Source organism: Varanus komodoensis, unplaced genomic scaffold (genome assembly GCF_004798865.1).
Source record: "Varanus komodoensis strain SLA01 unplaced genomic scaffold, ASM479886v1 scaffold37, whole genome shotgun sequence".
Lineage (NCBI taxonomy): Eukaryota > Metazoa > Chordata > Lepidosauria > Squamata > Varanidae > Varanus > Varanus komodoensis.
The window spans coordinates 3,474,813-3,610,478 of NW_025335889.1; the positions used below are offsets into that span (position 1 = coordinate 3,474,813).

Genomic DNA, 135,666 nt, shown 5'->3' on the forward strand with positions numbered 1-135,666 from the left:
CATGTTCATGATTGTGAACTGGATAGATTCAAATTATTTGTGAAATGGCACAAGGTTTTGTGCATCCCTAAGTACATTATGTTTTAATTGTTATCTTTATTTGGAATTATAATGAAACAAAACAAAAATTCAGGGCAAGTAATATGAGTACCAACAATACAAAATAAGAAAAAGTGTACCTATTCACAATCATTTTCAGAGGACCGTCAATGAGCAAGAGAAAGAAAACATCCAGATGAAAATGAAAGCAGTAGGATATACATTCAAATACAACAAGAACATTAAAATCTTCAGACTAGAGAATGAGAGGTGGTGTCTTTGGGTAATTATACTTCCAGGCTTGATGTAAGTTTTTCTTTGTGTTTGTCAGTCCCCACATCACAGCAATATAACTTTTTAAGTGCATGGATGCTGGCAATTATCACCGATTTTTCAGGAAATAAATGTATGCAGGCAGTAGCTTCCAACCAAACCAAACCAAACCAAACCAAAAATTACCAAGGGACACCCCCTCCTGTGCCTCAGTGATGCATCATTTGCATTACAATACCAAGGCTAGCTAACTTCTTGATTTGAGGATGGGGTGGATATTACAAATGGTCATTAACAAAGCCCTATGAGGAGAGATTGAAAGAACTGGGCGTATTTAGCCTTGAGAAGAGAAGACGGGGAGGGTGGGGAGAGAGATGATAGCACTGTACAAGTACTTGAATGGCTGTGGCAAAGAGGAAGGATAGGATGCACAACATGGAATAACGGGCTCAAGTTACAGGAAGCCAAATTCTGGCTAGATATCAGGAACAATTTCCTGTCTGTTGGAGCAGTACAACAAAGGAGCCAATTACCAAGGGAGATTATGGGCTCCTACAGTAGAGGAATTCAAGATGCAACTGGTCAGCCATCTGAGAGGGATGGTTTACCCTGGTGTCCTGCACTGAGCAGGGAGGTGGACCTGATGGTCCTCTGGTCCATTCCAACTCTACCATTCTATGATTCTGTGACTAACATTACCAAATTTCTTTACATTTGAGGAGGAGGAGGAGGAGGAGGAGGAGGAGGAGGAGGAGGAGGAGGAGAATAGTGCAAGCAAGAGGCAGATGCTGGCTGAAATCTAAGTTAGAGTAAACTCCAAGTTCAATGGGATGGAGAATGTGAGATTTTCAAGTGTAGAAACTGATACTATCAGTTATTTAAAAGAAATGTTTATCTCAAGTGGACAGCTCTAGAGATTTACTACACTTCTCAGCCTCAGAAATAGATCAGATTAATAAGACAGCTGCTCACAGTGTTGCACTCTCCTTACCGAATACCTCTGTGTACATTCCGGCCTGCAGCAAGGACATGGCCCTTTTATAGGAATTGATTTGTCAGCACCAGACATTGGTGAGGGGCTTTATTTTGTGTCTCAGAGATAGCATGCATCTCAAACACACACATACACAAGAACATCCATGTAGGCTATATACGAAGAGCAGAGCCACTTTTTACAAACAGCAGCTAGGAAGGGTTTGGTGTCTATCATAGCTAAAATGCTACACACACACACACACGTGCGCGCGCACAAGGAGAGAGAGAGAGAGAGAGAGAGAGAGAGAGCGAGAGAGAGCGAGAGAGAGCGAGCAAACTAAGAAGAGCTCTCTTATCTGATAGCTTCTAGTTCTGGAGGATGAAGGCTGGAAAAGCAAGCAGAGATTTAAGAATGCTATAGCTTCTGGTTATTAGAGCAGACAATCTTCAGCAAAAGGATCATAGTGCAGTAAAGTTGTGTGGGCTCAGTAATTCTCACCAGAATAGCTAAAGTTGAACTCTTTCTTCAAAGAGAGAGAGAGAGAGAGAGAGAGAGCAAATTTCTAGTTCTCAAGTGTAGAACTTATTTCAGCCCTAAAGCCAAAGGCCATTTCTGAAAACCTCTGGAAGGTGGTATTAAATCTGTGGGAGAAGCTGAAAGCAGAAGGGGGACAGGGCTCAAACCCCCAAAATTATTGCCAGTAACTAAAGCTTAGCAGAAGTGTATCAACTGTTTAGAATGGGAACAATATGCACAAAAGCCAGGAAGCCATCCAGTGATTCGTAATGAAAGGGTGTAGGGCCAAAGGAAGGCTTGCGGCCTTCTTAGTAACCCTGGAGGGACAGCTGGAGACCCCAGGAAGGCTAGATTCTTGTGCCTCAAGAATTCCTAGTAGATCTGTCTTCTTTGTAACTTACTATACCATCCTCTTTGTCCATTTGGGACCACCTCCAGGTGGGTCTCTGAAGAACACTTTCTTCTACAACATGTGCACAAACACAGAAGAGCTGCCTGGGGGATTCTGGGAGTTGTAGTCCCACACAGCTGGAAGAAATCGAGTTGGGGAAGGCTGGTGTGACAATTTCAATGCCTGTATAGGGCTCACATCTACCATTATTCTTATCCATCCATCCATCCTCCAAGCAACTCCATGAGGGAGGCTGCATTAATTTTGTTTTAAGGACAAAGAACTGAGGATGAGAGATTGTAACTTGTGCTGGGCCAAGCAGAAAGCCCACAAACAAGTAGAATAAACGCCTGGGATTTCAGGTCTCTGGTGTTTATTCTCCAGAACAGCAAAAGAAAGAACTATGACAGACTCGTGAGCCCTCTTTATGCTCCTCTCTAGCATAGCACATGAGCTCTGGATTCATATGGAACTAATGCCTTTCACTTCAGGGTGATATCCCAGGAATGGCAAAATTTCTGGAGATGGGAGAGTCCCTGATACTCATTGCTACTTGCATTTTAAACACCCTGCAGTATTGTGGTCTTGTGTGTTAGACTCCACTGATAAGAATATAACCCTTCAGTGAATTCGAGTCTGTTCTCCAGGACCAAATCAATGCATCCATTAAGCCATTTTGTGCTCTGTACCCTGGAACTGCAGATACAATCCATGACCCAAAGCAAACATAACACAGCTGTCTTCTGAGTAGATGTGCTTAGCTTGCACTGTTTATAAATTAATCAGTTATCTTAATTAAAAATCAAGATGTGCTTTCAATTAATCAGGCAGTAGCTTTCTTAAAATGGCTAATTTTTATAAGTTCCATTTTTTAAAATACACATTTTCAAAAACCTCTGCTACCCAATTAAATAAGGGCACATTTTTTACTTCATTAAACTAACTAGCTGATTAATTAACTGATAAATTTATAGTCACGTAGCCATGTTGCTTTGGGTCAAGTGCTTCTTCTGTGGAAGGTTGACATCATTTTAGAGAAGGCAGTACCCATTTTCTCACACATGCAAGATGGAGGGGAAATGGAGGCAGCACTAAATGGGGAGGGGAATGGCTATTTATTTCAGCTACACTTACCCAGTCCAGTTATTAAATACTACATCAGTGAATGCTAGAGAGATAATTCTCATGATCATGTAAATCTTTCATTTCTTTCATTTATTTATGTCCAAACATTTTCTCCTGTGATTATTATTATCACTCCTCTATGACTTGTATAAAATATCTCTCTCATCTAGTAACTGAACAGGGAAAAAAACCTCTAAAATATGAATGGAATCCCTATAATGAGAGAAAGGGCTCTCTAGGGCTCAGCTAGGAATCTTCACATCACATTAATTTGGTCTTAATGAAGTTTGAGTAAATGTTCTGAGATGGACAAAGCTGTCAGTTTCAATTTCTCCTACACTGATATTTTTGGGAAACTCCAAATAAATCCTCAAATGAAATGGTATGCTTTTGTGTGCCTTTTAATGTAAAATTTGGCAGCAGTGACCTTACTCCCCCTCTACAGGGTTTTTCCTTTCTCCTTCCTTCTCTGGAAAGAAAGAAAAAAGTCCCCAACCTATGCTAATGATCCACAGCTACACAGCTGCACTTCCTTTGATTGTAAAAACCAAAACATTGAAACTTGCTATATTTCTGTAACTCCTGATTGTTTTATTTATCTATTTAAGCCTTTGATAGATCATGATGTTTTTCCTGATGTTTATAATGATTTCTCTATGTTTCTGTATTATTACCCATTGTTCTTGCCTTCTCACCCATTCAGAATCTCATCACTGCCTTGAAACTGTGTATGTGATCCACAACTTATTTAAAAACTCTGTCTGTGCTCTGGAAGCTTGTAGCCAGTTTGATATATTGGCTCCCCAACAACACACTTTTACACTAAAAAAGATTTTCAATTCACCAACTTTTTTTGAAATAAAGAACTTATTTACCTTTTGCACATAGCCAGTCACTCTACTCATACATAAACATAATGGTCGCCGCCAGCAGTAAGCACTCAGCGCGCAACCACATGACCAATCCCAAGTCGAGCAGCGACCTCACAATCAGCGCGGACACACAAGCAGCCCACATGCACTATTTTAATGATTTTTGCCGCTGACCTGCTACGCCAGACGGCATTTTCACTTGGAAAAATCGGTTGGTAAAATCCGTCAAAAAAGGGTGCCGGAACGCTGTTCTGGTGCATTCTATGACAAAAAAAGCCTTGGTCCTGCCAATAAACTGCTTCAGCTGAATGTAGCGTCTTCCTCTGAATCCGAGAGTACCACCTTCTGGTTCTGCTAATCATGATTTCCTGACAATATATATCTCTAATTCTCAAGTCCTTTCTGTCCCACTTATGAAGATCTGCAAATTTTTGTAAGTTCTTCCAAATAACGCCCCCGTCCCAATCATTTTCATCCATCTGTATCAGCCAAATTTAACAGGCACCTCAGCATGGAGAAGGGAGATTTGTAGATGTGCATCATGTAGCTGTTAGAGATAAAGAAATTGAAGAAAAGAAGTGACAACTGTAATTGAGTACCGCAAACATGGCCAAACACACAAAGATTCAAACCCAGCCTTTTAAAAGTAACACATTCAAATTCCTCAGCCTGACTGGATGAATCTGTCAATTTCACTTTCTCACACATTCCTCTTTGTGTGTGTGTGTGTGTGTGTGCGCGCGCGCGCGTGCACATACGTGCGCATTCACAAACATGTGCTCTCAAACCAAACCAAACATGATTCTCTTGCATTCCTACTTCTAAGAAATTCTCCTGCTGTTTTTGGAGAACTGCCTACATGTTGTACACCAGTTTTAAGAAGCAGCCCTATACCCTTACAACTGCATCCTAACCATGAACAGTTATCATGCTTTGACTGTTGAAGGTACTCTTGGTACCTCGAGGATAAAGTTGCTGTTAGGCTAGGATTTCCATGGTGAGTAATTAGCCTGCATGAAGAAAATCTATGGTGTTGTCTGTCTCCTTTATCCAGTCTCTCCAGCCAAAATAGCTGAAGCAATGCCTACTGTGCTCTTATTCTCTGCTTATTGCTCTAAACAAATGTTCTCCTTTATTCCACTTGGAAGACTTGTAAGAATCTGGTGTATTTTCTTGTCCAGGAGTCCCTGTGATCTGATGCCAATTCAGCTCTACAGAGTATCCACACCAGGAGTTCTCTGTTGATTTCACTTTTGCTGTTGTTCAGATTTGCCTGCCTGAAGTCTTAGAACGTTTCTGCAGGGCTGGTTTGGAGATCAGACTACATGCTATATGAATTAGGTAGGGTGTAGCTGAGCTGTGGGATGCAGGTGGCGCAGTGGTTTAAACTGCTGTGCTGCTGGGCTGGTTGATCAAAAGGTCACCGGTTCGAATCTGCACAACGGGGTGAGTTCCCGTTGCTCCATCCCAGCTCCTGCCAACCTTGCAGTTTGAAAGCATGCAAATGCAAGTAGATAAAAAGGTACCATTTCGGTGGGAAGCTAACAGCGTTCTGTACACTTTGGTGTTTAGCTCAGGGAACCAAGGTTCCATTTAGATGCCAGGAAGTACTTCCTGACAGGGTATGGAATGGGCTTCTACGGGTGGTGGTTGAGGCTCCATTGGTGAGGGTGTTCAAAGATAGGCTGGACATGCACATGGTGGGCATGTCATGAGTGGAGCCGGCTGGAGCCGGGGGTCAGACTCAATGGCCCGGGAGGCCCCTTCTGACTTGCTCTGTTTCTATGTTTCTATGTGTTTAGTCATGCCAACCACATGACCACGGAGAATGTCTGTGGGCAAACACTGGCTCCCTTGGCTAGGAAACGGAGATGAGTGCTGCCCCCTAGAGTCAGACATGACTGGACTTTAATGTCAAGGGGAAACCTTTACCTTTTTACCTTTTTAGCTGAGCTGTATCTTCCTTACTACTCTTGATTGGGTGTGTACAGCCACTAAGAACCAGCAGACATTGTCAGGGAGTGGGAATTAAATAAGCCTTTTGTTTTTCAAAATTCCCCTCTCTCCATGGGGATTAAAGTGAACTGAAGACTGATTGACAGAGCAAGAAAATTATCCGAAGGCATAATAAGGGACATTGACTAGGTTTAGAGAACTTAGCCCATTCTCAAGTGCTGAACCAACAGTTTTCATTGAAATTTGTGTTCTCTTGTTGTCTAAATCCAATCAAGATAACAAATCGTGATGAATAACCCACAGCTCAACAAGAAACCATGTTGTTTGTGGTTAACATGGCTTATTAACATAGGTGGGTTCAGACAAGGTGATATAATTCATGGTTTAGGAACAATCCATAGTACAGAAGCAACCTACAATCAACTCTTGAATGATTTATTATTAGACCAGTCTACAAGGTTACAGGCAGGAGCTTTTCCTAGTCTTATTTGGAGATGCTGGAAACTGATTCTGGGGTCTTCTGCATGCTAAATAGCAGCTCCACCAGTGAGCTAGAGTTATCCATCAAAAGGATGGGGGTGGGGGGCTGACCCTGTAAATTGCTAAGATGAGAGACCATCTTAGAAGAAGCATATTCCACTTGCTCTAAGGGCACTGCAAGGAGAATAGAGTATAAATGTAGTGCCCCACCCCAAATGAAAACAGAAGGCAATGTATCGGACGCAGCATTTACCAGTAAATCTTGCCCCTGATAGGAATACAGACTAGTATATACTCTCTAGTTCTTTCCATGTCATTTATGAGGAAACTTGTGAAAACTATGAACCAAACAAGATTCTCAGGCATCCCTGCTTCTAAGCTTAATTCAGCTCTACATGCTAGAGCAGCTTAAGAAAGTGATGGCAAATCTTCTTTCCCAGTGCTGCATTATTACATTTGCTTTTGTGAAGGATCTCCTTTGCTCTGCTGAGGCTTTGCTTTTCCACAACTGGCTAGATATGAAATTAAAATGATGGTTTGACAATTCACTTACTCCAGTGCTCTGTCACTTCATAATGCCCTTCCTCATGACCAGGATCCTTCTGCAATGTCTACTTCCAAGTAAGTTGCAGTCAGCAAACCATCTACTGTCCATGGAGAACTTCCTTTTTTCAATTTCAGCCTACAGCATTTGTCCCTCCTCGGTGGGGCTAGGAGTGTTTTTTCCCATTCGGTTTGCTGTTGTACACTATAGGAGAGGCATTAAATTACTCTTTTCTTCTCTTTCCATTCTATTACAGAAAAACAGATAACAGAAAGAAAAAGAGGCAGGGGGAAATAAAGGGGAGAAATCAGTCATGCCACCCATGGAGAACATAGACTGGCTAAACGAGAGGAAAAGCTGTGTTAACTCCCCAGTTGCACTAACCAGTGAAACAATAAAACGGACTGAAGCTGCATACAAGAAATGTTCAGTTTAAAAGAAGGGAAGCAAAATGTCCTTCCATTCCTCAACTGCAAGATTGACTTGCTACCCTAACCCAGCAAAAAAGAAATCAGACACATACATTTTGTGTATGATTATTGCTCCTGGGTTATCATTAACAAGGCATAAGACCAGAGAAAAACTTGCTCCTCACTTTGCACTCCTTACAATACAATGGAGAAAAGAGAAGATTGTATAGATGGAACCAAAACAACACTCATTTGCTGGAAGTGCACCAAACAGATATGGGCACCGAGGATACAGACTCCCTAAACCATCACAGATGTTCTGGCTCCCAGCAGGTCTTATTAGTGCAAAACTCTAAACCATTTAGGTAACGATGATCCAGATACATACCCTCTCTGTGCCAGAGACATTAATATGGTCACTTACCAATCACAACAGGGAACCTAAGGAGCAAATGAGAGTGTACAAATAGTCCAAGGGATCGTGGTTAGGTCCAACTTGTTACACATCCTTCCTCCATTTTCAGAGGGCTTTGAGATCGTTCTCTCCCTTGGACATGTTTGCTGAGTTCCCTGATCAGTGCTCTCAGGATCAACAGCATAAAAGTCATTGTATAGCTATTGAGGCCATAATTGTTGATGAAATGCCAGGCCATTCCTCCAAGTAATATGAGCTTCACAGCCCTGAAGACATCCCAGAGCCTGTGGTCCTTGTGATCAAAGAACGATCACATCTGGATCTCCTCACCAAACTTTGTCCTCTCCAGAAGAAAACCAGGGCCAGAGTTCAGTTTTAGAATAGGGAATGTGCAGCAAATGAGTGGGGATCTTTTTTTAAAGGAAAAACTATTGACAACTCCTCCTGGCCGTTCACAAAGAAGGAGATGGAGAAGTGTGTGGGAAGAGGGGGCGTTATTGCTGCTGCAGAAAATGGGATGAATGGGGTAAAGCAAATTAGATCAGTGTGGCCATCTCCCCTCCATTCAAAAGCGATTCCTGAGAGCATGCACTGCAACTCCTGGTGCTGACTTTCCCAAGAATAAGTGCCATGGAGGCAACGCAATCACTTTTGAGTAATGGCATTTAAGGTTTACTTCTGAGTAGACACTGACACCCTTTGCACACCAAAAGAACAAAGATGACATTCGAAGCCATTCCAAATATTATTTTTTTCAAAGGAGAAGGGATAGGAGGGGGGAACAGCACTGTGTTTACTCTTTAGTTCACTGGGTAAGGCAGAGAGTGATACTCCCCCAATGGGGGCAGAGGAGGCAGGAAAACAACTGAAGGAGGTTTGCGTTTATCTCCTTTTCAGCATTGCTTCTATTTCATCAAAGCCCTCGTGGTGCAGCTTCACTTCCTGCCCGCCAGCTCATTGGAACCACTCCTGCCCTGCAAAACTGTATTGCAAATTTAGCACACACTGAAATATATACCACAGGGAAAATGCAATATATAAAAAGTCATTCTATAACTGGTCTGAAGAAATTCAGGGTGTAACAGCAGAAATAGCACAAGGCAAGCAGTCTGAGTGAGCATCATGTGCCAAGCCAGTGAGTCAGGCATTACAATGCTGGTAAACATCTCCAGGTATGAGACACATACTTGAAAGGTTTACGGTGCTGCTACATTAGAAGTGAATGGCAGTAAGCCTTCAACTTGAGGGCAGGGGGCATATGCAAAAGGGCAAGGTAGGGAATATGGAAATGAAAGAGTTTGGGATTATTGTTTCCTGGATTCTTGATAATACTGACTGAAGAAATAATGTCAGTTCTAAAGGGAAAGGTTAGTGTGGAATCAGCACCATTCAGCTTTCCATTCCAGAAGGAACAAATAGAAATAGAAATGTCCCCCATGCCTGCTGGCTTTGCGTAATTAAAGGTTATAATCTTCAGTTCATCTTTTCCAGGCATCATCTGCGGAACCCCACTCACTATGAAGATGCTCTTCTGCAGAATACCAAGTAGTAGAATGCACTCAGAATCTGGGAAAGGGTCCCAAGAAATCTACAGACTAAAATCCCAATTCCTCGGTGGCAAGTGTGTGTGCAAAAATTACTTGTCAAGAGTTATAATGTGCCAAATCCCCTTTAACACAGGTAGGCATTGCTTTTAATTTTGCAGACAGGAAATCGCAATAAGCAGGGGGAAATTGTGGGCTTGCATATATTATTATTCATTCCTGGAACAGCAGTTTTTAATGCCCAGTCCAGGTGTTTTTTAAAGATTTCTACATCTTGTTTTTCCTCACAGGCTTGCACCAGCCCTATGGAGAAAGTTGCTGTTCTTGTCTTCCAGGTAAGAAAACCAAGTCAAAAGAGAGCAAGCTGTCCTGGGGTGTCTGGTCCTGAGGCTGCTCCTGAAGCTAGAAGGGCTCATCAAGAGCAGAGTTTCATGTGGTGTGGCGTTTCCAGCACAGCGGCCACTTGGAGCTGGGGCAGAGCACAGGATACGTTCTCTCCAGCTGCGTTGCACATCCAATTCTCTCATGTATACCTTCCTTTCAGTTCTCTAATAGAGGCTCTCCTTTCAATTGTCTGTGACTGGGCAGTAGCTTTTCAGAGACTTAAAGCTCACATTCTGTACTTGCTTCTTTTTCCTGACCCAACTCTCAATGGTTTTGTATTGCTTCAAAAACATAACCAGTGACCCTAGTGGGGGATCTTAGCTTTGGATTTTGGGCTCTCTTGAATTAAATTGTCCAGTCAAAAAATACTGATTTTGGCAATAAATTCCCAGGAAACTAAGAATAATTGGGGGTGGGACACTTTGTAGCCCTGTTGGGCATAAGATGCCAAAATCCACTTCATGTAATATTTGTATTTTAAATTATTTTAAATATCTCATGGCTGTAGTTCAAGAAATATTTAAAATATTTCTTGGCTGTACAAGCCTTCCAAGGGCAGCATGTGGCCATAAAACCACATAAAATTGGGATGATAGGAGGAGCAGCCTAATACCTTGTTAGGCCACTGAACTGAGCCACCTATGTAGTTCTCTCAGCATGAAAGCAGTCTTAAAATACTTTCTTCTTCCCAGTACACCTAGGGCCACTGAAACCTGAAGCCATCACAAAATATGGCAAAGACCAGTTTAAGTGTCCACAAATCTTCCTCTTGCATATCAACTTGGTGCGATTCTATGAAAGTTTGGACAGATCCCCCCTTCACCCCAACAACTCCCAATACACCCCAGCCACCTTTCCTGGCTTGGGCATGCTGTAAGTTGTAGACCCCCTTCCCTCTGCCACATCTAGCCATGCATAGTATTATACCCTAAGATGCTGACTGTTCAAATATTGTGACTTCAACATCCATCAAAGATGGAGTCTGTACAAGATGTTTTTTTAACCTATCAGTTACATACAGTTTGGAGGTGGGATGGGGGATCAGGTGTGGGATCACAGAGGCAGTTGGCTAGAGACACATTAGAAGAAAACAAAAGGGATTGAATGGAGTTAGGATAACACAATATAGAAAGAACCTTCAGGAAAGGCAGGCATTAGCATGTCTAAGGTGTGCCTGGCAGGACATACCTTTCAGGATTTCTAAGGTGTAGTGGGAAGCAAGGCTTGTAACATGGATTCCTGATCAGATCAAGAACCCCACCTTAAGTCTAAAACTGTACTTGCAGTGTCAGGCTTTTAGCAGCCCTACTATGGCAGACCCTTTGCTCTTTTTGTCCTGACGATACCAAGGCAGACTAGATACCAGACTAGACAAGGCAATCTAGCTCAGCATTGTCTGCACTGATTGGTAGCATCTCTCCAGGGTTTCAGACAGGCGGTCTGGAGTACTTCCAGAAAGATGCCCCAGCAGAAGACACTGCACAGCTATTTCCAACTCTGCCTTCTTCATGGATATTCTGTGGCAAGAAAAGTGATGAGAAAATATAGGAAGCTCACAAATGAATGACATTTTCTGGATCTTCCATAAAAACCCGTGTCTCTTGCATTATACTTGCTTTATACAACTTGCATTATACAAGCCTTGTCTTGGAACACCCTGGGACCGAGCTCAGCAGCTTTGCATGCACAGCCTGTCCTCTACTGCCATAGCTTTTGGGTGCTGCAGGGCCAGGATTTAAAAGGTCTGCAGGGGGCAATTCAAAAGTTGGCTGATAGTCACAAGGAAACAGGCATTGATTGATTTAGGAGCAGGCAAGTCTTGCCTCAGGTGTTTTGCAGAAAATTGTTTACTTTGTTCCTTTCTTCTAATTCATCCCTTCTTGAAGATTTTAACTTCTACCACCAATTGTTCCTTTTTCTCTTTGTCACAATGGGAACTCAGGTACAAGTAAAAAGCAAAAAGAACCCTGAATTTGCCATTGGGTCAAACTTGTCACAGTGACCATCACACCCAGCGGCTTTTAAACCTTGAGTACTGTGAATTCATTTATGAGAATGTAATAGCTATGGACAGTGCTCTTCATCTAATGCAGCTGGTTAGTTTTCCTTGTAGAAAATGTGGATGGAAGAGCTTTCTGCTCATTAAAATGCTTTAGTTGTTGTAGATGCAGAAATAATTATTTTGTTGTGATAGCGCAGGAAATGCAAAACACTTTGAGCATCCCTAATCCTGCTGTGTTTTATCAGCTGAGGAAAAAGCAGGGGCTTGTACTAATACAGTTAAAGTCTTCTTCGTATTCTTACTGTAACCAATTCTTCCTTTGGTTCTGTCACCGTGTCTCTGATAGTATTCTTAACCAGAGAAACCAAGAATGTGAAGCTTTTCCCATCATGTTCCCTCCACATCAAGAAAAACCGGTGGCTTATTATTTGTCAAGGTGCTGCTACAGATGTGGAAGGCACATACCTGCACAGATGTTGACAATTCAGCTTAAGTAAAGTGAATGCAGCAGAAACAGCCCTTCACAATCCTTCACCTTAATCTTCATCCCTCCTCTGGATGTTACAATATGTGAATATTCTTTCTCACAGAGTTCCCATTCTGTGTCTGCCATTGTCAGTAACAATGACAAAGTCACGATGCCTTCCCTAAGATGTGGCTTGCCATAGGGAGCAGATCCTTTGTCTGGCATTTATCAGGATAACCCTTTTTGGTTGGAAGGAAGAAAGCTGTCCCTGGACAATGGTCTTTGCTTTGTCTCTAATTTCAAACCATGAGAAAGGAAGAGTGATTGAGAGGTAGGGGAATTGAGGGTTGTATAGTGTTAATACTGTGTATTCCACCATTCTTGCACATGTATTTGTTTATATAACACCATCTGTATGTGTAGCACAGATCCTTGCCTGAAGCAGCTTACAGTCTAAATTTGGTGCAAGAGAAAATAACAAATGAAGTGGAAGAATTGGCGGCAGGGAAAACTGGGAGGGAAATTGTTAACTTACATCAGTTGCATATGCTTTGACTTGGTTGTAAACTGAGTTACAGTAAGTCATGGGGACGCAAAAGACTTTACAGAAAGGCTGGGTGTTGAGGAGGGATGCGAAGGAAGTCAGGTGGAAGTTTTCTGGAAAATAGTACCTAGCATAAGAAGCAATGGAGTGTGTGACCAGGGATGTGAGATAATTCTGTTTGGAGCAGGCGGGGTGGGGTGGGGGGTAAAAATTCAACAATTTCTGGCACAGCCCTGGAGGATTATGTTCTATTTCACTCCACTTGCCTTAACTCCATATGCAAGTCAACCTGCTATGTGGGTTCTGCTGTTCCGGTTGCTTTCAATGGTGGCTCTTTTGTGCAAATAGCGTGCTTTTGTGCTTTGCTTTTTGCTGGATCTTGAAATGTATGCAAGTGGAGTTGTTTGGCATTTTGTTTTCTTAAGTTCCCCTGGTCTTTCAGAAGTGCACAAGAGCACAGGTTCAACTGTTTGGTTATATGTAGTCTCGTCTTCCCAATTGTCTTGTGCATTTCAGCTCTCAGTAAGAGCATTGAAGTGAAGTAGGCAACCCAGAAGGAAACTGACAGGATGAGATGGAATAGAGGCTGATTTGCACACAACTCAGAAGAATCAGAGGAAAAATAACAGCTAGACAAACGAGGAAGGCATTTTCTCATTTCAGAAGCACAGGGGGGAAATGAAATCAGTTCATCAAGTGTGTGCATGCGGGTGGGGTGCATTTCCCACTTGGCAATAGAATTATTCCACTATTAAATGTGGAACTGACACTTGTGACATCATCCTTCCTTTCAACATGTCTCCAAGTCACCAGCAAATCCAGAAAGGGAGTTATTATCTCCCCTCCCCATTTCACAGTTTCCTTGAAACAGTTACTGCTGTTGCACAATTTTCCCCTCTATTTACTGTCCAGACTTTACATTTGCACAAATTTCACTTCCATTTACTTCCTGGCTCTAAAGATAGCAGCGTTCTGTTGGACTCAAGCAGAATGGAGTCCCCACCACTGAAGATCCCGAAGACCGATGGAGTGCAGCAACACGCAAGGGCAAGACTGCATCAGGGTGCAAGAGAAAGGGAGGCCCTGGGGAGCAGGTGGGGTGAGGACAAGGAGCAGACTGTTCTCAGTCTGGGAGCAGACAGGGAGCCGGTTTAGAGATCTGATTGTGTGATCTGCATCACAGGGGTTTTAATCTTATAGCCATCCAAAGTCCCACTGGAATTAAGTATTGACAGGTAAAGTTACAACAGGTGAGGTTATTTAGAATTTACCTATGTAAGCTTTGATGAGAGTTCATTTTTAATGCAGACTCTTGGTGCATGTATACAGATTTTGCACAGGTGTAATATTGCAGTGCAACCTGGGACCTGTTTTTTGGAAATGGAAAGTGTAGCATTATATCATGCATGACTGTGCTATGTCCCCGTTCCTCACTGGTTGTTTTCATGGAACCCACCTGCATAATATAATGCTTACTCACCCACACTAATATATGGAGAAGAGAAGGAGGTAGACCTGAAGCGTCTATCCTCCATCCTCCTCCTCCTCCTCCCCCAGCCAAAACTGCCGTAGTGCTGACAGTGGGGCAAGCACCAAAGGACACCATGGTTCATCCATGTGTTAACCCAACCAACTGGGTGCATGTGCAGAAACGGCTGCATTAAGATGCAGACTGTGCGTGCGCCAAAGCTCATGAACAACTCTGAATGTAGCAGCAGATTTGTAATATATCAATTCAGGCTCACTACAAATGTAAGCATCATGAACAGATGAGCTTTGATCAACAAAGTATTTACGAGATTTAGTGGAATCAATAGAATTAACTGTTGCAAAATGCAGCCTGACATGGGATGGGGTTGGAAAGTTAAGCTATTGTGGGATATGTATATGTAAGACTGGAACAGACTGCATTGGACAGTTCGCTAGCGGTATTGCCGCAGTGCATGGAGATGATTTTATCCCATTTGGGCAGCTTCTGCCAGCCTAGGGGAAAAGCAAACTGATTTGAATTCCTGTTGTGCAAGGCAACAGGAACCCAGTGGCATTCCAAACAATAAAAGCAGGTGAAGAGAGTTTGCCCTGGTCCTTTCATTGAATTGGGAACAGAAGAAGGTTCCCTCTCATGCTGTATCTATTAAGGCTATGCTATTATCAGGTATTATCTGCGAACAATGACAGTCCTGTGTGAACAGAGGCACAAGTGCCTTCCTTAATGTCTGACTTGCCATGGGGAAAAATATCCTTTGTCTGGCGTTTATCAGGATAATGTTTTTGCCTTGGAGGAAGAACCTGTCTCTGAAAAATTACCTCCTCCCCTCCCCATCTCAAAGTTCAAGCTATTAAAAGTTCAAGAATGATTGAGAGGTAGGGCATCTCTTTGTCCTCTGCCATTTCAATGTGGCAAAAGTTTTTTTTATTTTTAAGAGAGTTGTTATGACAGAAGAAAAATTAGATGACCGAGCTAAGGTGGATTAAATGGGTTTTATTTGAACTTGTCTGGGCAGTCTGTGGCACAGTTCAGTGTGGGACCAAAGACTCCATTTCCACCTAAAAATAATGAATAGGTTGGATTCAGTAACTGCCTTCTCAGACACTGGTGACTGGGGAGGGATGCATCAGTGAGCAAAGAAGGTCATCTTTGCCACCTTCTGCCAGCAGAAAATTCTGAGCGAACACCACACAGGGAATTCTCTGGTTGGTGGAAAAAATGCTACAACCGGCCCAATAAGTTTCTAGTCCTCCTCCTCACCTTTTTCTTACAATGGTGGTGATGCAAATGCAGGCTAGATGAAGGAAATACTTTCTTTGGGTTACTTGAATGGCAATGTCGATCATTACTGTAAAATTAGAGAGCATTATAGCCCGTAACTTTAAGTCAGAGGGAAAATAAAATGCTATATACTAAACACTTTGCTGGAGTAAACCTTTAGAGATTGAGAGTAGGAACAAATGGACCTTTTGTTTCAGTGGGTTTTTTTATAAGACTGTACCCGAATTCACAAAGTTCTCCATATTTGAGACTAACTAGAGATTTTAAAATGTGGGAGACCCGGAAAAGACAGATTCATTCATTCAGGGCCAAAGCTTTAGATTCTTAACATTTAAAAGTCTCAGTTTGAATTCCCACATATTCCAGCGGTGTTTGTGCTTAATTTGGGTTGCTGCCTCTTTCTTTTAACAAGATACACACCCTTATAGCTGTACAACAAGCAGAAATAGTGTCTTCTACATGTTGGGCATAGTAGTCCCTATTGCATTTGCCTGGTATAGATAGGAGAACTTCCATTTTTTCTTACAAGACATTATCAAAATTTACAGAGTTCTTCACATTTGGGAAAGAAAGAGCCTAATAGTTTTGAACAACCAATTATCCGAGAGAGCAAAACAGACCCACCCAGCCAGTATGCATGCGTGCATTGCATGTGCAAACATGTGCATATAGATGGGTAGGGACCATGGCAGAGGAACCACCAGTTCCTAAGCCCTGCTTGAGCTTGCTCCAGTGGTGGCAGGTAATGGTGCTTCCCAGTTTCTCCCTTCCTGGTTCCCCACCCTACCTGGTGCTTTTTCTTTCTCTTAAAAGAAGCTTGCAGCACTCAAAGGAAACTTTGGGTATGTTCTTCTCTGCCACTGGAGAAGGAACATAACACATCCTATGGCCTCTGAGATGCCTCCCAGGTAGGGATGGAGGGAATCTTCATTCAATTTGCATTTTAATACAAGCCTACCTAATTTTGCACTTCCAAACAATATGAAAAAACTGAAACTGAGTCATCCTTAAAAATTCAGACTTCTGAAATTTTCAGTGAAGTTCTCCAACCAAAGAATGAAAACAAAAGAAGTGCATATTGGTGGATATAATCTTTTTTAAATGTGTTATATTAGGGAAACGGCTGGCAAAAAAATCAGGCAGTAGGCAATCCTGCATACAAAAATGCTTATGTTAGAAGAAATGGTAATGAATTTTCATACAAACTTTTAAAAAATCTCAGCATCTGGAATAAAACTGAACTTTAGACTGGAGAAACCTGCCAGGACTGAGATAGTTCATACCCAAGGCAGGAAAAAATGAGCTACTGGGAGAAGTATGAATGGTGTAAATTGATAGATTCATCCAATCTTACTTCCAGGTACCATGCAATGACACACTTACAAATGCAAGTTATTTGAAGGGCAATATTTGAGGGTGCTGTATGGTTTCCAAAGCACCAGCAGCAGCTGTATGCACTTCATAGGTAAATCCTCCACAAGACAGACCCTCTTAGTGCAGTTCGATGCTCTGAGCCTTGGTTTCCACAACCATTGTCCTTTGCCTTCTAGTTCAAAGTGTTCTCCTGCGTAGGCTGCATCATTTTTCTCTTTTTCTGCTGAATCCTTGGCTGTCCTGCTGCCTTTCTGGAAACCAGAGCATTAAAAAAAATTAAAAGCACAAACAATGCACACAAATAGATAGGTTGCCTTAGCAACAGTTCTATAAAGCTATATCCCTTCATGAAACCTCAGTTCCGGGATGACAGGCATCTTGTGTACAATGTAGACCACAGGCACTGGACCTCTTGCAGACTGAGGACTGAATTCCATTTTGGAAAAGCGCCTGGGGATCATTTTCCAGTGGTGGGCAATGCTAAAGGCAGAAAGGCCAAAAAATGACGGCACGCAGTAGCTTAAAGCTCTTGGTGCTGTTAACTTACCCATAGGAGAGGCATTTCAGCCTTCTAAATGGGGAAAGTACTGCACAAAATTTGGAAAACCGCCAACTGTGGCCATTAAAAGGGAAAGGAGGCATTGCCAGACCCAATGGCCAGAGTTCTGCCCCATGATGTAGCAGTTACCACTCCAGCAGCTACAACAGCAGCCTTCACTGTAGCCTGCAACATGAAATAGCAAAAGAACTGATGCAATTTACAGCCAGTTCCAAACTCGTTCATTGAAAAACACACTTAAGGCTTCCCAAAGGAACCCTTTATTAATGCTTGGAAGTGCAATCCAATAAGCATTCTCATGTACTTGAGTCAAATACTTTTGCATAAGTTGAAACTCAGCACAGTAAACTTTGGACTCACTCTCATAGTTTTATGTATGCTACAATTTATGCTGGGGAAATACTATAAAGTACAGCAAGTCTAAATAAATCTAGAGATCAGAGGGGAAATGCAGACTTCCCAAACCAAAATGTCAGCTAGAATTATTACTTTGCATTTATACCCACCTGTTTTTCCTCTTGTGAGGAACCCAGAGGTAGCTTCATTTTATCCTCATAACAGCAACCCTGTGAGGTAGGTTAGGTTGGGAGAGAGTGACTGGCTAAAAATCACCCAGTGAGCTTCATGGTCAGAACAAAACCTGGATCTCTCAGGTTCTCAATTCAACACTCTTACCACCACACCACACCAGCTCTTTCCTAAGAAATGTGGGCGTCTTTTTCTATTCCCACTTCCAAAAATTTACAATGAGATTTTCTGGTCAAAAGATCTGGTCAAAAGTACATCTACAAGGGAAAAGTGGGCATAAAAATGTGCATATTCAAGGAAAAAAAATGTTAGGAGAAATGGTTAGCAAATGTGTGTGTAAAATGCAAATATTTGGAAAAATGTGTACAAAGTTTTGTGAAGACTTAGAAACCTCTAAGTTCTGAGGTTTAAGGCAGAGCTGTGCGAAGAACCTGTTGTGGAGGTGGGAATCTGTCAGATTCCTTGGCTCACCTCCCCAGACTCAGGTCCACTTTGTTGCACTCCTGAGTCCAGTTTCCTGGCAAGCACATCCAGCAATCACAGGGTGCTCACCAGGAATCAAGCTCCACACCCTGCACAAGCAGCATCCCTCTTCTGTGCCCATGCAGGAGCCACTCTCTGTCTTGCTGCACCTGATGAGGAAGAAGGTAGTCAATTGCACCATTGTGGGTCCGTGAGCATTTGTGGAGTTCCTCTTGGCTCAGCTCACTTTCTAAGACCGGGCTGAGAACTAAAGGAACTCTGTGAGTATTAGAGCGATAGGTTCTGTTATGTTTCATCCCAGCCATAGTTACAAGTATCCTGAATGAATGACACCTTTAGTCTTGAAGCACCCAAGCCCTTGCTTATTATTCCATGGTAGACTTCAGGGACTATGTCCATTTATGCCATAAGAAATACAAGAGATCATTGGCTGTTTCAAGTGCCTGGGATGTCAGTTAACCCTCCTGCAGTTTTTGTCTATCAGATTGCATGAAGAAAGTGCTGAATAGCAGCAGTATTGATTTTTCCCCAGGGGATGCATGTTAATGAACACGTTAAAATTGCATTATATTCAGGGAAATACTTGCAAAATGCACAATAGGCAGAATTGCATAGAAAGGGCATATATTATGAAAACTGTGCACAAAAATGCATACAGATTGTCATGTAGACTAAGATAAGAAAGCAAAATAAAGAAATGAAATGGATAGATTCCTCCAGCCCCAGGGCCAAAATCTGTCATGGCATGTCCTTTCCAGCAGAGGGTTCCACAGGACAAATGTTCAGGCTGCTAAGGAAGATAAAGGGTGTCTTTGGCAAACTCCACTTTCTCGACAAGATTTATTTTACAGTCTCTCCTTGCGCCATTGCAGCTAGTATTTCTGGACTGGAATCTCTCTAGGGCATTAACCACAGAATTTTATCCCTGTCATATCATCTCGCAGAGATCAGATGAGTGGGAGTCTCTAGCCCATGATACTTCCTTGGCCACCACACAACCCACATTCCTCACCTTGTTTTCGGCTGAAGTCTTCACGCCAGGCATGGAAGGCTGCAGCTCTGCAATCCAGTTGCTCATGCTCTTGGACTGAGGCAGCTGCAAGGTCCTGCTTCCTCCTTCACCTCCTATGTACCACCTACTCAAAAGTTCTTGGCAGGAATTGCCGGCTCCCATTATATTCAAGTGCCCCTCATTGTAAAGAAAGTTTCCTTGAAGTTGCCATTCCCTAGCCAAATTCAAGCCAGCCTGGCAAGGTGTATTGATTATTCCAGCAGCTGCTTAACATTTATTTGAATTGAACCAACCTGCCACTGGCACTTTTTATCAGAATTAAAGGCAATCACAAGAACCTTCTGTGAAAGGAAGAGTTCTGCTCACAGAAAGTTCTTCTGCCAGTATTGGGGGCATCCTCCCTTCACACACACACACACACACACACACACACACACACAGAGAGAGAGAGAGAGAGAGAGAGAGAGAGAGAGAGAGAGCGAGAGCGAGAGCGAGAGCGCTAGCTCACCCTATTTACCAGGGTCTTGGAACTCTCTATGGCATTTTCAAAGGACTCAAGTTGCTACCACTGAAAGGAAGGGGTAGGGAATGCAGCTGATTCTGCATAAATATGGATGCCACCCAATATTTTGGGAAAATGCCTAAATATAGGCCTTCATGCTTTTATTTATTTATTAGATTTATATCCCACCTTATTTCTTAGAAATAACTCAGAGCTGCTTACATAATTCTCCTCCTGCTGCTCTCTCAATACAACAACAACCCTGTGAGGTAGGCTGGGCCGAGAGTCTGTGAGTGGCCCAAAGTCACCAGTTGGCTCTATGACCAAGCAGGGACTGGAACTGTTCACTGGGCACTGGACAGCTGTTAATCTCAGAATGAAATGATAAACCATGGGTTAGAACCAAGGTCTACTTTCCATGGACAAAAAGACTCTGCACACAGAGGGGTCCTTTGCCCACTTTTCTGGGCTCTCCCTCCCTTGCTGTCCTTTCATCACGGTCCCCTGCTCTGTTTCCAGAGATCTGGACTGGCTGCTGAGAAGAGGAAGGTGCAGAGAACGTCACTGCATATGCCCAGATGGGGTTCCAAGCCTGAATCTATCATGAATTCATTGCAGATGTTTGTAAATGTGTAACACTGTTCAGGTGCTCCTCTGCTTGTCTGAAGGGCACACATGATGTAGTGCATGTAAGTGCTCCCCCAGTATCCCTGCATGCCCAGCTCCAACTCTGATCCTCACACTTGGCCTGACTTTTGCTTAGCTGATTGCACTTAGAGAAATCCTGTGACTGGTGACACTGATAAGATGTACAGTCATGGAACAAATATGCTTAGAGAGCCCTCTGCAGACCTTCCCAATCAACAAGTGAAGGTCTGCACAGAGGAGGGAATGTTGGTGAGGGGGCTGACGTGCCCTGCACACTGATGCCCTGCATACAGGAGAGCACTTCCAAGCCATCGCTGAGAGATTTCACCACAGGGCCGAGGAGCTTCCATCCTGTGGGTCAGATTGGGCTTTCCAGCTTGGTCTTTGTGGCCCTTGGAGCCACCGGCAAAGCCCTGCCCCAGACCCTGCCCCCAAAGGAGAGTAGGGAAAGGAATACCTACTTTTATTTCCAATCAGTAATCACTCCCCCAGTCAGCAGCTTGGTCAGGGTGGCTCCAGTGTGCACGGGCCGCCAACAGCTGGGAGAGTTGATGTGCCATGGAGTTGGCATGACCAAAGTGCTGGAAGAGGAGCTCCGGCCAATGTTCTGGCTGCTGCCTGGGTGACCTCCCTGCCCGCTGACACTGTCTGGCCCACGGAGGGCCCAGGGGGTTCACCCAGCCACTGCCCACAAAACCTTCTCCACTGCTTTCAGAGCAGGCACCGTTGACTCCAGTCCTACTGAAATCTGTGAAGGCTAGGTTGCTCTCTGATGCCTCGCCACTCATAGCCTTCACCTTGTCAGATATCGCAAATCACTCTCCCACTTTCATCTAAGAATTCATAGCTGGTGATGTGAGCAAAATAACATTTTATTATTGCACATAATCCAGCAGAACAACTGATGGAAACATCTGGACATTACACAAAATTTTATATACTTTTGACTTCAAAACGTGTGACTGAGGTGTGCTGGTGGTGGCGATACTTTTGTAGTTTTGTAAGACCTGCAAAATGTAACAACAACATCCTATTTCTGAAGAGACGTGAAGATGAGGTAAACCTGTCCCTGCTTACCCTAGAAAACATAACCCCACAAGGCTTTTGCATGCATTGCCCTGCGCCAGTGGTTCCTGGGGGATGCAGGCACTATGACATGCATGTTCAGCTCCTGCACCTGACAGAGCTGCCCATTCACTGTAAAGGAGGAGTGAATGGACATGCATGTGCAAAGATGCCCTTTCCATGGAAATGAATGGAAAAGCTCTCACACACAGAAGCTTAACTCACATGGAGCTCTGGATGCGAGGTTTGGTGTCTGTGCACACCTTATTTCTGCTGCCATGTTCAAACACATCTTTGGAACTAGATGGGTTGGAAATTACCTTGAGGTTCTCAGGATTCTGGAGCAGAGATGACAGGGAACACAACCACAGACTGTATGTGAGTGGCACCTGCTCTGCTAAATTACTTACTGTTGCTTCTCAAAGCTTGTGGCTACCTGTATGTAAACACAGCAATTACTGCATGTTGTAGTGGCTGAAGGCTAACAATGTCTACAGAAAAGCCCTGGGGGTCTCTTTCTCATAAGAGACCCACACAGATCCTATATGGTTAGAATCTGAAACACTGGACACAAAACCAGGGCTTGGACTTACTGAAACTGTAATCACTGCACATTGGATGCATTTGACAGTGTCAAGTATTAAACACAGTTTGTGATCTGAGATGGGTTTCAGCTGTTCAAAGGAAATAAGTAAGAAATATATATAATTCACTGGATGCACACAAGCCTTTGGGTGCACACAAGTAGCCCTCTGGATCCTGGCCTATATATTCTGTAGATCACAAAGCAAATCTACCTAGTTTTCTCACCACATCGCAATAGAGTGGCCAGGTACACTTTACCAAAAGAGAGAGCAAAAGAAGGGACAGGGTTGCACAAAGATTATACATCCTAATATTTGTGCAAAACTGAATTTGTTCATTTAGTATTGCACAAGAAAGTTGGAAATAATTATTATAATTTAAATAGAAAACTATACATCTCACCACAGTGGGGAAAAACAGGTAACTGGTGTGTCTGCCCTGCCTGCTGCCCACATGCTAATTGTTGGTGGCCAGGCTATTCTCAGCCCTTTATCTCTAAACCTGCCCGGGACTGGGAAGGGTTTCAAGTAGTGGACAGAGATATAGGACTGTCATCTGTGAAGTGGGACACAAGGCCACTCTGCATTGCAAGGAACAAGGCAACACTACAGCGCAGCATGTTAGTATGGATTTTTTCTGAGTGGGAGGGGGCATGATCCCAGCACTTTTAAAAAGGATTGGAGTTGCTTCATGATAAGGACACTTTAGGTCTTAAAAAAAATCAGACACATCGTTTTAGGCTAAGCAACTGGTGAACTGTACACCTAATGTCTGGAGAGGAATCAGGCTGTCAAATTTCAGAAATGATTAACAACCAAAATGCATCTGCTCTCTTGTGCACTTTTGAAATACCTGGGAGATTTCATTTTAAAGATTCCATTTGCTTCCCCATTTGTGTCCCTATTTGTGACCTCAGAGCTCAGAAAAATTGTTTTAAAAAGGTGTTGAACTAGAGATGGTCCCTCCAAAGAGCAGTTGGGGCACTGGTGGAGGGGCAGTCACTGGCAGAGGGGGATGGAGGCAGCACAAGCAAGACGGCAAAGTATGAGAGGCTGTCCTGCTCTCAGTGGGCAGGAGTTCCTGGCAATCCATGATGAATTCACCCTGCTGGGTTTGGATGACACCACAAGCCACCACGGATATCAACAACCCTGAAACAAGTCATGGATTCTTTGATTGTTAGTGAAAAATAACAACGTTTGGTTACCCATAGCAGGTTGTTGTGTCAGGCAAACTGGGACCATATATCCCTACTCCTCCAAGTTACAATATAGTTTGATTATTATATGAAAATAAAGGTAAAAGGCATAAAACATCATCACTCCTGCTTTCCCAATTCATTTCCAGCAATTCATAAATAATCTGAACACACTATCCTTTGCATCTACCTGCTGTATTCCTGTGACACCACATTTATAAGCCATTTGTCTCTTGGCATCTACAACCAGAGCCCCACTAATTTTCTAGTCTCTTTCTTTCACTTTCTCATTTATAACAAGCTGCTGCTTTCCTACGGAGTGTCGGCATACATAAAAATTCACAGTCAGTTTTAAATAAGGCACTTGTTAGAAAGCTTTTGAAATTGACTCAAAAAGTTCATGCTTTGTTCAAAAAATGGGGGGAAGGGGATAAAAGCACATTTAGGGCATATTCACACATTATATTTTTAAGGCTTAAGCAGATGCCAAATCAAGTGTGCATCTGAATACCCAAAGAAAAGAATAATGTGCAAAGTGGATTTCACTGCTGGTCTAAACTTTGGGGAGTGGGCAATTCCCAGCAACAAAGGGCATGCTAAGGCACTGCTTCATTATTAAACGAGCACAGACATCACCTACTAGAATTGCAGTAGCACACATTCAAAAAGGCAGCCTCTAGTTTGCAGGTTCCTTAAGCTCTAAAAAAGATTCACTCCATCTAATTACTACTCAGCGATATTGCAAGGGGCCTACTTGTGGGGGTTGCTGGCAATCAGACCTCATTTAAGCACCTTTTCACTGAAATTCATGAGACGCTAGCTTAGGAGAAGACATACTTCACCATGGATTCATTTACATCCTAGAATGGGATCTATTATTCAAATAAAAGATTTTTGCCTGCTTTAGAATCTGGACTTCTAAATAGAATTATTTAGAATTATATAGCAGCAGGAAAACAACCTGACTTCTCCTATTGTTTGATTCAATACAATCTAAGTTTGGGTAGAGAAGTAAAATCCACAGCAATAACCATTATTCACTGCTGCTGCATGATTTAGAAACACAGTGTTTTTTAGGAGATCTGTAACAGTAAGTCTTCCAGCAAAGCTTCTATTTTCATGGAGGAAGAGAGTGCTTTGCTCCCCCCCACCCCACAATTATCCATGAATCCTTTGTTTCTTCAAACAGCAGCACAGTAGTTCACCAAAGTTATGAACCTTTAAGGCAATTCTTGTTCACAACAAAAGGAATAATGAGGAGAGGGTTGTAAAATTCAAGGGTTCTTCCTGCTAGGCATAAGAGACAGCCTACAGTTAGGGCTAATCAGCTCATCAGTCTATAAACACTGTATGAAAGTTTATGATCTCAGAGCAGCCACTGGGCTCTTCTAAAAGCCTTCCTCTTTAGACGGTTCTGAATGGATGATGTTATATTCCCTGACAAGGTCTCTTGCCTTCATCAGCAGAAATGTCTGTGAGGATCAAAGTCAGAGAGAAAAAATATTAGAGAGGTACAATGGCAAGAGATGTCATAATTACTGATACAGTAACATTTACTGGGGAATCCTAAGCAGGACGGCAGTGTCCTATGAAGTTCAGTCAGTCTTACTCCCAGTTAAATATCTGTGCAATTGTGATCATAGAAAGCTTTTGACAGGAAAAAGACCTTCCATTCTTCTATAAGGGATTAGAAGATTACAACCAGCACTGTGTGGCCTGTAAGGACTCAGGTATTCACTTGCCCCATGTCACTAGACTATGGGACCGTCTTCCCCTTCTTTCTCATCATTTCGCCACATTCTTGCTCATCTCTGCTTGGTCCATAATTTGGCAGCATCAACAGCGAGCATGTAGAAATGTTCACTGTTGTGGCCCTTGAGAAAAAGGGCCACATTTTTCTCCATCACAAACCCTGAAGATGATGCATGGAATGCAGTGTACCTGCTTCTGTGATTCTCAACACACACATACCGAAGGAGGAAAAAAAATACGTGAAGAGGGAATTCAGGTTTACTGGGTCTTTAGAAAAGATGGCAAAGGATGAGAAGCAGCTCTTCTCACACCAATATGTGAACTGGGGCAGTTCCATTCACCTCTCTTCACTGGCAAATGTACCCTCTCCCTTTGCAAGGTCTGTCAAGCAAGAACGTCCTGTGCCAAGGCTGCAGTCTTTACCTCCTCTTCCAGTTGTCAAAACAGGAGGGCACCCCAAGTTATTACATGGCTTGCGGCTACAACACCACAACCAACATCTGAGGCCTTCCTCTGAGTGCCACTTCTGAGGGAGGCTTGAAGGGTGACCACAAAGGGGAGAGTTTTCTCAGTGCGGGGCTTCAGCTGTGGAATGATCTCCCCGCTGAGGTTCTCCTGATCTCAACTCTCTTCCCTCAGAAAAGAGTACTCTTTTCTGCAAAGCATTCAATGGCATTTTATGTCATGGGAGGGTGTAACAGGGGAAAAACGGATTGAAAATTATTTTAGCTGTCTAAATTGTTTTACATTCTGCTTTCAAACTGGAAATTTTATGCTTTTTAATATAACGTTTTTTCCTGCTTTTTTACAAATGTATGTGAACTTCACAGAAGGCTTCAGCATTTGGGTCAACAGAAATGAAATAATACTTTATTATAATCATAATAATTTGGGAATAACATTTCATCACTCTTACCTTGTCTTAGTTTCACATCATGTCAGGAAATGCACAAACAAAATGGACAGGCCAATGTTCAACAGTATAACCATGCAGATGATGATTGTGTTAGGTCCCTGAGGGAAAAAAACCCAAGAGTATAATATTATCTACTGTTTTTAAGACAAAAATAAAAATTTCCTTAATGACATTTCCAAATGAAAACCACAGGCTATATTTTCATTTTACGCAGGCACTGCTACAGTCACTTATAATACTAAACTGCAGTTCTACATTATGGGGGTGTGGAGCAGCAAGACCTGGTTGCGCCCCCTTCCAGGGTAGCTACAAGGTTCAGATGTTTTTGCTTCCATCTTATGCTACCCACAGCTTGTCATGACATCTGTGACAAGCTGAAGTTAGGCTGGCATTCTGCTTCACACAGTGCTAACGAGATACAGAACGGAGGGCATGGAGACCACCTCTGGCTCATCCTTTTGCCCTCAACCACCAGTATTAAGCAGCATACTTTCTAGCCCACAACAATGGCTTAATGGTGGGATAGTGAATAATAACAATCAATAAGCTATCCTTCTTCATCAACATGTCTAATCCCCTTCCAAGTACTGAAGGCCAACAGCCAATTTTATGGCAACAAATTCCATAAAGTAGTTAAGCATTGTGTGAAGAAGTACATTCCTTTGGACCTCTCTACACAAAACAGTATCTACTTTCTTTTTTAGTGCAGCACCAAGATCTGAACACTACACAAAAGTTCTTGCTTTCCTGCTTTTTGAGTGCATGGCCTTTAGGTGGAGCTGTGCTATATCAGAATAACACAAATACACAAGGAGAAATAGCACATTTTCTGCATTCCAGTGTAATACTTCATTTTCCATATTCTAAAAGAAAACCCAAGAAACTGCTGAAAAAGCAAAAGCAAAATTGTGAGCTCCTGATTTTATCTAAAGAGCCTGTAAAAATCACAAGTAAGGAATCATAAGAGCACAATAAAAGTCTCAGGTAGAAAACCTCTTTGTCTTGCTTGTACTGATTGCCAATCAATTCTACTGGTACAAATGGTTCATATCCTAGCATTGTGAAATGGGAGGGGCAGACTCTGTCTGTCTTTCATTTCCCCCCTTTTTGCAAGGAATACACGGTGGCTTAAAAGGTCCTGCTCCTCTCTATTTTATCCTCACAAGAGCCCTGTGAAGAATGCTAGGCTGAGTCCAAAGTCACCCAGTGAACTTTATGCTGAATGGGCGCTACAACCTGGATCTCCCAGAGCCCAGTGCAACACTCTAACCACTCTGCTTCATTGAACTCTCTCTTTCCAAATTTCCCCCTCCACATGACTTGGGCTGTGACTCCCGTCATTCCCAGCCAGTTACAGTCCAAGCCTTCTCGAGGGCACAAGACGGGGCAGGTGCTCTATTCATTGACACCACACCATGTCTAATCATATAAACCTCTCTCATGTTCTCTTGCCCTTCAGCAGGCCTTTTTCAAAACCTGAAGTCCCCAGATGCTTTTCTCTTTTCCTTCTAAAGAAGTATTCTTTTGTTCACCTTTTCTGCAGGATTTCCTGGTCTGCAACGTGCATTCGGAGATGAGGCACACAGAACTGTGCACAGTTATCCAAATGCCACTGGACCAGAAATTTATGTAAGGGGTTTGGAACACCAACTGAACTGAGACCCATTATAGGAGCTGGGTGGGCATGACACCCTAAGGCCCCAGTGGCTGAGATACAATGTCATAAAACTAGCAACTGGTGGTGCTATGAAAAGCAAAACTTGCCTATGCTAGCCAACAGGTCTCAAAAGTTCACCAAAAGGCATATCAGTTAAACTGTTTTCCTTCTGCCTTCCCCCTATAAATGGGAATTCGAACCTAATCCATTTTAGCCTACATTAAAGCTGAACAGTAATTAGATTCTTTATTAGGGGGCAAGAGATTTACATAGCAACATGAAACAGTTAGAAGCTCTTAAAATTCTATCTGTGGAGCCTCAGCTTTTATAAATGTAGCATCCCCTTATACTCTTTCACTCATTTATCAAGCAATTAGTTCAGCCACAAATCTTCCTTGCAAGAGGCAGAAAGGTGGGCTAAAAATACAATAGAAGAGGAAAGGGAAGAGGAATTACAATACTTACACAAATTAGGGGCAATGTGCACAGCAATTATAAATCCCAAACGTGTTGGTGAATGGAGAAGGTCCCTAGTTAAACAAAGACATCTCAACAGGTGTAGGACAGAGATAGCATTGGATCTGCTTGGTCCAAATACCCTTTTCTCCCCTGATCCCTGGCTGTGGGTCAGAACCGTCAACTATGCAGGCTAAATGTAGTTAATGCACTAGGAGTAATGTGTTTAATCCCCACTACACATTCATTTCAAAAGGGAAGAGTTAACAAAACAACAAGAACAACAACACTTTGCTCTCACACAAACAATTTCTTTGACATTGGTCAGACTCTCCACATGCTCAGGCTATGGATATTGTGTGGATCGGACAAAAGTTAGCACTCAGGCACTGTCAATTGTCATAAGAAGCAGTTTGCATTGATGTGTGGAACTACTTGAGTATTGTCATGTGTGTAAATAAGGCACCACAGATAGTACTTTCATAATCACCTTGCATCATCAAAAAGAAGAGATCAATACTTGTGTAAACCAGCCCTAAGGTTTAAAGTGCCAGCAAGAAAGCGAAAACAAAATCTTTCGGGAAAAACAGTTCAGTTGGGTCAAAGTGATCAATGCTACATCAGGTGATGAATGACACTATCAGAAACCTTTTCTCCAACCCAGGAATGTTCATTCTGGCAATAAGTTGTGAATACAGTTAATATTTCAATGTCCTGGTGCTTTAAGTGCACAATGTTATAGATGTGTGAACAGAAAAAGTCCTACAACTTGTGGCATCCCCCAGCTAGTTCTGCAGCATTAGAGAACTTGTTTCTTTCTAAAATGCATAGCATCGCACCCTAAATAGCATACAGCTCCATTAAGGCAGTGGGGTGTGCGGGGAGGTGGACCAACAACATTTCCTGAACCAAGGTACATCTAGCACCTTTTTCTGAAGCTGCATCCAGAGGAGTTGTGGGGTAAGATATCAAACTGTTATGAAATGCATGTTTCTTAGGACTTCATATTAAGAATTGCCCAGCTGTGTCTGATGGCACTTGCTGATCTAAGGTAAAACACCAGCTCCACACTTTACAGCCTCATCTAGTGGCAGAATACATAAAACTCACTTTAGATTGAAATACTGTGGTTCTGGAGAGATATGTAGTCATATCAAGAGAGTATGCCAGCCTAGTCTGCCAGATCAGATGCACAAATGTTGTGAAGCAAACTCAGCTTTTCCACCTGAAAACTATGAAGCTCGACAGCCCTCAGAAAGGGAAATTAAGAACACTGCGATGTACTGTTGCCCCCCTGTCCTCCCACTCTCCATTCCACTGTCAAGACAGACCAACATCACCTCTTCTTGTTCTTCCACCTCCTTTGCTGCTGCTTCTGGAGAAGGAACTTTTTTCAGCACAGCCTTGGGCTCGATTTTGGCTACCACCTTTGTTTCAGCCTTCCGCTCAGGCTTGCCTTCAATTGCAGGCTCCACTTTTTCTTGCACTTTGTGTTCAGGAGGAGGGTGTTTCTTGGGCTCCTGCTTAGGTTCTGCTTTGAGTGCTTTTTTCTCTTCATGAGCTGGTTCGTGCTGAAGGACAGGTGTACCTCCCCTCTTTTGCAGCTCCAATTTCGGTTCAATGGCCTTCACATCAGCTTTTGGTTCTGGGGAACTTGGTTTGGCAGGCAATTTGGAATCAGGGAATGGTTCTTCCTCATAGTTCAGTGGGGGAGTAACTGGGGAGGTCCTCACAGCATAACTGTGATAGCCCTGAAATAATGCAACATCGCCTTCAGGTTCTATCCTCTGGAGAGGTTTGATCTCCATCTGCTCAGCAGCGATCCTCATGTGGCTAGGTCGGCTGGGGCTTCGGGAAGCAGGCCTGCTGGTGCCAGCCGACTTCTCGGCTGGTGCCAAAAATGCATTAGAAGGTGTGTTTGGCCTGCTTCCTGTATGGCTTCCATCCTTGGTGTGATCTCCATTCCAGCTTCCAGAGCCATGTAAACCATCCTTCTGGGAACTCTGCTTAGCACGCTTGGCCTCTGGTGGTGTTCCAGTGGGTGAAGGAGTTCGAGCTGGACTTTCTTTGGGTTTGGTAGACTCTTGCTCTTCAGCCTCAGGACTTTGAGAAGATGTTTTCTGAGGAGGCTCTTCCACAGGTGGTGCCTCTTCTTCCATGTTCTCTATATTCTCCTCATTCTCCATGAGTTCCTGGAGCAGCCTCCTCTTCATGTATTCAGGGCCTAGGAAAGGGGAAAAAGTGGTTTTGAGTAGTATCAGTAAGCAGGGCAGACATCAACTGGTTGCAAACATTTTTGGACTCGGACATGAAATATATGAGTTCAGTCCCAGTTCAGCACTGTTGGATGCATGGAAGTTTCTGAAGTGACATATTGCTGGGAGCACTTTTTACTCTGTAATATAGAATGTCTCACTGTTATATATGAAAAGTACATCAAATTCACTTCAAAAATTGAACATCAATATGAATTTCTCAGTTACAATGGTTTTGTCATTTGATTTGTAGAAGTTGGGATTTTATTTGTAGCCATACAGAAAACTATAAATTTAAAGGCACTCAAAGGGGGAATCTCATGCACTCACCATTCTGCATCTGTAAATAAGCACTCCACAGTGCTATTATTTACCTAAATCACACAAGGATATGGCAATCCTTGTTTAAAAGAGTATGTATCTAAATAAGGAAAATAAATAAATGGCTCTTTCCCCCTATTATCTTTGAGAGGAATGAAGCATTGAGTCATTAAGGTTACAGAAACAATTATTGAAAAGCTAAAAGGACAATTTATTATTTTTGCTAATTGCACTCATGTTGCTTTGATTTCAGGTTTCATTCCCCTCTTCTTTTCCTTCAGAAATGGTGCTACTGAGATATTAATACTCTCTGGCTTAGGTCCAAGAGACCCATTACTGATGGAAGAATAATGACTGGATCTCGCAACATTTTCCTTTTTAATGATCTGCAGCAGCGTGAGTCTGTCAGTGTGTTCAGCGGTGCGCTTTCCCCTTCCCTCTCATAATGGCTTGCTGATCACAACAGTTCTTTCCGCAGTTCTTTCTTTCTGTTCTACTAACAGCTGTTAGATTAGGAAACCATCAAAGAGGTGGGGAGGAAGGATTGAATGCCCTCCCCCCCAGCACTGAAAGAAGCAACTTAATAGCTCTCTGCCTTGAGCCAAAAGGAAAAGCTTGGGAGATTTAGACGCAGATCCTTCACCTAATAAGCAGTTTGTCACTTTAATTGTTGCTTTTGCCTGAAATGCATTTCAAATGCTTGTGTTATTGCAGGTAAAGCCCTTTATGTTCAGCCATAGCACAAACAATGTTGTACAAATGAAGAGTCCACCACCTGTTTCTTCCTTGCATTTAATAAGCCTATGGATCAGGGAACATGTTATCCTGGCCCTGTGGCATGGACATCACTGCACGCCGCGTTCCCTAGACCTCTGCATATCCACCAAATGCTGTATGCACGGGGTCCTAATCCATCCATGTTTGCCATTTATACTAATCCTTGAAAGCAACTAGATCCCCACTGGGTACTATAAATTTCAGAAAGGGAAGGCACAGTCCCAATAATGGAGTGTGGAATATGTAGGGGTGGGGGGATGACAACATTACGACCCCACATCAGGGTTGCTGACTATGTGCTCCCTGCTTTACCGGGGTGACATGCCTTCAAACACCAGTTGCTGAGGAGCTCGGGCAGGAGGAGGTCTTGCACCCATCCTGCTTGAGGGATCCTGTGGGCAGCTGGTTTGCCACCAGGTGTATGGAGTGCTGAGCTAGACAGACACTTTCTCTGATCCAGCATGGCTTTTCTTAAATTCTTAAATTCTTCGTAGGGTCCCAATCTGGACAGGAACTCTGAGTTCACACTAAAATAAAACCAGAACAAATACAGTGCTGGTTTATTTAGCATAACTGCTCTTTGGTCTTGTGGCAAAAACCTGGGGAGAAATCATTAGATGCTCTGGTTATTACAGCGCAATTGTTTTCTAATAGAATTTGTTTATTTATTTAGTTTAATACCATCATTCATTAAAAATCTCATGATGGCTTACACAACAAATTCCAAGTTAGAAAGAGCCAGTCCGTCATGTCAGTCTCCCAACAGCAAATTGAGGGATTGCAGGTGTCTTAGTCTATGCCTAACCAAATCTTTGTCCATCGGTGCGAGCCCAGTGCAAAGGTCTGGCTGAGAGGCAAATGGGGGAGGGGAGAGAGGCTGCAGGGGCCTGTCTTTGGCATGAGGAGAGCTGTCAGACTTGTGCATCGCCACTAATAAGGTCACCACCTGTGACACTAAGATCCTGTTGAAACGCCGGAGCATTTGACCTGTTTCCATTAAACAAGGTGACTCCTGGATTCAGATTTCACTCTGACCTCATCTGACTTGGTGGTCTCCTAGCAGCCATGCCATAGATGACATTATTATTTACATGTGTTGATAAATTTTAGTCTACAGCAAATTCCTGGGTGCCTCCCACTGCTCAGGCAAACCTACTTAGGAACTGCAACAGTCTTAATTAGCTACCATGGATTTGTGGGTGACACTGAAGAGGTGTCAGAATCTGGATTGCTCTGGTGCCTGGAACCAGAACCACCTGCTTGGTATTTGCAGGACTGGTCCCAGGCTCTGCTGGATGAGCACCTGCTGGGAGCCCTGGGGGTAAGAGCAAACTCTTCTCTCCAGAACTGGTCTCAGCACTGCAGGTCCTCCTGTTAGCTCTAGTGCCTGCTCCTGATTCCTGCTGTGTATCCTGCCTTGCCATGTTGCCTCAGCATCACAGGTCTCTCTGTTTTCTGTTGTACCTGTATCCTACCTTGCTGTTTGTATACTGCCTCTTGCCAGGTACCCTACCTTGCCAAGTTTCTTGTCTTGCTGCTGTTCCTGTCTCTTGCCTGACCCGTAGCCTGCCTCACTGTTTGTATACTGCCATGCTGTGCACCTTGCCTTGCTGTGTATTCTGCCCAGCCTTGTTGCCTCAACAATGTGGGTTTGCCGGCTTGCTGTGGTTCAGCTTCTGCATCTTGCCTGATGCTTGCTGTGACTCCTGTCCTGTTATCCTGTCCGAGATACCTGCACTTTCATTCTCCTGGCTGTCAGCCCTTGGCTTGTTCCTGACCACATCCTTGTTCTGCCTGGATATGTGCACAACTGGCTCCTGACCCTGGCTTGCTCCTTGGTTACTATGACTTGTACTTTGCTATTGGACTTGCAGTTAAACCTTATGTTGGAACTCTGTCCCACCTTGAGTTCTGTTGCCCTGGTCCCAGTGCCTCTGGCCACCCACATCTCAGCCCTGGGCCCTGACAAGAAGCAGGAAATGTGGCTCTGATAGAAGCAGAAAGCAAGTCCTCTAACACATAAAGCTGACTCAAAATTAACTGATGATCCAGACTGAGGCTGGCTTTCCCCAGTGCCCTGCTAGCAGCAGGCCAGTGCCTGGAAGAGGGATTTGACACATGAGTTGGGCACCCCTGTGGAACCATTCGGTCAACAGTCAGCATACAGGTGGCAAAAAACCCATGGGAAGCATAAACAAACACTACCTTACACTCACTCGAGAGCGGTGAAATCTTCTAAAAATCTTACTTCCCCGAACCAGCGTGTCTGCACAACAGCAATTCAGCAACGCTTTATCCAAGTGTGAAATGCCTGCTCTCCAAAGTGCTGGGAGATCAGACAGCACCTTCAATGGCTTGCTGTGATCAGTTTGCATTGCATTTTGCAGACAGAATCCCCCCACTTGCTGCAGTTTTGATGCTATTGTCTGGACAAAGATGGACATGGCCAGAGTCATGCTGTTTTGGACAAATCACCCAAAAATGAGAGCAAGGTTTTATTACTGCCACCAATTGCCACTTGGACCCATGCCCTTCTGGGTACTAAAATCTGGACCTCAGGAGTAGTTAATGACTCCACTGCACTTAGGAGGCATGGATAACCCGAAAGACACTCAAGGGCACATTTTATAGACATTATATAATACATATCTTCTATCTTATATAAGGTATTATCACATTGCATTATAATTCACCTTTCTTCCTCTTGCAAGGACCTCAAGGAGGCTGACAAGGTCCTCTCCCTTCTATTTTATCTTCACAACAACCCTGTGAGGTTGGTCATGCTAACAGTCTATGACTAGCCCAGACTCACCCAGTGACCTTCATGCTAAATGTGGACTGGAATCATAATCTCTCAAGTTCCAGCACAGCTCTGTAACAACTATGACACACTGGGTACTATCACAGTGCCACAAACTTGCACTGGGATAGTATTACTTAGTTGTTTTCTTTAGCAGTAAGACTTCATTGTGTTTCTTCTATTATACCCTGGGAAAATAGGCCCTGAGAAAATAAGTCGCACCATAAACCCGTTAGCATTCCAAGTCAAAGCACAGTTTTATAATGGGATAATAAAAAATAGAAATATTTTACTTATTATTATATGATGTCTTATGACTTGATTGCTGAAACACTAAACACATTTCCTGTTTAAAATATAGTTCAGCCCCTGTAATTATCCGAACTGAAAGATGTATAAGAGCTCCGATCAAAACCTTGCTTCATTTCTTATGACAGCTGCCGAAAACAGAATTGCTTCCTCCCTTCAAAATTCAAGTATGAGGCAGCATTTGAGAAACTGATTCCAAGTCATAATGAATTCAAAGTTCTGGAACGAAAGGAGCACCTCCAGCGTGATGTGTGCAGTCAGGGAACAGATAACATCACACCTCTTCCATTCCTGTGGGATTGGCTTGGGTTTCCTTTAATTGAGGCAAGCTGCTTCCACCGACTAATCTGCAAGGATAATTTTAACTCGTGAATGAATCTGAGAAAACCAATAAGTTGTCCTCCAGATGTTCCAGGAATGAAAACGGGCAGGGTCCGTCACTCTAGTGGCTGCAAATCTGGGCCATGTGACATCTGCCACTCCTGAAAGATTCTGCTGATGCTGAGAGGCATATTTCTGGCAGACAGATATATCTGGCGCAGCCTGGGATGTGTTAGGAGAGGCCATCAAGAGCCAATTGGGGCAATCAGTGATATCAATCAGTGAAACCCTTCCTGGTCCGTACTAAGTCAGGGCCAGGAGAAATATTATTTTAAATGTACCTGGCAGGAACATCTTTTTCCTTTCATTTTTGCTCTACAGCGGGTAGAAGAGGCCTGATCCATACTTGGGGCCCTGTGGCAGTGTCTGCTTTTGCAAAACAGTTATCCGAAAGGCAGAGTGATTACCACCCTGCAATAGGTACCTGAAGGTGTACAAAGAGAGCTAATTCTGAATGAGCCTATAGTGGGGAAGAGCTAAACCTCCATGCCTCCCTTGCTATGGTCCTGATCAAGACTGGTCCCCTTGCACCTATGCAAAGTAAACACGAGCAGCTCCATCTTTCACGTCATGCTGGTTTTGCCCTCAGCCTGCAGGCAGCAAACTTACAGATGTTTAAAAGAGAAATTTCCTACAACTCCCAGCATGCCTCAGCCAGCCATGCTAGAGCATGCTAGGAGCTGTGGGAGATCTTCCTTTCTAAGCTTGCATAGGATTGTGCCTTAAGTGAGGCTGCAAGTCTGAAAGCAACTCAGAAAGGGCTGGGCAGGGAGTGGTCCTCTCTGGGCACAGAAAACGCACGGGCAAGTTCAGGTAATACTTTAAGCCCAAAATAACAAGAAGTGACAGTGGTGCATTCAGCCAGACTTCTTCTCAAGGAGACCCAGCCAAACGTGCCACCACCCAGAATCAAAACCCAAAACCTTCTCCTGCTGTTGGCGCAGCACCTCCTGGTACCACACCAGCCAGGGCAGTGTGGAGAGCCAGGCTCTGCCAGATGCCCCTTCCCAAGCCCTGCCTGTGGGTTGCAAAGGCAACGTAGGCAGGACGCACGCCTCAGCAGCATGGCCACCTGCCTCGCGCACTTGCACCTTCCCAGGTCCTGCTCAGGATGTGGGAAGGGGGCCGCATGCAAGGCAGGACATAGGCTGCCAAGCCGCTCTGCTTGGCTCCCATTTGAGGAAGGCAAGCAAAGGAGGTGGGATCCAGCCACTCAGCCTCCCCTCCTGAAGAGGACGCTGGCACTGCTGCCTCAGCCCAAGAGGCTTGCGGTCACCCACCACTGCGGCCGCAGCAGTGGTGGAGGCCAGCGAGAGCCAGGCGCTCCGCCGCACTTCCTCAAAGCCAGCAAAGCTGTGTGTCTGGCTCCTCCCCACACGCCACCTCCCTCTGTCCCAAGCAAGGTTTCAGTGGGTTTCCCCCACACTCCTGCCAATGCTAGGGAAGAGTGGGATTGGGCCAAGTGCCAACAGCGTCAGCTGCAGCCCCCTGGCAACCTTTTTTGCTGCTCCAGCCAAGTGGCTTTCCAGCCTGTTGGGTTGACCATGTTGTAGCATGACATCTGGGTTCAGACAACACACTAAGCCACGGTGGGATTCCTAAACCCAACAGTAAGCCATGGCTACTTGGGCTGCTTTATAAACCACCCAGAGTGGCTTATAAAGCACCGGATGGTAAGTATGGTGCTTCAGACAACACACTAAGCTACCCTTTCCAGTGGCTCAGCATGTCACACAAACCCAGTCAATAGCCTTCAGTGTAGCCTTCTCCCTGACACCTGGAGCCCAAAGTAGACGTGGTGGTGAGAGAGATGTCTCCTGACCTGACCCATTCGGGCATAAAGCAGGGCTGATTGATAAGTAATCTTCCAGCAACATTCATCTTGACTTGTTAAGGGTGAAAAGGGTATGCAACCCTACAGTACCTTATTTTGCCTCCAGAGCAGACAGGCACTCGTCCTGCCAACTGCCAACTACCTTTCTCCACCCCATTCCCACTTTCCTTCCTCCAGGCAATGCTTCATCATGACCTAGGATCATTTGCAGGGAGGTTCCTGGGGGGAAATAGTGTCATTTGTTCATGGCTGCTCTGAATATTTTGCAGTGGAGGTTCTTCAGGCAAAAATGCATTCAAAAATGGATGTCTTGAGGGAAAGCACATGCAAAACTATGTGTGTCAGGAAAAATGGCAGCAAAATGCATTACGTTAAGAAAATTGCTTGCAAAAATGTATATATTAGGTAAAATAATGCATAAAATGTAAGCTTTCAAAGTAACATGCACAAAACTGGATATGGATTGTCACATAGACTTTTTAAAAAATCAGGATGAACTAACTTGAGATCTGAAAATTTCTTAAAATGCAGGTGAATTGCAAAAAGAGAAACAGAAAGTGACAGATTTGCCCATGCCTAGGTCCGACGCAGCAGAAGTCTTCTTCTGCTCTTTTGAAGTGTTCTTAGCTGTCTGCCAAAGTAATGAGAGCTAGCCAGGTTGAGTTGGCAGTTTCTCAACAGCTGGGAGCCTTACGTGTATACACCACCAAGCCCAGGGCCAACTGTGGCCCCCTGCAGTGTATGCATGCACACCGCATTCACGTGGTAAGGTCTCTCTCATGTTACAGAGTATACTGGGGTCCATAGCTGCTATTTCAGCAATATGAGAAGCACCTCCAAGGCAGGACTCATATGCTATGAATTTTTATTAGGCGTGCATCCATTTGAACCCATTGGAACTTATTGTATTGGGCTGCAAGTCCATTTACTCACTCTGACAGATCAATCATTTAATTTGGATGCTGCTCTCTCCTCTACATAGCTCTATACAAAAGGGCCCCAGAAAGAAGAAAGCCATTAGAAATTTATTTTAGCCACCCTGCCCTGCCTGCAGGCTCCTGTCAATCATAAAAAGACCCATTCAGGGCCATTTATTTCTGGCTGCAAGAGACTATTTGGAAGCTATTTCACCAGTTGCTCAGGCTCCTCAAAATAGCACTGTGCAGACTGATCAACTGTGGTCTCTTGCATCCCAGCTTGGGACTTGGGACTTCTTCCTCAGAATAAACCAGACAAATACATGCACAATCAAGGGTCTACTAAAACCATTTCCTGTATGGACTCTGTCGATTTCCATGACATCCTCCTGTCATCTCAGAAAACACACTATTCTCATGAACAATTCACCTTTGATTAGTCTACTAATTTGAGTTGCTTAATCTATGGATTACATCAGATAAAGGTTGCATGTATATTTGACTGTGGGCACAGACACATGCAAATATAATTCATATGCTTAAGACTATGTTTATGTTTATCACTTTGCATTTATATCCTACCTCTGTTCCTCCTGCAAGAAACCCAAGGCCCCTGCCAAGGTCTTCCTCCTTTCCATTTTAACCTCACAGCAACCAACCTGTGAGGTAGGTCAGGCTGGGAGTGAGTGACTGGCCCAAAGGCACCTCAGGCGCTTCATGGCTGAGTGGGGACTAGAACCGCATCTCCCAGGTTTCCAGTCCAACACTCAAACCAGCACACCACTTTCTCATTTTTTGTTTTTTACAGAAGGCTTATACTGATGCGATATATACATTTTAGTTGTCTCTATTTGCAGTTTTCTCATCAAATATTGATTTTGTCTGTTATATATGGATTTTTTAAAATGTTCTGGTGTTTGATGGGAACATTTTAATGTAAAAGTGAAAATCCAGCTTAGTCAATCATTCCTCCTTTCTTTCTGTGACCTGTGCATCTGATAACCAGACAGTACAGTATTTCCATAACAGAATATGTGGCACCTTTATTCAAAGAGCGGAACCATAACGAAGGCTGAGAGTCAAAAAATTGATGCTTTTGAACTGTGGTGTTGGAGAAGACTCCTGAGAGTCCCTTGGACTGCAAAGAGATCAGATCAGTCAATCCTAAAGGAAATCAACCCTGGCTGCTCTTTAGAAGGGCAAGTACTAAAGCTGAAGCTCAAATACTTTGGCCACCCAATGAGAAGGAAGGAATCATTAGAAAAGACGCTGATGCTGGGAACGGTTGAAGGCAAAAGGAGAAGGGGACGGCAGAGGTTGAGGTGGGTGGATGGGGTCACTGGAGAAGTGGCTGCGGGCTTGGGTGTTCTCCACCATCTCTGGGAGATGGTGGAGAACAGGGAAACTTGGAGGAATGTTGTCCATGGGATTGGAAAGACTTCGGCACAACTTTGCGACTGAACAACAATATCAAAGAAGACATGGTCAATATTCACATGTAACTATAAACTAGGAATCCTGGCTTATTAAACCACAATGTGAACAAGCTATGTTTCTGCATGCATCCCATTCATTCCTACCTCTCTTCTCCCTTTGCCTGAGTATTATGAGTACTCAGGGTCTTGCATTCCTACTTTATTTGGCCCTCTTGTGACTTCTGCATAAGTACTGTTTCTGTTTGGGTCTCCAAACTGCAAACTGATGTACACATGCATTAGAATTCTGCAATGTAACATTTCCTGGAAAACACTACTTCAGGTTACAGATGGGGGCCTGCTGTCAAGCAGGAACAACAACAGTACATTTTAAACCTAAAAATTGGCTATCTGCAATAGCATGCTAAAAAGTGATCTGTGGCCCCTGATGCTGGCCATATCAGGACAGATGACCTGACTGAAGGAAGTTCGGATAATGTTTCTTTTCTTTTAAACTGGACTTGGACTGATCAGCCTTTCAAAAAGAGGATGCTTTCAAAACAGAGAACTGTTTTCCAGCAGTCCTTCAAATAGAAGAGTGTCCTCTGTAAAGTTGGCATATTGGCCATTCTGCCTCTTTATTTCCTTCCCCACTTGAAATGGCTTGGCAATTTTCAATTACTTGTGTTATTCCTGAGGCAAAGTTTCGGCTGATAGCTGTTTTGTTTAACGAGTTGCTATTGTAGTTATTTTCATTGTCATAGCTTTATTGCTATTGTAGAATTGATCTTCATTTTCCTATTTTTTGGCAACAAGAGAATTTTTTGCAAAAGAATGGCAAGATACAACATACCAACATAAATCTATCATAGTGCTTTGCTGACACTGCAAGTATTGATTTCCACACAGGGAATTGTGGTATAAACATGGGCTTTAAGAAGGAATTGGATAAATTCTGTATGTGGAGTTGCCTTAAGGCAGATAGAAATGAGTTACTTTCTTTCACTGAAACTCTGTAAAAGTTGCTCAAACAAGTATTGCTCAGACTCTATTATAGGATAACATTCTTAAGTAGGAAGACTGACTTCATCAACCTTTCCCAGCCTGGTGCCTGCCAGTTGTTTTGGACTCACATTCACATCAGCCCCAGCCATTCACTGTCAATGTTGGGAACTGTATTTTACAGCATCTGGAGGGTACCTGGTTGGGGAAGGCTAGATCTGATTGTATGAAAGTCATTATTTTTCGGTATTAGAGTGGATACTGCATGGCCCTTTGCCAATGATAGTTCCACATTGGATGCCTTCTTCAGGTATGGAATTGTACATGATGGCCCATAAGGACTTTCACAACTCCAGATCACTTATATTAGGAATGTCAGTGCTAGGATTGTGCATACTTTCAGATTTCAAAAAGGTCTAATTCAGGAAGAAAACAGTTATAATTTCTCATCTTTCCAAAAGGAGTGTTCCAATATGGCTATTACAGTAGGCCATTTCTGATGTAACATTTTGCACTCACAAATACTAATTCAAAGGCATTGTGCAAATGCCAGGGCACTGGCATTTTACATGATCATTCATTACTCATGTAAACCTTCTGATGAAAGTTTATTCATGAGTAGGGTGCAAGAGAAATTGTCAAGAACAAATCCTGCCTGTCTAACCTGATTTCATTTTTGGATAGGTAACCTCCCTGTCCACCTATGGGAATGATGTGGATATCATGTATCTTGACTTCAGCAAAGCTTTTGACAGTGTCCCATGATATCCTGATTAGCAAGCTAACTAAAAGTGGGCTAGATGGAACAATTATCAGGTGGATCTACAGTCAGCTACAAAAACAGGCACAAAGAATGCTTAGCAATGGCATCTTCTCAGACTGAGAAGAGGTCTAGTGCTCTTCAACATTTTCATTAATGATTTGGATGAGGAAGTTCAGAGAAAATTTATCAAACATGCAGGTGGCACAAAATTGGGCAGGACAGTTAATATCCTGGGAGACAGAAATAAAATTCAAAGTGATCTTGATAGCTTGGATCACTGGACTGGACTGAAAACAACAGACTGAAATTTAATACAGACAAATTTTCTATACCTAGCGAAAAGAAACTAAATGCATTGTCTCGAGTTGGGGGATACTTGGCTCAGCAATACTGCAAGTGAGAGGGATCTTGCTATTGTTCTAGATCCCAAGCTGAATATGTCTCAGTGTGATGTAGCTGCAAAAAGGGTGAATGCTGATTTGGGCTACATTAATAGAAGTATCCCATCCAAATCATGTGAAGTATTAGTCTCCCTCTACTCAACACTGCTTAGGCTTCATTTGAAGTATTGCATCTAGTTCTTGGTGCCACAGTTTAAGAAAGATGCAGACAAATTTTGAGGAGGACAAAAAGATGACCAGGAGAATGGGAAAAAAATCCAGGAACTCTTCACAATCATCTCAGAGTGTAGGCCATGGGATAAAAGGCTCAAGTTGCAGGAAGTCAGATTCCAGCTGAGCATCAGGAAAAACTTCCTGACTGTTAGAGCAGTATGACAATGGGACCAATTACTTAAGGAGGTCATGGACAATCCCACAGTGGAGGCATTCAGGATGCAATTAGATAGCCATCTGTTAGGGATATTTCAACTTGGAGCAGGGAGTTGGTCCTGATGGCTTTATGGGTCTCTTCCAACTTTTCTATGAATCTGTTCTATGACTCTAGGACCCTTTTCATGCAGTCATCTCATGCTTTGGTCCTCATGTAGCATTTTCACAAGGAGGAACAAACACAGTTTTTCAACAAAAGCAATGAGTATGGAAGGCCTCATCCATGTGTTCTCTTTCTCTCTCCTCTCCTTCCTCCAATGGTGCCATCAGAGCAGAACTCTGGGACAAAAATTCAGGCTACTTGGTAACAAAGCCATTTTACTTGGCCACCCCAAATTGTTACAGCATCTAAAAACAAGCTAACCTACATTGGGAATTCCAATTTCCTGTCTTTCCTTAGCTAAAAATAACCGGGCATTCATTGGACAATTGCGAAGATATAAATGATAGCTGAAGCTTTCCTGCCAAGCTCATATGACCTTTGGTTATTGTTAATTGAAGTGTCGCACACTGGTTGCCTGATGTGCCAGCCAGGCTAGGATGCTTTCTAGCAGAATGGTAGCTACAACGGAACATACCTATTTGACAGCCAAGAAGCCCACAGGACTCAGAGACAGGATACCTGATAATGAAATCCTATACATGTTTACTCAAAAGTAAATGCTGGCATGTCCACTGGAAACAGAAGCCACGGTGTGCACCTTTTAGGACTTTCCCAAAGTTTATATTCTTACTGCTTGATTTACAAGCATAATAGAGGTGGCAAGCTTATTCTGCAACTGTGCAGACTGCATTTCAGCAGCTGGCTCTCCTGCAGCTAAGGCCCTGCCAGAAAAGCATAGCTGGAGCATGCTAGGAGCTCAGAACCATAGCACAGAACGGCAGAAACAAACAGTTACTGGAAAACAGCCTAGTTAAAGCAAGCAAACAGTGAACTGCCATCTCGTTTTTCACCTAGCACAGGGCCCAACTAGACTGGAAAAGACACATTAACCCAGCTGGGTCATTGTTTCTGATAGCTTCAGGTTTTCCAGATCACTCTCTCCCTCTTCGATCCGTGTCATAACAATCCAAACCCACATGATGACTGGGTTCAGACCAGTGTGAACTGTCATCAAACCATGGGTTGCTGAAATGTGACTTATGTTGCCTGGACCCAGGTATGAAAATAAGCCATAGTGAACAAACCACTACCAATGAACCAAATCATGGATTCCCTTTGAAGGTTGTTCATGATTAACAAACTATGGCTTGTTAGAGCAGCTGGGTTCAGGCAACACAATAACCTACATTCAAAAACAACCAGCAGTGCAGCAACAAACTGTTCTCAACCCTAACCCAAATCCCTCCCAACATTTGTGTTCTCTCTTGCTAGCATCACTTATAGTTGTTTGAATCCCTGACTGTGTTTTCCACCTCTGAAAATACATTTCCCCAGCCATTTTTCTCTAGGTAGTGTTAGTTCCAATACTGGTGCCCCACTGGGATATAAATAATTGGAAAGCAGTGATTTCAGAAGAAAAACATGTTCAATGTCTCACTGTAGATGGCAGTCAATAACTGAGAATCAAGTTGAAGGAGCTCCCATTTCCTACCTGGCTGATAGAAGTCTGGGGATAATTCCCTGGCCATCGTCCTGGCTAAAGTGGATTCGTTGTTAGCTGCCAGTGCCGCTTGCTCAGCACCTTCTGACTTGGCTTTGGCATGGGCAGTCCTGTGAAGAGAAGACCATCATGGCATTTAGTTTCTTCAGACTTCTTTAGTTGCATACCTGAGCTAAGTATTTCAAAGCAGCCCTCCATAATTCAGGAGGATTCATTTCTGGTTTCACGGGCACAGTCCTGCTCCTGTATGATGGTCACAGAGCAAAATGTATTTTCGTGATATCTATAATACTTTTTATTATATTTTGAATAACGTATTTTGAAAACAACTGGCAAGTGGATCCCTAAAAGCTCGAGACATATTGAGCTGAGGCTAAGGATAAAATGGCAAGGTGATCCGCCCAATTCCATGTGCAGAAACTGACCAAACTTGACTCTTACTTCAAAACTGACAACGAGGCAGTGTTCACCATCACTGTTGAGGGCAGACGGTAGCCCAGGAGGTACAAGACAGGGTCAGTGGCACACATAGTTCTGCCCTCTAACGCCTCACCCTGGATCTCTTTGCCCCTCGGCACCTGCTGCCTAAGGCAGCTGCCTCACTCTACTGAACGGTAGGGTGAGCCCATGCTGGCATGACACCTAAAGCATGTTTGTGGTGGTATTGTCTGAAAATCCACCACTTTCCTATAGTCCTTTGCTTATGAAGGATACAGGTACCTTCCATTCAGATTAAGCATTCATCACAGAGAGCAAGCTAGCTTTACCACTGCTAAGACCAAAAATGGAAAAATTAAGTTTTTCACTGTGTCGCATGCGGTTAAGAAATTTAAGGTGCTTCCCCTATTTCTGGGTAGTCACTCAGTGATGGGTATCCACTGAACATATCCTTTCTGCAGAATAAATGTGCCTTTGTTTCCTTAAGGTGGCAGTTTCTCAGGGATCTCACATTTCCTCAAGGACAAATCACATTTTCCTAGTGATAACATACCATAGTCCAAATCAGGAGGAAATGCATTATCTTGACAATGCACATGCTAGCCGGAAAGAAAGTGCTCAAATGCAGGTCACAGAAGAGCTGTGCTTTATAGTGTTATAAGCAAGCAGGCTTCTGTTGACGGGAGCTGTAAAAGAGGCCAGATCAACACTCCTAAAAGATGCCAAAGGCCTTTGTCCCATAATGTGGCAGCAAATTCTGTAAGCTAATTCCAGGCTGTGCAAAGAAGCAAACCCTTTGCCTGCATCCCAATGAAACATTTTTAAAAACTCATATTAGTCACCTAGTGCATACAGAGCCCACTCCGGCCCCAGTAATGCTATTTAGATAAGTAGGAGGACATTCTGTTTCTTGGTGCATGGATCCCACTGTATGCCGCTTTCCTTTGTATTGAAAGCACGGACTTTCTATTAACCCATTGGGAGATATCTGTCCCTTTTGAGGGCAGTCCAGTGTGGGAATGTTCTCATCCTTTAAAAGGCATTCCAGCTCCTCAATCATCTGGAGACGCTTGGCTCCGAGGAGGTAGAAATCTGTAATTTTAAGCCCTGACAGCTCACAGAAGGCCCCAAGAAACTGTAAACAGACAGAGCAATTCCTTTTTTGGTAGCGTATAATCAGTGTGATTAATTCCACTGTAATCTGTGGGAGGCCTGGTGGCATATTTATGTCTTTTATGTGCCTGGAGAACTGGTGTTGGATTCTAAGTGGCCACGCTATGTAGGCCAAGGTGGATACCCCCCACCCCCACCTCAGAACCTTATGAAAGCTTTAACTCTTCAAAGAATACAATTTGGAAAGAGGTGCAGCAGGACAAACCTAATCAGAGTTTTCACGGACTGCACCAGGAGCAATCGCGACAAAGATGTAAGCAGGATTGCGTTGCCAAAGACAGCAGCAGCTAAGTAATGGATGGGCTCACACAATCATTTTCAGCCACAGGGACTTAAATAAGCCACTGTGGTTTGTGGCATGTGTGGGTGCCCATTCTGTGACCCAACCCTGCTTGTAGGTTGTCATGTCACTGAAACCCGGTAAGGTTTGCTAAGCATGCCAACAAGCTACTGTCACTGGATTCAGATGACACAAAGCCTACAAGTGAGGGCTGGGTTATGGAACAGGTGCCCAGGATGTGTCACAAGCCCCAATTGTGGCTGAAAATGATTGTGTGAACCTGGTTACTGACTGATGCCAAATGTCATACGAGGCATCTTATAACATGTAACCAGACCTAAATTATAGGAGGCAGGAATAACATGTGCATTTGTTTCCTTGCTGGAGGGCTTGTGACATGCCTGCTTGCCTAGGTTAAGATGGTTATTAGGAAGACAGGAATCTGCCCCATACTGGGCCACACCAGGGGTTCACCCATCTCACATTTTCTGCACCAGCCTTCCTCAACCCAGCATCCTTCCGAGGTGTTGGACAAGAGCTATTATCAGTCCCAGGCGGTTCTGCTGGCTGAGGGTGATGGGAATTTTAGTCCCATACATCAGGTTGGACTTTCGTGACCAGCAACAGGTCTCAAGGGTCTGTTCCAATGCAAGTCCACTAAAACAGTAAGTCCCATTAAGAACAAGAACCATAAAAGTTTTAAAACATTAAAGGCCTTTCACTCGTGCCCTACAATTGGGCCTCAGTGGTTTTCTGCAAAAGGGCCTCTCTGGAAGATCTTAATGCTCAGGTCAGTTTATAATGAGACAAGATACATAATTCAATCATATAGATAGATAGTAACAGTGTCACATTTGCAATGATCTGATTGGATTTAAAGGTAAAGGTAAAGGTTTCCCCTTGACATTAAGTCCAGTCATGCCTGACTGTAGGGGGCGGTGCTCATCTCCGTTTCCTAGCCAAGGGAGCCAGCGTTTGTCCACAGACGGTCTCCGTGGTCGTGTGGCCAGCATGACTAAACACCGAGGTGCACGGAACGCTGTTACCTGCCCACCGAAGTGGTACCTGTTTATCTACTCGCATTTGCATGCTTTCAAACTGCAAGGTTGGCAGCAGCTGGGACAGAGTACGGGAACTCACCCCATTGTGCAGATTCAAACCGGTGACCTTTTGATCAACCAGCCCAGCAGCACAGTGGTTTAAACCACTGCGCCACCTGCATTGATTGGATTTACAATGACTTAAAATATATGTGCATATTGAGCTGGTATGGAGGAATAGTGGATGGACAAGCCTGGATGGAAGTGGACAGGGCTGCACTTTGCCTGGAAGACCAGCTTCACAGCTTGGGGGGTCTTCCTGGACTTGGCACTATCTGTAGAGCAGCTTTCCTCAAGTCGGTGCCCTCCAGATAGTTTAGACTTTAACTTCCGTCAGCTCCAGCTAGCATGGCCAACAGCCAGGCAACGTAGAAGCTGCGGTCTGTATCACCTGAGGGCACCAGCTTGGGGAAGGCTGCTGTGGAAGCCCAGACTACTTAGGAGTGCCTTTATGCAGTGCAGACTAGTGTGCCAGCAGCAATCCTTTCTAATTTTGTGTGCGTGTGTGTTTTATTTCGATCTGCTCTTGGGTAAAGAGGACAAGCTGGATTTAAAATTAGTACTACTAGTTGTTGCATTTTACATCTAAATGTAATACTGTCGGCTTTATGTCTGTTTGTTGTCCTGATGTATTTTACCTTGTTCTCTAGCTTAATATAGCCTAGATTTTGAAGTTATCTTGACCCTGTTTTATATTGTAACTGACCTTCTTAATCCCATGTATTTTGAAAACCAGCATAGACTGCTCCAAAATAATTTAAAAAATAAAACAAAAGTCACTTTGGTGAGTCATCTGTCCTGCCCCCACCTCACCCCCTTCTCATGCTGCATCTTGAAGTAGCTTTGTGTGGCATGGTGCTTAGACATCGGCCTGTTCCTTGGGAGATCCTCGGCCATGAAGCTCATGCACAGGCTCTCACCCTAACCCATGATGCAGGCTTTTTGTGGGATCAAATGGAAAGGAGGAGGGTTGTGCAAGCTGGCTTCTTTGCAGCTATACTACAATCAATCAATAAATAAAATCCGAGGAAAATGAACCTGTGATCGTCAATGCTACAAAATAAGGACCTGAAAATCATGGAACTGGCTCATGCTTACATTGCATTTGCATATGGAATAAGTCCAGGAACCATTCTGCATGTGGCTATTGTAAGACTACACCCATCCCTATTGAATGTTGATAGGTCGTGATTTACGGTGGTAATTAACGCAAGGAAAAAGCAAACTATTCTGTATTCTTTCTCCAGTAATCTTCACAAGTGGCAACATTCCAGCAAAGCATACTGTAACTAGATTATTAACTTTAAAGAGCATGTACTTTTCAAGAAAATGAAGGTTGTGATACGGCAGAAATACCACCCTTCCTTTCATTTGAGATCCCTCATACAGAAGATATATAACTCAGCTTAACTTCTGGAAGTTCAAACTTCAGCCATTGATAATGATAAGCTCAGCCATCCTTGGTCCAGAAGAAGGACAGCAAAGGCACAGCTTGGCAACAACATCAGACAATTCCACATTATGCTAATCTGCAGGCATCTGCATATGGCAATGGTCTTTCCCCAAAGATGGCTATATATAATACTCATCAGCTGCTGGCCCATGATTACGTCAGTTCACCTTAAGCGGGCCTTCCTTTTAAGCACATGCCTGCGCATGAACACATGTCCCTGACAAAGCCATAAAAGACGGACGGTTGACCACAGTAAGTCTTCCCAATATAAACAAGGCTGACCAAGAGACTGAGTGCGTACAAAGAGCTCCAGGAGAGAGATAGCAATCAAAAAGGTGTATTAGAAATTAGAGAGGTAAATTTAAATTTGTATTTGTTTATGACAAGAGTGAGAAACCTTGTACGTTTGAGTATGAATATTCATGCACATTACCTGTTGGTAAACTCAAAATAAATGACAGTGTTAGAAGAATGTCTTCTTTCAATGTTTCTTTTGACACTGACATTTCTGCTTTAGGTAAGGATGCTATTTCAGCAATATTGATTTTCAGGTGGTTTTAGTATTTTTGCAGTGCTATTGTCTTAGTTATATTTAAACCCCACCTTTTCCCCTTTCAGAGCACTCCAAGCAGCTTACATAATCCCTCCTCCTATTCTCCATATTATCCCCACAACACCCCTGTGAGGTAGGTTGGGCTGAGAGTCTGTGTCTGGCCCACAGTCAGCTGGTGTGCTTTGTGGCTGAGTGGGGACAGAACTTGGATCTTCTGAGTCCCAGCTCAGCACTCTAACCACTATACCACAGGGGTTCTGAGGGTTGCATTTGGTGTAGTGGGTAGGATCACAGAGCCACATCCTAGTCACGTAAACCCATCCACACATTTCCAGGAGTGCCTGCACACCAGGGATGCAAATGAAATGTTCGCCACATATGGAGGAGACTGTATCCAGTGCTGGCTCCAAGTTCTTGAGGACTCTTGGGAAAGATGCCTTCATCAGCCCCTTTTCCAGGAAGCCCACCAACTCAGCTGTTTTGTTCCTCATCTTCTTGCTCATCATGGTGGGCAGGAGCAAGAAGGCAGTGGCAACTACTGCTCCTTCAGCTCACCAGCACCATTGTCTGGCCCTGGTTAAGAAACAGATGAACAAGCAAGTTACGGTGGTGAAGAGGAGGAGCAGGCTCAGGACGCCTGTACTGGCGGGCCCCTGCGGCCGTGTGCTTCGGCCTGAGCCCAGTTATGCTTAAGCTTGATCCCAGCCTTGTTCATATTCGTAATGTAGCAAATCTCAAGTTGGAGGCAACTTCGTAGAAACGCTGCAGGATTTGCAGAGATTGGAAAGGGAAGGGGAAGTTCAGTGAGAATGATCAAGAGTAGCAGACCAATAAAAAGCGGGGTTTTCGGGAGAAGCAGTCTATGTATGTAACGTGTAGGTTTGTGGAAGTGGCTCAGGCACAGAAACACTGACTAAATATTTGTCAGATTTGCATCCATCCTTGTTCAGAGAAGATCAGGGTAGCCTCTATTGCTGTTATCAGCATTCTTCCCCTCACCCCCCCCCACCCATCCACACATAGACCCAGGCACACTTTGTCATACAATACCCCTCTGGCTAAGAAGCATTGACTCCAGTGCTAAAGATCGTGCTTGTTGCTGTCTCCCCTTTCACAAGCAAAGATCCCTCACAGCGGCCCGCTTGAAGGCTTGCTGCTTGACCGCTGTCAGATGAGAAGCAAATCAACAAAACCACCCCTTGGTAGCCTTGCTCGGTCAGCATTGTGTACTTCGACAGGACCCACCCTCCAGGGCACTGAGGAGGCAAGGATTCACATTTCAGGTATCTAAGTTGTGCATCTGCACAACTCTGAAAATCCACCCCCCCAAAAAAATCTCAAACAAAAAGGAGGAGGAAGAGCAGGATTAAAAATGGGTGGCAAACCAGCAACAGCAGCGACTGCAAAAAGCAGACTCTGGGGAAAAGTGAGGAGACCTGGGGAGTTGGGGGAGCCATGAAAAAGCAACAGGGACAACAATAGTGGTCATACTCAGCACGGGGGAAACCAGAGTGCCACTTGGGCACTTGAAAGAGTGGCTGTCACTGGCTATGGCCCATGTGAGCCCAGCCACAGTGGTGAGGGGTTTTGCCATTCTTGGCAAGGGTCTCTTTTACCACTTTCCTGTATCCACGATGGGGTCAGTCACCCAGATTCAGATGTCAGGATAAACCATCATGGCTTGGCAGGGTAGCTTGTTGCCTACAAACAAACCATCCTGTGGAAAGAGGTCTAAGTCTGGGGAACAAACCGACCCACAATGGGTTGCTTTGTGTAGAAACTAGGCATTAATTCTGTCTATCCAAAGGGAAGTATTTGTGGATAAAAAGATTAAGAAAATATTCTTGGACTCCTAAGAGCACTCCTAAATTCTCACTTAAGAGCACTGTCAGTTCCATAAACACGAATGTCTTGCTTTCCTTTGCCTTCAAAACCACCTGTTGAAACTTGGGTATTGTGAAAAATGCTTGCTTATGTATGTATGTATTTATTTATTTAAAGTTTTTATATGCCGTCCCCTTGCTACATAGCCTCGGGACGGCTTACAGAAATAAATAAATAAATAAAACACAATAACAATTACAATTAAAACCCGGAAACACACTGGCTGCACAATTAAAATCTATAAATATTACACATTATTAAAATACTGTTTGAAGAAAAAGGTCTTGGCCTGGCTCCAAGCAGACCTCTCTGGGGAACACATTCCACAGATGGGGTGCCACTGCAGAGAAAGCCCTCCTCCGGGTACTCTGGTTCCTGATGTCTCTCCCGGAGGGCTCCCGGAGGAGGGCCTCTGCTGCCGATCTCAAGGGGCGGGAAGGCAAATATGGCCGCAGGCGTTCCTTTAGATATCCAGGTCCCAAGCCGTTAAGGGCTTTATAAGTGATTACCAACACCTTGAATTGAGCCCGGACTTCGATGGGAAGGATCAGATGATTCGCTTCACCTCCCGAGCCAGGGATGCTGGTGACTCTTGTGTCCATGGGGCTGCTAATCTGTTGCAGTTTTTCCCTCCGGCATTATTGCACCTATCTATGGTAGTTCACCTATTTTGGGGATGGAATTTAGCACCATGGATAGCTCTGATAAAGCTGAGAAGAAAAGCTGCAATGCATGAGCAACCCAAAGACTTAAGAGCCACCAGCCTCCCCTGTTCCTGAATCGCAGTTTCTTCCTGCCAGTTTGTAGATCTTAGGATTCTAGTAAAAACCCAGTAGCTCCCAAAAGCTTAAATTTTGCCTGCTGCTCGACTACAGCAGAAACACCTCAGAATTCACTCCCCATCACTGACGTATTATACTTTTGCTTATTAGACCGTCAGAAAAAGGAAAGCCTCGATAAAAGAAAAGGAAATCTTGCTTTCATGGTCTAATATTGTAAACTGCTTCTAGTTTATGAGAAAGTACCAGAGCGCAGCACATGCGTAGACTTCTGGTAGGAACCTTCTTGACTCACAGGGCAAACCTGCCCCAACAGCCTGTGGCACCTCCTGCACAGCTGGAGAGTAAAGCTTTGCAACTGCACGGTTGTGGAGGGTGTCAGAGGGTTCTGTGTATGTGTAGGGGGAGACATGGAACAGAAGAGAATTAGGAACAAGCATGGATGGACACATATTCCCTACCACATTTGGGTAGCAGGGGTGGATGTCCTTCATCCCCAGTAGTGTAGCCAGCCACTTGTACCTTGCCAAAAGAGAGGAGATGCACCACCAAAAAAGAGATGCATTACCAAGACAGAAGGCAAAAGTGGACACCAATTTGCATATTATTTGCATATGCTAATATGAGGTGAAAATCTATATTAATGCAAATTCAGAAACAATGGCTATAATCTGAATAGAAATACAGTGATTCTCACCATAGTCCAGATGACTGACCAAGTGATCTGCAGGCTTGCTCAGTCCGCTATTCATTTGCTGACTGTTGATGGGCAACTTCAAGGCCCAGTTCTCCCTTCTGATGTCCCTTTATCTTTAAGCCAGTCAGGGCAGGCCGTCAAACACATTCAGATAGATGGCTCTCCTCTGTAAAGTAGGATACCTGGCCACCCTACCTGGCTGGAGTGGAGTCTGGTGTAACCACAAGGCAACAATCTTCTCCTCTTGAAATGCTTATGGGTTTTCCTGCATCCAGGCTTTATTAGACTGTTAATGAGATCTGGATTAGCAGAGAGTTCTGCAAATGCTACTTGGACAACATCTAAGAACTATGCCCAGTAAACTGATGCCAGGTGGACCTTGCAGCCAGACTCAGCAAAAAAGTCATTCCTACCAGCATAAGTTGAAAAGCTGGAGTTTACAAATGCTGGGCCCATGTGCTGGGCGTCCCTGCACCACCATGCCCTTACACCTATGTGCGGGCAAAAGGCAATGGCTTGGTTGGCCCTGAGCTTCAGAAGCACTTGGGATCAGAAAGACTCTCACTGCTCCTTAATGCCACTGCAGTCCAGTGCAAAGTCAGGAATGAGACTCACATGGCCAGTGTGCCTGCAAGTGACGTTGCCAAAAGAAAGAACAAAATGCTCACATTTGCATGCATTTGCAGACCCTTGATTAAAACCAAGCCATGAAAACTCCCTGCCAACTTGCACTCTGGGATTACACATCTATCATATCCATATCCATTAGTGGGGAATCATTGGGATGGCAGCTGGTGACAAGAGGGGTCCCCCAGGGCATTGTCCTGGGGCCAATCCTGTTTAATCTTTTCATAAATGACATGGAAGAAGGGGTGAACAGTCTGCTGATCAAATTCGCAGATGATACTAAAACTGGAGCTGTGGCCACAACTGAGGAGCCGGTACTCCAGATCCAAAAGGATCTGGGCAGACTATGGAAGTGGCAGGAGACAACAGGATGGCATTCAATGTGGATAAGTGCAAGGTCTTGCACTTGGGGCATAGGAATAGGTGTCATAAGTACAGGTTAGGGGACAAGTGGCTGGAGAGCAGCACTTGTGAAAGGGATCGCGGGGTGCTGGTTGACTGCAGGCTAAACGTGAGTCAGCAGTGTGATGCCGTGGTCAAGAGGGTGAACACCACCCTTGGTTGCATAGCCAGAAGTATGGCTTCTAGATCGAGAGAGGTATTACTACCACTCTATATGACTCTGGTGCACCCACAACTGGAGTATTGTGCTCAGTTTTGGGCCCCTCATTACAGAAAGGATATAGCCAGGTTAGAGTCGGTGCAGTGTAGGGCCACAAGGTTGGTGGCCGGTTTGCAGGGGATGCCGTATGAGGCGAGACTGAGGGAACTGGGTCTCTTCAGCCTGGAGAAGAGGAGACTCAGAGGGGATCTGTTGGTGACATACAGGTATGTGAGGGGATGTCACATGGAGATGGGTAGAGTCCTCCCCTGCAGAGGAAGGCAGGATGCGCTCCAACGGAGCAAAGCTCAGGGAAACAAGGTTCCATTTAGATGCCAGGAAGCACTTCCTGACAGTCAGGACCCCGAGGGTGTGGAATGGGCTTCCACGGGAGGTGGTTGAGGCCCCATCGGTGAGGGTATTCAAAGATAGGCTGGACATGCCCATGGTGGGCATGTTGTGAGTGGAGCCGGCTGGAGCCGGGGGTCAGACTAGATGGCCTGGGAGACCCCTTCTGACTCACTCTGTTTCTATGTTTCTATATGACATCCATTTTTCTTTGCTTAAAATCAAGCAGTTTGTCCCAAAATTAGGACTGATTTCATTTTGAGCATGTCATCATCCTTGCTCTAGGACGGTTCACCCCAATCTGGTGCTCTCCAGATGTTTTGGCTCAACCCCCATCAGCCCCAGCCAACATGGCCAACTGCCAGCAATGCTGGGCCTTGTCATTCAAAATAGAATGATGGGTCATTTTATCCTCACATGAAACCCCAGGCTGTAGTTCAGGATGCAACTACACATTCCTTCAGCAAAAGCAGCTTCCAAAAGCACATCGGCTGTGGCAAATCAATTATGGGAGTGGGTCGGGGTCATTTATAGGGGGCAACTGGGAGGTAGTAGAAGTGGAGCTTAACCTGTTTCATATTTCCTGATTCTTTCCTGCAAATGCTCCCTGCCTCCAGTCCATCCACACCAGGCTTCCTTCTGATTTTGGAGATTGACCAAAGAGAAAACAAAGGGGGGGGGGGGGAAGCAGATTAAAAACAGCAGAGCAAGGACATTTGCAGAGGAGAATTCATGCATGGAGAAGGGCTACCCACTATGCATCTATTCCCAGCTACTGATTTTCCAATTCAAAGGCCCCCACTCACAAGTTCTGCATTACCATTATGTAGGAAAGAGGGCCTGGGAGCCCGTTTGTTTAGAATACATGATTTCAGCCTCAAGGATAGCGACTTTCCTGACATACTAATGGATCCAGGTCTCCACATCGGCCCCACCTGTTCCTGGCTCTGGATCCACCCATTCCTGGCATCCACCACCAACATATTTCCCTGGGCAAGAATGCAGAATCTCAGGTTGGGGGTCCCAGTCTAGCACTGAAGACCCCAAAGCCTGGGGGGAAGTCTTTCTCCCAACCACTGAGCTTCAGTGCAGTTCCAAACGCTCTCCTGAGGCTCAGTTCCAGGCTAGAAAAGCTTTCAGCCACAGCATGCAGGGATTTGGGGCTCTGCTCCCTCTGCTGCACCCTGCCCAACTCTGGAATATGACCCCTGCCCCCCAGCTTCTTCAGCCCTAGAGGCAATGCTGTCCTCAAGAGCATTTCCCCCCCCCCTCCTATCCTAAGGGGCTGTTGCCTGTCAGAGTTGACAACAGTGGAGAAGACAGACAAAGCAGCCAATGGCTTCTTCCCTTCCAGTCATGAACACAGCCAGAGGAGCGTCAGTGGCAACAGCAAACATTTTCCCAGCAGATTTGCAGGCTACATTTCTTCACGGAATTAGCACACTTTTGTAACCAGAAGCCACTGAGATTGTGTACAGGCAAGAGTAACCTTTTATGTGAAGCTTCCAAACGTGTTTAGTGCTGACATTAAAAGTAACAATGTTAAAGTCAAATGCTGACTTTTCCCGTGTTATTTACATCCACCATAATTTGCACCGAAATTTGAGCACAGAACTGTGAGCACATATGTGTAGATTGGGTTAAATCAATATTATTGCTGCCGCACTGCTTCCTGGGGAAGATTCTGAATATACAGTCCAATGCTTGGAGCTCTTCAGCTGAGATAGGATCCTTAATTCCATTGCTAACACAATATAAAACTACAACGCTGACAATACGCTACTCTGTTTAGTCAGCATAGTTTGGGCTTTATCCAATTTAGACTGTAAATTCCTCATATCATGGTCATTGTTTATTCTTCTCTGGAAGCAGTCACACCTAAGCAATTATGACGTGACCCAGGGCATTTAGGTCTCACTTTTGCCCCACACCAAATTGGCAGAGGAAAACGGTCCATGGCGTTCTTATGATGTCAGCTGCTTATTCTTGGCACTTGCTCAGACATTCTTTTGATCTCGCACTAACGTGGTCACAGCTCAAGTCCAAGGACATTTCTACACACACTTGAATTCCTGAATGCTATCCCAGAACGCACCTTGGAGGGCCACAATTTACACACTTCCTGTCTGCAGCAATTTCATGTGTTGTGTTAGGCATATTTTGAGGGGAAGGGAAGACAATTTTGAAACAGTCAGAAGCATTATACATGCCATCCTGCCCCAAAATGATTAATTCTGAACTGTGTTCTCAGGAACCCAGCAATTCCTTCTTGGCTTATCAGAGGTTCCTCAGTAAGGAGATTTGTTCAGCAAGCTTCCCTGACTGGCAGTTTATCCTTCTGGCTTATCTTTCCCAGCAATGCAGAGTTACAAGGGAACATTGGGTACATTCCAGGGTATGTACCTGCCTTCTGAGGGCCAAGCAACAGCAAGGCTGAGCAAACGTGGCTGACATCTAGCGTGTACTGGGAATCCTTCCCTAGAGTGAGTTGCAACACGCATGGATTCCATGTCAGACCAAAAGGACCCGGCAGCACCTAGGGGGCACAGCCTATTTCAGCTTGGGGGTCAGATTCCATCCCAGAGAAGCTCTCCAAGACTGCATTCCAGTAGTGAATGGAGCTGCAGACAAAGAGGACAAGGACAGAATACCAGCCTATATTAGCCTACAGTTTTCACTACCAGTAACAAAGACCTAGTAGGAGATGCATTTCGTTCCTGTAGAATGAGGAAAAGCTGCACAGAACCTGGAAAGCCAACAAAGAATTGGTGGTTGAGGCAAAGAGGTCTCCTGTTTTAGATACCAGCAAACTCCCAATCTTTCAGTGGGCACATTTGAGTTTTTGAGAGTGTTGCAAGTGCTATCAAACAATGGCTGCCATCATGGACATGGTTGGTCACAAATTGCCAGTTTCCCAAAAAACAAAAACTGTTGAGGTAAAGGAGGAGAAATTTTCTCCAAATAGCAGGCAATGGAGGGATCTGGACTCCAAAACTCAAAAGCACTTTTTGAGCCCAAATAATGATGGTACTGAAGGGATGCAAAGTTCCAGTGAGAATCCAGCTCTCTTGTGTTTACTGGACTTCTTTCCCATGTTCAGCCCTAGCCAGGAAGGAACCTTGGCTGAGACCAAGTCCACACCTTTCAGATGTGCTAGCAGACCCCCTCTTTGTGCAAAGTTTGCAAAACCTGCAAGTCATGTGAGCAGAAGCAAATGTCCGCTTGCGCAGGGGGCACGTGGACAGCAAGTGCCACGGGCATCAGCTGGCCTTGCAACCCTGTTCCTGCCAGATGCCCATGAGAATATGCTCAGGCGGACCTGGGACAGGGAAACAGTGAACTAGAGTCTGGCAAGCCAAGCAGAGGAAATCAAGCGGATTCCAGCACCCAAACTAGATTCCTCACACCACTTTGCTTGGCAACATGACAATCTCCCAGTCAGTGGTGTAGGGGTAAGTTTAAAGTTCTGAAGTGTGGGAATTCATCACGGACTTCTCCTAGCTACATCTCCAAGGAGAGTCCAGCAATCCAGGGGGCTGCTTTACTCCTGTCAACAAACCATTTCTGATGGTTTTTAATGTCATCAGAAGCAGGGACTGCTTAACTTTGCTCTTAATTTCCCATCCAAGACCACAGTACCTCAACATACCTTGAACTACAGTAAGGGACTCTAAATTGTTGGGGAGGAAATCATTTCTCATAGCTAGTGGTTGGATTGTCACTAAGCTCAGAGGAAACAAAGAAGTCTGAGGGCAGCGGTAGGACTGGTACCAACAGCCCTGGCACCACAGCAGAGCTCTAATTTTTAAAAAGGAAAATCATAATAAAATTAAAATGGGGAGGGACAGAGAGCAGAGTGTCAAGATAGGTGGCCATATGCACAGTTTGGAGATCCCAGCTGAACACAGAAACATTGATATGGGAAAATTGCCCTGAGCAGAGGAAGTTGGAACAATATAATGCTAGAAGAAACTCTTTTCTCTCTTTTGCCCAGGGCAAATGTTTTTGTCAGTTACAAATGGTCGTAAAGGTTCGCTGAGCTCCAAGGAGGTCAGCATTGCCTTAGCCCTCATGATTACTTGGTGAATTTTTAAAATACTGAAACATTACCCTCATCCTTAAATAGCTCAAGACTATCCTCCCTGAAGGATACTTCCCAATGGAACAATCATAGGGCAGAGATGGTCAGCAGCTGCCTTCCCCAAGGCATCTCTCTCCCTGGGAATCTCTTTCAGGGAGGAAAAAGAAAAGAAAGGAAAAGAAAAAGAGATAACCAAAACCACTTTGAGTTGCAATACTAAACACACTTACTGTGGGGATTATGTCCCACTGAGCATAGAATGCCTTACATCTGAATTAACATTTATTTGAACAATTTATCTTCTGCAATCCATAGGGTACATGTCTTATATGCTGCAACAGGTTCATGGTTCAACCCCTGGCATTCCCAGATAATGCTGAGACGTATGTCTTTTTGAAACCCTGGAAAAATGCTGCCAATTAGTGTAGAATGGATGGACCAATGGTCTGACTGGGTACAAGCCATTTCTTGTGTTCTCAAGCATAGAATTACTCTACATTTTCAGAAGGCCTGGTGTGACTGTGCCAACTTGTTAAATAATCTAGAAAGATGCTTGGTCTGTTGCACATATACCAGGAAGGAACAGAATGGCTTCCTTCCTTGCAGCAATCCATGGAACAGCTTCATTTAGCACATGGAAATCCATCACAGCACCATTTCCTATCTCAAGATGCACCATCTGGCAACCTAGAGTTCACTTGCTGGGTTAGAAAAAAAAACATGGTACAGCAGTTCTGGGACTGTACCATTTCAGAATGGTGGTGAGAGACAGTGTGACTGAATGCTCCATGATGTCAAATACTGCTTGTATTTTAAGCATATTGAAGTCCTTCTCTTTGCAACAGACAGGGAGTTTTTGAGACGGCAAAGCATTCTGTTGTGCGGACTTCCTCTCCTCTGCTCAGGGTCTGCATGCTGAAGTAGTGCATTCCCACGAGGACTGTAGCACATGCTTCCGCTAAACATGCAGATCTGCTCTTAGTACTTACAGCTGTGCAACCTCCAAAGGCCTTGCATAGCAAAGGCAAAGGCAGGCTACAATATACAATCTCTTGAGAGGTGTAGCTCATAAAAGATCTAAAGATACATGAGGTACTGAGTAAAAGGAATTCAGGAAATGTGTTTTGCCAGTCTGGCTTTTCTCATCAGATTACCGTTTACAGCCATGAGATGAGTGAATAGAATAGAATTGCTCAAGGTCCTGTCTTTTTCAAGCCAAAATATGCAAGGTGAAAAATCAATTGGGTTGTTTCCTTGGAAAAGGCAGAGGCAGGTTTTGCTTCACCCTGGTTCATCTCTTTGGTATGCTGCAGGACTTCAACCTGGTGCTTGTGCTTAGAAGCAAGAGATGAAGGACCACAGTACTGCAAACACGATCAAAATGCTCTGCTCTGGGAAGCTGATGCAACTGTTTTTTAAGTAGCCAGTTGACTTCTCCAGATTAGTGTTGCATACTAGGGGAAGGAACACCCAGAAGAGGGCAGGGTTAGTCAGGTTGGGTTTTTTTTTTTCCTTTTCTTTTGGAAAATTCTAGATGTGCTTTAATGTTGCAGCATGGATGTAATTTAGTCACTAGATGTACGTAGCTGTCTTTGGGTAGAGTTTTGAGCTTCCTGCAGGTACTTTATTCTTGACTGCTTCCAGATGGGTGGTTCATAGCACTTCCCAATCCACTGTTCTATTATTGCAAAGTGGCATTGCAACTGACTGTTCATACGAGCAGAAGGATCGCTGCCATGTCAAAACCCCACCCTTTCAAAAAGATGGAAAAGTAGTGCTGCAGGAATCTGAGAACCATTCTGTTCTCAGGAAAACATCAGCTTTCTCTGAAAAGTGACAGATGACCCATGGTGAACATACCAGATGAGAATGACAGGTTGCCAGTGATGTATGTAAACAAAGCATTGCAATTCTGCACCAAATGCCTACTATGGAAGAAGTCGTGGTTTCCGAGAAGCATAAGAGAACTCTTGTCTAAGTCCCAGACTGGTGAGTCATCCAAGTCTTCATGACAGTCACCAAATAAATACACTCATCACCAAAGGCACAAGATCTCCAGAGCAGCGCTCCAATTAAACATCTCACCCTGCCAAAGGAATGTTTTAGCCTGCTTGGCAGCAGTGAGTTTTATCATATGCATTTACTTAATTTCTAAATCCTATCCCACCTTTCAATGCAGAAAGGTCCCCAAGGTAATTTCCATTACACAATGAACTATAACCAAACTATTTATACCATTCTACTAAAATATTCATCTTAGATGCATGATTAAAAGCACAAACAACATGCAAGACCTGAAGCAGGAGGTTCCACTGGGAAGGGGCAACCCCAGAAAAAGCTTTGTCTTCTTTTGTCCCCTCTGCGTGCCAGTGCATGTACAGCACAGCCTTTCTGGCTAAATACATGCAAGAGGAACTTTGCATGAGTATGGCTCTGCCCTTAGGGAGTGCATTCTTTCTATCCTGCTGCAGCTATAAACCGATGTGCCTCCTGCGAGTAAGGAAAAGCAAGCAACAGTAGACATAGTAATTGTCAAAAAAGCTGATCTATTCTGATTAACCTGTTGATTTCAATATGGTCACACTTCTAAGGTAAAAAATACAACACTTGATTTGTTTTCTCATATAATTTACTTCTTAAAAACAGCAGCAGCAAGAACTTTCCACTTGTTTCTACTTTCTACTGCAAAATTGGCTTTTAGGTAGGAACTTCCCATGATGAAAACAAAGTTTTAGTTGGTTAGACAATTCATTTCTCTGCTGGAGGAAAATCTCTGCTTTTCTTTGCTGTTACAATTCTGCCAGCACCATAAATAACTCAGCCTAGATGTATCTTATGGATGCTGCAGTTTGTAGAGCAAAAGAACACCCCAACAGGAGGCAATGCTCACCCTTGGATAGACATAAAAGGAGCTGGGGAACTGGAGACAGAGCCTTTCTTGTTGACAGAGTATCACATACAAGAAAGAAAATAAAACAGAACGATACACAAGCAGCAGTGGTAGCAGCATCTTGAAATGCAAGCGATATTTGTATACTGTTGCTATACTGTTTGTACAAAGTAAAAGATGTTGATAAACGTCTGGATCAGGCCAGCACAATTCACAACCAAGCCAACGTTTCCTTCTTCCTAGCAGCAACGGGGAATGTCAAGCTGGCTCAGCCGGGAATCAAGCTGGTCCACAAACATGTCAGGGTTGTTTCATTTGCACAGATGCTCTAGCAAGGTTTGTGTTTTCCGATGATCACAGGCCTTGTCTGAGTTCCAGGGGGTTCTGAGGCAGTCAAGTTCTTTCGACAGCATAGGGGTGCATGGCCTCTTAGTGTTCTGCTTCCAAAGGCATCCACAGAGAAAGGCCAGAGAAAAGAAAAACAAAAGAAGAAAAGCCTTTCTTTTCTGCTCATCTAGTTATGATATGCTTTTAAGAAATGGAAAGGCATATGTCCAGTTCTTGCTGCATAGCGTTTTTTTTCTTTGCAGTGCTAGCAAACTGCTTCTTCCTGATTTTCATAGTGCCTAGAATGTACCTGGGATGCAAGTGGCACAGTGGTTTAAACTGCTGTGCTGCTGGGCTGGTTGATCGAAAGGTCGCTGGTTCAAATCTGCACAACGGGGTGAGTTCCCATTGCTCAGTCCCAGCTCCTGCCAACCTTGCAGTTCGAAAGCGTGCAAATGCAAGTAGATAAAAAGGTACCACTTCGGTGGGCAGGTAACAGCGTTCTGTGCACTTTGGTGTTTAGTCATCCGGCCACATGACCACGGAGACTGTCTGCAGACAAATACTGGCTCCCTCGGCTAGGAAACAGAGATGAGCACCACCCCCTAGAGTCAGGCATGACTGGACTTAACATCAAGGGGAAACCTTTACCTTTAGAATGTACCTGCTAAAATCCAAAATTTCCCCTCAAAAGGCAACAACCAGTGCTTCTGTTAGCATAGATGTGGTGTCTCAGGGTACAGTTTTATGCATGTTGTAAGTCTTTTTTCCCACCTAAACATGCACAGGTTTGTGCCCTCAGTTTACAAATCTCAGCTTTGAAGAGATTTGTGAATTTGTTTAAACTCTTATAGAAAACGAAACAGCATTCTTGCCCATTTGACCACAAATCCAGTAGGTGCAGCTATTCCTGTAATGGGGTGGATCATATTGGACTTGTCCACTATATAGTTGTAAATCAGAAGGTTATCAGAAGAAAAGAAATGGCTGATGGCAGAGCGCAAGAGCAGCAGCAGAGTTCACCCAACACACACACAAACACACGGCATGTTTCTAAGTAGATGCTTTTTAAAGTAAACAGCAACACTATACAAATTCCTAGGTCCTACTTTGGTGGCTACAGACTCTGTAAATGTGGTCTCACAGAAGTTGCTTACACTGTGAGGAAAGGAAAACAATTGGTTCTTTCCCTTCCGTAGGGAAAGAGTAGGTGGTATCCCAAGTGGTTCTCTTCAATTGTTTTAAATTACATCTCCCATCATCCCTAGCTTGAAAGTCCAGTATTTCTGCTTGCTGAGAATGGTAGCAACCCACACCCAATGCAGCCAGAAAGTACCAGGTTGAGGAAGGCTGGTATAGCAGAAACAATAAAGAGTTCTGTTTCCAGAGGGATTCCTAGGTCAGCAGTCTTTAAGATGCCACACGATTCTGCTGGGGGAGCTCTGTGATACCAGGAAGTCAAATACATTTATTGTGCCATGAACTAGAGCCTGGTTGGTCTGGAAAACTGGTGCATGATGTTCTGAGTTAGCTGTGAATGAATCTGGAGTACAGACAAATTAGTGTTAATAGGCCAAAATTGCTAGTTAATGTTCCTTAAAGATTACTGGATGTCTTTTTATAGGAACTAGCACAGGGAGAGATACATAACCTGTTTAACCCCAAGAGCATCATAAAGTGCCAATTTTGGGAGCACACATACACCTACATCCCAGTATGAAAACCTCTTGTCTCCATCCCCTTTGCTAATGATCTAGATATAAATTATTCTTCCTGCGCTGCTAGCAGTAATGGGAAGAGGGAAATACATGATGGTCTCGGTTGGAGGAACTGGAGAGTATTAAGTGGTGGGGAATTGGTAGTGTGGTGGGATTTGGGGACAGGAAAAGCCCACTGGAGGCACAATTGCCACAGGTTGTGCACCCCAAACTAAGAACTAGGAAACAGATGGATATTTTTCTGACGTGGAAAGAGAGAGCAGCAGAGGCTGATGCATCCTGTGCTAAGGGTGGGGGCTGATCCCTGCCTGTGTAAAGAAAGGAAGGTAAGGGAGAGAGATGCAGAGAGCCGGCTAAAGGTGGAAACCATCCTGGGTTGCTGGAGATCTGATGTGGCGAACTGGACCGTTAGGCATCCTTAGGAGGGACCAGCTCTACCTTTGAGCAGTGAGGCAGCAGTCTGAGATGGCAGATACAAGGGAGTGGGAGATGGGGAGGGCAGTGACAATAGCCTCCCACTCTCCCTTGCCCTGCACACCTAAGCTGCTACCAGCCCCTGTCCTCATGTGTGTGATTCACACACCAGCTGGATTCCACACATGCAGTGGGAACTGCTCAGGCTTGAACTTTCTCTCAGGCAGCAAAATGTCTGGGGCAAGTCCTGGTACTTAAGCATTTATGTCTCCCCGTGCTCTAATTAATCTCCAAATTACAAAACATCCCTAGCTCTTGTTATCTGTCTTTTCAAAGGAAGCCAAACCCTGGTAAGCACAGTTCCTGGAACCTCTCAGGGAGGCATGTTGGCTTTACGTGTAAGTACGCAGCTGAGAAGAGTGTTGTAAAGCCAAGCTAAAAGGCGAACAAACTGCAAAAGAAAGCAGTGGTTGAGTTAGGTGGGTTTCAAACATTCTGGTGCCTAAAGGACCAAAGATAGCAGCCATTAACTGTTGCCAGTGTCCCCAAGTCATATATCAAGACATGAAATCCTGCATAGTATAGCTACAAAGACAGCATTAACATTGTGAGCAGCGGGGAAACAGCAGGGTCTAACAATTACTTTCCATAGTGAGCAACCTATTCATAATCCCGCCTCAGCTCAAGGGAGACGTTATCAGATTTGCTAATGAACTCTTATTTCAGCCTCTTCAGGTTCTGGCCTTAATGTGGATGCTTTTTGTTTAAGCTCAGTGACTTTAAGGTCAGCTGGATATCCAAAAAATGCTTTGCGGATTCCCAGTTCCCTTTCTCCTCTCATGTTGCCAACCAGCCATCACACAAACAATCCACTTTCCCCCTGCCTCTCAGATCCCCACACCTACTGCTAGCTTGGAATGGAAAGGGCTTGGGTGAGCTGGCAGACTGTGGAGAAGTTGGCACAAGCCTGCTTGACTAAGCAGCTGCCCCTTCAAGGGTTGCCATAGCAAAGGAGTAGACACAGTGGTCAACGTTTAGATTCTGGCACTGGACCACTGATGAATAGACTGTTAAAGCTCATGTCATGGAATGGAAGACATGTCATAGTTCCAAGAGGAGAACCGCCCAGACACCAGTGCAGCGCAATGAGGGCCACGAGGTAAGAGAAGGAAGGGGACTTAGACCTGGATTTATGCAAATTCTCAGGGTCACCTGAGAACAGTGATTCTTCATTCAGATTGTATGGGCCACAAGCAGGCAAGCTACACATTCGATGCAGTGGGAGGACTCAAGAAAGTCTTTTGGATTCTGTGATTGTTAGGAGAAAAGACATTTCAACAGGAGTAGTATCCTGTCATGAGGATGAAATCCCAGATTTGTGTCCCAGGACTTTAAAGGAAGTGTCACACAGGAAAGGAGAATCCACATAGGAATGGGTTCTCCCTGCTTGGTGCAAAAACCAGCCACAAATGATATTCCTCCATCAATTTACAACGAGACTGTGCATGTGTGAGGATCTTGCAGAAGGAAAACAAGACTTGGAGCAACAAAGACAAGGGAAAAACAGAGAAACTCAGAAATGCCATTCATGTGCTATTAAAACTAATATTAAGAAGTTAGCTGATAGTGATCAGACTATCGCGCAGTGGGGAAGAATAGGCTCTGTATGTAGGAAGGCCCAGGTTTGGACTCCAGCATTCCCAGGAGCAGAAGAAAACACTGTTGCCAGAAACCCGAAACAGCCCCTGCTAATCCGAGACAACAGTACTGAGCTAGAAGGACTCATAAAATGCGGGTGCAGGATACAGTAGTTCCCTGTGTTTCCAGAGGTCTCATTGAATGTATGCCTAGGAACTTCATGTTGTGTATTTCTGTCATGAATAAATCCATGCATCAGAGTGAATTTGTCTTGCTTGCAGTACTGATTATTGCTATTATTGTTGTTATGCCTTTGATAATAGAGAGCCAATATGGTGTAGTGGTTAAGAAAATGGATCTGGGATTCAGGTGATCTATGGAGCCAACTGGGTGACTTTGAGACAGTCACAGACTCTCAGACTAACCTACCTCACAGGATTGTTGCTGTGGGGATAGGACTGAGAGCAGCAGAAGGAGAATGATCAAAGCCACCTTGAGTTCTTAAAAAAGAAAATGAAAAAATGTGGGATATAAATCTAATAAATAAATAAATATTCCACCTTTTTTTCCACCAGTGAATAATCTAAGGTGGCTTACACAGCTCCATTTTATCCACACAACAACAACCCTGAGAGTCAGTGGCTGGATCAAAGTCACCCAGTGAGCTTCATGGGTGAGTGAGGACTCGAACCTGGATTTCCCAGGTCCCCAGTGCAACTCTCTAACCACCACACCACACTGTCCTGATTTCTTCCTTGTGGCCTGGAGGGAGGGCTTTGGCTACTGCTGCATATTTTTCACAGGAGGAGGATTACTGCTGTAGGCCAAATGGCGCCCTCCCTGCTCAGACAAGAAGCATCTTCAGCCCCCTTCCTCCATTTATTCGGCATTTGAGTATCTTTATTTTTATTGCATGCATAGCCTATTCGTTTCAGAACAGTTGGTTCATTTTGCACCATTTCCATGCATACTCATCCCTCTTACATAAGAGACAGAGAATATAATGCCTGTCACAAATATGCTTGTCACAAATATGAAGCACCAATTATGGCTGTTATGCTTTCCCATAGCTTGATGCACATAATAACCTCCCTGAATCCCACTAGTGGTAGATCTTCACCGCATATTTAAATCAGCCTCAAGCTTGTTTAACTCCAATAGGTCCAAAACTAAGGAACGTTTGCAGATCTATCAAGGGACTGAGGAGTCTTCAGCACCCCCAGAAAAGTGTCACTCAGGATACTTTATATAGTGAAGTCAGTGCAGTCAAAGCAGCTTGAACCTGGGTTAAACTTGGGGTGAGGATGCTCCTTTAAGAATACCCTAAAATTAAGCTGCAGGGACCTGGTAAGAGTCAAAGGAATAAGCAGTCCCAAGCTGCAGTTGCACAGCTCATGAAACATCATCCAGCTGGCAGCTGTAAGGAAACAAAATCCACCCCCTCTAATCCCCTGTGTATGATATTCACCCTTCACAACCAAAAAGCAACTTCTCATCTTAAGTCCCTGCTATAACATGCTCCAGAAATATCTCTATATAACACAGACCCCTCCAACCTAGTTAAGACACATGTAGGGTTCAGGTTTGCATTTAAGCCCTTGCCCGGTAGTGGTAGCTGAAAGGGGATTGCGCGCATGCAAGTGAGTAAGGGGCAACGTGGTCTCTCCCTCCGCCAGGCCCAGCATGGAAATGCAGCGACTGCTGGAGGAAGGATGGAGCTTTCCACCCCTCCTACACCAGGGCCAACTGGTTAGCAAAACACACATCCTGCAGGCTAGTGATTTCTATAGGGTTATTTTCAAGACTGTGTTTTTAGCATCTTCCCAGATGGGATAAGTTTATGTCATGCGCATGCAACAGTCTTATGCTGATTTCCTATACAGAAGTATAAGGAAATAAGTCCCACAGAACACAGCTGGGCTCATTTCTGACTAGTCACCAGAAATGAGTGATTCTTATTCTGCTCTATTCTTATTATAAAAAGATGAAACTAATAGAAAACCATATTAAAACAGAATATCAATAAAACCAGTGAGTGATCAACAAAAGGAAGCATCCTGAAATACCCCATGAGTCATGGAGACCGCAAAATGTACCTACACCAGGTGCGGGGTGCACCAGGCTCAGAAGCCAAATCTGGCCCTCCTGGGTCCCAGTCTAGCCCCCAGAGTTCCCCTTTTCCCCTGACCACACTTCCTTTCCCAGTCAGCAATTGTTTGGGGTTGCTCAGCTTTTGTGCAGTTTTCTCACACACACAGTCATTGTAAAAGAGAGAAATCCCTCTCCTAAGTCACTGGTAGTAAGATCATTATGAACTATTCATATTTTCTGGCATATTTAGCCCTAACCCTAATATCTCTGTCCCCACACCTTTTGCTGTTAGCTTTACCTAGCCATGGGATGCACTCCCTGGGAACTTCTCCATAACTTATTTCAGCCTGTGGGCTGAACCTGTATCACACTCCTGATGTACCCATGTCCCATAGCCATTGGCAAGACCAAGAAGCAAGTCCCCATGTCAAGCTGCTTCAACTGCAAATCCAATTTCACTTCTAGCAGAATGGCATTAAACTTTTGCAATGCCCAGGTAAGAGATTTGATTTGGCAAGAAGTGGGTTACAATAGAAAACCAGACAGACTAAGGGACCCTGAGTGAGGCTTTCCCAGCGTGCAGAACCAGGTAGAGCATTTCACAGGATCTAAATGCTGAGCAACTGGAATGTGATCCAGTGCTGCCGCAGAGTGAACAAAGCCACTGGGGTGTGAGAGTCTGGAGATGAGCTGCAAGCCAGAGAAGTTGCAGCAATGCTGACAGCTTATTGGATGGTCTTAGTCAAGCAACCACGTACGCAGCAGTGATGGCTGTGTGTTTATATGAGGCTGCCCATGCTGTGCCTTTTTTTATGATAACTGTTTCTCACCTCCTTCTCAATGGCAGAGTGCAAAACAAGCTACGAGGGATATTGCCAGCTCTCCAGGCAAATCCTGAATTGGTATAGTACAGAAATGAGTGAATGGGTGCTGTGTGTCCCTCCAGAAGTCATTGGACTGTATCTTCATGATGATTTATTTATTTACTTAATGGATTCATATGCCGCTACAATAGTCCACATCTGGGCAATCTGCAAGGCTCATGCTAAGGAGGGCAGTTGCTTAGAAGAAAGGATGTTGCTGGTGGAGGTAAACACCCTCATGAAAAGCCGTCCTAAGATGCTTGTAGTGAATGGCCCGTAAAAGCTTTAAATAAATAAATAAAAATTACTTGGAAGAACATCATGCTGCAGTTCACCAAAGCAGAGTGAAATTCTGTGACTCAGAAGAATATGCATTTGATTATTTCCTAGCACATGTGCCTTTAATTTAATTAAGCTTCCCTGCTGTAATATGAAAAATGCATGCCCACAAGAATATCTTATCTTACCCAGCAGTTCAGGTTAAAGAGAACACTGCTCTCTTTCACAACTGATCGCTTTTTGCTCTGCCTCTGTCTCTCACTGTCTTTAAAATGAACCCCTCTGCTTAAAAAAAATAAAAAGCACAGAAGATTTTAAGCAGTCCGCCTCAGATCAGAGCCAGGGAAATGTGTAGGTCCTGATGGCTTACCAAATGGCCACATTCACCTGTAACATATATTCTTCACAAGCAGTGTGCTAACTGGATAGCCTCTACAAGGTTGCTCCTGCCTGGTGGTTCCTTCTCCTACCAAACAGAAAACTGAGTATTACAGCAGGACTGGGACACTTGGTTTGTTGTACCCCTAACAATCCAAGTTTTGTTGTTGATTCCTGGGTTGTTCAGGAGTAACAAGCCAGAAGTCCCACTTTGGATCACTATTATTATTATTATTATTATTATTATTATTATTATTATTATTATTATTTCCTTCATAGTCAGTTTCTGGTTAGTTTAGCCACTTCCACTGGTGGAAGTGGCCAAGTGGAAGAGCATTGGGCAGCATGTACCAGACCACTGCTCAGGAGAAATAAGCAAGAGAATTACAATCTCTGTAATTCTGACTTATCACTACATGTGAACGTGGAATGTGGCCAATATGAATAGTCAGTGTGGTGCAGTGGTTATAGTGTTAGACTGGGACTTGCAAGACCTGGGTTCTAGTCTTCACTCGGTTATGCAACTCATTGGATGACTTTGGGCCAGTCACTGACTTGCCGCCTAATCTACTTCACAAACTTGTTGTGAGGATCAAATGGAGAGGAGGGCAATTACGCATGTCATCTTGGACTCCTCGGAGGAAAAGCAGGATATAAATGTAACAAATAGAGAAATAAAGTGATGAGGTTGCTAGTTAAAAACATTATATCTGATAGCCTTAGGCAAGCCAGAATCAGCTCCTATTTGCCCATCTGTAATGCATAGATCATTACACATTCTTGGCTTTACATGTCACATAAATCTTATTATAATATAGTACATGAAGTAGTTTCAGTGTGGAAAATGCTACAATAAATGCTAATTATTATGAAAGAACTCAGCTTTGTTGTGTTCATATTTGACATGGAACTACTTTATTGGAGGTGTGCAAAGCAGGGACAAACAAAGTACTCAAGTAGGTTAATGTTCACTTCAGGACATAGCAAAAACAAAGCAACCCAATATATCCCAGCCAGAAGTATTTCCTTCACTGACCTCAGCCGAGAAAGTGACATTCACATCCATTCAGAAATACAGCAGACTGGAAAATATGGGATCACGAGGTTAGTGCCTGCACACTTCCAGCCAGGAGACATCACGCAGGACAAAACAAAAGTGCGCTAACTGCAGGAAAAAGATCCGGTGGACATGGCACTGGGAAGGTCTTTATTTTTCTTCTTGGGCAACTGAACATCCCCAGAGAGGGCTGGACAGACCACTTCCTGAAGCTGTAGCAAGTGTCTGCCAGCATAAACAAAACTGAGCTAGCTAGATTGACGATCTAACTTGCTATAAGGTGGCTTCCTATTTTCTTTCCTAACACAGTCATGGAATTTCATTGGCCTTTGACTTTTTCCTCATTCCATTAATAATATCTATAGAGTTGTATGCCAGTCTCTGTATGCTTTATTTCTGGTTTATAAGAAAAAGTAAGGGCTTCCAAAAAACAGGAGATACAGAGAGAGGAGGAAGAGGGCAAAGCCAGATACAGGTGCAATTGTGGTTCCAGTTGCTGTGTGTGACTGTGATTGTGGATGCTCTTTCACTCGTTTCCATCCAGAGGGAATGCTCATCCAGGCTACCCAAGCATGTCAGTCACAGAAGCCCTGCAAGTGCCGATGCATGTGTGGAGAGGGGCCGGATGGCACCCACTGGCCCCAGTTCCAGTCCCCCAGCGTGAATCGGGTCTCTTTTCTTGCCAAGGGCCCGTGGGCATCCAGATATTGACTCCCGAGCTACATCTGTCCAATCCGTGCCCTGAAGAGGACAGATCTCACAAACAGCTCCCACGCATGCAAAAGACTCAATCAACACATGGAGGCTTGGCATGGGACCCGCAGGTGTCGGCTTCTTCCTCCCACATTCTGGGGCACTCACTGGCCCCAGAATGTGGTCATTTGCACAGGGCTAGCTGCTATTTTTACACACACGGTAGCTTTCATAGGCACAGTTTAACAGTTGCCAACATGCTAATAGTCCTGTGTACAGCAAAACATTCTCAGGCAGAAATCTTGCCCATCACCTGCCAGGGACTCAAGCTGGGGCCTTCTGCAGGCAAAGCATGTACTGTCCCACTGAGCCACACTGCCCTCTGCAGAAGCCTGGGTTTGCTTTCAAGACTGAAGGGCAGAAGGACAAAAGGACCAGCCCTGCTGACAAAGTATAGGAACACTGGCCATAGCAAATCAAGTTGTGCTTATATAAGAATGATTCCACAGAGTGATGCTAGTCCACCCTAAAATGGTTGACAATAGGTTTATACCAAGCTGTATGAATTCTTTATACCTGTCAGAAGCCAGGCATATACAGGTGATCTGGCATTATCTGCACAAATTATTAATCAATGAGACAGCTTTTCTTTAATCTTGTGTCTTTTAAATTGGTATTCTAGTAGAAGACAGGTTCCTGATTACTGCAGGAAAAATAGTTTTACTTAACTGCGAATTTACTTCTAGCATCAAGATAAGGAAGAGCGAAGCTTGCAGAAATGCCCTTTTCATCCAGATAGACTTGCTCAATAGAGTTCTGTGTTTACCGCATCCCATTAACTTGAATTTGCAAATAACATTCTGCACTTTATTCGAGGGTAGATTCATGGTGAAGCTATAAAGATTGTATAAGATAATATTAATAACTTTTAGAGATCTATTCATATGCATAGCCCTTTATAGAGCAACATATGCAAAAAAGGGAAAAAAGAACAAAGCTGGAATGAATGAACTAAATGGTAAGAGGAATGACTTGCAGGGGAAGGGAGAGTGAGAGTGGGTGTGAAATAGTTGGTGTGAACATCAACATCAGGACTAGGGAAGCTTCAACTGAAATCCTCACTCAGCTATGAAGCTCACTTAGCGACCAGGCCCTCTCCCTACTTTGAAGCACACCCTACTTTATATGGTTGTTGTGAAGATAATGGGGAGAGCCCTCAGAGGTTCAGCTAGAACTGGACCTCTGGGGTGAACTTCATCCCTGCCCCACTGATCATTCAGAGACCAGAACAAGCTCTGCATTGGGATCAGGGCAGCAGAAGCAAACTGTATTTTATTTTATTACTGTAGCCATGATAGTGCTGTGATTTAACTGAGATTAAAAAGCAAAACGACACATGCATTGTTTCATCAGGGTTGGCAAACAGATTTTTTATTCTAATATATCATGGATGTAGCATCAACAGTGGAACATGAAATGGCGGGGAGGAAAAACAATGTTTGTACTGTGAATCACGACTGAAGTAATACACTTGGGCATCTTAAGGTAGGGATCTATGAGAAATGTGTTTTAGTTCATTTTTGATCAGGATTTTATGCAGTTTGCGCCTTCTTAACAGATCACAAATGTGGTCACAATTTATGTTCAAAGTTTGTACATTTCCAAGCTTACAATTTGATCTGCAGAAGCAAAAAATCAAGTTCAAGAACATGCATGCTTTTGAGAAAATGTGGTTAAAATCATACTTTTGCAAAATGCACACAAATATCCTTTAAATATGAGTGAAGATTTCATACATTTTTAAAATGCTCTGGATTGATGCATACATTTGGAAATATATACACATATTTTCATTAAAAAATAAACAATGCTCTCAATGAAATAAAGAGTCATTGGAACAAGCTTCAAGATGGAATTGGAGCATTTGGGAAAGCTTGAATTTTCTTGATTTACATATCTTTATCTAAAGGTGGTTCCAAAAGGATCTTTAAAGTCCAGCGTCAAAAATTATCTGGATGTGTCAATGAGAACCATGAATATTTCCTCTAGTTCCCTAAAGGGAAGTGACATAAATACAGAATAAATTAATTGTTTCAATAAGGAGGCCTAAGGAATTAAGCTGAAAACGGATAGATATCAGCCAGTCAAAGGCATACTAATGCAGGACTTGGAGTTCTGTAGTTTTTTGAATAGACTGGCAAACAGCAAAAGCCCATTACTGTTGCTTTCCCATTGGAAAAGCAGCAGCTGAAGTCTATTCTCAGTTTATCACTGGGGGAGTGGGGGGGTTATTAGTTGCAGCAAAATACATTCTGGTTTAACATTTCCCCTCAATGTGTAGATGTCACATTTGATTGACTATTCAGAGAAACTGATTGCACATCAAGCTATAGGATATAAAGTGCTGAGCCATGTAATTGCTAAGTGCTAGAATCTGTCTGTGGCCAGCAACGTGGAAGTCTGCAGATATCCTCTGAGAGAGAAAGTGTGTGTGCGGGGGTGCATAACTGACCCCTCCTTCAGCTTCAACCAACTACCTTCCCGACCCTCTCAGAACTGCCTTAGCACCTTTTCTGTTGGGTCAGCAGTATAATTGTATGTCAAAACGAATACCTGAATTTGCTTCTCCCCACTCTTTTTTACCACTTTTGCATCTTATTCATTTGATTGTAAATGTCCAGGCCGGGCCAGTGTTGTAACTTTTGTGCAGCACCTAGAAAATGGTGGGTGATCCTTGCACTGGGACAAACAGTCCTAGTGCAAGGATCCACAAATGCACCTGCCAACCTGCTGTGGCCAATGCATTCTTTGCTCTGGCAAGAGAATGACAACACAGAGAGCTCCTGCCCTTTTTCTAGAGCTGGTGAAGCATGTGGACTCTGATGCCATGCTGACTTCAGAAACAGAGGAGGAGGTAGGGAGTCTCCTGCCTAAAGCACTAAATGTCAGAGCTACTTGGAAAACCACGAGAACGTTTGCTATTTTGGATGCATCTGAGGCTGACTGACGCAGGATGAGCTCCTGTCCTCATCCTCACCTGTGCAGGGATGCAGGGACTTGCACCCGCACCAATCTGTGTGCAGCACCAGAGTCAGCCTGCTGCCAGATGGTTTTGTTTCGTCCCACGGATGGGGGCAGAGAAGGTCACTGTGAGAACAAGTTTTGGTAGACTAGAAAGGCCACCTGTGACTACCTGTGATTTGCTGATCCCTATGTTTGCACACCACTTGAAGAAGCACAGTGTGACCCATAATACTTCCTGCTATCTTGGAGCGGTAACTATGGAAGGTGCACTGAGTCGACACATGCCAGAATTCATAGAGAAGATGCAGTTATTACCTGGGGAATATATGCTGAATATACAGCCAGCTTCAGGGCAGAATCTAAAGCACAAAAGAACGAGTGGCACCGGGCTGACCCAATACTTGGACAGCTGGGATATTTTTCCTGGCTGTGGGATATGGCAGAGAGGGGAAGCGGTACGCAGCCAGCTGCCAGGAGAGAGGGAACAATCAACAGAAAGGAAAAGCAGAAAAAAGAACATGGAATGAATGTAGCATATACATATAGATAGTTCCCATGGCACACCTAGAACATTAGCCGACTTCAGAGTAGTGCTATAGACTCAGGGCTATTGTACAGGGCGTCCAACTGCTTTGCAGGAGCCTCAATCATTTACCCCCTTCTTTGCTATAGGATCTTCCTTTGGCATAGGATTTCCCCTAACACGGAAAATGTATTTACATACGTATTTTAGGTCATTTATTTCCCAGTATTTTTCCAAGGAGCTCAGGACAGCACACATAGTTTCCCCATGACTCATTTTATCCTCACAACAGCCCTTTGGGCCGGGCAAGGTGGCAAGCGAGTCGCTGCTTAAAGGAGATACACCAAGCTGAGTGGGGATTCAACCTGAGTCTCAAGTCTAAGGCGCTAGACACTGCACACCAGGAGCCACATGGAAACGCGTACGCCAGATGTGCCTTAGCGGTTTCCATGGCTGTAGCACTGACACCCAGAACACACAAGCCCCTAAGTTCTAATAGGCTGCTTGTGTTGCTTTGTGTTGTGTTGCTTTGTTTCAGTCAACTGGTCCTTGCCCAAGTGCTGAACACAGATTTATTTTCTTTTTGTAATCTTAATTTGTCCACCAATCCTGGCCTTCAAGGGGGTGTATGAATTGCATAACAACCCACACAGTAGAAGCAAATACAAATTCAGTCAAGAAACTAACAGTTCAAAATAACTGAAATAATTCAATGCTTATAACCGAGTCTACCCATTCTGGCTGCAGGATGCTAGGATTTGTAGTCCAACACATCTGAAGGGTGCCAGGTTGGGATAAGCTGCATTAACCAAAATAGTCTGAGAAACAGGAAGATAAAGGCCAGGTCAGAGGTGCAGAACTACGTAGATTTGGATGGAGAGACAGTTTTTGCTATGCACAGGCTTCCCTGGTTGGGGCATCCCCACGCACCGCGAAGGAGGGCTGCTCAAATCTCTGTTACTTTTGCAGACTCAGCAGACTCGGCCCATCTTCACCTGCCCTGCCTCTTCCCCACAATAGTGGGAAGAGGTGGAGAGAGCAAAGTAGAGTCTTCATGCTTTGTCCAGCTGATGAGCAAAGAGGGATCCATCTTTTTGCCTGCCCTGCCTCCCTTCCTAATTCTGGGAAAGAGGCAAGGCGGGCTAATGAGGTGACTTGCCCCCCTAGTGAAGGGGGGCCATTCTCCCAGCGCAGATGAGTTCCAGCCCCCACCACCCTCATCGCTGCTGCCACCTCCAGTCAGAGACAGAGGTAAAAGCAGGCATTCCCTTCCTAGCACATGCCAGCAGGGGACTCTCCATTGTGATCTCGAATCCGAAATAGCCGTGCTGGGATGCCTTCCAAAAGGATTCCTCCATCGGGCAGGGTTTGGCGCCGAAGCCCAGTCCGAGGAGGAGCCCAAAGGACCGTGTGGGCCAGAATGGCATTCTGCACACTTGGACTGCACAGAACGAGCATCAGGAACACTGGCAAACCTTCTACAAAGCACCAAAAGCTCTGCTCAGTCATGTCAGACGAACAATGCTGAAATCCCAAGAGCATTTCAGCTGGAATGGGAAAAGGTCAGTAGAACTTGCCAATGCAAAGGGAAGCATAGCAGGTAGCAATCAGGAGCAGCGCTTAGGTAAGGAAAAGATATGAGGCTCAGGCCCACCGGACAAATAATGCACTGATTTGCATTTGCTCTAAAGTCTCTCTGTGTGTTTTTTTGTCACCCAAAACACCCGTACTTGTAAAAAATGGGGATGTGTGTATAAGGGAGAGGAAGGTGTTTAATTTCAGAAACAAAAATTCAGGCAGGAAATTTCAAGGAGAAGCAGCAGAAAGTGAGGCATCTGTGGCAGCCAGCCAGCCAGTCCAGCGGGAATCAGATGCAACAGAGATGATCAGGGTCTGGGTGCCTTTATTGCAGCAAGTGCTCATGGAGAGCAGGATGACTGGGCAAATCGGCTCTCGGAACTTCAGGGCACCAGCCTGGGTGGGATGCCCCTTTGGCAGCAGCAAAAAAGCCAAAAGGGCCCATTGTTTTGCATGCTAAATGGTGCTCCCAGAGGCCCCAAGAATGCACATTTGTTTGAAAGATCAGTACCCCTTCCTGGCTAAATTTCCAAATGCCAAATTTCTCATTGCATTGTGCAGGCACTGATTTATTCTAGCACAGCATCAATAGCACTAGCGTATGGACACTGCTAAGTCCTTCTCTATGTCTAAAGGTACGAGTATGACAGAAACTGCCAGGAATACAGCCAGAAACCTTTGGTTCTATAGGCAGCTGCCCTGTGTTGCAAGCTTTCAGAACTCCAGCTTGGAACGTCTTCCTGCCAGTGAATTACTCTCAGGTCTCCAGACTTGTCCCTCAGACTGACTGTTGAGCCCTCCTGGACAGGAGGATGTGTAAACCTGTTTGAAGTGGGGCCTTCTCTGAGCAACCAAGTCTGCCTGATTCTGCTGTTTTTTCCATGTTTCCCTTGGCTTTGGACACTTGGCTCAGTTCCTGGGCCCCCTTTCTAGCTTGCCTTTGGCAGCTGCCTACTAAAGCTTTGCCATGGCAAGGGGCACATATATACGGCTGCTAAAAAGCAAGGTAAAATGGGGAAATATGCAAAACAGCTTACAGGAATGGAAAGCTGTAGCTAAAGCATGCACGCTCTAATAAAAGCATTAACTTTCACAAGTTTTCCGACTGAAGTTGGAATTACGGAGTGGAATGCAGCACAGAGCTGAATGCCAGAAGGATAAATAAATGGAGATTTGCTCACCCCTAGAACCCCATAGTGAATTGAGAAACAATGCCACATATGCATTTCTGCCCACCCCTGCACCATGCTGATGGCACCTGTTCCTGACAGCCCCTTGTACTAGCAGGGAGAGATCAGCACAGGCTGAAGCATACTGCATACATCTGCCCATGGGTGAGCCCTAGGAAGACTTCAAAAGTCTAACTTGCATTCCATGTGTCTCATATCACCACTGGCCCAGAATAAAAAACCTGGTGCAGACAAAGGCTATGAAGCATTCCTTTTGCTAGTCAGTTTCTCTCCTAGCTAAATTAACGCTTTGCAAAACAATGTGCCAGAGATGAAAAGAACTGTTGGATGCAGGACTGGTTTATAAGAACATGGATGATTGCTCTCACTGACTCAAAATCAGTTTAAGTTGAGTCTAGCTGCCCTTAGATAGAATAGACACATAGATCTTTACCAATCAGAGAATGGAGAGAAATTAGTTTAGTTTGGATTTAATATTTGGTTGTTATTTGGTTCTATGACTGTGAACTGCCCCAAGGACAATTGATAGTTGGATAGAATACAAAGCTAAGAAGAATGCAAGCTCACATAATCTTGCTCTTTCAAACCCCTATATGAACTGAAACTCAGTTAATGTGTGTATTAGGCAAAAATACATGTTTTAAAAGAAAGATACACAAAAATGAATTTTCACACAAACTCGCAAAGGAAACATTCTCAAAGCTTGAACTTAAGACTCGAGAAATGGGAAGCCAGAGCAGATTCATCTATCCCTAATCAAAGTAGATTCAACTGGACCTGGATGAAGATTTTAATATGGATTTTAATATGCATCTGCATCAGTGGTGTGTGTAGGCATGGGTTTACACATGCATATCTCCTATGACCAGTGCTTTTTTTGTAAAAAAAAAAAAAAAAAGGTGCCGGAACTCACGTCGCCATCAGCAGTAAGCACTCAGTGCGCAACCACACACACCAGTCCCAAGCCGAGCAGCGTCCCAAGCCGGGCGGCGCGGACACAAAAGCAGCCCGCAGGCACTATGTGAATGATGTTTGCTGCTGACCTGCTACGCCGACAGGCGATTCAAAATCACTTCGTAAAAACCATTGGAAAAAAAGGTGCCGGAACGCCATTCCGGTGCGTTCTATGACAAAAAAAGCCCTGCCTATGACCAACTGGAGTGGCTATTGAAAGCAGCCTTCCTCTACCAGCTGCCTTCCAGATGTGTTGAACTGCAACTTCAACACTCAGATGAGTTATAGAGAGCCAGTGTGGCCTAGTGGTTAAGAGTGCAGGACTGAGACTCAGGCGGTCTGGCTTCCAGTCCACACTCAGCCATGAAACTTGCTGAGTGACTTTGAGCCAGTCACACAGTCTCAGTCCAACCTACATAACAGGGTTGTTGCTGTGAGGATAAGATTAAGAAGAGAATGATGTGAGCTGCCTTGAGTTCCTTAGGAGGAAAGGGGTGGGGTATAAATTCAATAATAAACAAGACCAACATTTGAAGGGGATGAAATCTAGGGAAAGCTGATGTAAGAAGTGTTGTTACGTGCTGTCAAGTCATCTCCAACTTATGGTGACCTTGGGAATAAAAGTCCTCCAGATTGTCCTGTCCTTGACAGCCCTGCTCAGCTCTTCTGAATTCAAGGCTATGTTTTCCCTTACACCGTCACGATTTTGTCTCATCTCATATTTGGTCTGCCTCTTCTTCTGCTTTCAAGTTTCCCTAGCAAGATTGTTAATGCCAAAAGGATGAGTGCTGAAATGTACACCCACATTAAAATGTACTCTATGGCAACTCATTGAAAATAAGGTATATAGATTTATATAGATAAACATTATTAACATAACTCACTCCAACTGCAGCTTTCAGCTTTTGTTAAGATAGTGGAAAACAATAGAAAGGGAAAAGAAAAGCAAGGAGAAGGGGAGAAACAGGAAGGGAACAGCCAGGAAGGCAGAAGAATTAGAAATCTAGGCAAAATTCAGTTTTTTATTTCTCAACCATTAGCCTTGGGTACTGACAAAATTCCAACCTGTTCTCCATAATGAGGGCTAGAAATTTCCTTTTACAAGAGACATGTCCATGTTGTCAGAAAACTAAGTGTTGGGCATAGTGAAGACCCTATTCATCAGCCATTACATTAGTCCTGGAAGCACAGAGCTACGATCCACCTGAACAGGTTTCTGCTTTGCTAAATGAAAAGCTTTGGCTCACAGTTCTCGCATTCTCCTGTTGCTCCGATAAACCATTGCTACACATTCCCTTATTTAGTCAGGGACTTCTCTGCTGACTCCAGTGCTTTCAATACGTCATTTACACCATCCTTCCCCAGTGTCCCCCAAGGAGACTCTCATTCCTGCCTATGTAACGCAGATATGAAATGCTGAGCACACTGGAGATATAAGTGCACGTTGCTTAAGAGCTCAAATGGCCAGAAGAGTGCAGGAAAGTGATACGAGAGCTGCAGTTCAAGTCTTGGCAGGCAAGTGCCTCTGTTCTCTTAAGGGGAAGCTCTGTCTGCTTCAAAGACCCATGGAACATGGGCACACGGAAACACCCACCTGATTTAAAACCTGATTCTTTTGAAGCAAGCAATCTGCACAACTGTGCAGCGGTCAGGTCCCTACAGGCCTGTTTTCTGTAGTGCAGAAGGTGCTAGGGAGAGCGGTTTAGGCTCTTAAGGCCAAGGCAGACATTGTTTTAAAACTGGGTTTAGTGGTCACAAGTCCTCCAGTACTCGTGAGTGGACACTGGGGTCTGATGCAAATCTGGAGCGAGGACACTGCACCACTTCTAAAGTAACTATGAAAAAAGATGCAGAAACTAGAAGTCAGAAAGTGCTGCACAGTTATTTTCCACCTTAGTGGGGGCAGGTTAGAGGTTAAAAAAAAAAAGGAGGCGGCCCACAGGAGGAGCCAATCAAAGATTTCTGGACCACTCAATGAGGAAAGGTGATGATGGTACAGTAACAGCTTTGTCTGAATGCACATTGACTTTCACTGCTCTGGACTGTTTGCAAATGACAACAGCATTGTCATTTGGGCTGAGCCACTGCTAGAAAATCAATGTGTTTCTGACCTATGAAGAAATCATTATATGGAACTGGTGCAAAAGGGTGTACAGGCGTCAGCAGAATAATTGTGGTGTGCAGCATGTAATTATATGCTGCCAGTCAGAAAAAGATTGCAGGGAAGGATTAAATAAAATTGGTTGATTAACTACGCACAGAAATCAATTGTTAAATCAATCAATTGTGCATCTCAACTGCTTATATGTGGCCTCTATTATATCTATATAAAATGTACATATCACTAAAGCAATCACTGTAAAGGGCTTTGTTTTTAGATGTAGTGCACAGGGATGTATGAAGAATTCATCTTGGGGGTGGGAATCCATTGGATCCCAGAACTCGACTTCCAGCATCCTGGTCCACTTCAGAGCGACCCCAAGTCTGCGTTCCTGGCACTCGAGCCCATCAATCACGGGACCCTCCCCCGGAACCGAGTCTCATGCGCTGCACAAGCAGCTTCCCTCTTCGGCAGCACCTGCAGCATCCTTTGCTTGCGCAGCTGCACCTTGCACAGAAGGACATTGCTGGCTGCACAAGGTTCAGTCCATGAGCATTCACGGACATCCTCTCAGCTCGGCTCAGCTCAGTTTGCTTTCCAAGACCAGGCCAAGCACAAGAGGAAGCCCATGAATGCTAGAGGGATTGATCCTGCTAGGTTTCATCCCCCGCAACGGTCTGTACACATTGCATCGGGCAGGGAATAAGAAGAATAGGCAGTATTTTGTATGAACATGCAGTCTTTTATCATGATTTCTATTAAAAGCAATGTCCAATAATTGAGGCATACATTTTCATCATTTTTAATAATTGACTATTTAACAAAGCCATTTTGAAATGGGAGAGTGGAATATAAACATTTTGATTTAAAAACAGCAATAGTAAAATACATAAAAGTGAGGTAATCCCTCATCCCACTGCTGGTACAGGTTGGCAGAACTGGGGATGGGGTGGTTTGTACCTCCTGGCCCACTTGGGTACTTCCAGGTGTGGGGCTCCAGGCACTCCATTCTGGGGTGTTACCTTTTCCTTATTTTAAATTCTAGGCAGTTCGTAGAGCATCAATGAACTAACATTAATCTGCCAGTTCTAAATTGCTGTATGGATTATGTGGCATTTATTGTTTTTAAGCATCACAGCGTGGCCATGATATTCAGAAAGCAGCAAGATAGAAATTAAACAATCCTTCTTCACATTTTTATTACCTCCAAGAGATTAGGACAGCAAAGTGGGGCCTTTCCATGGTGCCCACACAACAGCCTTGCACAACAGGTAAGATTAATCGACAGTAAGTGGCCTCTGGTCACCTCATGACCAATTTAAGCAAGACACAGCACACACTGGCTTCGCAGCATCACATGTGGCCCATAAGAGAACAAACTTTAACTAACAATATAACAGCTATGAGACAAACTAGATGTTTATTTATTATATTTCTACACCACCCATCAGCCCAAAGGCTTCCTGGGCTGCTCACAAAATCAAACAATATAACATTTGATATAAAACAATCACGACAAAATCACAATAATACAACCAGTATAGACACAACAAAATATCAAAAGGATAATCCACCCACCATGCCCACAGTATTCTAGAGGTACAGTAGTAAAATACAGTTTTTAAAAAGGAAATAAAAATCTATTAAAATATTGGGAAAATTGAAGTTTTCACCTGGCACTGAAAAGAGCAAAGAGTGGGTGCCAGGCACACCTCTTTGGGGAGCTGATTCCGCAGATGGGGTGCCACAACGAGGAAGACCCCTCCTATAATAGCCACACTCCCTATTCCTTTGGAGGGGACTCTCTGAGAAGGACCTTCACTGATGATCTCAGGATTCAGGTAGGCACATATGGAAGGAGACTTTCCTTCAGATATCGTGGCCCCAAACTGTTTAGGCTTTAAATGTTAATGTGAGGGCTTTGAATTGGGCCCAGACTTCAAACGGCAACCAAAATAATTGACAGAGGGCTGGCATGATGTGTTTGGGTCAGCCAGTCCCCATTAGCAGCCTCACTGCTCAAGTTTGGACCAATGGAAGGAAATGGACCATTTTCAAAGACAGTCGCACACAGAGTGCATTCTTCTAAGGCTCAGCTACTGGCAGGAGAAGCTTCAAGCTAAAACATGCTGATGTCCTTGCTATTTTGGGCCCACCCCACCCCTTTTCCTTTGACCCAGGCTTAGTTTGCCTCCAGCTCCACCACCACTGGAATGCAGCCCCTGAAAACATCTCTGAAATTGCATTTGATCCTCATGCTGAAAAGGTTGAACACCCCTGCCATACTGGAGTACATTATCCAAAGCATATTTGGCTACATTCATGGTCAGAAGGGAAAACCTGGCTGCCTGTCACATCTGTTCAAAAAGTTAGGTTGATGGTATGCCATGTAGATTCTTGCATGTTTTCGTTGCTCTGTGGAACTCTTCCCAATTGAGTCTCTGTTGTTGGGATATAGGCAATGAGCTCCTAAGAATTTTCACGGCTTTTTCTTTAGCTCATTTGCTTGTAATGTGTTTATTCTGCCTTTCCACAAAAGTTACCAAAATGGTGTACAACAAATCAAACAAAACACAATTTTAAAATGCATTTTAAAAATTCAACAATAACGCAATATTAAAACGTTACAACAAGATTTATATTCTTATCTTAGTTTTATCTTTTTATTATTTGTTTGGATTTGATAACAACTCACTTACAAACTGCCTTAACCAGGTGGTTTGCTGATATTTTGAAAGACAATTGATCTATCATAACAACAATAATAGAGGCAGTAGCTATATGTAGAGGGAAAGAAAACTAGTGTTTAAGCTTGGAGATCAACCACCAGAAAGCAAGGAATGGGGTGACTTGGGTGGAAATTACACATCTTCTTCCCAGTGTCTTAAGCAGCTGCATTTGTACAAGACACAAGGAGAGAAACAGCTCCATGTGTCTTTTTCCCCTTGCTCAAAAGTTTCCTTAATAGGAAATTATGCCCAAGCAGTGCGAAGGGAGGGATGTGGTCCCCCTCTCCCAAGGCGGCATTCCAATCTCTCATGTAAACCACCAAAGAGTCCCCCTTTGATTTGAAGCATAAATAGTGTAGAGTGTAATAAAAATGAGCCTTTTATAAACTGCCCAGTGTTCATGGAGCAGTTCAACAGCTCCAGTGCCATTATTTATAGCTTTTTGATGCTTTATGTGTCAAAAAGAGCACAGGCAGTATCACAATCAGCAATATCAAAGAGCACATCAAACTCAACTCTTTTTTTCCCAGCTCTTCCTTTCATAGGGGCTCATGAATCTGTCAGTTTCCTTTCCTCCCACATTTGAAATGTAAGTGACATTAACAGAACCATAGTTTCCAAGTCACAAGAAATAACAGTTGAAATTATTCCTTGCTATTCCTGCTATTATCTCCCAAGACTATTGAGGCTTTGCTTTTTTTTTTCCTTGTTGCTTGTTTAAAATAGTTGTGGATATGTGTGTTTCTTTGCATATCGCAGATTTGTATGTTTACATGTATATGGTTTCTGTAACAAAGTTCTAAGGCTTTAATCTTTATAAACTGCCCACATATAGAAATGTGATAAATGAAATGAAAACTGAAACCTTTGTCCCTCCTCTGGAGCACTGTGGCTGTGCAATTCTGGGTGTCACACCCAAAAAAGGGTTTATGGTAACAAATTCAGGGAAGGGAAATGAAAATAGTCAGGTGTATGGAAAAGAACAGGGAAGAGCTACTCTAGGGAATAAGCAGTTGCTTCTGCTGAGCAGAGACCAAGAGAAAAAAACAAAACCAGGAGCCACTGGCTAAGGACACACCCAGGGCAGTATGGACCGATAAAGGAGAGGCAGAAAAAGTGCACTTGGATTTAATTTTAGTTGCAGGAGTGAATGGGATACCTGACACCATTAGGAGCAATGATGGAAACCATGCAAGCATGGAAACCATGCAATTGTCTGAACTCAACAAGCAGGTAAGAATAGAAAGTAACCACATGGTAACCATGGTTGACCTTTATGTGAAAGCACGGCCTATGTGTAACATTGGTTGTGAATGGCCTATTCATATTTTTCATGGAAAGCTTGGGGGGCTCAATCCTCTCTGCAATGTATTTTCCAAAGGAAGATTTCAATTTAATGCATGCCTGTCATTCACAAAATGTATGGTGTGTTTACTCAAGCCGCTGAAGCATAATAAGATGTAGCCCTTAAACAAAACAGTAATTCTTTTTGCCTCACAGCTTTGCTGATAGAAAATTGCCTGTGATTACTTCTTCTGCAGCAAGTGCTATTACCTCAGAGATCTGCTGGGTGCTTTTTAAAAGCTTCTACTGGGCTGTGTAAATCTGTCTTGCTTTTATTGATATTATCATTGTTTCCTCTATGATCATTGCTCAAAGGAAGAACCTTTTTGAGAGTTGGAGGATAGGAAAAGAGAAGTCTGTGCAGGTACATGGGAGGATTTTTTCGAGTACCTGAAAGGCTGTTGTATAGAAGGGGGCACTCATTAACTTTTGCAGCTTCAGAGTCGCCATCATCCTGGAGGTGCCTATTGAAGTTAATTAGTGATATCGAGCCATGATCCATGTTGATAAATACTTCATGTTAGGGAATAAATACAATACATAGGTTCTTAAGCAAAAAGGGAACAAAGAACTGGATTGACCCATTATGTCTAACCAAGGAATTGGCTTGGGGTGCTGTGAATGGAATTCTGATTAGAAACTTCCCACACTGTAGGTCCCACTATATAACACAATTAGTGCTCACAAGACTTTTCAAGCCAAATGAAGAGCACTGTTCATTGTGAAATTCTCCTGAGCATGCCTAAGCACCAAGTGAAATGAAAGAAAGCAGTGTGAGCATATGGCCAAGCTCCTGCGCTGTTCCATTACTTAATGGGAATTGTTTTTCATTGATTTTCCCTTCCACCATCTGCACACATTGCTACAGCAGCTGAGCATCCACGTGCCAGCTCAGGGTACTGTTGGTGTTGCTGCAAGGTGAGTTCAAGAAGGTTTTAATAGAATCATCTATTTTTAATAGCAGAATATAATACTAACTTTTATACTACACAAACCACATTAATGCATATATATCTATGTATTTATAGCTGCTGGTTGCTTTCAGAAGGAGGTGAGCTGCAGATAAAGAATGAACAAGGCAAAATATGTAAATAAGAGTATGCGATAAAATCAGCCTTCGTGGATAATTGAAACAATTGGTACAGAAGCACGGTTAAGTTCTTCAGACACAGGGAACCAAAATACCTGAAAGCTTTTATTTCCTTACGGTACTATTCAAGACAAACATCAATTGGAGAAACAGCTCATTTCAAAGCCCCTAATTCAAAAGTATGCAAATACCCATCTCACAAAAGTCCATGGAGACTACTCAGATTAAATGATACATTTGCTAGTAATTGAAAGTACAGCTGGCACAACCAAGTCAAAATCTCATTTATTGTCTTTGTGAGCAGACACTTCAGATCAGTCTTTTGTACTAAGAGATGTTGATTATGTTCAACCACAGCCTTTTTCTTTCCACAAAAGAAGAAAAAATACCATGAAAATTGTTTTTGCTTTCTAAAAAATGATTCTAGGTTGAAAATTCTGAATCTACCTAAGAAACATGCTCTACATCTGAAATCAAGGAAAAGAAGATATGAACCAGTTCTGAACCAGGTTGAGCCCTTAGCATTTCCAGCTAAAAGAACTCAGGTAACAAGGCTGGGAAAGACACCTGCCAGGAAGTTACTGCCTTACCCTGCTGGTTTATCTGCTTCAGTGCTGTCTGCACCCAAGCTCTGAGGCCTTCCAACTCAGAGGACTGCTCGGAGGAGGGCAACAAGGGGAAGGGCTTTCTCTTTGGTAGCCTCCATTGATGGAACAACCTCCCCACTGCTGCCTGTCTGGTACCAAGCTTGTCATCTTTTCAGTAACAGGTTAAGATAGCCCTTTAATACTGAGGCCTTTAAAGATTTACTTAGCTACTCAGGGGCTTGAGAGAAATACCCACCCCATGCATTTTTCTTTTTACATGGACATTTTGACTGTATGTTTTTGTTTTTAATTCAATTTAATGCTGCTTTGATTGTGCGATATTTATATTGTAGTGTATTGTTTTGTGTTTAGGCATTGTTGCAAACTGCCTGGACAGTTTTGGCTATGGGGGAGTATAGAAATAAAATAATGGTATACTGTCTTGCAGTAGCTCTCTAGCAGATGTCTTCACTGGCTCTGCCACCTGCGTTCTTTCACCTGGAGATGCTAGGAGATGAACTGGGCCCTTCAGCCTTCAGAGCATGACTGTACATTTCAGCAATGTTGCCTGCACTGTCTTATTCATATGGCAGTAAAAACACCCCTGCATTGGCTGAGCTTCACCCCGCAATTATGGTCACATACAATGCTGATAAATAAACATGGGTCACTTCATATATCACAAGCTCTAAATGCATTTCAACTGAGGATGAGAGAGGAAACTTGTTCAGATCAGTTTGCATTTTTATACCAGCTTACCACTATCTGAACCTATGCCTGAAGTGGAACACAGTTAAATGCTGATAGCTGCACTTTTCTGAAGTATGTGATCCAAGTTCACACATCAAAAAAAAAAAAAAAAAAAAAAAAGGCATGTAAAGTATGTATGTACAGAAGAGCATGCACAAAAACATGTGTTACAGGAAAGTGGACATCAAATCGCTTTATCCTAGGATAAATCTGCAAAAATTGCATATAATAGGGAAAACATATGTATCTTAAGAAACATAAATGAAAACAGGTTAGATCCAGACTTTGTAATACTTAGAATACAGATAGTGAAATCAATAGGACACAAAATTATCATTACTATTTTAAGTCCCATTGCATTTAATGGTTCTACTCTAACTATGACCAAAATTGTGTCCAACCCATTCAAAGTCTATAAGTGTTCGTACAGACTTTGAAAAAGTCCATAAAGGGATTCAGACATGGGATAAAAGAAAAATAACTGAACAAATGAAAAAAAAAAAAAAGTAATATCCAACTTGAGAGATTTGGCCATCCCCAGTTTTGAGCATATCCCTATTTACCTTAGAGAAGGCCATCAGCAGATGTTTTTTCAAGGAATTCATACTTATTGTTGTAGAATCATCATTAGTCTGATAATATTTAATTTCTAAAAAACAAATTTAAATGTTGAGATGTGTGTGTACGCTGTAGTTCTGATCTCCTTGGATGTTGCAATTGCTCAGCATTTTTCTCACAGTTTTGATGCTGGGGCTGCGAAAATGGGCTTTCCATCCTTCTGAACCTGACACCCTCCCTGACCTCAAAATGGCTGCTGGCCTACCTGACACTGGAGCCAGAAGCCTTCGCTATGCCGTAGGACACACAGTAATACGGTGGCAAAGCTTTGCCTCCTGGATGTACCTCTTTCATATCTGAGAATTTTAAATTTACTTATTCCCAAACTGGGATTGACCGTATTGGTAGGACTGACTGATTGTGCCTTTTTTCTGCCCATACAGGCGTGTCTTAGGTTTTATCCTCAATGGCAAACACCCATCCAATTAACAACATGACTTTGTTTGCTACCCGGTACTCCATGGCCCCAGGCACGGTGGCCCCAGGATCTTACCTTGAAGCTGCTATCTCCGATTTCTGTCTGGCAATGGCCGCTGCTCTCTGAGCCCCTTCCACGCTGCGGTCCACCTTTTGCCTGATCTTGGCACTTTTTAGAGGTATCACGCGCTTCTTCATGCCTTTGATCAGGACATTCATTCGGTACTTCCCCTCTTCCTTCTTACCGTCAGGCAACGTAGTGCAACCGTATCCGTGCCGTACGTTATCCAGCCATTCCCCTTCGTACTTCAGGCCACTGGACCTCTCACTCACGCCAAACCCTGAGCGCTTGTCATTCTTCCACTCACCCATGTAGGACTCTGTAGTGGTGGCATCGATGTCGGCATCAAAAGGCGGAAAGTCCTCTCCCTCCACTCCTTCGCCCAGGCTGGCTGTGGAGGTGGCATCACTGCCTGTGGAGCTCATGCCGCTCTCGCTCTTAAGGAAGCTGAGCCGGCTCCTTTGGCTGGCCAAGGAGGTCTTGGAGTCCGATTTCTTCAGCTTCCCAAACAATGAACTCCTCCTGAAGAGCCCGCCCTTCTTCAGCTTGCCAGCCTCTGCATCCGCATACAAGCTGAGGGCAAAGCCACCCCGTGTGATCGTCGGTGTCATGGGAACGTTCTCCTGGTTAGCTGACGGGGAGTCATGCTGCAGCAGGGTGCCGTTGCTGTGCTCACTACGGAGGGAGGTCAGGGAGGTCCGGAGTGGGTTGCGGACCACAGCTGCTATGCCGTATGGGACACTCTGCCGGACACCATAGCCATGGCGCATGCCGTTGGTGAACTGGCCCTGATAAGTACCTGGAATCAAGGACAGGTGCAAAGTAGATACAGCACATTTTTCCACATTCAGGTAGCAACAGCAACAGTCTTTCCACACAATGGTTCCTTATGTCATCTGAGCAGGAAAAGAGCTGTGATCGCTTCCCATCAGCAAGCATTCCCCATTCCACTGGGCTCAAGGCTAGCCCTTGTAAACCACTTCTGATGCTGCAATATTCTCTGGTGGGGTGAGGGAAATGCAAAAAGGCACTCACCAGGTGTAATCTTGCTGGCTTGTGTGAAACACAGAGGGGTTGTTCCAACTTCCTGATATGTTCCACAATAGCAAGGGGTCAGGGCAGAGAAGGCATGCAAAAGGGGCAGCCTACAAGCAACATGTGTCCCATCAAGCTGGAGTGCACTGCCTCTCTAGCAGCCTCCCACTGCTCAGGCAACCACAATGCTGCTCACACCTGGACCTTCTCCTTTAAAGAAGGTTCCTCCATAACTCAAGCCTGCTTATGAATATTTACTCTCTAGCAGAGCCTTTCTGGCTGATCAAAAGCTAGCAGCATAGACTGGCAATTTGTGCCCATGTGCAGTAGGGTTGAGATACATCTGTTTCCAACTGAAAAATTCAGCCTCTATGGGCCTTAAGAGAGGAACTTCTCAGGAACTTCCTGAAGAATTGTAGTGAAAGGAACCTACTCCCAACATCTCTCCAAAAGGAAAAATAAGCGTTTCACCGGGGACTATTCCCAACAAAAAGGAGAGAGTTGGAAAATGCATTACTGCTTAAATGAAGGTGGATCACAAGGGATATACAATATATAGCATAACACACAGCACTTTAAAAGAGAAGTGGAGATTTATGTAATCCAGGAGTACATTTGTGCTTCATACTCAACTTTTCATAAAGGGACAGGGAGAAGCCAGTGGTGAGATAGGACTTTAACTCCATATAGATGCCTGCCTCTCCACAAATGAGAATGAAGTGGAATATGAGCTATGGGCTTTAAGGCTGTCTGTTCTGAATCTACTTTCATTCTATTTCAGTTTCATGGTAGGTTCCCCCCACCCTACTGCCCTGCTGTTAGCTAATGACCACAACAAGCCAAAGTTGCAATCCAAAATCCTCTGCCACATCACAAGGGATTCTAGGACAGTTTGGAAGATCTCAAACACATACTGCTGCATAGCTACAACCCAGGAAAATGGGTGTAGAGTTAGCCAGTATTTATAAGTATCTTTGGATGACATGAGTCTTTTATGTGTGATTGTCCCAAGACACAGAAATATATATTTGTAGAATTCTTACAGGAATTGTTAATGGGGTTGACTCTATCAATATGGAAACATGGAACCTTTTCAGCCCAATAGTTGAGTCTTTGGAAAAGGCAGGAGGGGATACCCAATAGTTATTTATTTATTGACTGGTGATAGCATTTAATCCCAAAATACCCTTAGCCAAAAAGGCTCCCAGAGGGACTTACAAGGATATGACATAAGATTGGTCCTGCTTGCAGGCTTACAAGCCAAAAGTTGTGACACAAAAGAAAAGGGGCTGGAGATGAAAAGGGATAAAAGCAAATTCCAGCGCTAGTTCTCAGTTGAAAAGTTAAGTATCCTCCAAAGAATATACGGAGAGTCGATGGCTCAGTTGCAGAGCACCTGCATGCTCTGCAGAGCCTTGCTTGGAACTCTAGAGAGCCTTTGCTACTCATACTAGGCTGGATGGGCCAATAGTCTGATGCAGGAAGCTTCCTCTGTTCTAGAAGGTTCCAAGTTCAATTCCTGGTAGATCTACAAAGAATCCTGCCTGAAACCCTAGAGACCTGCATTCAGTCCATGTCAACAGCCCTGGATAGGACAATGGTCTGACTCAGCAAAAGGCAGCTTCTTATGTTCCTACCTACAAACCTTTGCTTCTTTCTCTTCCATTTCAACACCTGTACAAATGGGTTAGAATGCTGGCTCATTTACACAGACCTATTTCATCAAGATAGTTCTTAACTTGGAGCACCACCAAGCATGATATGCTTTCTTTAAGGGGCTGGTTGGAAAGGAAGAAACCTTCATACCCAGAAGTTTTCAAAAGTATGAACGTGGGGCAAGGGAATGAATGGGGGAAGCAAATTAGCCCAATAAAGATGGAACCTACTCAGTGGGTATGGAACAGGAACAGCCTGTTGAGAAGACAAGACCAAAAAACTGAGAGGAAGAAGTGGAAAGGGGTTGATTGGATAAATACATGGCTGATTGGCTGGAACATTGAACAACGGGCACCGCGCACTGCAACGTTCTGCCGCAGCTCCCACTTGTTAAGCCTAACCACCATGGATATACCTACCTTGTGAATTTCCCCTATCCCCTTTTAAAGCCATCTAACTTTGGCCATCTCTTTATTATGCGGGAATGAATTCTATACAGTAGGGAGGAAACATTTCTGGCCCTCCATCATATTTGGGAATTCAGAAAACTCTTCTGGGCACCACCACAAAATGGCTGGTATGGGAGGCTTGGGTAGCCAGAAAGGACCAATAATGTGCCCAAGTTAGTGTGTGCAAGCAATATGTGGGCACTCCCTCCCTAGCCTGCCTGGTTGCTCCAACTGGCTCTCCCTGCTCCATTGGATCCTATCACTCTCATACTTCCTTGATGGATTCCCTGATTTTGTTTTTCGTTTTTAATGTGGGGGGACAATAACGCCCCAGTAGACATGCAGAAAGCTTTCTGGACTCATAATGATGCCAGAGGGAACGTTGCCTACCCCTGCTATATACCAACATTGAACTTATTCTCAAGAAAGGCATTATTCTTGGGAATCCATAAATCTGAAAATGTACAAAATGTGGCATTCATGTAGAAAAAAATGAGGGACTGAGAATAACCCCTGAATGTGCATTGACTGCAGAGAAGAAAAACAGAATGATGTTGGGGGAAATAAAAGGTGTGGAGCGAAGTATCCTGAAGAGGACTGGCTGCAAGCCTGTGCATCATATATCCACAACACAAAAAGATTTGGAATGGAACAAAAAGCATTCTTTTGACAACCAATTTGAACTCTTGTCCTAAAATGGAGATCGTTCCTTCCCACCAATTACCTCAGAACATTAATTTTCCTCGCATGAGCATTTCTATCTGGCCTGATTGTCTGCCTTTTGTTGACATGGTTACCTCAGTAACTAACAAGCCACCCAAAAAGCCCAGCTTCCATCCATCATTCACTAGTACAAATCCCACCCTAAAGTTAGTAACCCACCAACCCTCCACCTCCCAACCGCAAATGCATGCACACAAGCACACACACACACACACTTATCTCCATTCAGTTAGGGTATCCTGGGATGAAATATGCTAGAGAAATACAAATATTTATTACTGGTATAAAAGCATCAGCTCCCCCAAGGATTTGGTTTCTCATAGGAAAATGGCCAGTTGTACAGAAGGTATTTTTATAACCTTCATTCTGCACAGCTTGCCAGTGATTTCTGCCATGATAGCAAAGTGCAGTGATCCTTAGGGATGCAAAAAAAGGAAGAAGAAACCCAGGGGGCAGGGAAGAGGAACACAAAGAGTAATTAATGTTCATTTTAGGTTAAATACAGTTTTGGAATGGGTTGCGCTGCACTGAGAAAGTTCATTGGTCAATGGCAGAACACACGCTTTGGACGTTGACTTTAGGTCAGAGGTTTTCCCTGGTACTTCCAGTTACATCATAACTCAGGCAGCAGTTGTGAGAAAGTTCTTTTGCTTGTGATTATACAGAGCAGCTGGTGGACAAGACGAAAACGTGTGCATTATTCTTGGCCCAAGTCAGCTTCTTAACTCCCACTGGCTTTTAATAGCCCTTTAACTTTAAAAACGTATCTGAATCCCATTCCTGCCCTCCATGCCGCATGTTTATTTATTTTATACATTTTAATATTATATATTTTATTATAAAATTATTTTATATTTAAAAATTTATCAGATTTTAAAAAATACTGCTGCACATCAACAGTTTAAAAAGACTTACTTGTTAAAATGGCAGTGTACAACACAGGTTAGGAATGACAGAGGTTTGAATCAGATCAGAAGTATATTTTTTGTAAATTAAAAACAAAAGGAAAATGAAAGCTCCAAAACAGCCTGACAGGCAGTGGTATTCAGCAGATGGCAAGGCCTACAGGGTGTTGTGGGTATTACTTGAGGGAGGTTTTTAAAAAGGAAGGTGGAGGCAGGCAAAGGAATTGGGACATGAAAGAGAATTATGCTTGGATGGAAATGTATGTCCAAACTTGTATCACACATCAACCCCCCTGCTTTTAAAGAGACCCAGTGTTACAGTTAGATGGCTTTTTTTTCCCAAAGGAAAAATAAGAGAAGCTGGGTGCACTTCTCCAAGCATCCAGAGTCTTGGGGAAATGTGCAAATTTTGTTTCACTTTAAAGACTGGCTGGATGAAAAAATACAGGGCCATGTACAGGGTGCAAATCACACTACCCTCTTTTCACAAGCAGAAATCATTCATGCCTTTGCTTTTTCTTGACAGCCTGGCTTAAATGTGGGAAGGGGAGGAACCCACTTGGAATCTCTTTGGAGCAATGCTCATGTTTGCTGCCCAGGTGCAGGAGGTGCTACGGTCCTCACCCCAGCCAGGGCTGAACATTTTTACAGTTGTACAGATACGGCAGACGCACATGCATATATCGGAATCTGTGCACATTATGCCTGCAACATTTTTTAAATGACGGCCACTGACTGCCCCCCAAAGAGCCACCTGAATACTTTAAAGGGGGTGTCAGGGACTGCCAAAACAGGGACAGCAAAAGCCAGTTTTTCAGCTGGTTCTTACAATCTCCAGGGATAAAAAGAGACAAACAGAGAACAGTTGCAGTGAGCAGAAAATGGCTCAGAATCACAGCGGGGCAAGGGAGCAAGAAGCTGATGCCAGCCACCCAGATGTGTTGTGGGGACATTTGTGGAAAGGGTGGGCCTGGGTGGGTGCCTAGGCACATTTGGCAAGATCAGCAGAAGGAATGTTGCTGCCCTTGCTAAGTGGCCCAGTGACTGATTCCTGGAACCCACAAAGGAGTCAATCGCACAGGTTCAGACAACACAACAACCCGCTGTGGGTAGAACAACCCATACTGCAGCCCATGAGTTATCAATGAAGTGACACGTCATGCAAATCCAGTCACTGTCAGATTCAGGCTGCAATCCTTTACAAACTTCTTCCCTAAAATATGTTGGACTACAACTCTCATCATCCTGCCAGAGAGTACCAGGCATGAAAAATATATTACATTGAATTCCTACTGCAGTATCTCCTTCTTCAGCCAGAGAAGCACAATTGCTCCCAAAGGCTTTGGAGAGACTGATAGTTTCTTTACCATGCGTGCTAAGATTTGTTTCCTCTTAAAAAGAAGAAAAGGCATTCCCCTGAGAACCAAGTTGAAATATCAGCAGATTTCCAGGGTAAAATATTTAACTGTCAGCTTAACGTATCCATTTGCCACTACAAATTCCCCAAGTGTATTAATCAGCCCAGAAAAGCATCCCAGAGTCCGACCCAGCATACAACATTTAAAAGAAGTTGAGAGATGAGTTGGGCAGAGAAAAAGAAATGCAAAAAAGAAACATGCTAGCTAATTAGAAGACCAAGATGATTTGTACTCCTAAGCACTGCGCATCTGGTGTCAGGGGGCAAACCCAGGAACAACCGTGGGATTAACTAGGAATCAGGAACATACGAAGCTAATACAACAAACAGTAGCACTTTCTAGATAATGCCTTTAATCCATCTCTTTACTGAGGATTTTTCATGGGATTAGTTGGATGCTCTACGCAGGTTTTCCATCTCTGCCTTTCTATATGTTCCGTTACACAGCCACTAGCTGGTGCTGTGGCATAGCGGAATGGCATCATCAAAAGCCCCTACAATCTTCTGTAAAGAAGGAATCAGAAATGTACTATAAATATCTTGGGTAGAGCTCCATCTTCTCCTGTCCACATAACAGACAGTCATCACAGGGCTGTTTTGGGGGCTTCCCCATGCCTTAGGGCTCTTTCTTAAATATGTTTTGTGCTTAAGCAAAACCTTGGGGCTCCCAAAGCTGTCTTCTTGCATATGCCATTCTGGCTGCATAAGCAACCACACTCCTGCCTAAACAGGCAAAACAGAGAGAATATCTAACTGTGCTTCTAGATGAGACTTTTACTGTGCATCAGCCTGCCTCGTTCACAGAATCGTACAGAGGGCCTAGGCGATATCTTCCACTTGTAAGCATCCTGCATTTTCCCATTGCTTCTGTCCACACAAAATCCATTAAGAAAGAAAAGACAGAAGAATAGCCATATTCCACAATGTCTTTTGACCAGTGGTTCTGGAAGCAACATATTTTTAGATCTGTCAAAATACGAAGACCATTAAGGGTTGTGTAAGCATTTGGAGCAGGGAGAGAAATGGTCTTGAAATTACATTCCATTGCTTCTTCCTTGGTTTCTCTTACTGGCATGAGCTATGGGCACCTGCAAAATCTCATTGCTGAGTCTACCCCCAGTGGTTTTAATCCTAGTTGAAGCAATCAATCATGATGGAAGCTAGTCCACAAGGCAGTTCAATGGTCTTAGGAAGAAATGGCCTCGTATAAAGGAAAGGTATTTGTGGGGCTGCAATGATGAAGGTATACAGATGGCAAACATTTCAAAAACCTTCAAATAGCCCAGAGACAGTTATGATCTGAAATACTTTTACAACTTTCTTGCAAGGCCAATTATATTGTTATATGATGCAAGCTATGAAATTAGGCAGAAAAAATATTGCCCCCTACAATTACTGGATAAGCACAAAGAAGGGAAGCTATTGTTACAGTTAATTAGAAAAGGAAAGGCAGCTTTAAAACAAAATGCAAGTGAAGCATTAACACATAATGACAAACATCGTCATAATCGGATTCATCAGTCAAGCATGGTGAGATCTATGCCGCAGCTGCAGCTCCCATTGACTTCAGTGACAGCCAAAGATAATGTGCAGATTACAACCCTTTTCACAGGGGGTCTCACTTTCTGATTTTTCAGTTACACAGCAGAGGTAAGCATAATCAGTGCAGTCTCATGCCCAGAAGATGCCTGATATGAGCCAGTGACTAATCTAAATTGCCATTGCTGAAGGATCAATTTGGATGCCAAGAATATGTGAAGTAGAGTGAAAGTGTCTGTAAGCATGCACAAAGTGCATTTCCCTGGTCACTAAGGAATCCCAGCAATCAGAGAGAGAAAGCGAGAGAGAGAGAGAGAACCAGTAAGAGAGGAATAGGATACACACACATGCACCAACAGAGACATCGATATGATTCTTTAAACTCGATGAGTTCTTTTATCTCTCATTGTCATGGCTCCCTTGACATTCCATTTATCAGTTATTTACTATACAAAACTCCTTGGTTTAAATTAAGATCCATTTAGTTTCAGTGTGTGTTTAAATTCCAAAATCAGTGATGCTCAAAATGCAAGTCAAGGTTGCACAAGGACTTTGCTCCTGGTTGAGGACCAAAGGATACACTGCAGTCAACTCGTACGCCCAAATCAACATGGAATGTCCTGCATCACTTCTGCGGGCCTGGTACAAACTGGTTATGTGCTCCCATCTCACAAAAAGCCTTGTCTAATTTGAAACTTTACCTTCTTTAGGTTCCTTTGTTGTCCCTTGCATGCAGGCATGACAATATATATATTCATTATACACAAGTGGCCAATGACCTCTGACATTCTCTCCACTTCCTTGACATCTAGAGACAGCTCTTCTATACCTGCTTTCCCCAACATGGTGCCCCCAGATGTTTTGGACCACTCTTTCCATAATCCTTTATCTTTGCCCTCAGGGACTGAGGCTGATGAGAATTGTTGTCTAAAACATGTTTGGGGAAACAAGAAAGCCATTTGGGGAAATCAGTTTTATGCACTTTGCAGACCAGAGAACTCACTTGTTTACTCACAAATATTCTGTGCTACAACAGGTATAGCCTAAAAGCAGTGCTTGCTTCCACTGTTCCTGGAATCTCAGGGGCTCCAATCCTTGTGGAGCTTGCCTCTCCTTCCCACTGCCAGTGGAAAGGCATACCCCCTCGGCTCATCCTACTTGTATGTGCCAACGGGAACTAAGAAACTCTGGGACGTGTACTTTTGAGAGATCATGCTGCATGGGATGGCTTAATTCTCCCTGCATATCAGACTACAAGTTCTCACTGTTGTGAAAGTTTTTCTTCTCTTCTAACATAGCTTCTGATTGGTTTCAGTCATCTCACCAGATATGGACACCTCACATGCCTACAGAGAAATAAGGCCGCATAAATTTATTCAGATGAGACCAACAGTTTAGCCTCTCTTTTCACCTCATAGGTCTGGCCTTGCAGCCCAAACTGGGGAGCACTGAGTTTCTGAGCACCGATTCAGAAACCCAAAGTCAGTCCTCACACCTGGCAGAGTGAGGCAGTCACTCCAGACAACAGATGCCAGAGGATGAGAGCAGGATACCACAGGGAAGAGTTGTGGACCCTGCTGCCTGCCCTGTCCCTGTTTCCTTCAGCCACAATGAAGAATGCTGTTGCTTAATGAATGTCGAAGAAATATTCAAGGACCAGTCCAGCTGGCTTTTATACACAGAAGTGGAAGGAGAGTATTGTGTTTTTCAGCTGGGGCAGTAACATGACTGGGGCCAGCCCTTCTCCCCACACCTGATCCCAAGCATGTTTGAAACCTGCTAGTCTCACAAAGAAACAAAACCCAGGATGAGGCTGCAAGGCTAGGAGAACAGATGCAAGCCCTGTCTTGATAGTGTCCCCAAGTGCATCCCTTTACTTTTGTCCACAAAGGTGAATGCCTGCTCTTTGGTCCTGTGCAACAAAGTCAGGCATTCATTTAGGGAGAGCACTATAGTGTGTCCGTTTTTACAGAAGGCAGTTCTCTAGCTGTCAGCAATCAATCCAGGTCCAATGTAAGATAAAGAATGAAGGTGATTCCCAAGGCCCTTACAGTTGCCCCTCAGCAATCAGTAGCCGGCCAGCAGACCTTGCAGGTATGCTGCTCACCTGGCAGAGACTTGCTCACCATGGTGAGAACTATTGTACCATTTTTTTCCATGTATAAGACACTTGTTTTTCTTAAAACATTTACTTAAAAATGAAAGTGTGTCTTATACACAGGGGCCGTGGGCACGCCGCAGGGGGGAGACTGGCATGCACCGGGGGGGGGGGCAAGTGGGCACGGGGGGGGGGGGGCGAAGCGGGGGGGGGGGGGGGGGGCTGGGGGGGGGGGCGGGGGGCAGCGAAGCGGCACGTGTGGCAGCAGCTTGTTCGCTGGAGATGGATAGGAAAAGTGGGGGGGCGACCTATACATGGGGGCATCTTATAGATGGAAAAATATGGTATTTTTATTTAAATTATATGCATTATATGCAAACATACTTAAGAGTGGCATATGCATATTTTATGCATATGGCAGGCCCAAGTGTCACCGAATGACAGAATCTTCTGCTTCCAGGACTGGGTGGCCAGGCACACACGGAATAGGCTTCTGCAGGAAATGCTCTGACTCTCTGTAGCATCCATAGCAACATGGTGCAGCCACCAAAAGTACTTGCCTCTGGCATCTGTCTCTAATATGATGCACCAGAGAACCACAAGGTGACAAGAGCTGTACTGGATAAACCCAAAGTCCTATCTAGAACAGCACTCTGCTCCCACAATGGTCAACCAAATGTGCATGGGAAGCCCACAGGCAGGAGATGAACACAATTGCAATCCCGTTTGTGTCCCCTGGCAATAGAAAAAAGTGAGCAAGATGAGACATGAATGCGTAAAACTATGCACCATGCAGAGAAAGTTGAAAGCTAGTCATTACTCCCTTTCTCATAACACTATAACATCATCCAATGAATCTGAATCACAGGATATTCAGAACCAAAGAGGACATAAAGCACATAATTAAACTACAGAATGCAGTACCACATGATGCTCTGATGGCCACCAGCTTGAACAGTTTGACACAAATTTATGAAAGTTAAGGCTATTGGCCCCCATTTTCAATGGTCATACATTACCTCCAGTGTCAGGGATGGTATGCTTCTGAATACCAGTTGCTGGGGAATATGGGTGGGAGGAAGATGTTGCATTTATGTCCTGCTATGGGCTTCACATTGATATCTGATTTGGTCAGGTACCAAATTTGGTTGTACCAAATTGGGATTTTTGGGCCCAATGTGCAGCACTCTACACTTCTTTTATGTCAAACTGCATTTGACATTTAACACCCATCAGTGCAGAAAGATCCTTTTGGAGCACTTTGCTGCCATTTTTGGTTTAACCATCCTAATTGTTGGTGCCATCAACAAGCTTGGGCATCTTCCTCCTCACCCCATTTATAAACCCCATTTATAACTATATCCATAAAATTAAACAGAGATCAGGTGAACTTGAATAGAAAAAGACACTGATAAGGACTCTTGGCACCTGCCTGTGAACTTTTCTTCCCAATGCCACCAATGACTGAGCATTTGTCTAGACAGTATCCTACCCTACCAGTACCCTTCTCGTTGCTTGCCCTCCCTGCACCAAAAAACACCTGCTTGACTTATTTAAGGTGCCCCTAGGAATTAAACACACGATCCTGCTGAAAACAAAGGACTACTGACTGAAGAGAGAACCTGAGTCATTACAACAGTCTGCAAATCCCTATCAAATTATATATCAAGGGCTCTGAAGTGCTAATACTTGTGCAATTAGGCCACATTCTGTTTTAGAGAGGCTAATATATTTCCATTAGAAAACCATTCTCTAAGTAGTTCAATGAAAAATCTTGCACTAGGTTAAGAAATGCACTTAAGCACTTGGAGAGTTTGCCTTGGGTTTCCCAAAGAGAAATGGCTAAACACTGATTTCTAAACCAGTCAGCTATGAAATAGTTGAAGGAAGGATGCACCTAAATCAGTCAGTTTTTGTGGCTGGTTACACACTTATGCAAACCTAAGCAGCAGGTTTGGACCCCATTAGTTGTTTTCCAGGTTTCTTTTCACTGTGGCAGGCAATAGTCATGCCAGGTCCATCTCAACAGCACCCTCTACCACATCTGCCAAAGGCAGGAGTTGCTGACCATTTCTGGTTACATTATGAGTTGCAAAATGCCCACCAGATATTCCACCAGCCAGCAAGTTCTGAAGAATGATATAGGATGACTTTAAAACCAGTGAGCTTCTGCCCAGATGCACCCTAAACTGAAGAAGAATGAAATCATTTATGTCACTGAGATGACATCTGAACTCTATTAGCAGCAGAAATGGGATTGGATTAGGTCACACCTCATTTCTAAATCCCTGGTTTATTCACACATTGGCACTACAGCAACAAGTGTATCCAAAGCCTATGTATCAGCATCTATGGATGTCTTTGTTCCTCCATGTGCACATGCACAGCTTATGAGGAAAGTGCATGGCAGCTTGAGATTGTATATAAAGCGAACATGCCTGAAGAGATTAGAACATGAGAAGCACAGAAAACTGCCTTTTCCTGACTCAGATCATTGGCCCATCTGACCCAAAATTGTCAAAACTGACTGCAAGTGGCTCCCCAGGGTTTCAAGAAGGATTCTGTCCTAATTCTACCTGGAAATGCCCAGGATCAGTCCTGGGATATTCTGCATACATAGCATCTGTTTACCACTGAGCTACAGTGGTTCCCTTTAAAAACGACCAACCAACACACTTCAGGGCCTTAATTTCACCTGTCCAGCATCCAGTGTTCAGGAGATCACAAGTGGGCCCTTTCCCCTTGAATGGTCTATGCTCTTTGGAACTCCAGCTGACATATCGTAAGCCGGAGCGCCCAGTCCATCCAGTTGCCCCTCACCCAGACAGAAAACAGGATGGTTTCTTGCCAGCCTCTTACCTCCATCCGCGTAGGTCTCGGTACCATAACCATCCTGCAGCCCATTGTTCCAGGTGCCTTCATACTTTGCTCCACTGTTGACATTCTGCCTGATCCCATACCTTCCCTTAAAGCCGTGCGTCCATTCGCCTTTGTAAAGCCACCGTCCTCTTGTCTCAATTCCTAAGCCATGCCTCTTGCCTTGGGACCAGTAGCCTTCATAGGTGTTGCCACTGGGCCAGGTGTAGACCCCGACCACTTCGAAGCCATAGTTCCAGGACCCAGAATACTCGCCCTGACCTTTGGGCCCAGTGCAGATGCCATGGCCATGGGCTTTCCCCCCTTCCCAGCCGCCACAGTAGGCGCCTCCATCATCGAAGTCAAACCTTCCGCCACTCATGGTACCAGTCAAGGCCAACAACCCAGGGCTCTCTGCTCGTCCTTTCTTCTCCTTCTCGCTCTCCCTCGTTTCCCCTCCCTCGTTAGCCTGAATGTCTCTCCATTAGTCGGGCTGTGAGAAGTTAACGGATAGCTGCGGAAGAGCCAGGTAGCGCTCAGTCTACAGTGTCAGGTGCTCTGGCCTCACAAGAGGGCGCAAAGGGAGAAGAAGCGCTCAAGAGGAGGTGCGAGGCTGCTGCCGGGGGTAGAAGCCCCGTTTACCCGAAAGCCACTCCAGGGGGCACTCAGAAAGCGGTGACTGCTACTGGCCCACCAGCCCTTGCTTGGCACTACCAAGCTTGCAGGGAAGGAGACACGGGGGGGGGGTCTAAAATGGCTAGTGGGAAAGCGGGGGAGGGGGCTGACAGAGGAGGTGAAGTCCCCTCTCAGCTGCAAGGAGGCGCACGCCTCCACGTCCTCCGGGCTGCTTCCAAGCGCCCCGACCCTGGCCTGGGCAAGCGTGGCAAGTTCTTTCTGGAGCGCAAGCCACCCGAGGCAACTACTCCATCCTGGGCGCCGCCGCCGCCGCTTCTAAATGTCCTGATCATCCGGCCCCTGAGAGAGCCTGTGCAGACCACGAAGGTAAGCCGGAGAGGGGATCGCCCTAAGCTCTCGTCCTCCGCCCGCCCCCAGCGCCTAGCGCACGCCTTGCTCCCCGCGGCCCGCGCCGCCCCGCTCGCCTGGGCTGCTGCGCCCCGCGCGGCTGCAGATGGCCCCCGGCTGGTGGCAACGGGCGATGCCAGCCTCGTTAGAGTCCCATAGGATATGCGCGCCTCCGGCTCTCCCCGCCAGCGTCGTCTTCTCCTTCGGGGAGAAAAAGGTCAAGGCTGCCCTAACAAGGCCATCGGATTCCTAGAACAGTGCCTAAAATAACCCCCCATGGCCCGGCCCCTTTTCCAGGACCCTTTTATGGAGGAGAGAGGCGCCCACCCCCACCCTCTTTGGGCTGGGATTTAAAAGTTAGAAAAGCGGAGAGGGGAGAGCGGTTGAGAAAGCAAGTGCCTGAGTTTAAAAATAGCACCCTGGGAAGCGCTTTCTCTCAGATCGTTCGCGCCGAAGTTTGCAGGAGCAGGAAAAGACACTTGTGCTCGTCACGGGGCGAAGAGGAAACCGCAGGCGGGCCCGCCGGAGAGAATGAATGGTAGAATCGATGAATGAAGGTGTTAAGAGTCGAGGGACTAGGACAGGACACACGCAGGGCCTCGGGGTGGATCCTGTCCTCAAAGGTACCGCAGAGGAAGAAAGCGAGTATTCTGTGCTTCCTGCGAAAGTATCAGTTGCAAGACTTGCACTGAATGCTAAGCAAAGTTGTTTTGAAGTTCCCCAAGTTGCTCCAAAATGTGTCCTGCGAAGTGTGTAAGCCATCTGAATTCCTCCCTTCCTTGTGTAAGGTTTTGCTGCTTGAGGAAGTTTGCCTCCTCCTTGGGGACTAGTGATGTTGTGGGGCCTTGTTTCCGCCTTCTTGACCTCCTTTGTACTGCAGGAAGTATGGTAAGGTATAGCCATAAAGCCTAAGAAAACAAAAACAAAACAGATGGGCTTGTGTGTATCTGGATGACAGCATGCTCACAGGTAGCCTTACTCCAACATTAAAGTTCAGTAGTTATCAGGGCACAAGAGACAACCACCGCATTATGCAGTCAGCAGAATCAGTTCAGCGTGCAGCTAGGTGCACATGTTTGCAGGTTTTTTTTCTTGGTTTTTAAATGAGGAAATAGAAACTAGCCTAAGCTCAGAAGTGCTCTTACACAGGAAGGCATTCAGGCATCTGCATCAGCTTGAGCATGCAGGTAGAAACATCTCACCATTCCCCTGTTAAGTTCAATTGGCATTAAAACACAAAATGCAATATTCAAGTTCTATTCCAACAAAAACTACCCTAAACTATTTATGAAAACTCCTGAGACTATTTTACTATTCAGGAGTAAACCTAGACTGTGTACCTTCAGATCTCCTGCACTTCCACTTGCAATAACATGCTGCTTATGTTTAGGAAAAGGGTACAGAGCCTCTCCTCCCACCTAAAGGGTGGTAGACAGCCATGCATGCTACCTGTCCCTTGCCCACTGGTCATGATGGTTCTCCAGCTTTTGTGTGGTTTTTCTCCCATTCTAAAGTTGAAATGTCTCTCAGGGTTTATAGGAGAGTTTTATGCCAGAATTTTTGTTCAGGTGCCTTATCTTCAGGCTTTCCAAAGACTGAAATGCTCCCCACCAAAGCCAAAAAAAGTGAGACAAGCTGGAAATGTTATATATGTCAAATATAACTTTCCTGTTTAGCGTAGCAAGCTACTGGCTTCTAATTTCCTGATACTGCAACCACCAAGTGCAGAAATGACACTTTCAGGCATAGATTATACAGATCTCAAGCATGTTTCAATTTCAAGCCTTAGCCATCTTTATATTATAAATACCAACACACATGCAGTTCCAGATACTTCCCAACAGCCTTTTGTTAGCTGCATTAGAACATGACTATTAAAATTCCAAGTCTAAATTAAATACCTTTTAAGTGGGCACATCTTAATGACTGTAAAGCCAATGGGGAAAGCACAGATTGAACTACTGATAGGAAAGTCAAGAGTAAGAGGACCTTTCTTCCTGGTAGCACTCCCTCCAAAAGGGGACCCCTTAAGGAATGGCTTTCCTTTGCACAGGGAATACCTTTCCATTTTATGAAAGCTTATGACTCTTAAATGTTTTTAATGTTGTTTTAATGAGCATTTTTGATGCTATGCTTTACTCAGCTTTTTCCATGTGATTGTTTTACCTACAGTTTAAGTAATTTCACACTCTTTTGAGGAATGACAAGACAGAATGCTTTTAAGTAGTACATGAGACTACAGAAAAGTTACCCTACCCAAATAATGCCAGAAAGCAAGTAGTTACAAGCCCTATTTAACTGCTATTTTCACAAGCACCAATTTTAGGATGCAGCCTGAGAATCAAAAGCCATCCAAGCAGTGGCTGCTCCATAAGGCCTTCATCTGTCAAAGCACTTTGGCCTTTGATCTTGCCTGTCAGCATTTATTCCAGTCTAAATATTGGATATTCGTTAATGCTAAACACTTGAAGTGGTATTTTCCTGTGCATATAGATAGAAGATGCTGTGTTGTGTACAGCCTGCACTATGGTCTCCCTCTTATAATGCAATCTATATTCAGTGAAGGAGTGAACTACATGAGGGTGAAAAGAACTAAGGATATACACACAGTAAGCTTATCTAGGTTTTCAGCTCCTTGGATCAGACTTCATTCCTCTTATATAGAAGACCTAATGCTAAAAGGCAAAACGTATGTTATTTTCTGCACATATTACCAGCAACAGGTGAACACTTTGTCAGAACATAAGCAGATATGGAGGTAATCTGTGTTACTTTTGACACATTATACAGTTGTTACAGTAATTAGCACAAGAAATAATTTTATTTGCACCCAGGTTCCATATTTAATCACATGTACCTCATCTTAAAGAAAAAGTAGCACTTTAAAATGGAAGTGCATAACAATAATATAGAATACTCCATAAATTAACTTGGAATGATAAATCAAATATTTCAACTGTCAAGATAATAAAGTCATTAAGTTTCATCTCACAGGTTTATTTCAGAAAAACAAAACAAAACACTTAAGACAGCTCTTCATATTCTCTAGCTGCCTAATGAACTTCCCTGAGTTGCTATTCCTTAGGTTCTCAACACAAGTTGGCGTGCCCTAGCCATGAAATAAAAGAGGTGGGAAGATGGTAGATCTCCAGATGCTTAGGACTTCATTTCCTGGGAACCACTCTCAACATGGCCAGTGAAGTCCAAAACATCTGCAGATCTACTTTCTGCCCATCCTTGCAGTGAAGGAGTTCATATCATTTGCATAGCAGTGCAGCTATGAACTTCCTCTTAGCACGAAAAGAAAGCAAACACTGAAAAAGAGTACGTGCAAGTGAAAACTGATTTCAGAGCAACAGTATCTTTCCAGGGGGCTCTTGGACAACTGCTGTGGCAGAGTGAAATGCATCCACAGTGTAACTGTGGAGTAGGTGGATTGCAGGAGACAAGCTAGCTCAGAACCCAGCTTCTGAGAATGTATTATGCAATTCTTGGCCACTGCAATCAAAGGCTTGAGAAACTGGGATGCAACCACATGGAGTATGGCTTCAGTAGGTTTGCATTACAGTGGTAAGATGCAAAAGACAAGACTCTTGGAACCTGTAATACTTATATCATGCTAGTTCCACCTGCTGAAATTCTTTCTTCTACATGACTATTAAAGGAACAGGGGCCTGACCTGTGCTTATCCCCCTAGCTGCTTTGTAGTAAATTCAATTTGCATGTTGACTTGGCAGAAGACAAAAACAAGCCCTAAAGACTCCATCTCTGGCAGTAGCTTTCAAGCATATCTAATACTGACTTGAGGCAGGACAGCTTTATTAAATCCAAATCTGCCAGAAAGAGATGTAGTCTATTTTAAAAGCAGTAACACCATGACATCTCATTTACAAATTACATCACCCTCTTCAGCATTAACTCATAGCAAGCGTAAACCTTTTTCAATACGCATTGTTTTTAAAGCTGTAAATGCAAAAGTGATCACTTCCTTAATTGCCAAACATTGGAACATTAATGCCAAAAGGGATGCTCTACGAAACAGAGCTGAACAGAGCTTGGTTTATAAGCAAGCATAAGCACTGGTTAAGGATGCATGATGGCATCCCATTATTGATATGGAGCAAAGCTGACATCTAGTGGCTATATAAAATTACTTGATTTCTGTGTTCATCCATTAGCCATTTAATCGAAAGTCTAAATTTCTAAAATGTTGGATTCATTTATTCCACAGGATTCTCTGTCCTGCAAAATAAACTGCCCGAACTGCTTCTTTTTGTGTTAAGAATAATGCTAAGTGTGTTTTTCCTATTTCCCCCTATAATTACAGAAAATATATACTTCAAGACAACACCTCATTTAGCAGATGATTAATGCTATGCTTCTCAAACAAAGTTAGCTTTCTGGAGAATACCCAAATATCAGGAACAGTGACAGAAGAAACCGGTGCTTCCAATTCCACACTTTACAGTATCATAGAAACTGTATGCATTCTAAAACCAAAAATGCAGCAAGATGTTCTATTTAGTTCCAGATGCAAAGGGCCTCGTTCCCCTCTAAACTGAAAGTACAGTATTGCAAAATGCTGTCCTAAATGTTTTTAGTCAATCAATCCCACTAACCATTCACTAAGTTTATGCCTTAAACAAGCTGGTGTCATTCCACAGTCTTGCTGGTTGTCTTTGCAATTCTCTGGTTTTAGAGTTAACATTAAATGGAGCAGGAAATAGAAAAAGGTTGTCTCTGATGCAAAGTGTTTTTATTACAAGCACAGAGAGCAACTGCTTCTAAGATGAAGTGTGACCAAAGGCAGATGCCACAGCCCTTAGCTCATTCGAGCCCACTTTATCAGGTGTACATCATTTCTGCCATGTGGGACATTTTCTTAGGAATATACAGATAATATTCCATGTACCCAGAAAGATCTTCAATAGTCACATCATCTACACAAGCTCTGGCTTGCTCAGAGCAAGACCTGAGGGAGTTGGAGGGAGTTCTTGATGACAAAAGTTGGGAGTTGTCCTGCATATGTGCTCTTCTTTTGGGTGCAGACAGGGGGGAGTTTTGTAGGCCAGAAAACATGTACACTTTCATGTCCTGCCATTGCTTACAATGACAGGGCTTGTCTACACAGGCACACAGATTCCCTTGATTTTGCGCCGACACAGATTGGAAATTAGAAAGATCTGTGGCTTTTAGAATTGTTGCAGGAAGAAGAATACCACCAGCAGTGTCGTTTTCAGGTGTGTTCTTTGGCATTTCAACCATGGATGCCCCAGAAGGTTTGGGCCCCATTAGCTCTTTGTTAACATCACTGAGATAATGATTGGCCTGATCCTTCTTAGGGAATTCCTTTTGGGATGGCACATCAAGGCCACAGCTGCTTTGAAAGGTGTTTGCTGGGTTCTTGTGCATTTGTTGGCTAGAGGAAGTCATTTTGGTTGTGCAGTGGATGAACTTAGGAGGATGGAGTACTGGAGACTTGGACCGCCGGCGACGCTGTGTTTTCATTGCTCCTTTCAAAGGTTTCCTCAAACACCTAAAAATGAAAATGAAGACGTTAACAATCCAATCTTCACTGAACTAGATGATAATTAAGGGTTCAATGTAATGCAACGTTAGACAGAAGGGTCCTATAACTCCCAGCATTCTTTAGCTGATCATGTATCGGATTCTACCCATAGTCACTCAGCACTGCAATTCAGAGTAAGGACCATGTTTAAGCAAGGCATTGGTTGTCTACTCCAAAGTGGGAAAGAACTTGTCTGGCCATGTGACAGAACACAGTACTGAACTGTTCTGGTAGCAAGAATCAGATTTACACTGTGAATTAAAATATTTTGCTATTTCTATTTACACAGCAAACAAAAAGTAACAGAAAATAGTGACCCTTTTAATGACCACATTCAAGCATCATCATCTGGTCCATTCAAGGGGGTATGTGTTACTATAAGCATGCACACCACAGAACACTTTGAATTTGTGAAAAACAGTTGTAGTGCCTAATAATTTTCTTCATACAGTCTATGACTCAAGCTTATTTAAAAAGCAAGGAAGGTTTTTTTTTTTGAAGTGTGACATGAATTGCAGACCAGACAAGGGCAATTTACAGCCTGCAGACAGTTGAGTCTTATTCCCAACCTCCTGCCTTCCCCCGCACCCTTGAGGAAAAGGGGCATAAAAAGAGAGGAGGGAGGCCAGTGTGGTGTAGTGGTTAAGAGCATGGGACTGGAACTCAGCTGACCTGGGTTCTAGTTCCTGCTCAGCCATGGAGCCAACTGGGTGACTTTGGGCCAGTCACAGACTCTTAGCCCAACCTACCTCACAGGGTTGTTGTTGTGGGGATAAGATGGAGGAGGAGACGTAAGCTGCCTTGAGCCCTTTGTAGGAAGAAGGCAGGATATAAATCCAAAAATAGATAGATAGGAATATCTCTATCATCTCTGATCAGGGAATAGAGAAATATTGGAAATGTTCCCTGCATCACTTCCCATACCATCCAGGCCTCAATCAAGACAAGAGTGGCATGGGAAGAAGGTGACTGACTTAACTAAAAGCCAGCCCCTCCAACTCCCTAGCAGTTCAATCCTATCCTTTCCTTGGGCCCAAGAAGGAGCATCCCCACTAAAATTAGGCAGGCCCCAACAGAATCCCTTCCTGTGCTACTTCTGTGCTGCCATTTTGGTTTGACATAACATTGCATTATTTGCTTTTTTCAGGAGGATGGGGGTCTACTAACTTAGAACCTGGTGAGTGTAGGCATGTTCTGTGTGATCTCTATCACTTTACTTTGTGAGGTGAAGATTATATTGTGGTCAGATAGGAGTTGGGCACACTTCATCCACCACATGTATAACTTGAATCGCCACAATGATTTATTGCCCAAAAAGACTTTACTTTTAGTAGTGGGGAGCGATACAACTGGCTCGATTGACTCACAAGTTGGCCAAACTAATCTTTACCCCATAATACCACAGTTGCCAGCTGAAAGGGCTACTGGCTGCCCAGGATGGTGGAAGCCTCTTTCCCGCCAGAGATGCCAGCCCAGAGAGGCAGGTACAATGAGGAAGCAGCTTCAGGTGGGGATATGGCTGGCTCACTTACTCACAGGCAAGTCCATTCTATCACCATTAGTAGTGGCCTGATCTCCTGCCAAGAAAAGTGGGCAGGCTGATAGCTGCAGTCAAGTGCCACTTGGACATGTTGGGAGGACTGTCTTTGGCACTCTTGCATTGTTGCTTGGCTAGAGAAGCAACTATTTTTGCTAGTTCTGTAGTGGTTTGGGTTATTCCTGGGCTTGTTGTATTGTTCAGACAACACAGCAAGCCCCAGGGTGGCTACGAGATTCCAGAGCACGCCCTAGCCTTTCAGGATGGCTTATAAGCCCATTTTGGTGAGCTTTAAGTTACCCTAAATAAGTCCTGTGTTGTGCAAAGTTGCCAAGCCCTTCTAGCTTATAAATGGGCGGGGGAGAGGGGATGTCATGTGAACCCAATCAGTGACAGTTAGCTCTGCCCTGCTCACCAGGTACAGAAATAAGACTCAGTTGGAATGGTCAAGTGTGTAAGTACATAAAAGCCCTGCCATATCAGACCTCTATGACATCTTGCCCACCCCCAGTAATTTTTATCTTCAACCTCTTGACCATTTTAAGAACTGACAAAGGTGTTTGGCCAAACACTCCAACATTCCCACATTTGAAGCACTTCCATCAATCAGAACTAATTCCTTACCAATGCCAGCTCTCCTTAGATGCACACACAGTCTTTACTTTGGTTTCATCTGTAGTTCTTACCGACACTCCCTGAGGTGTCCCCTCATTAACAGGAAGAGAAGCAGTGGATCTAAAACAAGAAAAATACATGCAGTCACCACTTGAAGGATGAGAAAAGTAATGTTGGCACAGAATGTTGTGATGTTATAGAGCAGGGGTGCCAGGAACTTCAGGCCAAAGAGTCCAACATGGTCCTCCAGGGTTCCCCAGATAGTCATGCACTTTCTTCCAACTTTACCCCCTTCTCCACCTACTCACCAATCAGATGGCAGTTTCCTGGGTTTTCCCTCCACTCTAAGAGGCTGAAAGGCTTCTCCTAAGGTTTAGTTAATAGCAATACAAAACTTAAGTGGCCTTTGACAGTTTATACAAAATAGAATTTGGTTCATAGGCTGAAGGATGTTTGACACTTCTGCTATATAAAACCTCAGCCTACCAAGATATATTTAGCATTGTTTAAAGCCAGAATCTTTGAAATTGGATGCATTAATTTTTCAAATGGCCAGTAGCAACCATGGGCTATTCTAATTTAGTTGAAGAAGCAGTGAGTATTGCTGGGAGAGTGAGCTTGACCCCTCCAGCAGCACTATTTCCCTGATCATAGCCTCTCCTCCCAAAGCTACTTGGCAGAAGAGTATAAAAATATAAATTGATGCTGCCTAAAACTGGGACTTAGGTTTTCCCAGATGGAAAAAAACTCACTTTATTAGAACAATAAAACCAGTCCAGTAAAACATGTCAATCTTGAACTTGTTTTCAAACTTTCCTTTAAGGCCCTCCTCCTTCCAGACAGACTCATCTGTCAAGTAACTATTGCATATTACACTGCATTTGGAAAAAGCTTCTGCGTAGTATACAGTGCTTGTCAAGTCTGCCTATTTTCACTGTTGTCCTACATGAACAGAGGACCTGCCCTAGAACACATCAAACACTTCCCTACTGATTTAGAGACCATGATTCCTGATATCACTGAGAAACCCCTTCAAAGCTTCTCACGAATTTAGTATAACATTATGGAGGTCACTGTAATAAGGCAAACAAGTGCAATCATGGGGAAGAGGAGTAAATACATAACTCTAAAAGAAAAAGTCCAATTATTTGGCAGACTGCAACTCTATGCTGCATCATACTTTCCTTTAGAACTCATTGCCTCATAATGCTTCAACCCAGCCTTCTAACTTCAGCATTGTCATGCTTGTCTGTTATTTATCATCATTAGACCAGATTTTATTCAATATCTTTGCATCACTGAAACACTACTTTAAAAAACCAGAAAAGAATGAAATAATGTATCAGAAACCAGGGAAATGGGAAGAAATCTGGAGTTCAATTTTTCTATAAATGTTTGTTTGTAAAATTCAGCTGATTCTGTAAATTCAGAATGAAGGACAAGTGGAACAGACATACTTTGTCCATTAGTTCTTTTAAATGAGACTCTTTAGATAAAACATCCTATGAATTTTCACTTAGTGCAAGGCTGGGCAGCATGCAGCCCACACGAAGGTCCCACTGCCTCCTGCTACATAATGGCCCCATATTGCCAAATGCAGCAGCAGCAGCAGGTGTGTGTGTGTGCATGTTGGGGGGGGGGACCACCAGCTTTAGCATCATGAAGCACTGAGAATGGATCAGATTGAGTTTGCTCAAAAACTACATTTGATACTTCTAGTCTTCTTTTGTAATACGCCATCAAATTCTGTTAGCAAATTACTGGTGCCACCAGCCCCCAATGCACCTTGGAGTACAGTTTGCTAGGGAAGCAAAAATGGCCTGCAGACCATGCAGCTGTTCGCCCTGCCATAGTGAGAAGTATAAGACTTCTATTTGTGGAGAACAGGCATTATATATGAAATTATAAAACAGATAAATTCAATCACAGAACAGATGTTTTATGAATGCCAATCTCCTCTTCCTCCAGTGATGGACAAATTTCAGACTAAAAAATAATACTATTACTACTAACACTTAAAACCACTCACTATGCCTACAAAGACCACATTATCGATCTTCCCCTAACATCTGGCAATGCTGGGACAATGTAGGATTATAAAACACTCCCAAGATATGAATATAATCTTTGATGGGAAGCACAATCCTTTCAGGGTCAATCTCAATCCAAAAGTCTGAGTTTGTACATTCCAACAGCTTTTTCACCCTCCTCAAGTTCATCAGCAAGTCCACACATCATTCAAAAGTATGGACTGCTTTCCTTCTATCAGATAACAAGGAGCAGCAGAGCTGAATGTCATTTGTATACTATGGGTATCTCACTCCAATGATCCAAATAATCTCAATTTTTCATACTGATATAACAGAACTGCCATTCCTGCTGACTCAGCAGCTGTGTTCTTGCTTAACCACTGCTGACTGGAGTCCAACAATTTTGCACAGTATTGCCTGGGACTACAGTATATGTACTGGGTGGGTGGTGCTGAGGGAGCTGGCAGTAAATGTTCCCATGTGGGGCGAAGGGGAGCAGGAACCTGGGAAGAGGCCTGTTGTTGGGGGGCAGGAAAGAGGAGGGACAAGCTGAGGCTTCATCAGGGCTGACAGGCAGAAATTTGGAAGCAGCAGGATAGTGGGCAGGTTGCAAATCCTTCTGATATTGCTCACACTTTCTAAGCTTGCAGTGCAATGTCTTATTGTGCCCAATTTATAAATTAAGTTTTATCATAGGTATATACAGTGTAATGTTTGCTACTATTCACAGTTTCAGATATCCAATGGGGGATTTGGAATTTATTGCTGTGGATACAGGGGTTCTTCTGTATTAAACATACAGGACAAGACAGATCACATTCCTTACTATGCAGAATGGACCTTCACAACTTAATATTTAGTAACATTGCCACTTACCCTTCTGAGTCAACCCGTAGCTTTTTGAAAGCTGCCTGGAGATTCTCCTCAATCTCCAACATGGTCAGAGAATAATCCACTGCTCTCTGGAGGCTAAAAGAGATATACACTTATGAATAAAATGATGGTGATTAATGTTGTACAGAAGGCACAGATTTGACTAATACAAATTATATGGGAACCAAATTACCAGATCATGTAGAAAGACTTTCAGAAAAAAAGAATTCAGGATAGTATACAAAGTTGCCACTGCACCTCAATTGTTTCTGTTGCATCAGTAGGACCAACCACTTAGTACAACAGGAAGCTACCACTTCCTTAAGTAACTCTGGGGAAAAAACTAGAATGCAAGCTGCTGGAATAGCTCAGTGGAGTCATTTCTGCCAACTTCACTGATGTGTAACATTCCAGAAACTAGCATTTTGATTCCTTTTGTTGTGCTAGCAGTAGCTCTTACCACTGCACTGGCAGTAATTGATCCTGTTCTTAACATGTAATCTCTTAAGAACAGTGCACTCCTGCTAGAAAGATGAATTTATCAGATGGATTATGACCAAGAAATCTTACAGCAATTTTACCCACCTTGCATTCTCCAGACGTTTTGGATGAACTCCCAACTATTTGTCCCAACTATATCTTATCTGATTCAGCAACTGTGCTGGTTCAGAGCAAGGTCCATCTAATCCAACATTCCGTTCATTCAGTGGTCAACCAGCCACCTACAGAATCCCACAAGCACAATGTTAAGTGCTACATTACCTCTTACACAAGTTCCCCAGCAACTGGTGCATAAATATACTGTCTCTCATATGTAGTATACGGCTATCAGTATATTATACTACAGTATATTAGCTGTATACAATATAAAACAGTATATTAGCTGTTGACAGCACTACTTGTATGGCAGTTTTCACCCTTTTAATTTCTTTACAAAATTGACTTCCATTTACATAGCATGCTACAACGATTCTACTGATCCTGTTAGTTCCTATCCAGACATGCTTTCCAATTCTGCAATATTGTATGGTATGATGCAAGCCATGACAGGCTGTTACACAAGCCCTTCTGAAACTGAAGAAAAAATGCAGCCTAGGAAAAGCTATTATGCTATAGACAGCCTTCCCAAACCTGATGCCTGGATGGTTTAAAATCTATTAAGTTGTTGAGTTTCAACTACTAGTAAGCCCACCAGTATACCCAATGGTCAGTAATGCCAGTAGTTTCAATACAAAACATCTGGAGGGCACCAGGCTGAGAAAGGCTACTACAGACCTAGGCACAATTACTTGGGAGTGCCAGGTACTACATCATTAGATATATTGTTCTAACAGCAAAAAACACCACTGGTTTTCACATGAATGTGTCTGAAGAGCAGTTTTTAAATAGCAACAGTACTTTGAGATTTCACTACTTCTTTTCACAAACATGCAAGTAGGATTATTTAGTATAAATCCTCTTTCATTGTTTTGATTACCCTAAGTATCCCTGGTGTTTCTACCAATACTACCACTTATTTCTGAAATGTTGCAGATCAAACTACATACAAGAGATCCAAGGATCCAGTCTAAACATAGTGCTAAGCCAGTAGTGCAGAATCTCTTTCTGAACCAAATTCCATTTTGGTGAGCCTTTCAGGGGCAGCATTCATGTACATGGCAGAGCCAAAGGCAAAAGGGAGAAAGCAAAAGATGTAGCGCCAAAAGACCAAGGTCATCAACAATACCAGCACATTTTACTGACAGTTCAAAGTTCTTCCTGATAGTATACTAAGCCTTAGAAGAGGCATTTTTATGCTTTTAAAATGCATGCAAAATGGTCTGCAATTCATTTTCTCCGAGCGAGTCCAAACCAATCTCCAAGGAAAATGACCTCTGTGTGCACCCGCCCCTGTCCCTGCCTCACCGTGCATGCCCGCCCGCCCTCCCAGCCCGTGCCCCCCTCCCACACTGCCTTGGCAGCTCACGCCCATTGCTGGCATCTTTCAACTGGCCCCATGTTCAAAAAGTTTGAGGACCCCTGTTCTAAGGCTTCTGGCAATGATCCTTTACTACATTCAAAATTTGCGGTTTTTCACAATTCACAGGTGCTCTAGGAACACAACCCCCATGAATTTCGGGGGGCTACTGTATTTCATATAACTGCAAGTTTACATTTATTATTACTTCACCAAGATAGATTCCATTCACCCACTGAGAGATTCCCTCTCTTTCCTTGTGTCATTTCACCTAACTTGAATTTCTTCCTCAAAAAGTTATTAGTCACAGAGGAGAACAAAGATAATCCAAATCCTTCCCCACATCTGCTTTTAATCAGATATATTGGCATCTCCCATGCCATATACAGTGTTTGGGCATGAAGCATACAGTTCTTGCAACAAGGCAACCCTGTAAAGTCCCACTAAATTGAAATGCACTTATTTCAAAGCAAGCATGCAGAGATTTACTGCCAAAATTACTTAGTTTAAAATGGTAGGAACCCAACTGTTTTGCAGCAATTTATTTGTATCCTGACATTCAAGGTGCCATTTAACAAGTCAGGTTCCTTTGCCAATATATTTCCAAACAACTGCTAACTGCTAATTCAGAAACACTACTTGAATGAGAAATTAGTTTTTCTGACATGCTAGTTTCTAAGCAGAAGAAACTTGTTATTTGAGCCACCATCCACACAGTACAGCATCAGACCATGCTGAGTGCTTCAGGGAGAACTCAGCATTAACTGTCACTTAAAAATAGCTGAAGTATAACCAGCTTACATAAGTACAAAGGAACACTGAAATGGAATGTCTAACAAGTAGTTATGTGTCTGTACTTTTAACTACATATAGAAGCACAATAAAAGGCACCTTCGGTTGTAAACCACCCAGAGAGCTTCAACTACAGACAGTATATAAATGAAATAAATTAACAACAACAACAAAGTATAACAAGGTGACAAATACCATTTTGAGCTTACAGTCTTTATAAGTGTCAGTTATTTTTCGGTGTAGAACACATAAAAAGCTATTCACATTAAAGTGAAGATTCGATTGACATGCCTAAGTTATATACATTCAAAATGCTGATGTTTAAAGAGTCCCCCCCCCCACACACACACCCAAAAAAGCAAGCAAGCAACAGAACAAAACTGCCCCCAAATGCTCACTTGGACACAACTCCCTCCCTGCTCCACTCAGCTGATGATCGCTTGCTCTGAAATGATTTAATTCAGACATCTTGTTTGCATGCTTGCCAGTTAGATGTCATTATGACACATCAAGTAGGAGGGATGTGTCATAATGTGTTTAATGTACATATTATGTGTTATTCAGGCAACAACACAGACAGAAAAGGAAGTGATTATCACAAGACAATGTCCTGTAATGCTCACCTGCCAAATGAACAGATGACAAGAAGGTACATGAATTAGATTGTCTTTTTTAAAAGGTTTAGCTGAATGTTGGATCTACTGGTAATACAGCAGGCATGCTCTCACTTTCTACTTTTCACAATGCAAAGATAAAAACGAAAGAGGAAGTAATGACATAATTACTACTTTATGAAGCACCTCAAAATTTAGGTTCAGCATAGTTGCTAAAAAGGCAAAACTTGCCCGTTGTCATACTATCTTATAAGGACAAAACCTCAGGAGAGAGAGAATAAAATTAAAGAATAGAGGCTCCGTAAAATGCACCAAGGAAATACTGCAAACAATCCTTGCATTCTGGCCTTTGTTGAATTGAGTTTTAGTAGCACCTGAACATTTTCTTGCAACCTACTATGGGGGAGGGGGGACCAATCATGTGTTCTAAATGAACCATAGTTTGAAGGCTTCCTAAAATGGTTTCAAAGTTTTCTTGCTGAGATGCAATTGCAAATCATAGTTACCAGTAGGGTTGAGATGAACCCTTCTAGAATCTGTGGACTTCGTCTCATGCTGAGCCTGGTCCTGCAAAGTGAGCTGAGCCAATGGCAGCAGAGGAACATGTGGAAAAGGGGCACAGTGAGCAGCTGTGCTAGCTGCCATTCCTGGTGACTAGCCTTACTCTCTGCTTGCTGCTGCCACCACTGCCACTGGCAACTCACACAGCAAAGGGGCGCAGTGAACAGGTTCACCAGCCACCATTCCTGACAGCCAAACTTCTTCCCTGCTTGCTGCTGTTGGTGGCAGCAGCAGGCAAAGAATGACAATGCTTGTGCAGTTTGTGGGCTCAATTCCTGGAAAGCACCCTGCGAACCCTGGACACACTTGTCAGGAACTCTGACTCTGGGCTACTGCAGACTGGAGTCCAGTAAACTGAAACCCGGGAATGCAGAAGATTTTCCACACAAAAAAGGTTCCTCACACATCCGTAGTTGCTGGTGAATGGCAATTTAGGGAGGGAATCATAACACAGTCCAGGGCTTGTTCATAGAATCCCATACCATATCTAAACAAAGCTAAGATGAACAGCAGCTGCTAACTGGGCAATCATGTCTCAGGTAATATGCCAAGATAAGAACAAACACCTTGCCTGCCCATACAGCCACTTTGTTCTTCCCTTAGTGCCATGAGCGATCAAACCTGAGCAGGGTGGAATTGTCAGTAGTCAGTAAAACTAAATTTAAATCAAGGTTTTCTACAGAATTTGCATGCATGCCTGTCTTACCCATAGGTAGAGTAACTTCATTAAAATATTCTCAAATTGGGTCTCTTTTAAATGGCCTGCTGCCATTACAGGTTTTTTCCCCCAGTGAAAGAATAATATGATAAACCTCAGGCTATACACAAACAGATCCAAAGGACTGTCTCTTGAGAAGTATTCTGCTCAAATGGGTTCACTTTCATTTCTACTGCTTGCCCCTCCCTCTTCACACTTAGCTTCTCCTGTAGTTGTATTCCACTTCCAACAATCTTCTATTCATCGAATTTTTTGAAACTTAGCACTTAGGTAGTATGAGATTGATTCTGTGTACACAGATTTGCAAAGGAACAATGGGATTAAGGTATTTTACTCAACTCTGTTTATTCTGTAACAATTTTGCTGTGAAGGGGCCATGTGGTCTCTACCATGCTGCACAGCAGCGACAGGCGCTTGCTGCGTACGCAGCAGAAACGCAGCCACTGAATGCGGATCCTGGCCTGCCGAAAGAGCGACGAGCCTCTTCACCTGTGGCGTCTCTGCCTGCCGCGCAGTCAGCGACGCACCGCACCCCGGGGAAGCAAGGGGGATGCGGCCGAACACCAGCAGGGCCCTTGGGGTAGGGAGCTCAGCCCTTCAGGAAGAGCGCCCGACGAGCTGCGCCTGACGCGGTGACTCGGCAGAAGCCGGTCGCCCTTGGCGGAAAGAACCAGGCTCGCCAAGCCGCTCCTCCTCTGAGGAGAAAGCTGCGGGCGAGGGAGTCCCCGGGGGCCACACTTACTCAATCCAGCGGCGAGCCGAAGAAGTTGCCCTCAGCACCAGAAGAAAACTTCAACCGCTTCACTTTACCTACAACACGCTGCCGCCTTCCGCCCGCTTTATAAAAGGAGAATGACCCGGATGTGGGAACGACTGCTTTTAAGTACGAGCGAGGCGCCAAAACCAAGCCAGGCGCAGACCTGATGCGCATGCGCCGAGCACGGCCTCCGGGCGAACACAAGCGAAACCCAGAATGCCTGAGCCGCACTCTCTGTGTAGGAGCTCAACGTGCGGGAGAGTCCCTCGGCGCTTGAGAGCATGCGCGCTCAATGTCGTCACTTCCTGTTGTTTCTTTCGTTCACTTCCGGCAGTGGCTCGCTTGACGGATCGGGTGAGTGGTGTTTTTTGTGGTGTGCTGGGGACGAAACACGCAGCATTTTGTTTCCTTGGCCATGATTGGAATCTGACAGAAGGGAGGCTGTCGGGTGGGGGTCTGGTTTGTTTGTTTCTTTGGTGGGACTACAAAGAGAGCTTGGATATTCTCCGTTCGCCTCATGGTAGAGGTGCCGAGTGGGAGGGGGTAGGTAAGATTCGGGCCTCGTCCCTCTTCTGTTACTTCGTACACCAGCTGTTCGTGCGAAGGGGATTCTTGTCTGCTACGTAATCCTGCTCGGTAATTACGTCTTTGGTTTAAAGCAAATAGGACAGGCGGTGGAGCACCCAGTTCCTTGTTTTCGAAATGAATCCCTTACCTCAATATACCGTGTTTAGAAGTGCAAAAAGTGCTGTGGACTCAAATGCTTTTTGGTTATACAGCCTCCCAAAACAGTCCCAAAATTTTATAACATAGTGTTGTATCAGTGAAAAGGTATATTTGCCAAAAATTGGTTTGACTCGACACATTGGTTGTGAGAAGAACGCTTATTTTTCTGAGGCTTATTTGTTGAGGATGAAGAGAGGCTAATCCCTATCAAAACAACATCTGATACTTTCATATTCCAATAGGCAGTTAAGAGGGTGCTAATAGGTATCTGAGCTCCATCATTAAACATCATTTTGTAGCAGTGTAATTCAGATGTTAACTAACAGTGTGTCTTTTGCAACCAAAGAAGTAATCTGTAAATTTGCAATAGACCCATAAAAGTGAGTATGGTTATTGGTATAACTACTTGAATAACTGTTTATGTAAGAGGCATTTTACAAAGCAGACTATGGCTCTGGAGTAAATTATGTCAGTGTGATTGAGTATAAGGTCTTTGGTTTTGGGCACAATCCTGTGTATGTTTACACAGAAAAACAGCCCAATGTCTCTCAGAATACCCTGGTTAGCATGGCTGGCCAGGGAATTCTGGAAGGTAGACTTTTAAAAATCAATATATGAACAGAATTGCACACTTAAGGAACTTGTCATTTGCTCCCTGACTCAGTAATGGATCTATTGTCCATAGCAAAATGTACAGAAGAGAGTAGCATTTAGGTAGAATATTGACCATAGAAGAAATAAATGCAAAGATGGGTGAAATAAGCTTATTGCACATTATGTTGTCCTAGACAAATACAAAGACAGGGTTCGGAGGGGGGCATTTAAAAAATGAACAGTTTCATTATGGCATGTTGTATTCCTCTTCTGCCACATGTTTGCTAAGATTTGCATAAATTCTCAGTTGATCATCTGTCTTTACTGACCCTGCAAACATTTACTCAAGTCCAACTGTTGCTTCTGTACTTGCTTCTTATGTCAGTATTATTTCAATTTGAGTATCTGTACAGCAGAACTCAAATATTGTCCTTCTGCGACAGATCTTAAGTGTTAGTATTTCTGTAAGATTCTGCAAATCCTTTGCACTACTAAGTTTATTACAAGTCCTGGGTCAAACATGTTTCTCAGTTGGTTGCAAACTGTAATGAGTGCTTATTTTATATTTTTGTCCAGAGGGCAGAGAGTCAAAACTAAGTAGATAGAGCAAAGCAGAAGTAAGACGATGGGCTCGATAAATCTTGTCATTAATTAATCTTCATGCTTTTCCACAAGTTTATGCAGTGGAGCCAGATGTGTATGTTCTTATATTGGTAATCACTTAACAAAACTAAATACTGATTCAGATATAATTGTTTGTGGTCTCATTGCCATGTAAACTTGTTATAGAAGCATTGTGTGGGTGTTATTTTGCATGCGTATGTTTCAGTGTGCCTTGTTGGAGCTTCCTGATCAAGTGAGCTTTGTTCTCTCCCATGCCTCTAATATGACATAAGCAAGCTCTGAATCCCATGATGTCTCAGTGCTGCCCTTTATGGCAGTCATTTGGAGCACATCCAAATGAAAATAATCACATGAAGAATACACCCTGTGTGTATTTCAGGCTTAGCTAAGATTGCATCCACATAGGAACACTCATGAGAGCACATTTATCTGTAGTCATGAACTGGAATTGAAGAATTAAGTGTGCAGCTTGAGAGTCTTCCTGAACCTACCAAGGACCTAGCCTCAGTTATATCCACACTGGGTTGCTGCAATGCTTTCTAAGTGGGGCTGTTCTTAGAGAGAGCTCAGCAGCTGGTTCAAAATGCAGTCATCCAGGATGTTGGTAGGAGCAAGCCCATCTGGTCATATAATGCCTATACCATATTTTTACCAGTCTGTTTCCAGGATCAATTTAAAGATATTTTATTTCAATTACCTTTACAGTTCTAAGTAGTTTGGGATCTGGCTATCTTTCAGATTTATTTGGTGATTACCAGACATAGGGGCTCTTCTGCAGGAGCACCTAGATCAACCATAGGAAGCCTCTAACCCAACAGGAGTCTGTATCCAATCCACATCCTGCCGGTTCTGCAAAAATCTGAGATCAGTCTCTTTTCCCTTACTAGTTCATTTGCATTTCACTGCACAGAGAAGAAAATGAAAAGGAAGGGTAAAGAGAATGAAAACACAGGAAGAAAGAGAGGGTAGTTTTGGCCATGCTCATCTCTGGGATGCACTCATAAAAACACATGTGCATAGGAGCTACATGTGAACAGGTTTTCAGCCTGAAGAAGGTTTTCCACTCCTTATGGAATTCACTGCCTAGGGAAATGTGCCAGCATGGTTTTAAGAAAACCAAGAAAACCATTTTCAGTGGTGATTTACGTTACCTGTGCAGGGAGAGAGACAGGGGGAGTGCATCCCTGTTGGTTCTCCTGGACCTCTCAGCGGCTTTCGATACCATCAACCATGGGATCCTTCTGGATAGGCTAGCGGGATTGGGAGTTGGGGGCACTGCTCTGTGGTGGTTCCGCTCCTGTCTCAATGGCCGATTCCAGAAGGTGGTGCTGCGGGACTATGGCTCTGCACCATGGCAGTTATGCCATGGAGTTCTGCAGGGGTCCATTTTGTCCCCCTTGCTATTCAACATCTACATGAAACCACTGGGAGAGGTCATTAGGAGGTGTGGGCTGCGGAATCATCAGTACGCTGATGATACCCAGCTCTACCTCTCGTTTTCAACCAATCCAGGTGAGGCAGTGGCTGTACTGAACCAGTGCCTGGCCGAAGTAATGGGCTGGATGAGGGCCAATAAACTGAAGCTCAATCCAGACAAGAAAGAGGCCCTGTTGGTAGGTGGTTTGGGCTTCGGGGTGGGGGACCTGGACCTTGTCCTGAATGAGGTTGCACTCCCTCTTAGGGACAAGGTTCGCAGCTTGGGAGTGCTCCTCGACCCTGAGCTGTCATTAGAAGCTCAGGTGACGGCGGTGGCGAGGAGCACTTTCCTTCAGCTTCGGCTGATCCATCAGCTGCGTCCCTTCCTGGAGAATGATTGCCTGGTGACAGTGACACATGCACTGGTAACTTCCCAGTTAGACTTCTGTAACACGCTCTACGTGGGGCTACCCTTGAAGATGGTCCGGATACTTCAATTGGTGCAAAACAGAGCTGCCAGATTGCTGACAGGGACTCGGCGTTGTTCTTATATAACCCCAGTTCTCCGTCAGCTTCACTGGCTCCCCATTGAAGTCTAGGCTCAATTCAAGGTGTTGATTATCACCTATAAAGCCCTCAACGGCTTGGGACCTGGTTATCTAAAGGAATGCTTGCATCCATATATGCCCTCCTGCCCCTTGAGATCGGCAGCAGATGCCCTTTTCTGGGAACCCTCTGTGAAAGATATTAGGGTGAGTACCCGGAGGAGGGTCTTCTCTGCGGTGGCGCCCCACCTATGGAATGCGCTCCCCAGAGAGGTCCTCCTGGCGCCATCGTTATTTGCTTTTCGGCGCCAGGCCAAGACCTTTTTATTTAAAAGTTATTTTAATTGTTAATTTATGAATTGTATTTATTGGGTTTTTATGTACATGCCGAGATGTTTCTGGTTTTTTAACTCTAATTATATAACTGTTTATTTATGTTTGTTTATTGTTGTAAGCCGCTCCGAGGCTTTTTGCGAATGGGGCAGCATAACAATTGTTTAAATAAATAAAATAATAAAATTTGTCCTACTTGGTTTTTTTTAACAAAATAAAACTGTTTTGTAAGGTGATATCCCTAAAGGTGGAGGCTAAGCAAGGAAAATTAATATTGTGCTATGGTGACCTAAATACCAGTGTCAGCAAAATTTAGTAAGAATCTTTGTGTTTTGATTAGAGCAGTCTAATGAACTTTAATCTTTATTTCCTAATACTGAGACTGTCGTGTTTTTGTTCTCCATACATATAAATATTTCTAATCAGAGTGGGAAGAAATAATTCTGATAGCCACACAATTTGGTTCATCTGCATTTTTCTAGCCATTTTTTGTTATTAAATAGATGGTTCTACAGGAATTGGCAATCTGTGTAGTATCTGCATGCTATATACTCAGTTCCTACTACCGTTGACTGGAAATGAACCAATATGGTAAAAGGCTTCAAAATACTGCAGAAAAATTGTGCTCTGAATAACATGAGTATTCAATAGAAATTCACCATGGGACACTTTTGTTAAGAAAGCAGAAATTCGCTCCTAAAAGGTGGCTTTTCATATGAAGTATCAATATGAGTTAAAATGTGTTCAACTTATGTATAGTAAGCAATGATAGCAAATGAAACAATATATTTAATTCCAATTGTGGAGTTTTATTTCCTGTGGTCTTATTGTACTTTTTGTTCTCTCTATGAACTTAATGTAATTGATCTCTCTTTTTTATTAGTAGTCACTATATGGCAGGCACTGTAATACTCTAATATTATATAAATGGAATCAGAAGCTAAAGAAGGAGATGAAGAGAGCTTGCAAACAGCTTTCAAAAAGCTGAGAGTGGATCCAGCTGGGTAGGTGACAGTGTCATAGTTACTCTTATGTGCTTGGTATTTCTAGTATTACATTGCCTCCTTTCTGGTAGCTTGGAACTAGCTGGGAAGAAAAGCATTTGCTGATTATTAATGGTTCTTCACAATGAATATATTGATATTGTGTCTCCCAATACCCTTATTGGTAATTTGAACAGTTGTATAAGAGATGCTATATGTCAATTTATCATTTTTCTCATTAAGAAAACAGGTGCTTTTTTGCTCGGGGCGGGGGCAAAATTGGGTAAAAAAAGAGGATGTTGAACTATACAAGAACATTTGGAAGATTTTTTTTTAGAAATGCCTCTATTTCCCCATCCCATCCTCAAAAAACCCAACTGTTGAGTAGATTTCAGGCGCTCACATTTTCATAATATGATTAGAATTGGCATGCAACCCAGCTTCCTTAATCTGTAGTTTTCAGCATCAGTTAGTGCACTTTAGTGAATATTAGTGTCTTTATATTCCATGACAGTAAAAATATCAGGAGGAAAGAGTAATTTTTCCATTTCTGTTCCTTTTTGTTGGTTATTTGTGTGAATATTCTGTGGTCGTGCAATATTAGTCTTTGTATTTCATATAAATTTAGAAATTGTATAGCCCTTGAGTGCTTTTATGTTTTGTCAATAGAAAGTAGTAATCAAAAACTAGAAGAGCATTTTGGACAGTTTCCAAATATTTGTTTGAAACCAGGTAAATTCACCCTATATTTCTGTGGTGATGGCACCATATTAATAATCATCAATTGTTTGCAATATCAGTAACAACAGTAGAAGAAGTCTTTCTGAGCACGACAAAAATTTCCTGTACAAGAACCAATGGCAATTTCTTGGAGTACAGTATTTGACTTTTTAGTGTCTTTTTAGTGACACTAGAACACTTGTCACCTAAAGAGTTATTTAATGGCAGAGCTTTTCCTTCAACTCACTACATCATGACAGTTAGACAAGACTACATAATGTTTCTCACCCATTTGTTTATAGATGAGCAATAGAGTTGTGGTGGGGAGAATCATTTCATTATATTTGGTGCTTTAAGCACGTAGCATATAAATATAAGGTACACCATATCATGAAAATCTGCCTTTGGGTCCTTTGTAGCTTTTTTCATATGTTATTTGCCTCTTAGATCATCTCAAGCTGTGACTGAAGGAACGGGACTGAGAGCTCAAGTCCGAGCAGCTGGTGATGGTGGAAGGCATCAGACTATCTGTTCAAGAGAGACTTGGCATGGGTAAGACATCATTAGCAACTGCACATTCAAGATCTTCTCCTTGAATTGAACTCTTCTTTTGTTACCAGTAATTGGCTAGAATGGTAACCTGGTAAGTGCTTGCATGTACCACGATCCTCTTCTTGCTGCTGCCTTTCTCAAGTGTATTGTATGAGAATGATTTAGTTGATAAATGATTGGTGGGAAACCATCAGTAGCTTGTGTAACTTGCATTTAAGGCTGATAATTATAATAGTTTCCTATAGTTAAGTTACAGTTGTGTCACATAAAATCTCCGTTCTGCATACTGATCTTTCTCAGGAAAAGAAAATCAGTATAAACCATGAGGTACAATGGCTTCATCCACAGAAGTGGAGCAAATAATTTTAGGACAGACAACACTATTCCTAATTTGGAATACATTTTTTTCAAGAATCAGTTTCTGCTAATATTTGCGGCTCTCTATTACAGATGTACAAGGAAACCCCTGAGAGGGGCAACAAGGCCACAGCGTCGCAGGCGTTCCAAATCTCCAGTCCTGCATCCTCCGAAGTTTACATACTGCAGCATGAAATCATCTTCAAGTAATCAGCTGAAACACAAAAGCCAAATAGAAGCTTCAAAGAACAAAATCGGTCCAGACCCTGGTGTTACAGAAGAGCCATACTTAGGAGGAAAGAGGTGCCCCCTCTTTGAAAGCAGCAGCTGCAGGAGAGTCAGAGGAGAAGAACAGAGCACTTTCACAAATGAGCAGCCTTCAGAGAATTTGGGAGGGAGTTGCCACGCTTTTTCTTTGACCTTTCAAACCAGCCTGGATCCTAACCAACCTTCAGATTTCCATTCACTTTCCAAGCTGAGTTATGGCAAGCAGTGCTCTTGTGTGGACAAAGAATGTCGGTGCAAACCATGGCAAGCAATAGGCGCATACTCCTTTTCTGGTTTGCGAAGTGTCCTGTCAGAATGTGAAAAGGCAGTCCTGGAAGTGCGTTCACAATCTTTGCCAAACCGCTCACCTTCTGGTACAGGTTCATCTGGCTCTGCCCGGTCTTGTTCTGAGCAAGCTCGAGTGTTTGTGGATGATGTGACTATTGAAGACCTTTCAGGGTACATGGAGTATTACTTATATATTCCCAAGAAAATGTCCCACATGGCAGAGATGATGTACACTTGACATGAGAATCATGACTTGGAAATTCAGTGCAGGTAGTGAGATACTCCCTCAGTGCCATAGTTGGAAATGTATCTGTTGTCATTGCTGTGTATTTGATCAAATGTTTATTTGCTCCATACAGTGTAGTTTTTTAAATAAAGAAAAAAAGAGACACTACCCCTCTGTCTTAAAAATGCATTACGTTACCTTCTACATTTCAAAAACATACTTGGGTAACGTCTTCTCCTCTGGCCATTCTAATGTTTTCATTAAATAGGTTTCTTAAAGCTATTTTTTTTTAAATATTCTTTCTGAACTAGAACATCATTAAGGCTCAAACACTTGTGCTGATTTACATTAACATTGCTGATCATATTTTAGTTAGCTCACTTCTAATGAGTGATGTTGTGATGCATCCTTACAGCTGTTTTTATGGGAGGTACATGCTTTGAATCCAATCTTGAACCAGAAAACTAAAAAATGATATGCATAAGTAGTGATGTGCAAACCCCCTCACAATAACTTGGCTGAAACTCCTTTAATATCTTAGGAGTTTTTGTCTAGGGAGGACCCACCCTGCCTCATACCAATTTTTAATTTGCTGTGGTCAGCATTTCAGTGACAAGTTGGGCATAAGCTTTTTTGGTGAACAGTTTCATAATCTGTCACTATCTGTTCCATTCCTCAGTTTTCTTGCAGAAGAATGGCATACCTCTACTTCATAGAGGAATGAAGCTTCGTATTGACTGATTTGAAATCTTGTCCTGTACCTCCTTCCAGCCATTTATCCACTCTGCCTTCCTTATCAGAGCCTTTTATGCTCATTTAAAATTATTCTTATACTGAACTTGCGAGGGAGCCTGAATACAGCAAAAGAACTGGTGTAGATGCTGTCTTAAAACACCTTTTTGGGTAAGCAAGCACCTAAGAATCTTCTAATAATTTTCCAAGTAGATGGATGTTTCCAAACTATCTGATACTTTATACAAGGTCAGCTGCACATGCTTCACAAATTTAGCCTCTTTACCATTGTGGTCTTGTAAGCCATTTGCAGCTTGAGAGGTCTGCCTCCATTTTCACTTCTATAAGCACCTTCAAAAGTAGCAGAGTTAACACTCTTAATTTAGAAAATAAGGAATTCAGGTTAAATGTGTTGCACAAGCTTAAAATTAGGCCAAAGGGAGAGCTGTGGCTATAATTCATATCTCTTTGGTAACTTCTTTTTTTAGGTGGAGGATTGATGCTATTGTTAATTAAAGTTTGTGTTCTTGCTATTGATTTGGAAGTTTGTTTCTGAAGTAGTACAGTTTAGCAGCCAGGTGTCCCACTGGATAACCTACATAGAATGAGCATCTACAACCAACTGTGTGCTTTCATATAGAAGAGCAAGTAGCTGCAGGGCAGAGAATTATTCTCAGTCTAGGGCTGGGGTATACAAGCTTTCTGGCTCTGAGGATTGTATGTGATGCTGACATGGGGTTGTAGGCCTCACGTGTATATCACATCTAAAAACACACACCTATGTACATGCACACATCAGTGATCCTGGTACAAATCCTTCATTTCCTGCAGATCTGCATAAAGATTTCTGGGGGAAGGAGTAGAGTATACTGGTGAGAAGAATTTGGCAGAAGGCAGGGTCAGAACACCCTTTGTGGCTATAGGATGTTAACCCTGGCCTTCAAAGAAACCCGTTATCTTTTTGTAGGCATTTGAAGAATCCAATTTGAATGAAAAATGTGGAACAGCCTCCTATTGTTCCTTTGAACTAAGGAAAGATGCTAATGGAAAAATGAAAAGCAATAATTTGTGTAGGAACTTGTCACCCAAGTAGCACAAAAGTGAACTAGTAAGGAAATACAGGGTGTGACAGAAATACCTCCCACATTTTAAAGGTTAAAAAAAGGAAAATGAAACAACATTTATTAAAAATCAATTTCACTATTGTTTAAACAAAGGGTTACAGTTTTTATTCATTTGGTTTTAAAATTGGTTTTAAAAATTACATCCTCCAAATGGTGGCCTCTATTCACTATACACTGTTATAGACGATTTTTGAAGTTTTCCATTACTCGAAGAGTCATTCCAGGTGGTATTTCTGCAATCTTTTGACGAATAGCATCCTTTAATTCTTCAATGATACCTGGTCGATGTTTGTTGACCTCTGTTTTCAAGTAACGCCAGAGAAAAAAATCACGGGTTGAGATCGGGCGAGTGTGCAGGCCATTCAATGTCACCGCGTAAGGAAATCAAACGTCTTGGAAACATTTCCCTCAGAGCTTCCATTGATGATCTTGCTGTGTGCGCAGTGGCTCCATCTTGCTGAAACCACACATCCTGATTGCGAAGGTCATTTACTTTTGGTTCCAGAAATTTCTGCAGCATCTCCACGTACCGGTCAGATGTTACTGTAACCGAGTGGTTTCTCTCCTCAAAAAAATAGGGTCAGACAATCCCAAGGCAGAAGCATGTTTACGAGTTGAACGTGTAGGAGACTGAGTAACAGAAAGTCTCACAGCTTGAACACTTTCTGGAGTTCGAGCGCTTCGAGGTCTTCCAGGTGGCTTTCTTTTAAGTGCTGAACCTGTGGCTCTGAAATTTGCAACCCATAGCAGTATTGTTTTTCTATCCAATACAGCATTCCGACCTAACATGTAATGAGTTCAAAAAGTTCTCTGTGTTGCAATTACAGATTCACCATTCTTCAAAAACGTTTCTACAGCAAAAGCACGCTGTGCACCAGTCCAAACCATATTGCTAGATGTGGGTATATGAAAAAAAGGGAAGTCATTAGCTAAATGAAGACATCATTGGCACTTGCATAAGTTCATTAGCAACACATAGGTGAAAGTTTAAAATGTGGGAGGTATTTTTGCCGCACCCTGTACTACAAGTTTGGTGTTCATGGTTGACATGCATGTAGATCACTTGATTTTGCAATATTTTGTACACAATTCCCCAGAAAACTAGCATGTGCATCCCATTGAAAGAAGTGGAAACTGCTGAAAAGCAGGGGCAGTCACTGCATTTTCATTGAAATTGGGCAGGAAAAATTCCCTGTGGATTGCACCCTTGCTGTCTTGTAGCCTAGTGTATTGATTGGTTCCATTTTGGAGCATTGTGATGGTTGTGAGTGGTATGAAAGCTTTATCTCTGCTGGTTCATTTACATGTGTACTGTTTCAAGCTCTAGTCAATAAGTGATACATCAGTGTACCATCCCTTAGATGTTGGTGTTGTATTCTTGCACCTCAAAAATGGGTGCAGACTTAAATTTTGTGAAGGATTTGATTAGCTCATCCCACAAAGTGGAGTAACTGGAATGCCCAGCTCACATTCTGTACACATGAGTAGTCCTACCAATTTGTTCTTTAGGACAGTGTCACGAAGTGCCTGCTCTAAATGTAATGTTGAGGGGAAAAATGGGTCTAGCACTGTAGATATTCTTATTTTGCACAGCTTCAGGAAGGATTAAATTACCTGTACTTGCTAATAGTTGAAGCCATTCTTATTTTGATTGCAGACTCCTGGGGTAAAAATTGTCCCCAGATATGACTAGTATCCCCTACAATGTACATATAAATCCCAAAACTATGTACTCGCTGAATCATTGCTTTGAGAGCAAATACGATGTTGAAATCATGGTATTCCAGATCACTTTAAGAGGGTCTGATTCTAGGCACAATAAAATGAAAATATACAGTGTTTTACAGAAAAGTTCATTCAGTTTGACTTTTCACTTTTTTTCCTGTTAACAATCTTGAATTGAAATTGATTCAATTGGCATTGTTACCACTGGATGTATACAAGAGATTTTGCAGCTTCATGGTGTTGACTATTATTTACATGAGTATTCAGGCCCTGTGCTATGCTACGTATGCCTGAATGAGATCTGGTGCAACATGCTACCTGCTGAAGTCACACTTTGTAGTTGAATGGTACCCACCCATGAGCAATTCTGTCGCTCAGATAAAATACACCTGTTTCTGGAATGTCCCAATTGTTGGAGTGCAAATCCAAACAAAGAGCATGATAAAAACCAATGAGCTATCAAAACAATTTCGGAATAAAGTTTAGAAGAACTAGTCAGGGCTGAGCTAAAAATATTCCAAACTATGAGTATTCCCCAGAGCACCATCACTACAAAATGGAAAGAATAATGTTCAAGCACAAGTTTGCTTAGAGAAAGCCGTCCACCAAAACTCAGTGACTAGAGTTAGGAAGGCACTTCTGACAAGGTCTTTGTCAGAAAAGGAATCAAGAGGCCAATGGTAACTGAAGCTGAATCTGCAGCTGAGATGGCGGAAACAATCCACAGTACAACTATCATCCAAAGTTCCATAAAGCTGGTTTTACAGAAGAAGGATAAGAAAAAGCCATTGCTGGAACAAACTCATATCCAAGCTCAATTAGAAGTGGCAAAAAGCCATTTGGGTGACACAGAAGGCATGCATAAAAATGTTCTTGGGACTGATGAGGTCAAAATTAAACTTATTGCAGAAACCTATGCATGGTACAAAGACAACAGTGCTTGTTGCCCTGAAAGCACCATCCCCGTGGTGAAGCATGGCAGTGGAAGCATATAGTGAACATGTTTTCCCTTTACGGCGACTGGGAAACTGCTAATTTTGGGGGGGCAAGTTGAATGAAGTCAAATACAGGGCAATTCTAAAAGAACACGCTCAGTCTGCAAGGGACCAAGGATTGGGGCAGAGATTCACCTTCCAGCAGGACAAGGTTGCTAAACACACAGCCAAAGTGTAACACCGGAGCAGTTTACAGACAAGATCTGGAATGACCCAATCAAAGCTCAGATCTCAGTTTGGTTGAGAATCTAGGGCAAAGCTTGAAAGCTGCTGTTTGCCAATGGTCCCTGTCCATCCTGACAGTATTGTAGCGATTTTGCCAGAAATAATGGGCTAACATGCAGAACGCAGATGTCAAAGCTAACAGACTTAAGAAGATTCACCACTGTAACTGCTGCAAAAGGTGTTTCAATGAACACTTATGCAACCAACAAGTGCAAGTTTGTTGATTTTTGTGCAAATACTTTGCACCTTCACAATGTTGAGTATCATGTGTAAATCAAGTAGTATGTCAATTAAATCCATTTCAGTTCCAGTTTGTAAGACAGCAAAATTTGGAAATTTCAAGGGCAGGGAATTTTCTACAAGGCACTGTATGCCCCATCATTCCTATTTCTCTGGAGATTAAGGCTTGTCATTGTTTGAGTAAAAAATACCTGCCAAAACTTGAATGGAGTTTCTGAAGTATCTTTTTAAGGTACAAGACAAACAAGAAAAGTCACTGTAAAAGTTTAGAATAGAATGCAGCAAGGCTAATTTCCCCTATATTAGTTAAACAAATTATTCTTCTCAGTCCTGGCTTAATAGCTACCTAAAAGACGAAGTCAAGGATATCTGCAGCAGTCCTGTGCCAATAGATCAGTTTTTAAAAACTGCACTTTTATACAAGCAGTTGCGCTCACTCTCTTTCGGGGGGGGGGGGGGGTTAAAAGACCACTAGGGGGAGCTTTGGGGAAAGTTTTTGAGAACCTAGCTTGCTGTTTTTTCTCTAGTGTGCTACATCCAAAGCTGCACTATATAATCACCATTGTTTTGAGTGAGTGATTTCAGCAGACCAATTCATAGAAGTAACTTTACAGGTAATAACTGATCCCAATCCTTATGTGGGCAAAATCAAATCAAAATCAAATAATGGGCAAAGAAAGCAGGATGTTTTTGTTTGCTTAATAGACATGACTGTTTATAGAATGAGAACCCCATGACTTTTGAAAAGAGGGTGTGTGTGTGTGTCTAGCAGGGATGGGAGAGATACTGGAATTGAAAATGTGAATGCTACTGTCCATATGCATTTTCTAGTCGAATGCAAGAATTAGAGTATTTGGGATTATAAGGCACAAGAAAAGCTCTGGGAATGTGGGTGTCAACATTTTAAAGCTGGGATTAAAATTCCTATTTTTGAAACTGATCTGTCAAAGCTAAATTCCAAATAAATGTTGTAAATATTATTTCTGTGTTTATGCAACAATTTTCTATGATTGGCAGCTGCAGATACAGCACTTTTTCACACCCCAAAATTAAGCAAAGTTTGCAGAGGTATCTGTTAAGAGTGTTTGCACAATGATCTTCATCTAGCCCAGTCCTTAAGACAGACAGACAAACAAACTTATTTGGGAGGGATAACTTCCGTTTGTAAGAGTGCAATCCTGTGCATTTTATACAGAAAAAAATTCTGAAAGCCAGTCTGGTATGATTGTGAGAGTGCTGGAATGGGTACATGGGAGATCCAGGTTAGAGCCCCCACTCAGCCATGAAGCTCAATGGGGTGACTTTGGGTCAGGCATTGGGTCCTGACCTAACCTACCTCACAGGGTTGTTGTGAGGATAAAACAGGGCCATATACACTGCCTTGTGTACTTCACAGGAAGAAAAAGGATGAGATATCAATGTAATGAAATGTAACGATAGTAATTGTGGATTTACTAAACCAGTGCCCAGCTTTAATGGTGGACTGGATGAGAGCTAACAAGCTGAAGCACAGTCGAGACAAAACAGAAATGCTGTCGCTGGCTGGTTCCTTAGACTGAATGGAGGGTGTTCAACCTGTTCCAGGTGGGGCTGCACTGCCCTTGAAGGAGCAGCTTCAAAGCTTGGGGTTTCTCCTTGATCCATCTTTGTCACTTGAAGTTCAGGTGGCCTCAGTGGCTTGAAATGTCTTCTGGCCAGCTATGCCCCTGCCTGAACAGAAATAATCTGATCCCAGTAGTCCATGCTCTGGTAAACTCTAAATTAGATTACTGCAATGCTCCTAATGTGGAGCTGCCCATGAAGATGGTTCAGAAGGTGCAGTCTGTGCAGCAAGATCAGTAACTGGGCCCCATAGGACTGGATACATAAGACTAGTTGTGGCCCACTTGAACTGGATGCCCGCATGATTCCAGGCCCAATTCAAGACCTATATGGTCTTCCATGGCCTGGGACTGCAAAACCCATCTAAGCTCTTCTTCCAGCCATGATCTACTCAGATACAATGCATGACCTCTGAGGCCTTCCTCTAATGCCACCGCCAAGGGAGGCTTAGAGATTGGCAACAAGGGAGAGGACTTTTCGTGATCTATGGAAGAACCTTACTGTAGTCTGCTTGGCACCAAGCTTGTCATCTTTTTAGTGCCAAGTTAAGATGCTCTCATATGCCAAGGCCTTTGAATATTTACCTAACTACCTAGGGCTGGATGGAACTACCCATCCCAGGTGTTTTTCTTTTTGCATACCTTTTTGCTGTATGTTTTGGTTGTTTTAAGTACACTTAATGCTGCTTTGATTTTACGATATTTGTATATTTGTATTATTGTTTTGTTTTGATGCATTGTTGTAAACCACCCAGAGAGATTCAGTTATGGGGCACTATGGAAATGAAATTAATGAATACAGACTGGAACTTCAAACATGCACACACACACTCACCTGCCAAGTCTGGCATGGTGACTGGGATATGCTGGGTGTTATAGGCCATTTGTGCCTAAATGTGTATGATTTTGTGCCCTTTTCCCACATTGGTACCCTGTTTTTCTTTCAAAGAACTCTGGGTAGCATCCTTTAAGGCAAGAGCCTTGACAAAAAGTTTGTCATGCTAAATGAGAGTGGCAGGGCCTAAGGTTACACACTGACACATATTTGCTCCTGGAGTATGAACACACATCTCTCTGGGCACAGTGCATCCCGTGGACCTCACTGGATACATACAGACGATGCACAAAATCTTCATTGGTGCAGAGTTCTTCTGCATCTCAGCCACATGAAGAATCTGGTCCCATGCAAACATCCTCTCCCCCACTTCCACCCCAACCCCATGAATATCCATGCCAGCTGGTAAGATTCTGATTTAATTATACTCAGAATAAACCCACTGAAATCAATGGGAATTAAAACTAGCCACAGATTACTTGAGTACCATTGATTTCAATGAGTCAATTCTATGTCTGGCACGAATCCAAAGTGGCCAATCAGCCATTTGAAGTAACATCACTGATGTGTCTTTGTTGTTGTTTTACTGGCTGTTTTCCCATGCCCATATCAGCAACTTGTATATAGAAAACCAGAACAAGAAGTTACTACATGTCCATATCTGGAAAAGTTCAGTCTTCTAAATTTCTGGTTGTACTTTGCTATTAAAGGCACAGAGCCTCTCCCACCCCTGCCCCTGCCCCCTACTGCTAAAGCCAGACAAAAAAGCTAGAAAGATGTGTGTAGTTCTGCCAAGCAGTTACTTTCTATGGCATTCCCTATATCCCATAAAGCTACTAAGCACAGTCTTCCACATATCCTTGATGTATGCATCAAGGTGCAGGGATGTTCAGGTAAATATTATCAGTTCTAATGAAACAAGAGAGATGTCTATTGAAGCAGCCTGTAAGTTCAATCAATCAATCAGGATTGACGCATAATTACATCAGGAGTGGCTTACTCCTGATTGCCCATTTCATTGCATATTATTATAAAGAATCCTGCATCAGGAACCTTGGGCTTCTAAACATTTCCTAGAGCAGGAACATCATTGACTGTACTGGCTGGGGCTAATAGGAATTGGTGTACACCAGCAAGAGATCCACCCCTAGCCTAGAATAATTGACTGCTGCTGTTCCAGATACTTCTGCACGTCTTGCTGTCTCTCCAGGTGTCCAAGTTTTGGATCACATGTCTGGCCCCTTAACTTTCTCTAGGGCAGACAACAGCATCCAACCATCTGTAATGTAAGAAGATGCAACTGACATAGGCAAGGGTGGCACAGAACTAGGATCTATAGCTGTGAAGAGTAAAGCTGGGTGGGGTTTTTTTTTTTTAATCTATCTAGAGCTTTCTTCTTGGTGTTAACTGAAGAAGGCTGTGAATTGGAGTGGGTGCAGTGCAGTTCTACTGTCTGGTTGCTTCTTTGCCAATAGATTACTGTTTGCTTATTTATCCCACCCTTCTGCTAAGGCTGGCTTTCAGCCAGGGCTAGCTTGGCATTCACCCTGGGTGCATAGCTGGGCTCAGTGCTGGTTGAGTGTACTCTTTACAGAAGTCTATTGCATGAAATATGTCTGTGGAATCCTAGAATGGGAGGAACATGCCTTGGCACTGAAGCAGTGAGTTATAGTGATAGAGCTCTGCACTCTTTTCCTGGGTCACGCTGGGTCTGTTACCCTGCTAGGCTTTGCTATCCTGGTTAAGCCACACAGTTTGGTATGAAACATACTGCAATGGGAGGGGAAAAGAGTGAGGGTGTTCCTCATTCTGATGCTATTTGTCTTAGGACTGGCCTTGTTCCACAGACAAATAAGCAAACCATTTCATTTTCACAAAGCTACAAGTATGCCTGTGAGCTCAGGATAAATATATAGGAGCAGAGGGAGCCTTTTTGTTTTCCTGACAAATGGCTAAAAAGTACATACACTCACCACAAGTAGTCCCAGACCAAACCAGGGTCATTTATCTCCTGAACAGTTGGTAACAATATGCACTTAAAAACAATAACTTACTTGGGACCAGGGTACCAAAATCATAGACTCCTAGAATAGTAGAGTTGAAAGTGAGCAAGAAGGCCATCTGGTCCAACCCCCTGCCCAGTGGATGAGTCCAAGTCGAACCATCCCTCTCAGATTTTTGTCTTGAATCTGAATGCCTCTAGTGTGGGACAGCCCACAACTTTCCTAAGTAATTGACTCCATTCCTGTACTTCTCTAACAGAAGGTTTTCCCTGATATTCAGAAAGAATCTGATTTTCCCTAACTTGAGCCCATTATTCTGTTTCCTGTTCTCTGAGATAACTGAGAAATGATCCTGGCTGTCCTGTTTGTGACAATCTTTCAAGTACTTGAAGAGTGTTATCATATCTCTCCTCAGTCTTCTCAAGGCTAAACATGCCCAATTCACTTTTGGATCACTTTTTCCTATATGAACTGGCCTAGACAGTAAGAGCAGCCTCTGAAGCCAGGTTGTGATTTTCCACACTATATGGAGTAAGAAAGATGGTAACCAGAAGCAGGGACTTTCCAGCTGTGGCCCCATTCCTTTGGAATTATCTGCCCAGAGAGTCAGTCAGTCTTTCTTTCTTTCTTTCTTTCTTTCTTTCTTTCTTTCTTTCTTTCTTTCTTTCTTTCTTATTTATTTATTTATTTATTTATTTATTTATTTATTTATTTATTAAAACATTTCTATGCCGCCCCTTGCCGAAGCCTCGGGGCGGCTCACAACACAAAATAAAATACAATAAAATACAAAAATAACAATATAAAATAAATAACAATATAAAAGAAGCCGCCCTGGCCAGATAAATAAGCAAATATTGTTAACAATTAAAATGACGCTTAAATAAAAAGGTCTTCGCCTGGCACCGAAAAACAAATAACGATGGCGCCAGGCGGACCTCTCTGGGGAGCGCATTCCATAGATTGGGCGCCACCACAGAGAAAGCCCTCCTCCGAGTACCTACCCTCCTAATTTCTTTCACGGAGGGTTCCCGGAGAAGGGCCTCTCCCGCAGATCTCAAGGGGCAGCCGGGCATATATGGATGTAAGCGCTCCTTCAGGTAACCAGGACCCAAGCCGTTTAGGGCTTTATAGGTCATCACCAACACCTTGAATTGGGCCCGGACTTCAATGGGAAGCCAGTGAAGCTGACGGAGGACTGGAGTCATGTGAACATAACGCCCCGTCCCCGTCAGCAGCCTGGCAGCTCTATTTTGAACCAATTGAAGTATCTGGACTGTCTTCAAGGGTAGCCCCACGTAAAGCGTGTTACAGAAGTCAAGGCGGGAAGTCTTACCAAGTGCTGCCTCTGTTTCTTTTTGGCCTCAAGTTAAAATGAAATAAGAGATCTGTTATTTAAGCTTGCAGAGTTTTAAACTGCACTAGAATTGCAGATAAATGTCCCTGAAGATTTGGCTAAACAAAAATTAAAAGTTGCTTAAATCAGCTGTGTCCAAGGGCTGAATTCATGCCTGGAGATGCCCTTAGCAGCCACATTCCAATGATGGGTGGGGCCTCAGGTAAAGAAGCACAGCCAAAGGCAAAAGAGGTGAAGCCAAAATACACTGCCCCCCCCCCAAAAAGCCCAGTTTTTACTTCCAGTGACTGCAATAGCATAACACCCAATTGTGAATGACAAACCATGATAGGTTGTTCTGCAAACCTAGACACTTTCCCACAGGGTGGCTTGACACCCATCACAACCCATGGCTTGTTATCAGGATTGTTGAACCCACAGCAGGTTGTCATGTTATCTGAACTTGGGCAAATGACTCCATCATGCGTACTTCCTTCATACTTCTTAAGCCAAAATC

The 135,666-nt window shown here is 43.5% G+C and overlaps 3 protein-coding genes across 8 annotated transcripts; 1 reads left to right on the top strand and 2 right to left on the bottom strand.

Annotated features, from left to right (window-relative positions):
• Window positions 1-21,664: 21,664 nt before the first annotated feature.
• On the bottom strand, window positions 21,665-100,345 carry JPH2 (junctophilin 2). Of its 2 annotated transcripts, XM_044440244.1 has the most exons (6): window positions 99,660-100,325; window positions 86,994-87,777; window positions 43,642-43,760; window positions 29,783-30,666; window positions 26,330-26,427; window positions 21,665-25,133 (listed from the first exon to the last, which is right to left on the bottom strand). In XM_044440244.1, the coding sequence occupies exons 1-5, from the start codon at window positions 100,036-100,038 to the stop codon at window positions 26,347-26,349; spliced, it is 2,247 nt and encodes a 748-aa protein (XP_044296179.1). In that variant the 5' UTR covers window positions 100,039-100,325; the 3' UTR covers window positions 21,665-25,133; window positions 26,330-26,346. The 2 variants fall into 2 exon arrangements, with proteins under 2 accessions (XP_044296179.1, XP_044296180.1); XM_044440245.1 differs by lacking the exons at window positions 21,665-25,133; window positions 26,330-26,427; window positions 29,783-30,666; window positions 43,642-43,760; window positions 86,994-87,777 and adding an exon at window positions 93,795-94,971 and having other exon boundaries at window positions 99,660-100,345.
• Window positions 100,346-103,481: 3,136 nt separating this feature from the next.
• OSER1 (oxidative stress responsive serine rich 1) lies at window positions 103,482-116,898 on the bottom strand. Of its 2 annotated transcripts, XM_044440217.1 has the most exons (5): window positions 116,688-116,898; window positions 111,889-112,025; window positions 111,307-111,399; window positions 108,410-108,520; window positions 103,482-106,215 (listed from the first exon to the last, which is right to left on the bottom strand). In XM_044440217.1, the coding sequence occupies exons 3-5, from the start codon at window positions 111,366-111,368 to the stop codon at window positions 105,525-105,527; spliced, it is 864 nt and encodes a 287-aa protein (XP_044296152.1). In that variant the 5' UTR covers window positions 111,369-111,399; window positions 111,889-112,025; window positions 116,688-116,898; the 3' UTR covers window positions 103,482-105,524. The 2 variants fall into 2 exon arrangements, with proteins under 2 accessions (XP_044296152.1, XP_044296150.1); XM_044440215.1 differs by lacking the exon at window positions 111,889-112,025 and having other exon boundaries at window positions 116,688-116,897.
• A 39-nt stretch (window positions 116,899-116,937) lies between these two features.
• On the top strand, window positions 116,938-128,045 carry LOC123028433 (oxidative stress-responsive serine-rich protein 1-like). 4 transcript variants are annotated; one of them, XM_044440212.1, is made up of 4 exons: window positions 116,938-117,056; window positions 121,824-121,944; window positions 123,091-123,195; window positions 123,646-128,045. In XM_044440212.1, exons 2-4 carry the CDS (start codon window positions 121,868-121,870, stop codon window positions 124,343-124,345), a joined length of 882 nt encoding a protein of 293 aa, XP_044296147.1. In that variant the 5' UTR covers window positions 116,938-117,056; window positions 121,824-121,867; the 3' UTR covers window positions 124,346-128,045. The 4 variants fall into 4 exon arrangements, with proteins under 4 accessions (XP_044296147.1, XP_044296149.1, XP_044296148.1 ...); XM_044440214.1 differs by having other exon boundaries at window positions 116,968-117,056; window positions 121,827-121,944; XM_044440213.1 differs by lacking the exon at window positions 116,938-117,056 and adding an exon at window positions 117,072-117,338.
• The last annotated feature ends 7,621 nt before the right edge of the window (window positions 128,046-135,666 follow it).

Coding starts and splice junctions, on each gene's coding strand:
- JPH2 (XM_044440244.1), bottom strand. CDS start 100,038: ATGAGTGGCGGAAGGTTTGACTTCGATGATGGAGGCGCCTACTGTGGC. Junction 30,667..43,641: donor CCCAGACTTCTATCAGCCAG/GTAGGAAATGGG, acceptor CCCCTTTCCTAG/GCCCTGAATACATGAAGAGG. Junction 26,428..29,782: donor AGGTGGAAGAACAAGAAGAG/GTGATGTTGGTC, acceptor TTTTTCCCTCAG/GGACCTAACACAATCATCAT.
- OSER1 (XM_044440217.1), bottom strand. CDS start 111,368: ATGTTGGAGATTGAGGAGAATCTCCAGGCAGCTTTCAAAAAGCTACGG. Junction 108,521..111,306: donor CTACGGGTTGACTCAGAAGG/GTAAGTGGCAAT, acceptor TTCTTGTTTTAG/ATCCACTGCTTCTCTTCCTG. Junction 106,216..108,409: donor TCTAAGGAGAGCTGGCATTG/GTAAGGAATTAG, acceptor TTTCATTTTTAG/GTGTTTGAGGAAACCTTTGA.
- LOC123028433 (XM_044440212.1), top strand. CDS start 121,868: ATGGAATCAGAAGCTAAAGAAGGAGATGAAGAGAGCTTGCAAACAGCT. Junction 121,945..123,090: donor CTGAGAGTGGATCCAGCTGG/GTAGGTGACAGT, acceptor TTTGCCTCTTAG/ATCATCTCAAGCTGTGACTG. Junction 123,196..123,645: donor TCAAGAGAGACTTGGCATGG/GTAAGACATCAT, acceptor TCTCTATTACAG/ATGTACAAGGAAACCCCTGA.